The sequence below is a fragment of the Microtus pennsylvanicus genome, chromosome 5, assembly GCF_037038515.1.
Source record: "Microtus pennsylvanicus isolate mMicPen1 chromosome 5, mMicPen1.hap1, whole genome shotgun sequence".
In the NCBI taxonomy this organism is placed as follows: Eukaryota; Metazoa; Chordata; class Mammalia; order Rodentia; family Cricetidae; genus Microtus; species Microtus pennsylvanicus.
The window spans coordinates 99550383-99660180 of NC_134583.1; the positions used below are offsets into that span (position 1 = coordinate 99550383).

The 109798-nt window shown below is 43.7% G+C and overlaps 2 protein-coding genes across 2 annotated transcripts; one reads left to right on the forward strand and one right to left on the reverse strand.

Annotated features, from left to right (window-relative positions):
- Nucleotides 1-23897: 23897 nt before the first annotated feature.
- Ostf1 (osteoclast stimulating factor 1) lies at nt 23898-75943 on the reverse strand. The gene is made up of 10 exons (XM_075973656.1): nt 75630-75943; nt 47853-47899; nt 39842-39892; nt 36952-37015; nt 35288-35341; nt 32884-32991; nt 32159-32208; nt 29336-29414; nt 27206-27304; nt 23898-24462 (listed from the first exon to the last, which is right to left on the reverse strand). Exons 1-10 carry the CDS (start codon nt 75661-75663, stop codon nt 24404-24406), a joined length of 645 nt encoding a protein of 214 aa, XP_075829771.1. The 5' UTR covers nt 75664-75943; the 3' UTR covers nt 23898-24403.
- Nucleotides 75944-75957: 14 nt separating this feature from the next.
- Nucleotides 75958-97192, forward strand: Nmrk1 (nicotinamide riboside kinase 1). Its single transcript, XM_075973655.1, has 9 exons — nt 75958-76093; nt 80210-80273; nt 84118-84208; nt 84452-84500; nt 88773-88920; nt 89003-89074; nt 89612-89718; nt 92284-92367; nt 96277-97192. The coding sequence occupies exons 2-9, from the start codon at nt 80245-80247 to the stop codon at nt 96282-96284; spliced, it is 588 nt and encodes a 195-aa protein (XP_075829770.1). The 5' UTR covers nt 75958-76093; nt 80210-80244; the 3' UTR covers nt 96285-97192.
- The last annotated feature ends 12606 nt before the right edge of the window (nt 97193-109798 follow it).

Consider the following 109798-nt stretch of genomic DNA (forward strand, 5'->3'; position numbering starts at 1 on the left):
AAGCTTATAGTCATTTTAGTTAAGTTTTCTAGATATATAGAAATATATTTCACTTAGATAATCTTCAGACCTTTCAAAGACCTACAGAATATGACATTTAAAATGTTTTAAGAAGGGGTTGGAGAGATGGCTCAGAGGTTAAGAGCATTGCCTGCTCTTCCAAAGGTCCTGAGTTCAATTCCCAGCAACCACATGGTGGCTCACAACCATCTGTAATGGGATCTGGTGCCCTCTTCTGGCCTGCAGCATACACACAGACAGAATATTGTATACATAATAAATAAATAAATAAATATTTAAAAAAAATGTTTTAAGAAGTTAGAACTTTCCATGACAATGAGATACATCTGCTCCTGGCAGCACTAATTTACTTCAATAGGATGATGGACATTGAAGACACTCCTCATGGAGTTTTCTAGCCATTTGTGCAAGAAACTGTTCTTGCCCAGACTGCTTGATGTTTTGTTGTTTGAGCTAGACATGCATGACCCACAGAAAAATGACTGCTTAATTTGCCTAAAAGTAAAACAGTCCTTCAGGGTTCCTGCTTCATGAAAGAATCTGCCGGACAATCTGCAGGACACAGAAAAAAGTAACTGACAAACTGCCAATACAGGTGGAACTGTCTTTGAAATTTCTTGCTTCATGGGAAAGTGTGCTATTGGCCTGTAAGCTGATGGGTGCCCCAATCTTACAAAAGAGCTTTGGGTGACTCTCCAGGCAGCAAGCTATCACTGTCAATTCTAGGGTTTTCAAAGTTGCTTACCATGTACTTCCTGTTAACTTAGGTAATCTTATATCCTCTGGAGTCTTTGACGGAGTTGAAGAATAGATAGTTATAGTTTTCCTTAGTTATGATAAAATATAAAGCAGATATAAATATTGTAACTATAATCCTTACTTGATACCTGTTTTGTTATATGTAATTTTACTATGTTAAAGTTAAAACCTTTTTTATTTAGAAAAGGAGAGGTGACATGGGAAGTCCTTCTGTATATGTGTTGCTTTTATTGGTTAATGAATAAAGAAGCTGCTTGGGCCTATTACAGGACAGAATAGAGAAGGGCAGGAATTCCAAGCAGAGATAGAGGGAGAAAGTAGGCAGAGTCAGCGAGAAGTCATGTAGCCACAGCAGGACACAGATGCCTTTGGAACCTTGCCAGTAGGCCACAACTTCATGATGACGCAAAAATAGAGATGGGTTAATTTAAGATATAAGAGCTAGCTAGAAATATGCACAGGCTAATAGCCAAAGTAGTGATTTAATATATACAGTTTCTGTGTGACGATTTCGGGTCTGGGTGGCCTGGAATGAACAACCAGCCTCTAACTATACTCCCCTTTCCAATTTCCTATCTTTCCACATTTAAAACATCTTGAATTAGGCCATGTTGCTACTGCAAAGGCTTAGACAAGAGAAGAGGCCTGATGTGAGGCAGTCCTAATGTCATGTGTAGCTACAATCCATTTATGATAATGTTCATATTTTAGACCATGAAAAGCCTGTCTGGGGTCATTCCTTCCCAGACAAGATTGTTTAGGAGCATTGTTTTGGCTGTGGGGTCTGTTATTTTTCTGTCTAGATTGGCTTGCACTCTGAGTATGAAATCTGGGAGAGTTTTGCTTGGTTTTTGTTTTTAAAGTCAGAGAAGGGGCCTATTCAGGTCCTGTGGATAGGGGAGTCAAACAGTCTCAGGCTTAGAGCACACAAAGGCAGACCTGTTCAAAGCAGCCAGGAGATGGAACCTGTTGTAGTGCTGTAGAAAAGTTACCCTGGCCCAACAATTTTTCATAATTCCAATTTACTAATTGAATGGGGGGGTCTGTTGTAGTCCTATTTATTGATTATGGAATTCATTTTTCTATCCTGAATTTGACATTCATCTCTAAAGTAGGCTTCCCATTGTAAAAATAGAAGACTTGGAAGAGTGGATCGACTTAGGTCTTTCTAGTCTTGGGAGTTAAAAAGGTGCTACTGAAATTCTATATAATAAACTTAGTCCAAGGGCAACTTGGCATAACTCTTTTAAATCTGTTACTGAGAGGAGGTACCAGGCTAATGGTTCAATTAGCAAATAGAGCCCACAGCCAAAGATAGTCATGAGTATCACCCACTTACAAACCTTGTGACCTACAGCAGCAACCCGCCTGCAATATATACTGGTGAAGGAATAACACAGACATTATATAGGAGTAACCAATCATTTTTTAAATGGACTTAAGAACCATTCTGCGAGATGGAACCTATATAGGATACCACTGATATGGCCAAAAACTTCAGGCTAAATAGATCATGGACCTTAGCATTAGGAAAACCTACTACTATTATTTTGTTAAAGGAACATAGCAATAAAATGGCTCCTAATGACACACTGCTATACCCATTATTCAGTGCCTCAGTTGACCTTATAGAGGCTTCCTCTTGTAGTAGATAGGAATTAACACAGAGACCCACAACTGGACGACATGTAGAGAGTGAGGAACTTTGAAGCATGTAGTCTGAATTGGAGTGTTTTCATCAAAACTTCCCCTCAAGGCTCAGGGATCTATGAAGAAGTGGACATACAGGTTCAAGCCAGACCCGATCCCAGCACTTAATCAAAGAATTATTTGTGATTGATATCCACCTGATATCAATTCAAAGGGAAAAATCAGTTTTGTACAATGGAGTATCGCACTAGGTATATCAACCACACCCTAGAGCAGGCCCAATCCCCAGGAGTAGCTGACCAACATAAAACAAACTCTATGGGGTTTTTTTTTTGTTTGGTTGGTTTTGGTTTTGGTTTTTGTGGAGGCTTTTCATTTGCTCTTATTTTGTTTTGGCATTTCATGTCTTACCATTTTCTTTTAGTTTGTTTGCTTGATTTTATTTTCATTTTTATGTTTTTGGTGCTTTAAGAAAAAGAGCATAGCCGGGCGGTGGTGGCCCACGCCTTTAATCCCAGCACTTGGGAGGCAGAGGCAGGTGGATCTCTGTGAGTTCGAGACCAGCCTGGTCTACAAGAGCTAGTTCCAGGACAGGCTCCAAAACCACAGAAAAATCCTGTTTTGAAAAAAACCAAAAAAAAAAAAAGAGCATAAAGTTGAATGGGTAAGGGAATGAGGATGATTTGGGAGGAATTGGGGGAGGGGAGAAACATAATTAAAATATATTTTATAAAAAAATTGTTACTTAAAAAAAGTTAGTCTTAAGCCAGGCTGTGGTGGCGCACGCCTTTAATCCCAGCACTCGGGAGGCAGAGGCAGGAGGATCTTTGTGAGTTCGAGGCCAGCCTGGTCTACAAAAGCTAGTTCCAGGACAGGCACCAAAAACTACAGAGAAACCCTGTCTCGAAAATCAAAAAAAAAAAAAAAGAAAGAAAAAAAGAAAAAAGTTATTATTTCCCTTTTCTACACTGTAATTTTCTCTTTCCTCTCTTGAGTAGAAGTGTAAAGATTACCCGAGTAAAAGAAAAACCTATAAAGAAGGAGAAGGGGAAGGCAATGAAGAGGGAGGAAAAGACAGGACAATAGAGTAAAAATTACCAAAACGAATGTGTGAATAAGTATATGCCAGAGAAGTTTATTAATTTGCATAGCTTGTTAAATTACACAATAATTTAACATTTGTATAATAAAATATTTAATATATAATATGCAACATTATATTATAACATAATATATTTGTAGAATACGAAATATAACAAATACCTTTTTTAAATAATCTCAGTCCTTCAATAGATAAACTCTATTATTATAGGCTGAACTGTGTTCTCTTCCCCACATTAAAATGCATGTGTTGAAACAGAAACTCTGTGGACCTCAGAATACAAGATGTCTTTGAAGACAGGGTCTCAAAAGAAGTAATTCAAATGAAGTGAGATTACATCAGTGAACCCTAATACAATATGACTGCTGTTTTTATTAAATAGCAACAAAAAAGGAGATAGGACTCAGACGAAAATCAGACAGATGGAACAAATACATGTTCTCCTTCAGAGCCTGGTAGTATGATCAAATTGAACAGTGCACCTCGTAAAAGGAAATTCCAACACTCTCCCACTAACTGGAACTGCTGTAGTGGGAAACTTACTATTTCAATACTAGAGACCATAGCCACACAGGTAAACAAAGAGGTGCGGAGGTGTTCCTGAGTAGACAACTGGAGAGAAATAGGATTGAACTATTCTCACTACATCAGAACAACTTTGTGCTCATTTGCTTCAGCCATTACATAGCAATCTCAATGTTAAACCCATCCTTAACATCAAATACATAACTTGAGAAATAATTTTATTATAAAATGACGGAAAGTCAAAAGGAGGATGTCAGAGTGTTCACAAGGGGAGCAGAAGAAGTTTATGCAAAGAAATACGAAACAATCAGACATTCACAGTCTGCCATGCAGAAAACAAATGAGTATCGAGACAGTGTTCTAACGGAAATGATTTGGAACTGAAAATCCTATACAAAGACAAATCATCTCTCCTACAGAAAAAGAAAGTTAGGATTTGAAGATGCTGCACATAATGCCTAGAAATAATTGCTAAATGATGCACTCTTATGTTGTGAGATATTTTTACACTGTGTAAAAATGTATTGCTGTGATTGGCATAATAAAAAGCTGAATGGCCAATATCTAGGAAGAAGTTAGGCGACACTTCCGGGGACAGACAGGCCTCTGGAAAGAAGAAAGACACTTTGCATTTGATGTTCAATGAGGGGCTTGAACCCATGACCAGTCAGTAGAGCATGAGACTCTTAATCTCATGGTCACGGGTTCAAGTCCCACAGAAAGAGTTTTTCCTCTGTCCCTCCAGCTCCCAAATAGTGACATGGGGACTTCTTATCAATTATGAAAGTTTGGCCTTCAGTTTAGGCCTGTCTCAATTATCTTTTATAACTTAAATTAACCCATTTATATTCATCTATGTTCTTTCATGTAGCGTTACCTCTCATCCTGCACCTCATCTTGAACAAGTTTCCTCTCCATCTGGCTGGCAACTCTCCCTTCATCCCAGAGTCCTCTCTGTCCCTGAAACTCCCACCTAACCCCTTCCTAGCTATTGACCATTCCAGTTTTTTTTTTTTACACCAATCACAGTAGTACATTTTCACACAGGGTACAAATATCCAACAACATTCCTAAAGGACAAATGACATTGGGAAGCTCACTAATAGTGTGCTAAATTGGAATGGATACTGAGTGGCTGCTGAGTAAGTAGAGAACTAAGTCAACTCTCTTGCCGTTGTTGGAAAGATGTGCTTGGGCTGTGAACCAATTCCCTACAAGAGGCATCTGGGCTCCAGGAGGAAGAAGGTACTACATATTATGTGCTTTCTCTTTTTAGGATGTTGAAGTCGTATAAACAGTTTGGGCTTAGCCACAGACAGTATAAAAATGAGAAACCGTTCTTTAGGTGATAAACACTGCCTGTTTTCCAACACAAGGTCCTTAATGAGCTCTGGCTCCATATTAAGATGATGATTTCAAACATCATCCTCCCTTTCCCCACCAGCCCCAGGAAGATAAAAGATTTCAGCTAGTCTGCTGTCCAGCAATCTAGAAGAAAACCTCAGGGCATAGCCTCAGTGCCTCCAACGTTTCTTAGTAAAGATGACTGGTATCAAAGTACAGACACAAAGGAACTAAAGTAAGACAGTAATAACATGTAAGAGGAAATGCCAGTTGGAGTTAAAGAATTTAAAGACCATTGAAAAGGGAATTAAGAATATAAATGTTAGGGTTCATTAAACCGTCTGAGCATATACAAAATTAAGAATGAACATTAAGACAGTGAAAATAAAAATTTAACTATCAAACTATTAAAAGTGAAACAGTAATAAAGATAATTTGATGAATACAGTAAAATACAAGAAGCATGTAGTACATAAAATGCATAAAATGACACGGAAGAAGTAAGTGAGTCTATCAGTCACAAAAATTACAAGAGAATGAACCAACCTCTTAAAAGACAGAGTCCTCCAGGAAAGAATTATGAATTACATTCATAAAAGACTTTGTGATGGTTCATCTTACTATCAAGCCTGACAGGATCTGGAATCAACTAAGGATGTGTCTCTGGAGGATCTGCGCAGGGGTTTCCAGACAGGATGATCTGAGGAAGCAGACCTCTCTCAGAGTAGAGGGCCCCTTGCCACAGGGGGCCCAGATAGAAAAGGATCCCATGTCAAAGCAGCACTGCTTTGTTGTTGTTGCGGCTGCTGCTATTGCTGCTGTTGCTGCTGCTTCTGCCTTTAACAAAATCAGACTTCAGCCTCTTCAGCCATCAGTATGGACTGAAGGCCTGCTACTCTCCAGGGTAGTCTTCAGGTCTTCAGTACTAAATTAGAACTGCTGGGGCATCCAGACTCATGAGCTGAGCAGCTACTGTGTTCTCAATCTCTCCAGCATGCAGATACTCACTGTTGGACTACCCAGCCCATATTATGTAAGCCAATCTAGTAAATCCCCTTTTAAAACACATACACACACACACACACACACACACACACACACACACTATTGTGTCTGTTCCTCTCGAGAACCCTTCCTACCCAATACAGGGATATATAATATTTAGTATTAAAGCATAAAAATATAACAGCACAAGAAATGTACAGGAAAATATGAGAAAAGTTAATTCAAGTGTGCTGGTATGTTCTATGTTGCTATAAGAGAAACTCTTGAGATTAGATAATTTAAAACAATTTACTAATTTGTGGCTCTGGATCACTTTAATTCATTCTCTTTTCTCAGAAAAATATTTATTGAGATTCCATTATATGGAAAATACTATGCCAGGTATAGATAGATAGATAGATAGATAGATAGATAGATAGATAGATAGGTAGATAGATAGATAGATAGATGATAGATAGATGATAGATAGATGATAGATAGATAGATAGATAGATAATAGATAGATAGATAGATAGATAGATAGATAGATAGATAGATAGATAGATAGATAGATGATAGATGGATGAACAGATAAGCAGACAGACACCAAAATATGGTCTCACTAATGAGGAAATAGAGATCTGGAAGAAGATGGCATTAATCAAAGGATTATGTAAAACTATATTAAATATTAATAACCTTATTGTTTGGTTGGAAGCATCACCGCAGCCCCCTGGCATCCATATATACAAGGAATCTGGAATGTTTGATGGAAAGTTCCAAGCTACCTCCCCTGGGAGTTATCTCAGTCCAAACTCCACCTCCAAGAAAGCCTGCCAAATGGTGACCCCTCCCCAGAGAGGGTCAAGACCACTCCCATAGACTATTTAAACTGCCCCCCAGAGAACGAACATGTGGTCTTTCCTTTTCCCTCTTCCTGTTTTCCGGGGTGGGTGGGGAGACGCCTGGAAGCACTGGCATCCCTTAAACCTGGGCTTCTTCTAATTCTGTCTGATTTGATTTGATTTGGATTATTGTGTCGGCGGAGATGTTTGTCAGGCCAGAAAAACTTAACATTTGGAGCTTCCAGTGAGATGGGCTGTTTTTCCCACTGGTCCAGGGCTACGCGTTGGAAAACACCCGTGCTCTTTGCCAGGCTAAGATGGGCTACGTCTGGGTGAGTTCGCCTTTTTCAAGTACATGCCCCTAGGGTCCAGGGCCCATTTGTTGGGTAGTCTGCTGAAGTCACAGTCTCTGCCAGATTCCTGACCTAAGTGGCGAGGCAGTCCTCGCTGAGGTGGGATTTCATGGATTACAGACGTCTGTCCACGACATTCTCACACTCTATTTTTGACTCAAGAGTCTTATCATAGTGGATGCACTGTGGTAGGCTTTGAGTCCCGAGACTTGGCATAGACTTGTAAAACTGGGCTCGTGCAATTCGAAGCCAGATCCTCTATCACCCTTGGGCTGATTTTACAAAATTTCTTTTAAATTGGGGCTATCTAACGCCTAATGTAAAACAAAAAAAGGCTCCATATGCCCATTTGTCGTTTGTCTCCTGCTGGGACTCTCTACAATGGATCCAGATCCATTTCCCCCTGTCCTTCCACTGTAAAACTGTATAGGTGTTCTGTCCTTTGTTTCTTTTCCCTCTGGCAGCATCTGCTAATGCTCAATGGGACCACCTGTGTACTTCCCTGGCTTCTGCCGCCTACATAGAGATTTTTTAAGTTGGTCAGCTGACACAGGTTCCAAAACAAAAAATAAAAAAAAAGTTTATTTGTCTGTGTTAAATTAATGTGGCCACACTATGCTTTTATGTTTATGTGTGTTATGTGTGTTTGTTTCCGTACTATGCTTGTCTTATTTCTCTGTTAAGTGTACATGTTTTAAGATCTGTAAAACTTATAACTCCAGATTACAACAGCTCTGAAAAGGCAAACACATGGGTAACCTCCATTTTGACCCCAACAGCATCTTAGGTAAGAGTACCCACGTGTGCTGGGCCTACCAAGGAGACATTCCACCTCCAAAATTCTTTAACTTACTAAAGTAGTCCTTTTAATCTTCTGACATTTACTAGTCTTGGTAAACTGTAACTAACTGGGTAAAATTCATGTCTAAATTTAACTTATATGTCTAAATTAAATATAACTAACAGGTAATGGTACCCAATTCTCAGGTGTCTTTACAGATCTCACAGTTTGACATTTAACAAGAGAGCTTCTAACACAGAGACCTGCCAGCTCCTGCAGCATCCTATAGCTCCTCCAAGAAGATGCATGGTCACAGAAGACCTTCCACCTGGAGGCTTGCCTTTGGGTATGCCAAAGCCACCCACATAGCAAAAAGCGGCCTTCCACCTCATCAGCTTCCTGGATGCTACACCAGCAATGATCATCTCATCCTGCCAAGACAGGTAGACTAAATCTTCCCCCCACAGGAAAATCTTCGGGCTTCTTGGACTCAGCAGCTAACAGCAAACACTGCTTCTAAGGCTGGTGTTCTCCAAAGACTATGGAGAGACTTGTGATTGCCTGTGTAGCTAAAAAAGCTGTCTCGTTTCTGCTCATTTATCTCTCTTGAGATCTGTCTAATGGCATTTGATGACTTAAGGTACTAGTAGCTCATTACTTCATTTGTTGTTGCCTGCTAAAAATACAGACAAGTGTGCCTCTTTCACAGTGCTTCATAATCCAGGATTAATAGGTTTCAGGTGTCTCTTCAGCGATCCAAAGTTCCCAATTCCCTTTAACTGTCTTCTAAAATGTTCCTGTTCCAGTTGTCTCACAGATACCTGCAGGTTCTTGAAAAAAGTTTTGCTGCTGTATCAAAAATTAGGTCTGTTAAAAAAAAAATCTAACAATTTCCAGAACCTATTTTAACCCCATTCATTTTCAAGCATATTTTATAGGTCACTCCTTCTGTCTGGGCCAAGATCAGCTTACAAAGGGCGCTCCAGACAATGCCAACATCTGAACCAGCTCCTGGGACTTCACCATTGGCACCAACTCTCCTGGCTCAAAAGGACACCTATCAACTAAAATCTGGTTTTAAGAGCCAGGTGGTGGTGGTGCACACCTTTAATCCCAGCACTTGGGAGGCAGAGGTAGGCAGATCTCTGTGAGTTTGAGGTCAGCCTGATCTACAAGAGGTAGTTCCAGGATAGGTTCCAAGGCTACAGAGAAACCCTGTCTCAAAAAAATACAATCAGGTTTTAAAAAAACATATCTACTCTTATGTCTCACTTATTCACCTGTGCCTCTCCTGTCCAGGACACTTCTCTGTCCCATTCTTTCTGCCAGTTAGTGACCCTTCCCATGACTAGCCCCGTTTATAGGGCCAATAATAACAATATATTTTTTTCTCCTAGCCAGCTGCCTTCTCATCTCCCTCAAGGAACAGCTGCCTGAGATCTCCAGGATGGCTACTGTAAGCCAGATGCCTCTCCAGCCACACCTCTCACTGAACATGAGCCCACCAACTCCCAGTTCTCCCCTCTTCCGCATCACCCCATGCCCATAGGAAGTAGCCACACTTGAGCCGGTGCCCCCTTTATCCAAAGAGTTTGGAATGTTTGGTTGGAAGCACCACTCCAGCCCCCTGACATCCATATATACAAAGAGTCTGGAATGTTTGGTGGAAAGTTCCAAGCCACCTCCCCTGGGAGTTATCTCAGGCCAAACTCCACCTATGAGAAAGCCCAGCAAATGATGACCCCTCCCCAGAGAGTGTCAAGACCACTCCCATAGGATAATTAAACTGCCCCCCAAAGAACGAACATGTGCTCTCCCCTTTCCTTGTCTGTTTTCTGGGGGTGGGATGCTGGCATCCCTTAAACCTGGGCTTCTTCTAATTTAGTCTGATTTGGTTTGATTTGAATTATTGCTTCGGTGGAGAGGTTTGTCGGGCCAGAAAAACTTAACATTTATGAAACTGTCAGCATTATCTTTATCAATATTCCTATTTTAGCACTGAGAACTGTGATGTTATCTTGTTTGTACAAATAAAGCTTGCCTGGCAATCAGAGGACAGAGCTAGCCACTAGCTAACCATAGAGGTCTGGAGGTCTGTACAGACAGACAGGAAGTGATATGGCTGGGCGGAGAGAGGAAGTGATAAGACAGGAGACAGGAGGTCAGTACCTTTTCAGCTGGAAAGGTGAATAGATAAGGTGGCTATAGTTTGCTTCTTCATCTTTCTGATCTCTCAGCATTTTCACCTATCTGTGATTCTGGGATTTGATTGTTAAGACCTGTTAGAACTTGTGTTACAAAGAAATTTGAAGCAGAAAGCATGTTTAAAAAAAAATTACACACAGTCAATAGAAATAGCAAGTGGTGGGACGGGGACTTGAACTCAGATGGATCTAGTAATGACTTTAATCATAGTGATTTCCATAAGTAGAGACAGATAAATATATAATACTATGGGTGAGCACTGAGAACCTCCACACCAGGGATCAGTGGACATGAGGATTAATAGGCATACATGTAGCAAAGACAAGAACGGTTCCAAGCAGGATGAATGGGTGATGGGTAATACCTTTACAATTAGTAGCATGGATACAAGGAGTAAAATAATGTCATTGGTTGCTAGAGCAGAGGAAGAGTAGTGTGTCACTGGCTAGAAGGGAGGGTAGAGACCAGAAAGAACAGAGTCCTTTAAAGGAATTTTCTTGTTAGACTGAAAAAGAAATGAGCATCTGTCGGTGGTGGTGAGAGTCCAAAGGGCCCGGGACAATCCAGTGGAGGGTCTGCAGAAACACAGTGTTATCCATCAAAGGACAGCTAGGTTGTGATGTGGCATGGACAGGCTGATGCTAAGGAGGAGGCAGCTTCCAGAGAAAGACTCCGGGAACAAACTGGTGATGGACTGGACACAGGAACCTGAGATGGTGACCAAAGAGGCACTCGTGGTTGTTGTTCTTTTGCAAGACTACAGCTCCCAGCGTTCCGCTGGACTCCAGCGCACCAAGCGCGGGACACATTTCCCAGAAGCCTTTGTATTCCTCGTTAAAAAGCGAGGGTCCTACGACCCCTCTCTCTCTTCTCTCTTCTCTTTCCCTGCCTTTCCTACTGTGTTGGCACGCCTTTACCTGCCTGTTACCCCTCCCCCCATTAAAGTGCACCCACGTGGGACTGCCGCGTGTCTGTGTCTTTTCCTCGCGTAACATCTTTACCCTCTAACCTGCAGCCAGCCAGTAATTAAGAACAACAGTGGTCAAGAGGAGCCTCAGTAAGGATTTGAACACACACTGTGTGCGTTTAGAAATGTGCAGGGTGTTTCTAGCAGTTAGAGGATGGGGAAATTTCCCAGGAGAGACACCTCAGGGAGAGCAGCTGGAGATGACGCATAAGGAGAGCGTGGACAGGGAGTGCCCCGAAACACTGCCAGAAGCCACAAAGGAAATGCACCTTTGGTGAAATCGGCCATAAACAACTGCTGTTGGTGGTTTTTGGAGTCAATGAGACCTTGTGCTGTAATGGTGTGGAGGAAAGATCAGGATCCTCCTAGTCCAGGTGCTGACTCAGAAGGAGCAGGAGATTAAAGCCTGTTTAACCTCTGAAAGCAGACTCTGCCACCAGGCGCTCAAAATCACCAACACCTGTTACAGCGTCATCTTGGCTGACACATGGGCGGGTGCCCTACCATAAGCCTCTCCAGCCCTCTAGCCTCAGTTCCTTTCCCCCAGGTTCTCTGACTCCTGTGTAACTCAGTCATTTTAGCTGTGTCCTCTCTTGGTTCCCAGGTGATCTCTTTGCTTCCTCTCTTTTCTCTTCCCCTCTCACGCCCTGCCTCCACAGACTGGACCTTCCAGATGCCTCTGACTGTAGTCTCTCTCATATCTACAATAAACGGTTTTCCCCACCATCCCTAGGAGCTGTCATGTCCTTTCACCTGCTGCGCTGCTCATGCCTCCCTCTGGCAAAGGCTTAACCAATGTTTACTACACACTCAACAGATTAACCAGAATTAGAGAGAACATCAAGGAATGAAATAGAATTGTTTGATACTCGTAAACCCAAGTCAGCATACTCATGTGAAACAGCCTCAATGGTCTGAAGAACTTGCTAAGGACAGAGCTGTGCCCTCCTTGTGTCCCTGTGGCATTTGAAATGCCAACCCCAATGTTTGGAAATGGACTTGGAAAAGACGATTTAGTAGAGGCCTTTGTGGTGAGTTCTAATGAAGTTTACTGCTTTTCTCAAAAGAAAGGGATATACAGAGGGATGGAGAGGTGTGCATTCTCAGAGAAGAGACAGATGAGAATATAGTGAGGAGGCAGCCACTGGCATCTAGAGAGACGCCTAGGGAGAAAACCATTGTGGCCCATAGCCTCAGAACTATGAAAAAGTATGCCCGGAAAAAAAAGGCATGCCTATAGTGGAATGTCTCATTTAACTTTCTGTGCCCTGAGCTATGCCTTTCTTTCTCCTGCCATTAAATTCCACCCACCAAATATGACTAAAGGCAGCTGTGATCAAAACAGGATCAGGTGTATTTGCTCCCTAAGGCATGGGAACACATTCACGAGAACAAGGGTGCATCCCAAACTAAGGTCTCTAGGGTTTGAAGTCATTGTGTGGACTTAGAACAGGTGGAATGGGTTAGGTCTGGGTGGAGACATCATAATTTGTGAAAAGGAGGGAGGATGGAATAGCCAAAAGTCACACCTCTAAATGGCAGGGTTTGTCTTAAACAAAAGGTGAAGGAGCTTGCCTTGCAAATGCGATCTTTTGAGGGTAGGCAGCCTTGCAGGCCAAGGCTTGGTGTGGCTTGTTTTTAACATTCTGGGAAACAGTTTTGCAACTTGTGGCTTCTGTTTTATTTCTTATTAAAACGTCTCTGTGTGTTCCTCAGTGATCTGACTGGTTGACAGGGAGCAGTGAGCCCTCCATTAGTACCAGGGGAACAGGCTACTTTCTAGGTGTCTCCAGAATTTCTCAACTGCTTATAAAACATCATGAGCCCAAGACTAAAAGGAGCCAATGTAAATTCTGAAAAACTAATGACCTAATACATTCAGCTGACAAATTTGTGTGTTCATGTAAACTGAAACCCAAATAATAAAATTAATTAGCAGTTTATCTCAAAAGTTTGATGTGAGCTACAGTGGGCAGACCTTGACTCAAGTCCCATCACCCTGACTAGTTAGCCATTTGGGCAAATTAACACCTTTGGGTCAAGTTCATTGCCATAGAAATGACATAACAGGACATCACTCATAGTGTTATTTTGAGAGTTAAATAGCATATGACTTATGTGACACCACACAACAGATAACAATTAACCCTAAAAGTTGGTAGCTTTTACAATAGCAATTTTACTGTGCTTGTGACTGTTCGCTTCAGGATTCCAATAAGAAATTGCCTGAATGTTCACAATCTGATACCTCAGGGACTGAAGGACCCACATAGCCCTAGTTTCCCAGAATCCTTCCTCACTGCTGTCTGCCAGTAAAGTATGTCATAAAAGTCACCAGGGATTCCAGGAGAGACGAATTAGTCTCTTCTTCCTCCCCACACCCTGAGAAGAATGGTCTGTCTAAAATCTAACTCCACTTCGGAAGTGGTTGCCACGGTGACCACCACATTCTGTGAACTATTACAACAACTGGTTCTTACCGGAAAGAACACAGAGCCCAAGGTAGTCTTGTTTCTTAAATTGGCAGCAGAAAACCACCTCAGAGCCAGCTGGAGAGGACCACAGTGAACGTGTCCTCTGGAAAACAGAACCAACCACTGCCCACTTGAACTCAGGACATCTGTAGTTATCTGTACTAGGTCAAACCCCTCAGTATTCTAGCACAGACAGGAAAAGCTCACAAGCCTCTCCCCACAACAGAGGGTTTTACCCACGGTTACTGGCTTCTAAGAAACAGTCAGCTTTCTCTGAGGGTGTGACCCTTGTTAGGTTGCCCACACCCAGGAGTATGTATGTGCAACACCGATTGGATTATAGTTTTTTTTTTTTCCCAAGAGTGCACAAAGTTAGGGAGAGGCAGAAGAGGGTTGTTATGGGGGGAATTAGGAGGAAGATCAATACAAAAAAAATGGTAGCATGAAATATTGCTCTGAGAAAACTGACCTGGTGGGTCTTATATCTTTGGAAATGGTTTGTGGAACAGTTTGGGTCTGCAAGCTAGACACTCCCTAGTGATATTAAGAATAGCTTCATAGGCAGATTTAGTGGGCCTTTGAAAGACCAGAATGCTGGCAGGGAGGATGCAGCTATTAAGGTCCGTGTTCATGTAGTTTCACAGGGTAACAAGGGCTCTATCAAGAATTGAAATGGGGGCCATTCGTGTTCATAAACAAACATACAAACGTAAACAAACAAATCTGACTGCCTTCTGCCCGTGTCTAGAAGAATTGAGTGAGGCTGAATTTCAAACCAACGGACTAATCTATTTAGCAGCATAGCTTAGCCATGGGATGGTTTCTGTTCATTCCTCCTGACCAGATTATAGTAAGAGCAGGTAACGGAACACAGGGGTGCTGTGCTGGCCAGTTTTATGTCAACGATGCAAGCTAGAATCCTCTGGGAGGAGGGACCCTCCGTTGAGAAAATGCCTCCAGAAGATCTGGCTGCAGGCAAGCCTGTAGAGCATTTTCTTAATTAGAGATTGATGGGGAAAGGACCAGCTCACTGGGTGGTGTCACCCCTGGGCTGGCGGTCCTGGTTCTATGAGATCAGAATGAGCAAGTCATGCAGAGTAAGTCAATAAACATCACTCTTCCTTCAGTTGCGCCTCCTGGTCCTGCCTTGTTGGAGTTCCTGCCTTGACTTCCTTTGATGATGAACAGTGATGTGGACGTGTAAGCTAGGTAAACCCTTTCCTTCCCAAGTTGCTCAGTCATGGTGTTTCATCACAGCAGCAAAACCCTCACGTGGACAGCTATTAGAACATGCAGTTTGGTGAAGGAATGTGGGAGCTTAGGAGACTGAAGACAAGACAGCCTGAGCGGCTGTAACCCTTAAAAAGATTGGTGCTAATAAGGAGAAATAACTGTTTGTGCTGGGACAGCAGTAATCCATGAATACAAGAATTACAAGTCATGGTATCCTTGAAGTTTATATCAAGGTTCCATAAAGAAGCTGATGAAGTCAGGCGACATGTCAGGGAATGAATGTCCTGTCAATCTGCCTTGTAAGCATTTTTGATTAAACCCATACATCTGTGTTGCTCTCACGTTGGGTCAGTTTCTTTGTGCAGTGGGCAATGTTGAATGCAGATGTTCCTAACTGCTCCAAGTGTTGAGAGGAAGTAGCTGTGGCTGTGCAGCTGTGGATAAATCTGTACGAACTTCCCACTTGCACAGTTCAAGGACCATCTCCAGAGAGCAGGTAGGAATCCTGTAAGAGCTGGAGGAGCGGGAATAAAGCTCCACAATATCGCCTCCTTATACTGCAGGACATGTCGGCACCAACCGCAACTAGGGAGACCTGCACAAAACCTTCCCAAGGTCAGAAACCACTCCAGCAGGCAGCACTTGGTGGATTAAGACAATAATAGTAATTAATAATAATAATAATGAGCAGCTGAGAGATGGCTGAGGTTAAGAGCACTGGCTGTTCTTCCAGAGGTCCGGAGTTCAATTCCCAACGACCACAAGGTGGCTCACAACCATCAGTAATGAGCTCTGGTGCCCTCTTCTGGCCGGCAGGGACACATGCAGGCAGGGCACTGTATATATAATAAAAAGGAAAGGACAGAAAAGTGAAAGGGCAATATTGGGGATTTTAGTGGGCCTAGCAGGAAGGGAGGGGGTAAATATGATCAAGTGAGTACAAAATTGTCACGGATAAATAAAAATATTTAAGTAAATTATATTCAAGGAGAAATGACCATGACTTTCACAGAGAATAAAGTTTATTACAAAACCTATAATGAAGGTAAACAGCATTGGGTGTACATAGTTGTAATTTAAACCAAAATCATATGAAACAGAAAAGATCCACAAACTAATTTGAACACAATGAGATTTTATGTGTAGGTGCAAAATCATTATTAATGCTATAATAAAAATATAAATATAATAAAAATGTGTAAATCATTAAAATAAAATCATTATTAATGCTATAATCAAAATATGTGTAAATCATTAAAATAAAGAGGCACACTAGTAATGATTGAGGAAAAGAAACTGGCCTTCCATTCATATTTATTTAAGGACACTACAAGGTTTACTGGACTATTAGTTTAAAAAAAAGTAACAGTTACAATATTCACTCAGAACACTTCCGCTAAGCCATGGTTTCATTCTGAGGGTTCTACTGTGGCCTAAATGGCAGCGATGCTACAAAATACTAAACTCATCCAGTTAGTTCTTATTCATCAACCTAGAAAAGGAAATACCTTAAACATAAATAATTCAGTCTCCAATAGATGAGTGGCTGACCCTCTGTTACCAGACACACTGCAGGGGATCGAGTGACCCTGTTATTGCAGTAACTAAGAAACAATGGAAGTAAGGACACAAGACAGACAATTCCTGTCACCTGAGAGGTCCACCATAGCAACGACAGCTAGGATACTTGCCATCATCTCAAATGGCACCGTGGTTGACACCTCAGTTTCTCCCCATGTTAATCAGACCAGCATTTATTATGGGGTAAAAGACAAAGGATGCTGAGTTGATCGTGTCCTTTATACTCCCCTTGTGGCCACATTGCTCCCGAACAAGAGGTAAAGAGGAGAAGGGGGGGGGCTGGATATAAAACACCTGGAACATGCCCTCAAGGAAAAATCCCTGTAACAGGAAAACAATCTCCCTCGGCCCTTGTACCTGACTCCCGCCTAACGCACCAGCTGTCATGTTCCTTCCAGAAAATCACTTTGGGGCTCATGCTCCAGCTATTCATAAATCGAATAGGAAGAGACACTGGCACCTAAGGCCTGTCAAGGACAAAATTTTAAAACAATTTTCAAATACAATTTTCTAAAATGCTACTTAGATTGAAATGGGAATAGAAACCCACAAATTCTCACTACAGAAAAAGCAAGCACACCTTGGTAACCAAGAATGAAAAGTGGAGAAGCACAGTAAGCACGATTTCTCACTGTAAGTGGAAGGAGGGCATTCCCTAAGTGGTGGCCAGGACTTAAGAGGGCATTCCCTAAGGGGTGGCCAGGACTTAAGAGGGCATTCCCTAAGTGGTGGCCAGGACTTAAGAGGGCATTCCCTAAGGGGTGGCCAGGACTTAAGAGGGCATTCCCTAAGGGGTGGCCAGGACTTAAGAGGGCATTCCCTAAGGGGTGGCCAGGACTTAAGAGGGCATTCCCTAAGGGGTGGCCAGGACTTAAGAGGGCATTCCCTAAGGGGTGGCCAGGACTTAAGAGGGCATTCCCTAAGGGGTGGCCAGGACTTAAGAGGGCATTCCCTAAGGGGTGGCCAGGACTTAAGAGGGCATTCCCTAAGGGGTGGCCAGGACTTAAGAGGGCATGCCCTAAGGGGTGGCCAGGACTTAAGAGGGCATTCCCTAAGGGGTGGCCAGGACTTCAACCGTATGTGGGAAGCACATGGGTCACAGAACAGCAGTGCCCCCAGCCATCAGCATATCTTCAGATTCAGCCACTCACACCCAACCACACTCACTCAGCGTGGGTCTGTGGGCCTCTGACCACCTGCTCACCCGAGACCTGCCATTTGGACCCCAGTTGCAAGACTAAGTACAGCAGGAACTGATGCACGTGCAGCTGAGTTGGTGTAGCACCCGCAATATTATGCTGCAATCTGGAGTTCTCAAACAGAAGGACTTGAAGGGAAGTCTTAGGAAAAAAAATGGACCTATCAATGACATCTTGAATTCACACTAGGTGACATGGCCTGATCCTCACGTTATTATTGAGGACACCAAGGAGCCTTTGGCCAGTGTCCCAGACTGGGAAACGATGGGGTGAGGGCTGCAGCCCCTAAGCCCTGGGGTCACGGTGACATGTGAGACTGTGATGGCTGACTTCTCCAAATTACACCCAGATTCAATGAGTGAAAGGCACTGGTGGGTCCTTCAAGTCCACCTGTGTCCATGAAGCTCCCATTTCCACCCCTCAGATGGATTCGTGTTGTCAGACCCGTTCCTGGTATCACAGGAGTCCCTGGGACAGGGAATGATAAAGTTCTCCTTTTTACATTCTTGTTTCAAATTAGTGACTGCCCGAAACTTAATTTCTAAGTGTCTGAAATTGAATCCTTATCTCACTGACATTATGGGATTCAGTTCGTAGAGCTGAGAGGGAAAAAAACACAGCATTATAAAGCTGATTCGTTTGAACTGCTTTAATTTTAAATGATATAAAAGATGGCAAAACAAAATAACTTTATGACTTGGAACCAGTATATGATGAGCACTGGACCCATGGTCTTTGAAATCCATCAAACTGTTCCTCAGTAGCAATATAAAACCCAAAAGTGGCACAGATAATCTCCCTAGTTGTCCTCTGAGTTACTACTTTATCAAGACATAACATCTCGTGTAGCCCACCTTGGTCTTGAAGTATGTCGGCAAAGATGACCCTGAATTTATAAACTTCCTGCTTCTTCCTTCCAAGTGCTGGGATTACAGACGTACATAACTATTACTGGTATTTGAGTTATTTTATTCAGGCCTTTTTGAGTAATGTAACTCTCCCCTGTGGTTCACAGTTTCTTTATATTCCAAACACTCCCACATATGAGTACATCTAAATGACTGGAAGGGAACACCAGGGTCCAGGTATTCTAAAGTTATCCGAGGAAATTCAGTAATGACTGGAGAACACCGATGCCTCTTGTATACACGCTTGTTTCTAATGAAAACATCTTTATTTTCCTGCTTAGAAGCAACACGTATTTATTAAGCAATCACATGCCACGCTGCATCATTCAATATCATTTGTATTTTTTCATTTACGCCGTAATACTCTAGGCCAGTGGTTCTCAACCTGTGTGTTGCCATGCCTTAGGGCCGCACAACCCTTTCACGGGGATCGCACATCAGAAATGTACATTATGATTAACAACAGTAGCAAAATTGTTATGAAGTAGCAATGAAAATAATTTCGCGGTTGGGGGGTCAGCACAACTGTGCTAACGGGTTGCAGCACTGGGAAGGTTGAGAACCACTGCTCTGGGCAGTCAGCACTGCTATTTTGTCTATTTTTGGCATGGGAATCAAGTGTTGAAGAAACGCAGCCAATGTCACCGAGCCATAAGCAGCAGAGGACACACATATCCAGTTCTTGACTCCAAAGCCTAAACTCTGACCACATGATGAATCACTCTGATTTCAACCAGGAGAACAATTTACAAAAGGTGGCCACTTCGTCGCTGCTCAGCTTGTGTCTCTCCCACTTTCCTTTGGGCTGTCTCAGGCTCCCCTGTGCATCCCTTTAGATGACTCCAGCTTTTCTTTCTAGCAACAGGCAGGAACCCAGCCTCCTCCCAGCCCCATCTGCAGACAGTGCAAGCAAAGGTCTGAGGCTGTGCACCCTGGAAAACCCCTGCAGACTGAGAACCCCTCACAAAAACACCAGTGAAAATGCTTGGGAAACATGAGGCTTCCCGCACATCCCCAAGCAGCAACTGGACCTGCTAACCCATTCATTGTCCCTCTGGGACTGTCATTATTTCCATTTACACAGAAATCGATGGGCTAGGGTTGTTCAAAGAACTGCAGGACGTTCAGACATGTATACACAATAGATTTTGGAAATCTGTTACTGAATTATATTTCATTTGGGAGTTTGGAGCCCAAAAGTTTTGCTGGCATATTTCTAGGAAGAAAAAAAAAACATCTTTTATGAAACTCCGTGGGGTTGTTTGAAGTGGCACGGGGCTGTTGAAGTCACATGGCTGATGAGAGGCCTGCTGAGTTCTTCAGTGCCTCTACCAGGGCTTCGGTTGGAAAGGAGCTGAGGTTTCTGCAGACTTCTCTGACCTCTGCCAGATGCTTAGGCTCAGCTGTCTGCCAGACCTGTGTGCCCACCTCCAAGCAGAGTAACCCTGAGCCAGCCGCTCAACTTTACAGGCTGGCTTTCTGTGGTCACTGAAAAGATCAATGAAGTTGATCAAGGAAAGGCACAGGAGGAGTTGGAGAAGAGTGTGGGGTAGAAATTACATAAATACAGTGCGCATGTGTGGACTGCTCAATCATAATAAATGTTTAAAAGTAAAATAAAAGCCATAAAACAAGATTAATGATGCAATGTCTGTGAAAGTGCCTACCACAGGACTCAGTGGAAGGCCCTTAATCAACGGCAGTTTTATTTAATTTTATGTCATTGTAAAGGAGGGGCAGATAAAAAAGCATATTATTAAGAACTAAGGAGATGAAACCCATAAATTTGTGGCCTGAACTTTTCCAAGCTTTTAGGAAAACTGTTTGCCTAAGCTACTCTTGTTGTGAAATTAGGGGTCACCAAATTTTGACTATGTCCACCAAAACTTCACATTTTAGTAACCACATACTTATACATTTGGCTAAATAACATATTTCTGCTCTGTGTATTAACATTATATACATACTTGCAGTATAAAAATCTTGAAATTCCCACAAACCAGTCAGTAGGGAAATATAATCAAGATGTACATGATTCTGCAGTCTGACTTGAAAAGCACAGTGCTCCCAATAGCAAAGTCAGAAGCCAAGGCTCTATACCAGTGGCCCTCAACCTTCCTAATGTTGTGGAATAGGTCACAACCCAAAGGTTGAAAACCACTGGGTTAGTTAGACCTTTTGCGGTTTACAATAATGGTGTCAGTGCACAGCTTTAATATCGGCCCTTGAGAAGGTCTGCCAGATTCAAGACAAATACATTATCACTTTCTCCTATTTAAAATATAAAATTTCATTTTCAATATTATTTCTATCTTTTATCTCGGAGCAATAACAATATGGTTAATCTTTTGAAAGAAGGAGCCAGTGAAGACTCACTGCAGAAATCCAAAAGCTAGGAATCAGAATGCATGGCCACTCAACAACAAATCTACAAAAGCCAGCCCCAGATAGGAAGCCCAAACAGGAAGCCCTGATGAGGCTTCCTTTGCATGAAGCTTCTGGGCTAGAGCTGGGCCAGCAGCGCTACCCACCAGAAGGCTGGAAGGCTTCTTCTTCCTCTTAAGGATGCAATAGCCAGCACAGGCCCTGGAGACTATCAGGAAACTCAGGTTACAGCAAACTGCCGGTCATTTCCAGAACACAGCCAAAGCCTCCTTGCACACTGTGGTGGCGTTCCTGGAACTGATTTTTGTTGTTGACATCAGCATTAACAACTAAATCAGCTAGGCTGGCATTTCAACCACAGCTAAATAAGCTGTCCAGCTACACCAAACTTGATGCCACACCCGAGTTCTGTGCCCCTTTCCTCCTGCCCTAAAAGCAACAATTGGCCAACATCTGGGATTCTCCAGGTTCAATGCATTAAGAAAGAAAAAAAAAAGCACTAAAGTTCTATCAGGTCTTTACCTTAAACACAAGTATTATTTAAAAGTACATGTTATAATTTTATAAAATATTACTGCACTCAGGTTGGGGTTGGAGAGTCTAGGGTCTTGTTCCACTCTCAGTCTAGGGCGGAGAGAGAGGAGCTGCCTGGGCTGGGAAAGGCTCTAGTGCAATGACAGGTGCTGTCACTACGCAGGCCAAGTTCAAATGGGTGTGCTGTCTGCCTTCCAGAGCTTGACACCCAGTACCCGCCCCCTGCCTGGTAGCTTTCACCATAGCCATGGCTAAATCATTCCAAATGAGGCTTCAGGAAGTAGAGAAGAAATAGCATCAATGATGTAAGGACTACAGGCAATTCATGTCAGGGGGGCAGAATATAGCATGACGGGGGAATTGGCTGTGCTAGGCGGCTGCATCATGGCCTTAAAACACCTGGTCTGCTGCTGTCACAGGAGCTAGACAGAGGCAAGGGGACACAGTGGAGAAGATGGATGTATGAGCTAGAATTAAGCAACTCAAAGTTGGGATCCCAAAGAGCAGCGTGGGGAAGAGCTCCTGTCTCCCCAGGCAGCAAAGGCTGGGAGGGAGGTGGGGGTGGGGCCCATGATGATGAGGACACTGATGAAGATACAGGGGATGAGGGATGGGGGACTGGACAAACTCCTGGAAAAGGGTGATCTAAGGGTGGCAGGGGAGGGACGAGGCAGCTGATATGCCTGTGCAGTAGTAGCAGGTTAAAGTGACACTTACCCCTAAATTACCTATTTATACTGCCTCTGCCCTGCCAATAATTGTATAACTGCCCTCCCTGCAAAGGACAGAAGGAGGAAATGTTTCAGGATCTCTACAAGCTTTCTGCTGAGGCACATGCCCTGCTTCAGTGAAAAATCCTTCCAGGTTCTACGGGAAGAGAAAATTTCTGGAATTGGTATCTTTCTATTTCTACTTATAAAGAAATACAAACAGCTAGATTAAATTTATTAACAAGTCAGGCATGGTGGCTCATGCCTACAATTCCAGCACTTGGGAGGCAGAGGCAAGGTTTGAGGACAGCTTGGGCTACAGAGTGAGCCTCAGGACAGCCTGGTGAGATGCCGTCTCAAACTACCAGAAGGAAGCACGGTGTAACAGCACATCTATTTGGAGTCTACGACGCCCTCCTTAGTAACTCTCAGACGGCATGATTTGCTGGTAATGCTTCCACGGGTTCTTTTCTGCTAAATTCGTTTAAGCCGAACTGCTTCCTCCAGGTACCAACCCACAGAGAGAAAACCAGCTCGGGCCAGAAGATGCACCTGCATAGGTTATTCATTTCCTGAGTTGGCCCACTTCCTCCTTCACACATTTCCGTCTCTTGACCAATAGGCCTTTTGAAATGAGCATTGAATTCTTGAAAATGTATTTCTGGGCCCAGCGCTGGTAATCTAGACACATTATGAGACCATGCCACCTTTAACGTTTCTGCAGTGACACAAAATTAAAACTTATTTTTATTTTGACCTCTTGAGACAAGGCTTCTCTGTGCAGCTCTGGCTGTCCTGGAGCTCACTCTGTAGACCAGGCTGGTGAGCAAGACGTGCTTTGAGAAAACAAATGTTATCTGAGAGAGAAAAGTTCATGCTTCCTAACTATACCACACTGAAAATTATGGCAGTCTTCAGAAGGAAATCAAGGGTTTTTGTTTGATTGAGATGGGGCTTCTCTATGTAGCTCCAGCTGTCCTGGAACCCGTTCTATAGACCAGGCTGGCCTCAAACTCAGAGAGATCTGCTTGCCTCTGACTCCCTTGTACTGGGATTAAAGGCATGTGCCACCACCTGACAGAAATCAAGATTTTTTTTTTTAACCTTCCACACTTTAATCAGACTGAATTGAGGTTACTGAGTTTCTCCATTCTACGTATTAACTTGAACACAATTCTGAGTATTTCATAAGTATTAAAATTTGATCTTTTCTAAGACAGGCAATTGATTACTGTGTTAAATAAAGCAGACATGGGAGGCTGCGAGACAAACACAAGTACTCTGATTCTTCGGTGCCGACCATTATAAAATCCAATCTAAAAGTAAAATAAAATCAGTTCTTACCTGAGTACAAAAGTTTTATTCAACAGCGATGAGTGACAGCACAAAAACAAATAATAAAGTCTCTTTAAACATTTATTTTTGTCAGAAGAGCTGACAATATTCTATTGAGAGTTTGGTCTATTGTTTTACTAAGCATTTCCCCTTTGAAAAACCCACTCAAAACATCTTGTTCCTTGAGGTAAAGAACTTTAAAAAAAAAAAATCCTGATTTTTTTAAAGAAAAAAATTATTAAATTCCTTTAGCTTGATAAATAGAAATAATCTTTTCTTGTTCTATACTGATGAACATATATGCATTTTATACAGCATTGCTTATTGGCCAGCCGCAGGTGAGAATCGCCCACACCACGCTGTCCCATCACCGACGGGGAGGGCCAACAGTGCCACGTTCAGACAGGCTTTAAAAGAATGGTTAGCAATACTCTTCCGGCAAAACAACCAAGGTTTTGGAATGGCAAAAGCAAAAGAAGTTTAGGCATCAAAGCAGCTCCAGAAGGAATCAGTCGGAGTCTTCGTCGTCGAGGTAGTCCTCGGCGTTGCTTGACGTTCGCACCCCATCTAGAGAGAAGGCAGGAAGGTTCAGAATGTTCTTCACTTTCAGTGCTTTGGACAATTCAAAACTTGATCTTTGCTCATGACAGGGATTATGGGGTGCCTGAGACCTTTCCCACCATTGTTTTTCAGCCTATGAAGCTACTGCAGAGGCTGCCAAGTCCTTTGATGGAATGAGGCACCTGGTGGGGGGACCAACTGTCTGATTCCAGCACAAAGCAACCAGCCTTGTGCACTATGGCCAACATGGATCACACTGGCAGCCACGCCACATGGGGCCTCGGTAGTCCACAGTCTGTGCCTTACCTGAACGCAGAAGCCAGAAAGAGGGAAAAATGAAAGCAAAACCACAGAGGCCTGAGTCTGATTTCAGAAAAATTAAGTATACAAAGAAGCAAGAGACTGAAATTTAAAAAAAGAAAGAAAGAAAGAAGAAAAGAAAAAGAAAAAATCAACAAAAGGGACCCCATCGAACGCTAAAGCAATCTCAAACAGGGGTCAAAAGAAAGACAAGTAATCTAATGCTGTCTTGTCAAATTCTTACACTAACAGAGTTCCTGAGAGGGAAAAGAAAACTCAAAACCACACATTCAGTTAGAGTTTAATTGCTGCAGGACAGCAAGGCGTCCAGATCATACACTCTCACTAGCCAGGTTACACTGGCAATATGACTTGCTCCGAGTCTGGAGAGGGTAAGGAAGGACGGGCATCGAACCTTACCAAGTTAGAACGATAGCTGGTTGGTCAGGACCAAGCTCAAGGGACAGAATGAGAACCTTCAGTGCCTAAGAAACCTTACACCTCAGTGAAATCTCTCTGAAGATACTAGTTTAGCAACAGGAAGTCAGTGTCAGAGAAGGAGAAAGGCCACAGCCCTCCCTTCTGACCCACCTAGACACCAAGGACCAGGAGGCTGACCTCAAGCAAAAGCTGCCCACCCAACAGCAAATATGCTTTCTAGTTTCTGTTCCACACAGATACTAATATGGCTTCCCCAAATCTGTACTTAGGCACCACCAGCTAAGGTGACAAACACTTTGTCATTCCCTCTAGAGCCCACATAAATACACAAATGTCTTTAAAGAAACACCCAGTTTAACTCATGATTAAAACACCAAACTCCAGGCTGGTTTTCACTGTGTGTGAACTGAAGGGGAAGACAATACAAAGGGGGAGACAGGTTTGTGGGCGGGCTTATGATGGGACGTGGCAATGGGCAAGGAGGATAGTTTCTCTTAAGCCCTGAAGTCAGAGAAGAAGGATGCTGACAATTTCTGATGGGCAAGGCGGGGGCTAAGGAGTGCCTCTGTTGATGCTTCTGTTAGGAGCCGGGTATGGTACAGAGTAACGTACAATGCCGCTTCTCAGGGTGATGGACACCCGAAGGAGGGATTAGTTTCCACTAATGGGAATAAGTGGAGGTGGCGCAAGCCTTTAATCCCAGCATTTGGGAGGCAGAGGCAGGTGGAACTCTGTCAATCTGGGGCCAGCCCAGTCTACTGAGAGAGGTTCAGGACAGCCAAGACTAAGAGAAACCCTGTCTCGAAAAATACAAACAAAAAGAATTTACACCTCATCTTTAAACTTTAAAAACTATCTACAAACTGTGAACAGATTTCAAAATCTTCGGCAATGACTGGAGTGATTTCAATCACAGTTTATTGCTTCCTTCGTTAAATCTAAAGCATAGTGCAAACGTGGGTGGTGAAATGGAATTTCAGCTACATCTGCCTTCAGCCACTCACAGCAGCCATGTACAATGTGCGGGTGGAAAGCACATCCATTAGCAAAGAAAAAAAGAAACACACCATGAAAGACCCTGTCTTCAAAATTGTTTACTTGACACTATTATTCTACTTTAGATCTGATTGAGATCAATAGTATACATTCAAAATTCAATTATTTATCAAGGGGGAATAATAAAATCATCTGGAGGGCTGGAGAGGTGGCTCAGCAGTTAAGAGCACTGTCTGCTCTTCCAGAGGCCCTGAGTTCAATTCCCAGCACTCACATGGCGACTCACAGCCATCTGTAATAGAATCCCATGCCATCTTCGGGTGTGCAGTCATACGTACAGATGAAACTCCCATATACATTGTAGTCATTGGAATGTAATTGGCCCCATAATCTCATAGGGAGGGGCAGTATTAGGAGGTGTGGCTTTGTTGGAATTGTCACTGTGGGGGTTAGGCTTTGAGGTAGGTTTCCTATGCTCAGGATATTGCCCAGTGTCTCAGTCGTCTTCCTGTTGCCTGCAAGATGGAGGAGTCTCAGCTACTCCTCCAGTACCATGTCTGCCTGCATGCCACCATGCTCCTCACCACGATAATAATGCACTGAGCTTCTGAAACTGTAAGTGAGGCCCCTCAATGAAAGGTCTTCCTTGTAACAGCTGTCTTGGTCGTGGTGTGTCTTCACAGCAATAGAAATCCTAACTAAGACATACATAAAATAAATAAATCTTTTTAATTTATTTTTAATTTTTAAGATTTATTCATTTTATGTATGTGGTGCTCTATCTGAATGTTTACCTACATGCCAGAAGATGGCATCAGATCCCATTATAAGAAGACTGTGACCCACATGTGATTGCTGAGAATTGAACTCGGCATTTTTGGAAGAATTGCCAATGCTCTTAACTGTTGATCCATCTCTCCAGCCCCATAAACAAACAAACAAACCCTTTTGCAATAGAATAATGCTAAGTCTTAGTCATAAGCACAACAAGAAAGTGACTTAAAACAAATACCTGTTCCCTGCTTCTTTTTCAGGAGTGAGGCACAGGCAGCATTGGTGGCCATGTCCAAGGCCAGCTTCTTCTCATTGTTTCTCAAGTCTGTCCTTGCACCTTCCCAACACAAGACAAGGTAATCAAAATCATGTGTCTCTGAAGACTGGAACGAGGCAGCCAATCCTCTGTGACAAAGCTACCCAGAGAAAATTCTGGCCCAGAATTAATGTGATCGGCATGTTTCATCAGCGAGCCTGCTGTTCCATGAAAGCTTCCCTTCCCTTCCCTTCCAGGCTCCAAGGGATTGCACAAAGACTTTCCAATGAGGCCATACCAGGTCCTGGGTAAATCCTAAAACACAGCCATAACCATTGCCCCACGGGTCATGTGGATCCCAGAAGGAGGCTTTGGGGCTTCCATCCAGCACACCCTTTGCCTCTACTTCAGTTCACGAGGACCTTTAGAAAACTCCACTGGGTTGAATGTCAGGGGGTTAATATTTTATATCTGCAGGGGCATTCATATGCAAATCAGCAGAATGGCAAAACAATAAAGCTCATAGGCAATTCATTGTTCCCCAATTCATTGTCCCTGTAAGCCCTCTTCCATTCATTTCTTTCCCTGTCTTTGTGCTGAAAATTACATCAGAATCCATGGAGACATTTGCATTGTTGAAGAACGAAAAATACAGAAGTGTACTCAACAGTGCTGACTTACTCCCGCTGAACTAAGCTCTTCATAGGTGACTACTCTCACAGAGGGCCCGAGCTATCCCTTTGTTTGCCAGTGATCTGCACGAACAGGCTCATGAGCACAAAGCTAATTCCATATATTTACTTTGTATGTACGTGTGTGCGCACCTGCACATGGAAGCCCAGAGCTGGTGTTCTCCTTCCCCCATATGGGTCCCAGGGATTGAACTCAAGTCCTCAGCTGGTGGCAGGCACTTTCCAGCTCAGCCACCTCGTCAGCCTTAGAACTCCATTTTGAACTTCACAGTATTCTAATAATGGTATGTTTTTCTTGGAGCGTGCACAAGCTTGATGCATCTGAACATTTATAGGTATTGCATTTTCTAGGTGTTCCAAAACTTATGTCATCCCAGCTTTATGGACAGAAATCAGTTCTTTCTGATTTCCATCATTTCTAATGGTGTAATGAGCAGCATCCCCGAACCACTTGTTCACGGGTTTAAAGTGGTAATGAGGGCTGCTGTCCAACTGTCGTCCATGAAGGCTCCACAAGCATGAACCTTCTATCACAGCATCCCTGCAGTGCATGCAGTACCATGAGTGCTTGCGACCACTCTGACAACACAACATTAAGGGTGGCTCAGCAGCACACAGCTCACGGCTACCACATTAGACAACACAATCTTCAGCATGACCTCTAAGAAACCCAACAGCAGTTCTCATGCTGAGTAATCTTTCAGACCAGGGGTTTCCATCTTCACCTCACTTAAACCCAAAACACCCTTGCCCATAAATTCGACAACACTGCCCCCAAACATTCCTTGAGATAGAATCTACTGTAACTTGTGGCTTGGAGAAAGGTTCCACAGTGTTGCCATCTGGACCAAGCCCCTGAGCAACACACCTGGCCAACCCTCTGGAAGAGCGGTTAATATTCATGGGACAAGCGAATAGATGGGCGTGTAGTCCCTGAGTTAGCTGTTTGCTCTGAGTTGCACAGAAGCAGGAGCTGGGATCACAGCATCCCTCCTTCTCAGGACTGCTCGGCGTGGCCAGAGGCAGCTAGGCACAGCACCATTTCTACTGTATTCAGGCTCTCAAAGCAAGCAGGAGCCTCACCAGCTTTATCCCAACTTTCCCAGGATATGACGTCCTAAAAGCCCTCCCTCCTAAAATCCTTCAGTCCTACAGATATGCACACCAAGTTCCTTCTAAAAGTAATACATTTGTACTTGTAAATTTATCAAGGTCTAAATTCACAGTAAAATAGACCATAAATGTACCCCCAATAATTTCCTCTCCATCACAGTGTTGATGTACGACAGACAGAGTAGAGGTTAAAACTCCAGCTTCAGTGGATAGAGACTTTGTCTTCCTACTATTTCAAATGGCCTCTTTCATTAGGAGCTATTTTTCAAGGCAGAGAAAGATCAGGTAAATTCAACAAAAACTTTACCTTTTGCCAGTAGCAACTGGACAATGTCTGCATAACCCTTCCAGGCAGCCGCGTGCAGAGCTGTGTCTCCCAGCTTGTTCTATGGTGAAAGAGAGAGAAAACAGTGTTATAAGAACACAAAGTGGACTGGATGAAGACAGTGATGTGTTTGATCCATGTGGATCTAAACTAAGAGAAAAGCTCCAGAATCACATGGAATTCCAAGGGAAAGGGGAACGAGCAATGAGAAGAGCTGCTCCGGCAGGGACGGAGGAGCAATCTAATACAGCAGAGTAGGCTGAGGCATAGGCTCTCCTCAGAGGGAGGCCTCCTTGGCAGGAAATGAACAGAGACCCAGAAACAGTCAGGAACTGAAGACTCCTAGAGGCACTAGGGAAGAATAAGTCATAGAGAGAAAACAGGAGTGGCCAAATAGATTTATACAACATCGTTAGAACCCCTGGACCAGTTACTGGCAGATGTCCCACTAGCAGCAGTAGAATCACCAGAGTTCCCCAGCTCATGCACAATGCTACAAGTGACATTCGGATGCAAATCTGTCAACTGAATAGTAAGGTCCTCCACTCAGCTCCTTTTACCCACCTCACTGCCCAGGGAGTAGAATGAAGGGTGGTGACTTCAGCCAGGAGAGTGCCATCACCTCTGCCAAAGAGTACGACCCCACAGCAGGGGGAAGGTGTGGGATTTGTGTTCGCATACTCAACGATACAGGAGAGGTCTCATCATGTCTCCCTATGGAAAAGTCCATCCAGGACCAACCACACCAAGTACACACAGCTTCCAATCACACAAATAACCAAGACACTGGGTATTTAAAGACAGCTTTCGAGTCTGAGTAGAGGCCAACTTAAACAAAATAAAAGCCTTGTGGGGAAAAAGCACAGTAAATAGCAGAGGACATTTTTAAAAACAACAATTACTATATCAGCCATAGAAGATGGTATTACAATCAAACAAGAAAAAGATGCCATTAAAAGTAAGAGTGATATAGGCTTGTGGTCAACAAACTCCTTCGATGATCCCTATAATACCTGCTTTCCCTTGTCCACCAAAAGATCCCACATACAACCCTCTTGTCCTCGAGTGTGGGTGAAGCCGGAGGATAGAAAGGCCATCACTCCTCTGGGCTGGGGCATGGCAGTGCATGCCTTTAATCCTAGCACCCAGAAGACAGAGATAGGTGGATCTCTGTGAGTTCAAGTCTATCCTGGTCTACACAGCAAGTTTAAGACAAGTCTTGGGAAAAGTAATATTTTGTATTAAAAAATAAAAAGCCCATCACTTTGTAGATATTAGGTTCACTGAAAAGGAGATTATTCTGGGTAGGCCACATCTAGTCAGGCAGGCTTTTTAAAACAAAGGTTAAATGGCAGAGCAAACACCACCTACTAGTCATGAGGAGGACATCAAACAGCCATTTTGTGACCTCTTGATAGAAGGGAGGGACTTCTAAAAGCTGAGGGCATCAGTACTAAAGGGGCAAAAAGCTTAAATCTCAGCATTGCAGTGATCTTAGAAGAGATCCTGAATCATTGCAGTGAGCTTAGAAGGGAACCTCCAGCTTCCCAAGAACCCAGTTCCAATGGAACCTGGGCTTTACAGTGTGAGATTCTGAATCTTGTGATATCATGCTCAGAATTCCAACCCACCCAATACACGTTGTTAATCCTCAGATAATTTGTTATACAGCAATAGAAAATCAAAAAAAAATCAAAATCAAGGTGGGGCTGCAGAGATGGCAGAGATGGCTCTGTAGTTAAGAGCACTCGCTGGCTGCTTTTCCAGAGGACTCAGGTTCAATTCCCAGCAACCAATGGAGGCTCTCAGTTGTCTACAACTCCAATTCCTGGGGAATCTGTCGCCCTCTTCTGATCTCTGTTGGTACTACATGCATGTGGTACATAGGCAAACAAGAAAACATACATATAAAAATAAACATTTTCTAAAAAAAACTTAAAAAGGGAAATCATTTTTTAAAAAACAAAGGTGAAGAAATCTCTGATAAAAAATAAAATTTGAGGTTCAATCTGAAAAATCAAAAGAGTAAAGAAAATGGATGTAGGAAAGGAAACAAGGTAATTTCTTAGGCTAAAAGCCCTCAGTGCAGCCACTAGGGGAAGGCAACGCTAAGGCACATCCTTATAAGTTTTCAGAACACCAAAGACAAAGACTCAGAGAGAAAAAGAGGTCCCAGAAGAAGACTGCAGCCTGCCAGGGTTAGAAGTGATGGGAGTTTGTCTCCTCAGGCTCATGTTTGGGAGTCTGGAGAAGAGCGGAGCCTTTAGAAGAGGGGTCCTGGCTCTAGTTTGGATCTTAAGTGTCCCCAGAGGTCCCCGCCAGAGGGAGGCAGTGGAGTCTTGGGGAGAGGGGCAAGTGGGAAACCTTCATGCCCTGGGGTATGTCTTAATGGGCGGTGAGACTGTTCACTGAGGATCCTCACCAGCCATTCAGCCTGTGCCACCATGTCCTTGATTACCTTGGGGCCAGCCCAAGAGCATTAGGGCCAACCGATCATGGAATGGCACTTCCCAAACTCAGACCGAAGGAAACCTTCTCCCTCTGTAAGTCGACTATCTCTAGCATGTGTTGTAGTGCCAGAAAACTGGACACAAGGACGGAGGCTGTAGCTCTCTGATGCACACCTGAAGGGTGCGAGGACTTGGCTTCAGATCCCAGTACCAACAACACAAAACACAGTCATATAACAACACTCCGTGTGTTTCTAGTGTTCAACTAAACTACTATATACAAGCACAAGCTGTACTGTGTCAGAGAGAAAGAGGTGGGTGTGCTAAATGTGTTCCCCGTGGTAAGCAACCTCACCTGCTGGTTCAGCTCCACATTCGGCTGAGTAAACAGAACCTCCACTATGTCTGCAATTCAAACGGAAAAGGGAGTTTAGTAAGACAGAAACAGCAAACTTCATAAAAGCACATATCACAATAGCAAAAGGCAAGCCTTATTAGGAGAATGTTCTAGAAAAGTCTTACAAGTTTCTGAAATTTTATATTACAGAAAAAAACCTAAACGGTACCTCACAAAAGAAAATTTTTAGATCTGAAGACGCAGCTCAGTTGGCAAAAAAAGAGTGGGCAGTGGGGTTCGGGCTGCACTGAAGTACACAGAACTCCACCTGCCATTATTACTGATGGCAAAAGAACTGCAGACTTAAGTCATCGTGGAACTTTTAAATTTTGCATTAAACTTAAAATGTAGGGCCCAAAGCATAGCTAGGGAAAGCTACAGGAGTCAGCTCTGCCTTTCCTAGGTGGCATGTGACCGTGGGTTTGTTATCTTGTCACTGGTGTTTTCTGGTGCATTCTGAAGCCTGAGAGAGGAAAGTAAATCCCCCAGCCTTCCAAGAGGTCTGCACAGTGGGGCTCACCAGACACATCCCACCCACTGCTCCACAATTTCCAGAAACACAGCTTTTGGCGGATGCTCGGAAGGATTTGAAGCATTGTCTTTATCATTTTAAGAAAGCATGCTCCCTTAGGTGAAGGCCATTTTGAACAGCACAGAAATGTGTAACTAGCGAGATACAGTACCTTTGTGGCCCCCGTGGCAGGCCCAGTACAGGGCTGTGCTTCCAGCTTTGTCCAGGCCGTTCACACCCACTCGGTTGTCCAAGCACTCCCTCAACCAGCTCACGTTGCCTGAAAGAATGTTATACTTATAAAAAAGCACAAGAAAAGGCTTTTATTCTTTGTCTTGCTTTTAAATCAATTTTGTCCGTTGTAAGCGCCCATTTGTGATGGATTAATCAGCAAATTCTAAAACAAGACTGCCCGCTAATGCACTTATTATGGTGCATTTGCACCCTTGGTGGACAGCAGGAACATCCATTTTTAATAGGACAAGTTGCAAAAATCGGTCTAAAGATATTTCAGCTTCAGAGGAAAAACAAGGACGTGTTGTTTTAATCTCTGTTTAATTCTGAAAGGCAGGGTGTAACACAAACTCTAACTACAAACAGAAACTCTTCCTATTCATATTTAAAGACATTTTAACTTTAGGGAGAAAGAATATATTATCTTAAGTAAGCTGCTCTAAACAACTGTTCTGTGCTAACGCACAGCTATTAATTTAAAATCTTCAGTATCTCATTTACAAAAAAAGCTGGGTTTTTTTTAATGTCATTTTAGTTAGTCTAAGCCCTTCCTTGGCTCCTGCAGATATCGGACAGGATCAAATAGCTTGCTGAGGCTGCAATCGCACTACCTGTCATTCAAAGGAGGACTAAGAGATCCACCATGGTGTTTGGGGCCAGAGAAATTCTCTGTTGTGGGGCTTGCCTCAGGCACTGTAGGATGTTTAGCAACAGACTGGGCCTCTACCTGAAGAAAGTCTTGTGAGAGAAGAATGCCTTGTCACAATGCCATGTGACAATCAAAATGTCCCCTCATAGTGCCAGTGAGTGTCCCAAGACAACAACCATCTCCCACATCAACACTCTGCTAAGTGCTATGTCCCAGGACATCACTGCCCTCCTGCCCTCCACGACTCAGAACACTGCACTTGAATGACCTGTTACACCCACCTGCCCCATGGGCCTCTGACCTTCCTTCCACCTGCCTAGTCCTACTTTGAGCACAGTGTAGGGAAGTGCGCAAGAAAGTGTATTACCTAGCATTTTAAAACAAAAACCACTCTTACCCTTCTAGAGTGACAGAAGTCAGCACAGAGGCTGCTTCTAGGGAAAGCAGGGTTTTAAGTAGGATGCTGCATTGATAGAACATTCTTAGATGACAGAAATGTTCTAGATCTTGATCTGGGCGTTGGTGCTCTGGGTATATATATATTCTTGACAAAACTTATCAACCATATAATTAAAACCTAGGCATTCTGCTATAATATCAACTTGCCAGGCAAGATGTGCCTAAATCTGCAATAGTGGCATGACTTCTATGGGGGATAATCTATGTCTTTGATTCTATCTGAGACCTGTTAAATAGGAGGGCATTCATGCCTGGTACTGTAACCCCTTTTGGAGACCTGTTAAGTAGGAGGGAATTCATGCCTGGTACTGTAACTCCTTTTGATGCCCATGGCTGGGAAAGTCACAGGCCATAGTGGGTAACCGACAACTGCCTTCTAAATACGCATGTTTATACTCAAAGATCAGTGCTGCTCTCGACCTTGGCCAAGAAGCTTTGTTTCTGCAATGGCAGCAGTTAATGTAGAGACTCATAACCAGTCAAAGGTCTGGGAAAAGAGAGTGTTGAGTGTTCAGCCCTAAATAAGATGTCTGCACCACCTCCTCTCCATCCATGGCTCAGGAAACATTGCAGAATACAGAAACAGAAAGAATGTAAGAGCCAGGGGATGGAGAAGAGCACCAGGAAACACTGTCTCCTGGACCTGACCTGGCGTTTACTCCCAAGGACTCACTACACACACGAGGTCAACCTCTGGACCTGCATGACTGTGGCACCCGAGGACTCACTACACACACAAGGTCAAACCTCTGGACCTGACATGGCTGCTGCTCCCATGGACTCACTACACACACAAGGTCAGACCTCTGGACCTGTCATAGCTGCTGCTCCCATGGACTCACTACAGGCACAAGGTCACACTGATCAAAATGCCCATTTGAATGAGAGAGGGGTTCATGAGGCACCTCTCCCAGGTGAGAAACTAATCGAAACTGATAGCTGATGGAGGAATAAGAGCCATTTCTCTTAGGGCTGAGACCACTGGTGGCTGTCTGTACCCACAGTCATGTGCACAAGGACAATAACTGGAGTAGGGGTTGTTTATTTTAAAAAGAGAACATGTAGTTGGGAGGGGGCATGTTATAGGGAAGAGGGAGTTGGAGGTGGGAGAATTATCGAAATACTTGTATACATATATGAGATTCTCAAATAAGAAGAAACTCTGTTAATGAAACCTATGCATTTTAATATATCATATCTTCTATCAAAAAAAGAAAAAGAGAAACAAACCTACCTCTTTTTGCAGCCTCGTGCAATGGATTGTCAATGGATTCTGCCTGCTCAGCCACTAGATAGAAAACAAAAATGCAAGCCCACCATTGAAGTCACTCAGTGATTGACAGGAGTTGGTCATGCCCCCTGGGCACCCAGCTTCATGGCCAGAGCCTCAAATACAACAGCTTAATGAATTACTTACTTAGTGTAGATTAGAAGGAACAGAAAATAACTGGTAGTACCTCCTTTAAAGGGGGCTGGAGTTTGTGTTAAATGAAACAAAGCCAAGCAAGAAGGCAGTGGCGCAGCAATTAGCTGCAAGCATCAACGACAGTCAGCATAGCCATTAACGGAAATAGAAACAAACCCAAACAAATACCTGAGCCAAGCATCAAGTTTACTCAACTATTTAATAAAGAAACAGCCATAAAGGTATCAGCACTCTGTGGACCACTTTTGTCTTGAGGATACCTGGTAAGAGCTCTGAGTCCCCTCTAGAGGCAGCAGCAGTGACTGCGAGCCAAGCGACACTGCATGGTCTATGAATAGCAGCTGTCTATTCCCTGTCGGCCACCGTGGCCCTGGAGTGAGCAGGAGCGCCCAGAGGAAGACTGCCGCTCCAGTGCAACCTCAGGCCCACGTCTGCCGTCCTAAGAGAGCTGGGGTAGGACGTTCTTTATAGGACTTTATGTCAGTACTGTCCGTAGTGTACATGGCCAAGGCTGGAGATGCAGCACGGTGGAAAATTATGTCGGGGACTTCCGAAGAACCTGAACAAGGAGCCTGGGGTGTGCAGGCTCCTGATCTTGACCTAGCCATAGCCTCCATGCCTCTGAAGGGCAGGCTCTGACATTTTCAGTCCATTGGCAGTGCCGAGAAGCAGTGCCATGATCGCTCTACCTCTAGTCTAAGGAGTCATGGACCACTAAAGCCTAAAAACCTCTACAAGTGATCTAAACCCAGCAGTCCCGCTACACAGATATGGAATCGAATCCAGAGGGATCACTCAGGGGGGTCATTAGTACTGCACCCTGTTATTAACCAGAAGAAAAAGACTAAAATCAGGGACCCTGGTTTACCAATTCTGTGCCTTTTTAATTTTACTCTGCTAGTTTCTACTTACATGTTTTGTTTTTTTTTTTTTTTGCCTATTTTGCCCAACTACAAATACTAATAGTTTTACATAGGAGCCACATCTTAATAAGCTCCTCAAGCAGCTCTGACTAGCACTTAAGAGTACAACTGGTCTACCTCTTAGTTAACAAAGTGGGACTTCTTCACCATGAGCCGGAGCAGTGGTTTTTAACCTTCCTAATGCTACCAACCATAAAATTATTTTTGTTGCTACTTCATAACTGTATATTTCTATTGTTGTGAATAATAACGTAAATATCTGATATGCAAGATATTTGATATGTAACCCCTGAAAAAGGGCCATTTGATTCCCAAAGGTTGCAACCCATGAGTTAAGAACTGTGGAATTAGAGGAACAATCTCTGATCTAGAGTTTAAAAGCATTTAAAAAAAAAAAAGTATTAGGAACAAAATCCACAGTGTTTCCCTGGAAATTTTGTGGGTTTTCATGTTACAGTAAATTCCCATAAGCAATGAATTGGGCCCGTGCATACCTGGTAGGCATGGCCATCCTATAAACAGGAGGCTCACAGTGCAGCTGGTACTCACCATAGTTGCTTGGGATCAGTCCTGTTCTGCCTTTGCACGTCCCTTTCCACCAGCTGGTATCACTCTGCCAAGAAAGAGGGGGGTCACCATGTAATTGTGGCTGAAACTATTTGGGTCCCCAAGTCCTCATTTGGGTCCTCATTGAATGGCATCCTCAAACCCTTTCCATCTGGGTCCATGTCCCTTATTACAAACCTAAGTACAGCAGCATCCCCCATTCACATCAGGTATACATCATATGTCTTCAATCAGACAAACCAGAGTATGTGAGGAAAGGGTAAAAAGGTGTTAGTTTAGACTACAGCCAAAGGGTTTAGATGGTCAGACTTTAACATATCTCCTATGATATACTTTTATGGTTCGTCACATTTTCTAAATTGTCTTCTTGTTTTAGCTTCACTTTTGCATAACTTTTATCCTAGAGAAGTTCATACCTACATAGCAGCAGAGAGAACAATGTGGCAACATTTCCTAAGTGCGAGGCTCACTGCTGTGGCCAATACTACCCACCAACCGTCATGCTTTCCACTGGGATTACCAGGGTTAGTGATAAATAGTATATTTTTCACTCTGCAGAATCAGAACATGTATCTGAAAGATAATTTTTCAAAGGCAACTGTGACACCATTACCACAGTTTCAAACTTTTCCCCAACGATTCCTTAACGACATCAAATAACTAAGTCAAAACTCAAAATTCCCAATGGTTCACAGCTTGAGATTTCAAATACAGACCACAGAGTACAACCAATTTCCCTTTTACATCACCCTTAATTTACAGGTACCTCTGCCATTCTCCTCTGTTTTTTTTTTTTTGTTGCTGCTGTTGTTGTCTATTAGCTCTCAAGATATATGAAAATATATATATATATATATATATATATATATATATATATATATATGAAGAAACAATTAATTTCTTCTGTAGACGTTGGAACAGTCTGGATTTGGGCTGTTGTAAACGTATGCTATTATCAAACACATACCTCTTTTCCATGCATTGTCCCTGAGCTGCTATTGAGTTCTAAAGGCTCAGGCAGACTCTGGCGCACATTTTTGGGAAGGCTATTGCATGGGTGGTACTGATCCCCCCCCCCCCAGGAAACATGCAAGACAAGGCAGCCTCTGGAGGAATGCAGCTGCTGTCAATCACAGGGGTGGCAGAATGGGGTGTTTTCTCATTAAAATAAGTAGCATATCTCTTTAAAGAGTAACTTTCCCTTACCAACTCTCAGATCATTCAAGACAAAGTTCAGGAAGAAAGGAGAGTTAGTGCCGACTCCTTCCCTTAGCAGCTGAATAAACACCCTCACTCCTGAACAGTGCCTCACTGTAACATTGAGAGCTGTTTTCAGGGAACTATAAACTTAAAATAGTATTTCGATCCTTGAGGGTTGTTACCCTGATTGATGGTCAATTGCCCCCATCTCACGGCTGGGCATCCTGCTCTCCTTGTCATTCCAGTGTGGTGGCCCTTGCAGTCTTCTGAAGCTGCCTTCTCTTCCAGTCACAAGATATTCAGTTCATCCTGGACATTTAATGAACAAGAGCTGGCACTAGCCATTTCTCAAAGGGGCCTTGTTCCTTTCAATGAGAGTAATATAAGGCCCTCTTCACAGATAAAAGATGATCTTTTTCCCAATTCAAATGAAGGACTTCATTTCACTGGCTGACACCTGCACATCCTCCTCCTCCATGCTGAGAACCCACAATGGACACCAGCGTCCTGCTGACTCAGCTGCCCTCAAACGCAAGCCTCAAACACACAGAAGCCTTGGAGCATTTGCCGGGCAAGATGGGCATTGTTTATTTATTTGTTTACTTACTTATGTATTTATTTGTTGGCATTCTGTTTCATTTGATATAGTCACTAGAGATGTTTAGTCGGATTGCAAGGTTTTTTTTTTTTTTTTTTTTTGGTTTTTCGAGACAGGGTTTCTCTGTGGTTTTGGTTCCTGTCCTGGAACTAGCTCTTATAGACCAGGCTGGTCTCGAACTCACAGAGATCCGCCTGTCTCTGCCTCCTGAGTGCTGGGATTAAAGGCGTGCGCCACCACCGCCCGGCTTCGGATTGCAAGTTTTATGGAGAGAAAAAATACTTCCTCTCTGCATGGCTGAGCTAACTGCCAGCATATGATTACAGTCATCTGATTCATTTTGTTCTTAATTTTTAGGGACTGCTTTTAATTATTTAATTTTACAGCCATATAAATGTTTGTATGCTTCCAAAGTCAAATCTTCAAAACAAATTATATATTTTTTTAAATCTATTTATTATGTATATAGTGTTCTGGGCACCAGATCTCATTATAGATGGCTGTGAACCATCATGTGGTTGCTGGGAATTGAACTCAGGACCTCCAGAATAGCAGTCAGTTTTCTTAACCTCTGAGCCATCTCTCCAGCCCCAACAAATTATAATTTTAAAAAATCTATTTTTCCTTCCTTCAAATAGAAAAAACTAATTTTTAAGTAATATTTTCCAACTTTTTCCTTTATTTTCAATGTCAGAAAATAGAAGCATATCTGTTTCTCACCCTTTCTTAGTTAAGTGAGGCATAATATATGCAATTTTATCTAGCTGTATTCCACTTGAATTACATCAGAACAGTATGTGAAAGATATTTCTTTGTATGGCTGCAGAATTCCATCTGTGGCCACAATGAAACTTATTCAACTATTTCCTAGTGATGAAAAAACAATTACTGTCGATGATATGTGACTATAAATGTGTCAAAAAGCGAGACTGCGTGCATACCTCTCTGTAAATACATACTTAAAATAATAATATTATTTTACAATCCACAATATTATGGCTACATGGAACAGCGGAGCTCTATGTTGATATCTCTGGTATGCATGTAGTGGTAGAGAACATTAGCTGGGCTTACCATGTCAGTGATGTAGATAATATCTCCTTCTTCAAAGTACAATTCATCTGGCTAAAAGGAAAGAACAAACATTAGCTCCATGTGATTTTTCCTATCTTAAAATACAGTGATTTCATTCATTTTTAAAATTTAAATCCCAAAGTATTCTTTTTCTTTCTTTCTTCCTTCCTTCCTTCCTTCCTTCCTTCCTTCCTTCCTTCCTTCCTTCCTTCCTTCTTTCTTTTTTGGTTTTTTAAAGACAGAATTTCTCCGTGTAGCTTTGGAACTTGTCCTACAACTCTTTCTCTGTAGACCAGGCTGGCCTCGAATTCATAGAGATCCGCCTGCCTCTGCCTCCCAAGTGTTGAGACTAAAGGGGTGCAACACCACCGCTCAGCTACAATATTACTTCTGTATTAACAGCAACAATAAATTATACAACAAAATATTATAGTAAATTAATACTTGAATTCTAAAGCTGGATTTGTCCCATGATAAATGTTTTCAAAGAATTGTTTCATGAGAGTTTCTAACATCTTTTATATCCTTTTATCACAAAGCAAAGGATGATCCCTCTTAAAAGTTATGGTAGATATACACAGATACATAATACATATACATGCATATATAACATATGTGTGATATACACACACGCACATATGCATGCATGCATGTATCTATGTAGACATGTGGGTAAATGTCCAAAATCAAGACTATGAAAAATATTAATACTTATATTTGCTTATTTTCAGAAAACTATTACCTGGTCTTTATGCTGAGAGAGAATGAGTGTTTATCATACACGAGTAATATATTATATTAATTGTATATTAACATATAATTCAGCTTTGACAGCCTAAAGAGCTAAAATACAAGAAGTCATACAGAAACTAGCAACTCTAGGTGCTAACTTCATAGCTAGTACCTTCACACTGGCCTGACCATAAGTGCCCTGCGAACTCTCTGAAGAAAGCTTGCACTTGGTTTACACATCTCATTTCTGCCAGCAGATAACACCACAACTTTCTGAGTAAACAGGAAGTCCAATGCCCACTGAAAGAGAATCTCAGATACTGACAGAGGCTAAAAAACACCAAGTACAGACACAGGAAGAAATGATGATTATGCGCAAATTATGCACAGGGATTTTCCAAATTTGTTGCTATTACCAAGTATACTTTACAATACTTGTAGGAAAATATCTAGAAAAAATGGACTTTTTATTTCTGCCTATTCCACATATAGAAAAATTATACTAGTGAAACAAATTATTTCGCCCATTCATCCCCCAAGTGCTTGCCTCCCCTCAGGGGCAGACTGGGATGAGGACATACGACTCTGCCCTATGATGAACTGCAATTCAAAGCTGATCCACATACACCATTCTAATTGCCGATTTCCCCTGAATATAAACAAAGACTGTTAGCAACTGCATCGTGCTTGAAGCAACCACAATATGAAGTCAGATGAAAGATTCGCCGTATATAAAACGTCGTGACTGGTGACTGATGATGTCCCCCACACGACTGGCTTCCTTGAAAGGCAACTTCCTGGCGCATTTATTGCCCTTACACTTTGATTTACAGCACAAGTTACCCAAAACTAGTTAAACCCACTGGACCTGAGGAAGTGCACTGTAACTTCATTTGAAATAATATTCAGGAGCAGAGAAACAAAAGACCTCTGAGATTTTTCTCTAGGCATTTGTTTTGAAGATGGATGACCAATAATACTTTCGATAGGCCGCAAACACAGAAAGTGATTAGACAGACCGTTTCCCTTAACACGGGCGGCAAACGGGATCCTCTGAGGACACTTAAGCGAGTCCCACATTCATCACCACAGCATAGCACTGAACACAGGGGCCATCTCAGAGCATTAAGGCAGCATTTTATCGTCTCTCCTTAGAAAGTGCCAAGGCATGGGAATGGTGTGTTTGGTGCGCGTGCGCAGGGTGGGGGTGGGGTGGGGTGGCCTGCAGCTCTGTCTACGCTGGCTGCACTTCCTGGAGTTCTCTAAGGGTCAGATGTGCCCATTCCACATTAGAGCTGTCCGAGGCCATCACAGTTCCCAACAGCCCTTTCAGACGGCACCCTGCAGGAGTCAAGGAGCTGCCTTTCCCTCTCGCTTTAGTCGCCTTCAAAAGCCAGTTCTGCCTAAATTTCCATCTTTAGTAAGATCACTCACCCATGAAACAAAAATATGAAAAAAATCTCTGCCAAAAAAAAAAAAGCCTGAAATACACAACAGGCCTGAGTGTACCTATATGCACACATCAAATCTCTAACTATTACTTCTCTGTACGAACTGAGTAGTGAGCTGGGAAATGAGAACTGGCCACCTCTCGGGCACAGGGTTTTACTCTGGGGTGAAGGCAATGTGTTGGAACCTGGTAAAGGAAGTGGTTGCTCACCGCGGCAACTGTATTAATCCCAGAACTCAACTGGTGGCTTTAAAATGGTTAATTTTATGTTGTGTGAGTTTTACCTCTATTTTTAAAACAAAGTTAAAACTCTCAGCATCTTTTAGGTAATTCTCCTATTTTGTGGTTTGGCGAAGGGCATCTTAGGAAAATGTCACCAAGCTGAGTCGTCTGACGACATCACAGTGCTGACCCAGCTTTAAGTGGACCACAGCTGCTCGAAAGGGGGACTGCACCTCTCTACCCCAACCCCCCACACCCAGTCAGGTTTGCTGATCAAAAGAGGCAACAACCAGCAGCCAATCAGTCAGGGAGAAAAAGGTCTGGCTGTTTTATAGGTTTGCTGGAGTTGGGGGGGGGGGGGGGTTTGAGACAGGTTTTTACCATACAGGCCTAGCTGTCCTGGAACTGGCTCTGTAGACCAGGCTGGCCTTGACCTCAGAAATCTGCCCGCCTCTGCCTCCTGGGATTAAAGGCGTGCTCCACCACTGCCCAGCCATTTTATTAGATTTCACAGTTTATTCTCCTGTAAAAGCTCTCAAGTACAATACTACTTATAAGTATCTTCTTCCGAAAGGACAAAATAAAGGGCTGGGTTTTCCGAGCCTGGCTAAAAGGGGCGGTTTATGTAATTCTTGACACTGCTGGGGACCGTACAGTCAATAAGGTAACATTACGGCTTGAAATTAGACATTACCTAAAAGAATCACATTTTCCATTAAGAACCCACAACAGACCACTTAATGTAAACTGTTTAAGGAATATTCTACTTTTACATTCCTGGCTTCGTATTCATGGAGGAGAAATGGAAAGCGGAGACCCAATTATACCATGAACACGTCATTACATCAGCTTGTTCTCTGGTTTTTAGCCACATTCTCTCACCTCTCCTTGAAGAATGACAAGGTATTTGAACAAGAAGCGAGCTACGGTAGTTACTCATGCCTTTAGTCCCAGCACTCAGGAAGCTAAGGCAGGAGGATTGCTCTAAGCGTAAGGCTGGCCTGGGCTACAGAGAGAAACATTGTCTCACATAAAGCAAAAGCCAAAAAATAAAAAAAATAATAATAATAATAAGCAATGACTGGTGCCACAGTACCAAGTGTAAATTTTATTAGCACTGAGTGCAAATATACATCCTCATTCCTATATGGGCAACAGAGTCCCAAGGCGGTAATTTTACTGGTTTATGCAAATATGTCTTTTTTAAAGCTTAGGAAAACTGTGATATACTTCTAAACATTTTTTTTTAGACTTGGAAACCTAAAAATACAAAAATTATTCAAAAGTAAAATAAATTTTCCATGAATGTTCTCATTTATTATTTTATAACATTACTCCTGTGTCATACACTGGTCACGGCCTTTGGAAATAGTAATTCAACCCTCTCCAACAATCCTAAGGAGTGGGGCCATTTTGTATTGCTGGATTAAAGATGAGATTGTCACACAGCACGTGATATTCAGACTGTGAAGCCCCAACTTCCAAGCCCAGCTTTTGTTTCCTCTCACAGAAACATCACACATCGCCACTGTTGGTCATCACAGTCTCACGGCCTAGTTCAGTGATGGTTGCTTTAGAAAACATTCCTCATCCTGACTCCTCATAAATGCAGGACAGCAATGTCAAAAACAGTTCTTTTCCCATGCAAAGTACGCTGGACCTCGCCGGAGCCTTGCAAAGACCTACTAAGCAGAACTGGGTCCTACGCATCTCTATATAGAAAAAGGCTGAAGATCCCAGAGGGGAGCATGGCTGGGATCCTACCTCAGCTTTTGGATCCCCATTCTGGACCTCCTTCTTTCATTATAACCTAGAGCAGCCTGGCACGCCTTGTATGACCAAGCAGTCCATCTGGTTTCCTTCAGAAACCCACACTCCTCCTCCAGCCACTGTTGCTCCTCCCTGTCAATATGGTTTCCCACTGGCCCAGCCAGTCCGGGCAGGTGTGTCTGTGTGACACTTCATCCAAATGGGGGCTGGGGAGAGTTAGAATCACAGAAGGCTGAGTGATGCCAGAAATACCTGTCCTTGAAACAGATAGATAGTTAGGAACCACAACTGCTTGCTCTACCCAGGCGACACATTACCAGAACTAGAGCTGGTTGCCATTCTCACTGTCTCCTGGGTTGTAAGTTGCTAAAAGCAGAACCATCATCTTCTAGCCTGTAGTGTATGCGAGCAAAGGGCTCCTAGCTTCCAGCTCATCTTTCAGTATTTCCAGGCCACAATGCTCTAAGTAGGTAGTTGGTGTGCTACAAACAATTATACGGTACAAGCTCAGCCTACTATGCCTTTAGTACACTGTATATCTGGTGTGCCAAGCATACAGGGTGAAAGGACTTGGAGTACTGTGGCCTCAGTATACTGAGCGATGTGTTCAGAATGTGGAGCATGTGGTGCTATGCACTCAGCTGGATTTTCAGTGTATTCTGTAGTGTGCTGTGAATTCGGTGGGCTGGGTATGAGGTGTGCTACACCCTCAGTGTGCTGTGTCCAGGATATGCTTAGTGACTGCACGCTGAGTACATGGTGTGCTGTGCACGGGGTACACTCAATGTGTGCTATGCTGAGCACGCTGTGCTGTGTGCCACGGTGTGCTAAGGATCCTGGGTGCTGTGCTGTGGTGTCCTTGTGTCATGGTGTGAGCTGTGTGTGCCTTGCGCATGATGACATGCTGTGTGGCCAGTGTGTTGTGTGCCCATACAAAGACGAGGACTGTCTGTTACAGGGGAACAAACTATGCTTTCAGCACTGTCCAAGAGACAGGGTCACATATTCACAAAAGTACATTAATGTCTAGGAGGATGTTCAATGTTTAATAGGGAAAACAAAGCCTGTCTGAGCTGGTGGTCTCCTGCTCACTAGATAAGATGCTTCAGTATCTAGACTGACAGAAGGGAGAACATGAAGGACTGGGGATGACAGGATGTGAAATGGCCATTACTGATCCTAGGACCAGCATATCAAAATTTATAGCCACATTTTAAAGAGAGAATACTTTTAAAATTACCCAATGAGTTAAATATGTATTTCTCCTGTATATTTATTAATAACTAAGAATTTAAGAAACAGCATTGAGAGACATTCTCCAGAGAAGAAATGGAGATAAATTAGCAATCAGTATATCAAACAAAGAAAAGATATTTGTAAATGTCTATCAATATAGCAATCAGTACTCAGTAGCAATAGCGACCCCTACAGCTGCTGCCGCCTTTGCATTATCATGGTTCTCGCTAAAAACAACAGACACAAAGGTGAAGTCCTCTCCAGGTCCCAAGCAGCGAAAGAGGCAGGACAAATCAGAAAGCCTAGCACAGGCTCTGAACCTGGGTTCTGCTCCCCAGATGGGACCCGCCTGCACAGTCCTGTGCCTGAGCAGGTCACAGTAAGAGGCACCCACTCCTTGTGGGAGTGCTCAGCGCAGTATTCATGGAGGGGTTAACAGTTCATATGGGCATAGAGGGGGTAACACCAGGGGTCCAGAGAAGGTGCAGAGATGGGTTCTCCTGGGTGATACGAGGAGGAGGAGGGGCAGTGGCCAGGGGCACTGGGAACAAGAGCTACACCTCAGAGGGCCACACAGTGAAACACAGATGTGTGGCAGACAGGGAACCGAAGCCACACGCTGGAAACACTAACCTAGCAGGGAAGCTTGAGTCATCCTGGAAGTGAGGAAAAGCAGAAGGTGGGGAGGAGCCACACATCTGGAGGAGGCCAGTGAGGAAGGACAACAGGGACCCGGCCAAGAACACCTGGGGAGAGCAGCTCAAGTGTCAAGAGTCCCTGCAGTCTCTACCCTCAGGGAACACAGGCCTCATTCTTCAGGAAGCTTGTGTGGCCTCCTGCTTGTTTGGTCTGGAGGAGCAACTGATGATGCTGTGAGCTCTCCTCCACAATTATCCTCCTTGAGTCATCCTGATCCCATCAGAGACATCCCTGGGAGCGAAGTTAAAGATGACTCTGGGCTCAGGCCACTACCTGTCATGGCCTTTTGAGCTTCCTCCCCAATCCTGGGCTGCTGTTCCAACTCCCAGCACCTCAAAGTGTGACTGTCCTTAGAGACAGGGTCTTTTTTTTTTTTTTTTTTGAGACAAAATTTCTCTATGTAGCCCTGGCTGTCCAGAAACTCACTCTGTAGACAGTCTGGTCTCGAAATCTGCCTGCCTCTACCTCTGCTTCCCAAGTACTGGGATTAATGGCGTGTGGCACCATCTCCTAGCCAAAGACGGTCTTTATTGAGATGATGAAGATACAATGAGGGCTTCGAGGTAGACCCTAACCCAACCCAACTGGCATCCATGAAGAGCCTGGAACACCGACACACTCAGGGAGAGGCCACGTGAGGACATGGTGAGAAGGTGTCTGTGACAGGCCTCAGAAGAAACCAGCCCTGATGTCAACTCAATCTGGGGCCTCTGGCTTCCAGGATTATGAGGAATTGTATGTCTGTGGCTAAAATTTTAGGTTTGTGATTCTGCTGCAGCAGCCCCCTTCATACAAGTTCTGCCCACCTCCTGGGGTGAGAGAAACAGCCCTTTCTGTCTCAAAGCCTGGTATCTCTGAAGTCTGGGAAAGTCTATCTGAGTATGCAGACTTGGGCTATTAGTCTCCTGGCATCTCTGAAGTCTGGGAAAGTCTGAGTATGCAGACTCGGGCTATTAGTCTCCGTCTGCTGGTCACCAAATGATGGACCTCAAATAGGAACCTTCTGTCAGGACCACAGGGCAGCTGTAGAATGAGCAGTGAGCAGCATTCCCATGTTCAAATAAGGAGCTGGGTAGAGGTTTAGAAAATGGCAGATTGTGGTCTTCCGCAGGCCCTGGTCTTCAGCACTCCAAGTGGGAGACACAGGCAAATGATGCTGGATGCTACGGAGAAACTATGGAGAAACGATGGTGCTACGGAGGGTACTCCAGTGTCCTTCCTGTTGCTAAAACACTCTGACCAAATGCAGCTGAGTGAAGGAAAGGGCTGATGTGGCTTAAACTTCTATCACTGCGGAAAACCATCAGGACAGGAACCCAAGCAGGAGAAATCATGGAGGAATGGTGCTTGCCGGCTCCCTCAAGCTTAGCTAGCTTTCTTATATGTCACTGAGCTGTGGCTGCACTGTCCGCAGGGCTCATCCAGTGTGTGACACAAAACAGGGGCTCACTAAACCATGAGTGGGTGGGTGGACCCCTGGATTCACAGAGAAAAGTGCACACAGAAGAGATGGAAGAATAATAAATAATAAAAGGAGGTTGTGAAGAGGTGAGAGGTAGAGGGTCAAGGAGAGGATGAGGAAGGTTGGTGTGTGAGCAAAGCTAAGATTGGAGTCTCTGTAGTTTAGATATTTTTCTGTGCAGGCCACTTGGTGACCTGAAAACAGATGTCCCCACACACAAGGAGAGAAGCAACGTGAGGGAGTCTCTGACCTCCAAACCCGGGCCATGCGGATCAACCTGAGGTTTACGAGCTCCAGTCACTGGGGGAGAGCAGCGCGGAGGGACTGTGGATTACGTACTGCACGGCAGAAAGTACAGGCTACTCAGGCCAGAATAGGTGTCTAAATAAAGTCACCTGAGGTTGCTGCGTCAATTTCACAGCTTACATCAGAATACTTACAGTCCTGGGTTCAAACGTATACAGTGCTCTGAAGACTTTAACTTGCCCTAAAAGAAGAAAGAAAGAAAAAAAAAACTGATCAATTCTCTCATTTCTAACTTTATTCTAAGCTGTTATCGATTTTCCCCCATTAGAATTCCCCAATTAAAAGTCTGTTTTGGACGGTTACTTTAGAGCAGTGGTCTTCAAACTTCCTAATGCTGTGATCCTTTAACCGTTCCTCATATTGCCGTGACCCCCAGCCATAAAATTATTTTTGTTGTTACTTCATCCCTGATTTTCCTACTGTTACGGATCATGATGCAAATATGATCTGTGTTTTCCAATGGTCTTAGGTGACCCTGTGATAGGTTGTCTGATCCCCCAAAGGGGTCAGGACCCACATCTGAGACCACTGCTTTAGAGGCAGTACCGTTTCCCTATAGGATGCATCTTTAAAATGCTTAGTGCATGAGAGCAACAGTAACCACGAGTCTTTGGGGGACAGCCTTGTGTGACAGGAATTACAGATTTGCACTGCATCTCTGCCTATGAGGACACAGTCCTAACAGTAATGTCAAACCTAAAAGTAAAAAGCTGAGGGGTTGACGGGACTGGAGAGATGGCTCAGCAGTTAAGACCACTTGTCTCCCTTCCAGAAGACCCAGTACAGATGCCAGCACGCAGCTCACAACTGCCTACAACTCCATTCCAGGGGACCCAACACCCTCTTCTGGTCTATACAGGAACCTGCATACACGCAGCATATATCCGCACATGGACAAATAAATGAATAGTAAAAATGATCTTGAAGATAATTAAATAAGTTAGGTACGGTGGTGCACACTCGCAATCTCAGTATTCCAGGGGACAGAGGCTGGCAGATCTCTTTGTGAGGTCAGCTTGGTCTACATAACAAGTTCTAGGTCACCCAGAAGTACACAGAGAGATTCTGCCTCAAAATGTAATAAATAAATAAGGTTGAGCATCTTAACAAAAAAAAAAATAAGAACAATATAAATGTGTTTAAAATTTTGAAATCTATCCATTAGGACCTTATATTCTCCAAAAGAACAGAAAGTGGAGGAAAAGGAAAGAACATGTAAGAGCAATATCACCCCTGCACCCCACACGCTCCCCAGCAGTCCTTATCATTTACACTGGCCCTGTCCGTCTGAGGGAATGGGTCCAAATTCTTCAGTTTCCCAGCATCTACTAGATAGTACATATAGTATAAAGTTAAGTTCAAGTTCACAAAATTAATACAAATTAATACACTGTATATATATAATATAGGGTCTACAGCAAACATGGGGGTGCATTTTATAAAATAAGTAAGTTAAGAACGAGATCAAAATAGGAGAACTATCTATTTAAAGCAGTGGTTCTCAACCTTTTTAACATGACAATCCTTTAATACAGTTCTTTCTTCATGTTGTGACACCCAACCACAAAATCATTTTTATGCTACTTTATAAGTTTTGCTCAATTTTAATATGAATATCTCTGTTTTCTGATGGTCTTAGGTGACCCCTGGAAAAGGGTGGTTGAACCACTAAAGGGGTTGTGACAGACCCTCGGATTGACAAGTTGATAATACTTCAGTTCACGTCTGGAAGATCCTTTAGAGACAGTATCCAAACCAAGCCTGTCATTCAAAACTGGCCTCCAAAGTAGATAAGGTAGCTTATTTCAGAGAAGATATTTTTATCTTACACTTTTTTGTTGGTATTTGAACATATTTTATAATAAAAAATAAGGCAATATAGATATTATTTGTAACTACATGCATGCTTACTGGGAGAATTAAAAGTATTTTTGCTGAATACAATGTGGTAGGATGAAGATCTTACTTTGATGTTTCCTCAACAGACTCCCAAGTGAACAGCACAGAGACCTGTACATAAGAGGCTCTGAGAAGCTGGGAGATGGTGGCACACATTTAATCCCAGCACTCCAGAGGCAGAGACAGGCAGATCTCTGTGAGTTCAAGGTCAACCTGGTCTACACAGGCTCCAAAGCTACAGAGAAACTCTGTCTCAAACCCCCGCATCCCCCTTCCCCCCAAAAAAGAGGCTCTGAGAAATCCCTGCCTCAGAATGAACAGTGCGGGGGGGGGGGGGGGGGGCAAGTGCTGAAGCCGGAGCTCTAACAGTCGGCAAATCAGTAGTCGCAGCATGAGAACACTGTCCAGTGTAACCCACACAGCCACAGAAAAGTCGTTTGTGCTAGGCACATGGAGACAATGAGCATGTAATATGTGCTCATGTGAGCAAGAGACTGAATTTTAATATCATTTCCTTTTAATGAAGTTAAACAGCCACATACTGAAGGACGAATGAGACTAGAGAAAACAAGAATGAGTCTATATCCAATAAGAGGGAACTACGTTAAGTCACTCCTATTTGTCAGCATGATAGAATCATTAAAAGAGAAAGCCACCAATTAGGAAGTCAATCTGCATGACCATCAATTGGTGGGTTTACTGATGAAGAAAATAGAAGGGTTGGAGATGTGGCTCAGTCAGTCGAGTGCCTGCCTTGAAAACACGAGCATGGATCTATCCCTAGAACACATATAAAAAGCTGGGGGTGGAGGCTTCTTTCTGTAATCTCAGCACAGTAGTACACAAAAGGAAGAGCCGGGCAGATTTCTGGAGCTAACTGACCAGCCAGCCTAGCCTAAACTGCAAGCTCCAAGTTCAGTGAGAGAGCCTGTCTCAAAATACAGCACGGAGAGCAACTGAGGAAAAGACCCCGTGTTGACCGCTGACACACATGTCACACAGACCTGAATGCACAGGTCACACACAGACCTTGGACATCCGCACCATTTAGGGGGCCCTTCACATTCTGAACTACATTGCTGTTTACATTTATTTCACCAATGTATGTAACATTTATACAGTGTGAAAACAGCAACCGTACTCATTTCAAGCAGGGGAGGAAATCATTCTTTAAGCATCCAGCCACGGAAGAGCAGCTCAGATTCTCCAGTGACTTAACGTGTCTACCTGAAAACTTCTGTCAAGTGGAGAGGCTCACACCTGTAACTACGGCACTCAGAGGCAGGACTGGCTTGCGTATGAGACCATCCTGGGTACATGTGCAGTTAAGATCCAGGTCGGCCTGTGCCAGAGAGTGAAGCCCTGTCTCAAAAACCACAGGGCTCGGGGGAGGAGCTGCCAGAGAAAGTTTTCCGCAGAGCTGATTGTTCTCAGACGGTGGAAATTAGTTATCTCAGTTACTTCAAACTTTCCAAACAGCAAGGAAGCAGTCCATTGTGATCAGCACCAACAACAGAACTTTCTAGTTCCTTACAGATAATGGCAAGGATGAACAATGTGGATAATCTTGGAAACAAGATACGATGACAACTTTAACGGGCTCAGATAAAACTCAATAAAAATTAAAGAACCTGTAAGTAAACACACAGTAAGCGAATGAACCACTAATTTGCATAACTGAAACTCTTTCGGTTTTGATGCATCCTAAACAGCAATTACCCTAATACACAGCCCAGCATCGCGTCTGCGAGATCCAAAAGACACTTTAACACCGGCCACCATTTACTGCTTCTTACTGGAGCATTAGCCTTTTGTAGATCCCGTTTGCTCCATGTTCTAAAATATCAGGGAAAATTGAGTCAAGTAGAAATGAATGAAAGAATGTAAGAGAAACATCCAGCGGCTGAGGAATCATGAAATCAGTAGATTGTTCAGGGCAATGGGGACTGAATATTGTTAGAACAGTTAATACTAATACGTACTCCTCTGGTCCTTCTGACATTGAGTTAATCTGGGCATTATTTCACAGATGGACTCCAGGCTTACAGCAGAGTCTAGGGGGAAAAATCTAAGCACTGCTTTTTGCTGCCACCCTGACAGACATTCAACAACAGGCATAGCAACAGACCAAGGGCACACACTGGTCAATTCCAAATTTGCTCAAGGAAGGCCACTGTACATGCAACGCATGCTCTCTTGGGCTCGCTCTGCACCATTTTCTCACGCAAGCATGGTTACATAGAACAGGGAGGCCTGGGAGTCGAGAGACTGTGGGAATGGCCTCAGGTTGGGACTCATTAGAACGAAGGCCCCGAAAAAGACCCAACACAACCTCTGTCTTAAACATGGCTGCGTCTGGGATGGCCCAGCAGCATCTGAATGGCACAGCAGGGCATCTGCCAGACTCTGAGTTAAGCAGTACTAACCACCACCACCACTGGCCAAGGCCACCATTTCTGAGATCTCATTTTCCAGCCTTGCCCTTCACTTTTCTCACTAACTCCCTGCTGCCACTAGAGAGCAGGAGACCACCAGCAGCCAACAGCAGCCTTTTCCTCTGGAGAAAGGCTGGCTCAAGCTTCAAACTGTGAAGGTGAAGGTCATAGGTGGGTGAAAGCAGAGGGAGGGGATCTGGTCCTTCCACAAGCAGGAGAAAGGAAGTGTGGGCTGCTCCAGTGTTTATCTTTGCACCTCTGGAACAACACTTAGATGACTTCGGATTTGTTAAAAACATTAAATCTATCTTGTTAGTGAAGGGCTGGCGGAGCTTCACATAACTATTCACAGAAGTGTATTCAACTGGCATATACATATGCACAAAAGAGTGAAAACGGAGTTACTCTATAAAACTCGTCTTATAAAACAATAAAAAAAATGATAAAAAAAAGCCAAGTGTCAGGTATGAGCTATTTCTTTTGGAGTTGTTGGCTAGTGTCTTAGCTAGGGTTTCTATAAATGGAAGAAAACACTATAAGCATAAGCAACTTGGAGACGAGGGTTTATTTCTGTGTGCTTCCACATTACAGTCCTTCACTGAAGGCAGTTTGGGCAGGAACTTGGAGGCAGGACCCGATGCAGAGCCTGTGGAGGAATGCTGCTTCCTGGTTTGCTCTCCACCACTGGCTCAGCCTTTCTTACGGCTCCCAGAACCACCAGTCCAGGGATGGCACCATCCATAGTGAGCTAACTGGACCCTCTCACATCAATCAAGAAAACATATCACAGTCTTGCCCACAGGTCACTCTCTGGTGGGTGAATTTCCTCAATTAATGTTCCCTCTTCCCACGTGACTATGGTTTGCCAGCATAGCCAGTGAGGTCCCTTAGGCCCACAAATATTACAAGCTTTCGTCAATACTCTAGGTTATCATCCAGAATATGGTGTAAGACCTTATTACTAAACACACCACATGCTTAAGTCATAAAACATTGTGAAAGCAAGCTGGCGTTGTGTTGTGCTCTTTTTTAAATTGTTGCTGACTTTTAATCCACAGCTGTCCGAAACAGTAACTGCAATTCTGCTTCTAGCTGCTATCAGCAGTATCAGCAGTGTTAGGCCAGGAGGGCCACAGCCTGGGGAAATTCTGTTCCCTCAGGTGCTACGAAGGGAACTTAACTAAAACTCTGTCCCTCTATAGAACTCAAGATTCAAGGTTTGAGGTAGAATTCTGCTCATCAGAAAGACTGGAGAACAAGTAGCTCACCTCCTCTCCTAGTGTGCCTCCAAAAGCCCTCCTGAATCTCTTGACCCCTCCATAAAAAAATGCTTCTCCACCTGGCTCCTCCCTACCACTTCCTGTCAGTTAGTTGCTGATGCAGTCTCCTCATTGCAGCTGAATTTTATTTAATCAAACACATCTTTGCGTCATTAAACAAATGTTCCAGAGCATAAACAAAGTAACACACCTTAAAATAACATTCAACAATGGTGTTGACCTTGACAGTTCATCCTACATAGTACTGGAAGGTGCTAGTCAAGTACTAGGTAAAAAAACTAGTATCAATCATGACCAGCTATGAATTCAGCAAGCTATAACAATTGACTGGCCTAGAAGACATGCTCAGAAAATGGAATACTATTAGCAATAAAAAGAAATGAACTAACAAGTCATGAAAAGATGGGGTAGATTTCAATGCATATTACTAAGTGAAAGAGATCAATCTAAGAAAGCCACGTATCTCAGTGATTCTAACTATGTGACTTTCCAGAACAGGGAAAGTTAAAGAGACAGCACAAAGATCAAAGGGAAGAAAAGAGGGTGCAAAGATAATCTTTAGAGCAGTGAAATGATTGTGTTGTACTGTAATAGTGGATACATATGACTATAAATTTATCTATGGGTGATAGTGATGTTATCAGTGCTGGCGGGTGTATTAGTTGGGGTTCTCTAAATGAAGAGGACCAAGATATATTAAAAGGAAATTTATTAGACTGGCTTATAGGATATGATCTGGATAGTCTAATATAACAGTGTTGTGGAATATTAGTTTAAGATGTATTACATTCATTTATGCTGTGGGATATTTGTTTAATGATACAAAAGATGTGTTACATTTAACTCTGTAAAGCTGTGTTACTCTGCCTGCCTAAAAACAACCTGATTGTTCTAATATAGAGCTGAATGGCCAATAGCTAGGCAGGAGAGAGAAGCAGGCAGGGTTGCCAAGCAGAGAGAATGAATAGGAGGAGCAGTGAGAAAAGGAAGAGGAGAGGAGGACACCAGGGGCCAGCCACCCAGACACATAGCCACAGAGTAAGAATGAAAGATGTATAGAATAAAGAAAGGTAAAAAGCCCAGAGGCAAAACGTAGTTAAAGAGAACCAGGATAATTTAGGTTAAAAAAGCTGGCTAGGAATAAGCCAAGTTAAAGCCAGGCATACATAAGTAAGAATAAGTCTCCATGTATTTATTTGGGAGCTGGGTGTGGGCCCCCAAAGAGTAAAAAAACCAACTACATACCAGAAAAAACAGTGATCCAATATCACATTCTAGAACAGACTACAGAAACTAATGCACCACCAAGGACTTGAACGATGCAGGGTTGGTGGTTCCCGCCACATCTCCCTTTAACCCTATTTGGCCTGCGTAAAAGACGGGTAGATGGATCATGGAGCATGACAGATGACTATCACTATATTATGACATTAAGCTGACTGGACCAAGTGAGCAGGAGGCAACAAACACCTTGGACTTGTTGGTAATGCGTGTGTACATCAAAGCACAGGAAATAAATCCATTCTAGAGTGTTCTACCTCAGTAAAATTTCTAGTCCTATAGTGTGGAGTGTGTATAGATATTCTAAGGTTAAGGATAAGTTGTACCCAGCCCCTCCTACTTCCAAGAAAGAGGTACAGTGCTCAGTGGGCCTATTTGGATTTTGGAGGCAACACATGCTTCACTTGGGTTTGTTTCCCTTGCCTATACACCAAGTGGCTCAGAAAGAAGCCAGCTTTGAATGGGACCTGGAACAAGAGAGTGATCTTAAACAGGCCCTGGATGCTCTACCACTTGGATTATATGACTGAACAGACCTGACGGTACCTGAGGTGTCACTGGCAGACAAGGATACTGTCTGGGGTCTTCAGCGGGCTGCTATGCATAAATCACAGCAGAGGCTAGGGATTTAGAAGCAAGGCTCTATCATTGTGTGCTGACTGGTCTCTCTTGTAAAGACAGTTCTTAATCCACTATCAAGCCTTAGCAGAAATTTGGGGGTTGGGCACCAAATTACCATGTGATATAAACTGAGTATTATCTGTTCCCAGAGAGACGTGTACGGATGGCTTCATGGAGTGTGCCGTGTGATCGGTTGCCTGAGGAAGAGAAGACTTGGGCTTGGTTTACTGATGGTTTATTCAGGCACCACCCAGAAGTTGCCAGCTTCAGTGTTACCACCCCTTTCGAGGACAACCATGAAAGACACTGGGGTAAAGGAAAATATTCACAGTGGGCAGAATTTTAGGCAGTACGCGTGATCTTACACTTTGCTTGTAAGGAGAAATGACCAGATTGTGACTATTTACCGAAGCATGAACTGTGGCCAGTGGTTTGGCTGGATGGCCAGGGACTTGGAAGAAGCACCATAGAAAACTTGGTGAGAAAGGCATTCTCGTTAGAAATATGTGGGCAAAGCCCTCCAAATGGACAAAGTGTCTGAAGACACTGCAGCTCCGTGTAAATGCTCAGCAAAAGATGACCTCAGCATAGGGGCTAACAATCATAGATTGGATAACCCATTCTGAGGATGGTTAGCCTCTTTCCCCAGTCATCCCTGCCCTGGTCAAAGTTGGATGGGTCCTTGAACAAAATAGCTATGGTGGCCGAGATGGAGGTTGTTTAAGGGTTTTTACAGCCCAATAAGCCTCTCCACCAATACAATAATCCAAATCAGACCAAATCAAACCAAATTAGAAAAAGCCCAGGTTTAATGGATACCAATGCTCCCGGGTACCTCGCAGCCCCAAGGGATGGAGCCCGTAAGGGATGGAGATGGAAAGGAAGACCAGAAAACCATGTGTTTGTTCTCGGGGGGCAGTTTAAATACCCTGTGGGAGTGGTCTTGGGCCTATTTGGGGAGGGGTCACCATTTGGCAGGCTTTCTCAGAGGTGCGACTCCCAGAGGAAGGGGCTTGGGATGGAACTTTCCACTCAAATAGCTATATAGGGGCTTGATAATATAGACTTCCACTCACCACGGCTGACTTGGCTGCAGCTCCTGCTGAGTGAGTGGTGGATCTACCAGCAACCGAGACCAACAACGAGCCTAGACATGACATGGCTCCATTCCCCTGAATGACCTGGCAGCTACGATGCCAGGCTGATTGTGCTATCTTTGTGGAAAGGGCATTGCTTTGGCCTTACTGGGATAAATTCTTATTCTGGTTATAGACTTGCCTTTGCTGCATGTAATGCATCTGCAAAAACTAGCAACAGTGATCCTACAGAATGCCTTATCCATCATCATGACATTCGATCATCATTTTATTTCACACACTATTGCTTCTGACCAAGGAACTCATGGTCAAAGGATTGCAACAGGGGGTGCATGCTCATGGAATCCACTAGCCTTACCATGTTCCCCACCACTCTAAAACATATGGCTTGATAAAATGGTGGAGGTGGAATAGCCTTTTAAAGACTCAGTTACAGCGTCAATGGTAGTAACAGGCTGGACAGCAGAGGCAGGGTTCTCCAGAAGATGATATATTCTTTGAATCAGCATCCAACACATAGTACTTTCTCTCCTACAGCTAGGATTCAAGGACCCAGGAATAGGGAGTGGACTAGGAAATGGTCCCACTCAACACACACACACACACACACACACACACACAAACTGCTTCCTGGTCTTATGCTCTACTGGCCTAGAAATTGGCACCAGAAAGTGGGCTGTTGCTATGAAGAATCTGTCCATGTGGTTTTTAGGAGGAATTTGGAACCCTGGACTAGAAAGCGGTTGAATGCTATAAATAGAGCTTAAAAAGCCATTCACATGGGAACCTAGAAGTCAGCTGTATGGACAACAGAGTGGACCATGGAAGCCCAAGTCACAGGTTTTCAGAGGGAAGCAAGGGCTTTCTCAGTGCTGGGCTACAGGCCATTCCTATGATATCTTGGCAAAAAAAAAAAAAATCTGCTTGCAGTCTGCCCCTGTCCTAAGAACTTGCCTAAGGTTAAAAAAGTGATGGATTAATCTTTGGGTATGGTTATTATTACATAGTCTACAATGAGAAAAGAGCAAGTAGGGCAAAACATACAGTTTAGAGAGAAAAAGAACTTCAGGAAGTTAGAGGCCTGAAGCTGTAATTGTTAGAAATTAGAAGGGCCTACTCTGCACTAGAACAAAAGGAGGGTGCCCTCAGGGCAAGATCCCACTGGCTAAACTTCCAACCTGCAGTGGAGAGCTGCAGGCATCTTCTCCTCATAGCAACTAAATAAACACTCCACTACTAATGTGATTCAAGGGGGTAGCATCCATCTCACACAGGCAGCTGAACTTGGCCCTGTAGTTCATGTCTACTTGACACTGGCTTCACAGGCATGAAGGCTGCAAGAATGAAGGGGTTGTGCATGGTTTCAAAGAGTTGCTGAGGTCAGTCAGTGTATAACAAGGGAGTCTTTGCATGAGGCCATGAGAGGGCAAGAGGCTGTGAAAAGCCATTGTGTAAAGCTGTCAAGGAAAGTCTGGATTGCAGAGGACAACCCCGATGCTAGAGATTCCAGAGCCATGAAATAGGGCCAAGCAGAGCTATAGAGGGAATAGAATCAGGAAGAGAGAGGGGAGGAGAAGGAGGAAGAGAGGGAGGGAAGGAGGGAGGGAGGGAGGGAGGGAGGGAGGGAGGGAGGGAGGGAGAGAGAGAGAGAGAGAGAGAGAGAGAGAGAGAGAGAGAGAGAGAGAGAGATTGAGATTGAGATTGAGATTGTAGGCAGCAAAGCTGGAGGAGCAGAGGCTCTTATCTAAGCCCTTTAAGCAGACGTTGGATATGGAGCTGCAGAATCTGATGTTTACCCTGCTGGGCTCTCATCTTGCTTTGGTTCAGTATTTCTTCACTTGGCCGCATTCCTCCCTTCTGGAATGGTAATAAAAATTCTATACTATTATACATTGGAAGTATATAATTTGCTTTTTAATTTTACAGGGGAGGTTACAACTAAGAGATTGCTGAGAGACTCAGTGTTACGGAATATGAAGAACTACAGAAACTTTTCAAGTTGGGCTAAGTGCATTTTGCATTATGGTATGACCCTAAGCCTTCGGACGACGGGAACTGAATATGGGGGGTTATGGTGAGAATGGCCCCCACAGTCTCAGGCATTCAACTACTTGGTTGCTGGTTGGTGTAACTGTTTATGGAAATTTAGGTTATGTAGTCTTGTCAGTAGTACATCGCTGAGGAACAGGACTGTGATTTAAAACAACTGGCCAGCTTGCTACCTGCCCCATGCTGTGATCAAGGCTGTGAGCTCGCAGCTTCCTGCTCCAGCTGCCATGCTTCCCTCATGATGGACCTTACCAGCCAGGGAACCATAAGGCCGCAGAAGCTCTTCCTCCTGGGGGTTGCCTGTATCACACTATTTTGTCACAGGAACAGAAAACACAGTGGGGGATGTTGTGGGATATTTGATCATACTATGACACTCCTAAACTGTGCTAACAAGGTTAACTTTGAATCAGAAGGCAGAGTCAGTAACTAGCTGGCCAGAATTAGCCACAGTGATGCTGATACAGATACTGAAGTCAGACAGGAAGGAGAAGGGAGGGACTTGGAATTCCTGCACTCTCTTTGATCCGTGACCTGTGGAGAGTGGAGGTACTGGCTGGTTGTAAAGGAAGGTCAGCTAGTCGCTCCTCCTCTGCTTATTTGATCTATGAGGTTTTCACCCCAATATCTGACTCTCAAATTTTTATTGGTAATAGAACAATTTGGCAAAACACAACTGGGGGAAACTGCTAACAAGGGTTCAGAGGCTATGCATGGGGACTGGCAAGAGACAGACAGGAAGCCTTTGTTCCTTCCACTCAATCAGGCTGGGAATTTAAGACTTCTCTAAAAGCAAGTTTGGAATTCCAGAATACTTAAAATTGTGAATGTTCAGATTAGGAATATTCAACCACTACAACTCTTAGGTAGGTGTAAAACAAACAAAGCAAAACAACCAAGCATTCTGATGAAGGGATGCCCACGCAGTGATTTTTACCATGTTAATAAAAACACAGATTGCCTAGTAAGTTAACACTTAAATTCTCAAAGAGCTGGAAGGAATTGGTCAAAGAAACTGTTCAGCAATAGCATTAATCCATTTTCCACAATTCTTAACCGACATTTTATACAGCAGTTCTGAAACCCTGACTAATCCACATAGGAAAAGAACAAAATTAGAAAACTCTTTCTCCTGCACAAGAAAATTATCACATGCCAAAATGACCTGTCCTTGTTATCTCACCATTCCCAGAGCAAGTGAGTCTCAGGATTTTAAAACCACAGGTCGGAAACCATTAGTAGATTGAGAAACAAAATGAGCAGCTTTAAAAAGTAAATAAGGCCACATAGGGTGGCATGGGACTGATAGCCTTCAGGAAACTGAGGTAGAATAATTCAGTGCAGCCTAGGCCACCCAGTGAGACTGTTTGAAAAAAAATAACAAAAGATTAACTAGATCAGAAAAGATGAGAGCTGAAATGATGATTTTGTGAAATGTTTGCTTCGCTGGGGATGGATGAAGGCCTAAATAGATATTTTAGAATTTATCAAATACATATTTTAGTGTACTGGTAGCAAGCAAACAAGTGTTTAAATTAATATTTGGCAAAAGTAAATGTCATTCATCTACACAGAATGAAATACTTTAACATAATATAAAAATAGGAAACTATTTAAAAGCTAAATTATGATTGTTAGCTTAGACAATCTAGAATACCCTTTCAATGTTTTCACTCATCTATAATATGCATATGTGTGTGCAATGTGTATGTGTGTCCGTACAGTGTAAGCATGTGCTTCTGTCTGTGAAAGCAGGCTTATTCAGAGAACGAGGCCAGGCATTCCAGGAAGGGTCTCCTGTTTCTCTAGTATGTACTCTAGGCTGGCTAGCCTGAGGGCTTCAGGGAATTCTGTCTGACCTTCCACCTCCTGCAGGAGTGTTAGTTACAGATGCTCACACCACGTGTGTAGCCTTTGCCTGGATTCTTGGAACTGAAGCTCAAGTTCTCGGTCTTGACAAATACTTTATCCACTGAGCCATCTACCAGCCATATTTTCAGAATTTCATATAAAAGGTCAGCAACCATAAATTCTCCACAGCTGGAGTTTGGCCCAGGGGGACTTTGATAAGGCTAAGCCCACCACCACACACACCAGCCCATCACACCAGCTCAGCTCACACAGCTACTGCCCCCACGACAAGGGTGCCGGTGTGATAGTAAGCCTTGATTCTTATAAAACAGAAGCTGAGAGCAGCGTGTACCCCCTCACCACCTGGACTTAACTAGATGATGAAGACGATCCCACAAAGATTATTAGCAATCAGGCTAGCTCAATAATAATTCTCAACCTGGACATATCATTTTCATTCTTAAATGATCTGGGGGCTTAAAATTCATGAATTCACAACCATTGTTAATTATTATAACATTAAGATAATAGTAAACCCAAATACCATGCCTTGTTTGATTACTGGTGAGTGTACCGAAGTGAGGTATGAGGGTTTCTTCTGCCATCTACAATGCATATTCAAGCAGATGTCTTTGTATGTGGGTCATGTCAGCTGGCCAGTTGGTCAAAGCTGAGAGGCAGGTTCTAAAAGAAGTACAAGGCTAAGATGAACTTAGTGTGGGCTGTGTACGTGTGTAGATGTGCATGTATGGATGCATATTTCTATGTATTTTATGGACTAGACCATCAAGCAAAATATGTCTTACTAGAAGACAAGGTCACAGATAAACCCTAGAAGTCACACTCCAGGCTATCTGCTGGAAGACTCTATAAGGAATGTGAAATATTTCCTCAAAGTTGTTTTAGTTTAAAGATTCGGCTGTGCATTAGAAACACAATATTCTCTTTCTCCCTCAAAAGCAAATAGTACAACCAATTTTAGAGTTCTTAAAAGAAGTCATTTGGCCAAAAATAAATTAGAGAAAACATAAATTTAGTACATAGATTTATTTTTCACATTTTCCTAAGAAAATGAAAGCAAAAAAAAAAAAAAAAACTCTTATACTTTGTGGACACAAAAGAAAGTACCACACCTTAGAATATTGATATTCTTGGATAAGTGAAAGCTTTAATATGTTTTCTACCAATTACTGGTATTATATTATCCATGCATGATCAAGCAGAAGGGTTGTTTTCGTTGGTTTTCAATTTGCTTTCTTTTTGATTAGGCATACTTTACATCTGTGTGTGGGTGTGTGGGTATGTGCATGTGAGCACAGGGGCCCTAGGGAGGGAGAAAAGGGCATCAGATCCCCTGAGGCTAGAGTTACAGTCACAGCTGTCCCCACATAGTGCTGAGAATACTTGAGTCCTATGCAAGAGCAGCAAGCACTCTTAGCTGCTGCGCCATCTCTCCAGCCCCTGAAACAGGATGTTTTCTGCTCAGAAACGAAACAGAGGAGTCTAAGGGATGGGATCCAAGAGCTACAGCCATCATTCCGCTCCTGAGGTGAAAGGAAACAGCTGTGCTCTGTGGGCCAACACGGGCCTCCCTGGGGCTTTGTGGACTCTCACGCCCATAAATGGAAGAGCATCTCAGAACACGTTTCTTGGCTTGGATTTCCATGTGTATCAGTCCACAAAAACCCACTGCTTCAAAACTAAAAAGAGGCAGAAAAGCAGAGTGATTTGAGGCACAGGACTGTTCCAGACCTGTGGCGGTGTAGAAAAAATCTAACTGGACACATTTCTTCCCACATCCTCACCTTCTTGGATTAAAGCAAACCAGCAGAAAAGTTGACGCACACTGTTTGTGTTCCTCTTAGCCCATCACTACCCCATCTCTGACTGCTACCCCTTATGCAACCCAAAAAGGGGCGGGGAAGACAGAAGAATTTGCAACGTGTCTTGATTTCAGGGGCAGGAATGGCGGGTTCCTTACAAACAGTGGCCAGTGTGTTTCCTGACAAGAGGGTTCTGTTTATTAACAGTGTGCCTTTCTAGTCCATTTTTTTCTATCTGCTTCTACTCTGCAGTACCTTCCAGCAACCTCAGTTACTTTTAGTTCTTGAAAGAACATACATGCTGGCTAGTTTTATGTCTTCTCCATATGACATAAACGTCCAAAAAAAAAAAAACCCAAAAAAACAGGACCTAAAATTCGAAATGACAAGTTCTTTGATGACTATGCCCTGGGTAACTAAATATCAAAGAAAGGGGACAATGACTGTTGAACACTCCTCAGTAGTTTAGGAAACCAGGAAAAAAGAGGAAGAAATGATGTCAGCCTTGAGACGATATGGACCACCTTCTGCAAATGGTAGAAGCCAGTGACTGACAGCGGACAGCATGACCGACGACCTAAGAATAGCTTCACAGTTTTAAACAGTAGGTCTCAATGCATAAAAATGACCTGAGTTCAGCGTTCAGAAGTGAAGATGTATCACTGATCAGAACACCGCTGTTCGCTCGCATTCTGGCTGGTCCACGCTCTCGCGACATGCGGAATCACTACAGATGTCATGCAGCCCACCAAGCCTGAAATACTCAAAATCTGCCCCTATCCCACGGCCCCTTCTGAAAGTAACAAGTTAGACAGAGGCGTATTATGACAGAGCAAGAAGAGCTGCAGCCCACGTGCTCCACAAAGACCCCAAGTGAGGCTGGGCCCAGCTTCCTCCAGTATGAGACCATTAGCTGGGCAAATGACTCCACATATCCAAGACCAGAGAGAAGAAATTCCCCAACACGAAAACCATTCACTGAAAACTAAATGACCCTGTTATCCCAGGTACTTGGAAGGTTTAAGCAGGATGTATGATATTCAAAGTCACCAGACAGCAGAGTGAGGCCAGGACAGCTTGTTTCAAAAGCAAAGGGAAGGCTGGAGACGTGACTCAGTGGCAGAGCACCTGTCCCATATGCAAAGCCCCAGGATCCGGAATGTTTGAAATATATAGCTTTGGGGGAATAAACTTACAGTTTGCTATTATGTAAGAGACTGGCTGTATTGTACATGCAATTAGCTATGTAAAGCAAGATATACATAAAGAAAGACTACAAGAAAACACAAAATGTTATTTCCTTCGAGAACAGAACTACAAGTCATGTTTATTTCCTTTATGTTATGAACTGCTAGAGTGACTAGGAATTACAAGAAAATATGTTCCTTATTAATGTCCAGTTTAAGGGCAACTTGGAAATCATGTGTAATTATCAGGATCAACTAATAGGGGTCCCCTTTGTTCCCTATTCTCCCTGAAATAGTCATGCAAAGAAATGTCAGGCAGACAAACCCCTACAATGGCAAAACACTCACATACACTGAAATCAGCACAGTTTACAGGAGGCAATGTCTTGAGTTAGAATGACAACATAAGGTACCCATGCAAAGGGAGGGAAGGGAAAGGAAGTCCCAGAACAAAGACCATTGGGAGTATTCATGGGCTGCAGGGCAGGAAGTGCATTCCGGGACATCCACCAGGTCAGTGTGCTCGAGGCAAAGCGTGGAAAAAAGGATGAGAGATCAAGCTTGGGGCGTGAACATGTGCTAGGGCTCTCTCAAGCTCAGAGGCAGGCGGAGGGGTGTTTGGACTTACTTTATCTTTTAGTTGTTTTCCCATACTGTTTCTAATGGCTGGGAACTGCATATAAATCCCACATAATCAAAGAAGGCAGGCATAACCAACTCTTCTAGTGGAGCAATAGCTAAAACACCTACATGTCTAAGCCTATGTGTACACTCTCTCACATGCTTGAAAATAGAGTTCACAGGAAATGCATACACACACACACACATATACATGCATACATATGTGCACACATTTTCATAAAACTTAGGATTTTATTAAACAACAACTTTCCTTTCAGGGATTCACTCCAGTGTCTTTGTTCCTATCCCCCACTTCCAGGATCCACACCTCTTTCTGTAGACTAGTCATAACTGATTACAGACATTCTGTCCTACTACTGGGAGGTCTATAATTGGAAACAACAGGTCAGACCATTTCATGTATTAATGTGTGTAACCAGTGGTTAGAAAGTTTGTGAAAAGAACAAAGCAAGCAGCAGAAACAAAACACTTCAGATTTAAAGATCTCGAACACTAGCGTGGATGAAACCCTCTTAGACTTAGCTCCCACGGGCACACCCTAGCAAGACAATGTGCTCTGAGAAATGTATTCAGTGTATACAAACCCGAGAAATGTGTTGAGAATGTATGGACTCTTGAAACCTGGCAGGGAAACAAGGGTTTGTAGTGTGGGAGAGACAGGAAGAATCATTAGGGGTCAAAATATAGCCTCAACTGCATGGCCAAATCTGTAGCAGAAAATTAATACTCAAACTCTGGTGTAACAAAACAAGACCTGGGTGTGTTTGAAACAGAAAAAAAAAATAATGAGAAAAAGAGAAGAAAAAAAATCAACAAATAACACCTTTGAAAACTGAGCCCTTCCTCTTCCTTTTTTTTTTTATTGAGCTCTACATTTTTCTCGGCTTCCCTCCCTGCCTCTCCCCTCCCCCAAGGTCCCCATTCTCCCAATTTACTCAGGAGATCTTGTCTTTTTCTACTTTCTAGTTCTCATGTAGATTAGATCTATGTAAGTCTCTCTTAGTGTCCTCATTGTCTAAGTTCTCTGGGATTGTGGTTTGTAGACTGGTTTTCTTTGCTTTATGTTTAAAAACCACCTATGAGTGAGTACATGTGATAATTGTCTTTCTGTGTCTGGGATACCTCACTCAAAATAATGTTTTCTAGCTCCATCCATTTTCCTGCAAAATTCAAGATGTCATTATTTTTTTCTGCTGTGTAGAACTCCATTGTGTAAATGTACCCCTTCCTCTTCTAAGAACAAAAAGATTTTTTTTTCTCTGCAGCACATCAAAGTGATCACAAAGACCCTGTCTCAAGAAGTCGAGCTTGACAGCAAAGTCTGTCCCAAAATAAAAAGATGGCTGAAGATATGGCTCAAGAGCAGTGTTGTGAGGCCCTTGGTCTAGTCCCCAGTTGTTGTTGGCTTTTTTTCGGGGGGTGTGAAAAGGCACAGCCAATGGTAAGGGGCTCAAAAATGGGGAAACAGGTTTAGAGAAATTGGCAAGATTTCTATCTGCAAGAAACCAGCAAGGTGTCCAGAGCAGTGCTGCCACTGATGCCCAGCTTCCAGCTGGAGACTGCAACCCTGGGTACATCTCGAGCCCAGCAACGTTACTTCAGAGGTCTGTACCACACCTGTCACAGGAGGGACAAGCACAGACGGTGGCCCTGGAAATATGGCACTAAAATATGCTTCTCCTGCCGCTCCATTCCAGGGCCTGATCGGGAGTCTCCATCTCTTCAACCCTGGCCACTAAGCAGACAGACCAGGGTGGAGAGCCCTGGTCCTCACAGCTGAGACGAACTGTGACGTGAACTGTGAACTTTACAGAGACAAAGGGTCTGACAGAAATAAGGGGGGCTGGAAAGCACCAATAAGTCCAAGAGGCTCTCACCGGGCCAGAGGTGCCCTTTGCAGGGTGAAAGGGTGTTTCCCCAAACCACTGCAGTTTAGGAAGAAGGAAGAGGGAGCAGAGGCCTCTAGAACATCCTTGAAGAACAGGACCAGTTAAACTTAAAATGTGGTTTTCTGGAGTCACAATTAGAACAGGGTAAATTACAGGACTATTAAGAGTAGAAACCCCCTTTTCTCTCAGAGCCTGACAAGGAGGAGGAGGCAACCCCTGAAGGTCACAAAGTTTAGTACCTCACTCACCTCCAGGACTTGCTAAGACCCAAGGTCCCTCCTGCACCCCTCTGAGGCCATACTAGGTTCCTGGATTGCTTTTAAAACACATTTGAATTGATGGGTACCCAGAGCATCATTCCACACATTTTAGAGTATGGAGACATGTGGGAGGAGACTATGGAATTTGCTCTTGCACTCTAAGGATGCCCTCCCTCCCTCTCAAGCCTAGATCCTATGGCATTACTTGCTGAACATGTGAATGAGTGGCTGGGAAGAAGACAGAAGACCCTGAACTCTCAGGGCTGTGACCCCACCCAGGAGCCATGGTCACCTTAACCGCAGGCTCTGAGATGGACACAGGACCCGCTCTTCTCTATACTCATTGGTACATTCATATGTAGCCCACCACCTCTTACCATCTTTCCCAACAAATTAATATTCAAAGTATCACAATCTCCAACAAACTGAATTTATTGAATCCTAAAGTCACGACAATGAAACTTGTTCCTATCACTATAATAATAAATTCTTGAGTTAATCCCTTAACCTCAGGTCTAAGCATTATTTATTTAGTAGTCGGGGAGTGAGGATGGAAGGAAAAAGGTTTTCGATTTCTTAGTGAGATGCACATCAATGCAAAGTGACACATGGACAGTCATCCTTGCAAGGGAAGGCTCCTCATCCCTCTGGCTAAAGACTAGCAACGAGCCAGGCAGTGGTAGCACACACCTTTAATCCCAGCACTCAGGAGACGGAGAACAGGTCAATCTCTAAGTTGGAGGTCACCCTGGTCTACAAAGAAACCTGTTTTGTTTGTTTAAAAAAAAAAAAAAAAGACCAGCAACAAAAATCCTCTTACCTAGAATCAGAAGCAAGAATTCCTATAAAGCAAGGTCTGACCTTGAGCCCATAGTTTCAGACGGTCACATTTAAAAGAGACAGAAAAGATGGGAGTGCCCCAAAAAGGTAAATTCTAAAGGACACTACACACAGAACTTCTAAGACCTACAAGTCATATTCCTAGAGCTCCCGTCCACAGAGCTGACATTTTCTAAACGTAAAATCCTTCCTGGGTTGACGGCTTCTGGGAAAGGGAGAGTCAGTTTTCTTTAAGGGTGTGACCCCTGCTAGGTTGACCACGCTCTAGAGGATGCAAAGTCATGACTACAGAGGCAGCATAAATCAGACTTAGTAGGATATTAAAAGGGGGGGGGCACGAAGTTGGGAGAGTTTAGGGTTGGTAAACCCTACCTACCCTGGAATGAGCTCGGAGAGGAGCATATGAATATGATCAAAATATATTGTAAGAAATTTCTCAGATAATAAAAATATTCATTAAGTAAGTGACCAAGAAAAAAAACAGCCTGTCTTGGCAGTCATGCATGGTCACATTTTACAATGGTCTCCTTAGAATCGGTGCATGTGGTACCCCTCAAGCATCCTGCCAGGTCCCCAATGTTCTTTCTCCAGTTAGCTGTACACAAAACACTACCCTACACAGGCAGAACAAGTGAAATGGATCACTTGTCCATGCACTGGGCCCCACCCTAGTCCTCAGCCATCCTCTCCTCCCACTCGGTATCAGTCCTGGAACTCTGACCCAGAGTAGTCCATCTTTCCCCAAGTGTGGATCCACACAGACTAAGCAGCAGGCACAACTAGGGGTAGACAGGGAGTAACTAAAGCAGTGTGCAGGAAATTATTCAGAAATATGAGAGATTATATAAAAGGCGAGTCCAAAGCAATGAAGTAAACTTGGAATCGGACTTAACATGGGACAAAAACTGAAGTCCAGAGTTGTCTAGTGACTTACCATGGTCACCTAGCAAGTTATCTGAAAACTCCAGACCAGAACTTCATCTCGAAGCTGGGTTTTATTTTTCATTTCTATAACTGGCCTCCTCCTCTATGGTGCACAGAGAGGGCCTCTAATACTCTGAGATGGTTTTCATACCTGATCCTGCCACTAGAGAGTCTCTCACTATTCAGGGAGCTCTTCCCAGAAGCATGTTTCTTACTTACTGTATATACACCTTTTGTCTGCTTTCAGACAGGGTCTCATGTAGCACAGGTTAGCCCCAAACTTGCTACATCAGTGAATCTGGCCTGGAGCTTCTGATCCTCCTTCCTCTACCTCCCGGGCTGTGATTACAGGGTGCGCCATCATGTCTGGTTTATATGATCCTGGGGTTCGAACTCAGGTCTCTGTGCACACTTGGCAAGCACGCTACTAGCTAACCCTTACCCTATATTTTAATGTAAGCATTTTGGAGACGGGGACTATAATAGATTAGTGAACTGGTTAATACAGACAGTGCACTTACTCATCAATGAGAAGCAGAGAGTTCATGTTCAGGGCCCATGGACAGAGAAAAAAGGAAGCTGAGTTCTAACTGTTGTGAGTGAGGAAGACTGGGATAACCCTAAGGAAGATGCTGTGGTAAGGCTCCCCAGGTCTGTGACCCTGGTGCTTTAAGGTGCCACCATGGTGCCCAGACAAGTTGGCCATGTCATTAAGGTCTTTCTAAGATAAGGCCTGAGGAAGGACAGAAGCCCACATTAAATGCTACACAAAAGTAGACAGACTTCCAGACTATGAAAGAGTACATCAGAAATAGCCAAGGGCCCATCTGGACGGGTACTAGACAATACAACAGTGGCAAATAACAAGGGGTAAGGACAGTTTGAGCATTGGGGATCTGGATACCAGTCAAAAGAGAGTCCGGGGCGGTGGTGGTGCAAACATTTAATCCCAGCACTCAGGAGGCAGAGGCAGGTGGATATCTGTGAGTTCGAGGCCAGCCTGGTCTACAAGAGCTAGTTCCAGGAGAGGCTCCAAAGCTATAGAGAAACCCTGTCTTGGGGGGGTAGGGGATGGCCACTTCTAAAAGGGAGTCCAAAACAGACGTCAAGACATCAGAGACCCCAGTCCAGCCAGGAAACGGGCAAGAGCTTGTTCCAGAAAACACAGCTCCTAACAACCAGAATCAAGTCCTAAGGAACCAAAGGTCCCCAAAGAACCCGAGTCTCAACACTTGAGTACAGACCAGGCCCTCCAGAAGGGGAAGGAAGGTATTCGGCAAGAACCAGAGGGAGGGTTCTCAGAAAGAGGATGGCAGTGGTTGCCACAGCAGCAAATCCTACTTAAAACTGCAGCTACGTTATGACCAGATCCTAGTAGGCAGCTCAGTGGGTAACTTGTATTTAGACCCTAAATACAGATGTGGTTGAAAAGGCAGCTTTCTTCTCCAACAGAAAACTAAGGCTGGGAACAACTTCAAGTTTGGTACATATTTGGTATATGAACTTGGGAGGGAATGGTTTTCTGCTGCAATGTTTCAAAACCAGTCTTAGCCTAGAACATCCGTGAGAATGTCTCCAATTGAAGTCCTCCAGGAGTACCATCAAGATGAAGCTACTGTAATTCATCAAGATAACAGACCCGCAAACAGAGTATGTGCTCTAGAAAAGCCCGGAAACCTCAGCAAGCAATACATCACAGAGTGGTCTGGACTTTAAGCAAAGACAAGACACAGTAATCTTCTAGACTTCCGGAGTCTCATCTAAGGCCCCGCATCTATGCTTACAGGGCTAGAATGGGGCAGCATCTCCCAGAAAGCGCAGTATTTGTTTGGGAGAGTCTCATGAGGACACTTGGTAGGCAGCCTGCCCAGATTAAGCCCAGGACTGAAGGGTAGCTCTTGTCTCACAGGAGTGAGGTAGACCCTGGATGGCTAGCAGGGAGCCTCTAAGAAGGAGGCAGGTCAGGAAGACCCTGCTCGGTGCTCCCTCTGACTCTTGTAAGGGGCCTGGGTGAGTCCCTCGGGCTCAGGTACAATGCCACTGGTAGTAGCATCTTCCTTAGTGTGAGTTCAAATTGCTCCCCAAGTTCCCAAGAAATCAGGAAAGCCAGGAGAAAAGATGGACTCGAGGTGCTTGGTGAATCCAAAAATATAAAACTGGAGTAGTGTTGCAGGTGCTGAGGGCCACGTTCCTGCCACCCGGCTCCTGGCCGCCAGCTAGCTTATGCCCCGAAATAATTACACGGAAACTGTATTCTTTTGAACACTGCCTGGCCCATTAGTTCCAGCCTCTTATTGGCTAGCTCTTACATATTGATCTAACCCATTTCTAATATTCTGTGTAGCACCACAAGCTGGCTTACCAGGAAAGATCTTAACTTGCGTCTGTCTGGAGTGGGAGAACCATGGTGAGTGACTGACTCAGCTTCTTTCTCCCAGCAGAGTAGCTCATCAAATTCATAGGGAAGACACCATGCCAATCGAAATTTAAAACTTTAGGTAGGCGAAGGAGGCACACACTTTTAGCCCCAGCACTGGGTAGGCAGAGGCAGGCATATTTCCAAGTTTGAGATCCACCTGGTGTACAGAGTAAGTTCCAGGACAGCCAGAGCAACAGAGAAAAACCCTTTCTTAAAAAACGAAACAAAACAAACAAGCAGAAAATAAAAAAACCACAAAACAAAACATGGACAAATGCAAAATTGCCCTTCAATTCCTGCCTCCAAAGTTAAGTCGAGAAGTTTGCCTGTGGTGTTCAAAAAGTTCTTCGGGTGTTAAAAATAATGTAGGAAATGATTGGCAAGAATAGGAAGGTGGCCGCATCAGGCACCCGGGAACTTGTTTCAATATTTTGAAGTACCTAATCCTCTTTAACTACAGCTACAAGCTCAACAGCCACAGCCTACCAATACACAAAACCACATCCTCAGACGCACCTGTTGGTGAATACTTCGGTTCTTGCTTTTTCTGTATGGAACAGAACCATTTTCCAAAAACTAGGCACACACACATACATACACACACACACACACACACACACACACACACACACACACACACACACGTCTGCAGTTCCCTATGTGCACCACGCTTCCCTGGAATCTTGGAAAACCCTGGTACCTGTAGTCAGTCAAATGCCTATAGTAGCTGTGTTTCCTCTGTACTTCTGTCAAATGTCTTTCCCCTTCACACTCCAGCAAACTCATCCTCAGCATGCCCCTTCTTATATTACCGCTCCTCGGGGACACCTTCTCAGTTTCCCCCCAAGCTCTGTGCCCTGTGCTATAAACCCTCCGATCATCTACAACAATATCCAAGTCAAATGTATTACATTTTTTTCCTACTTTGGCTGGGTCGCAATTTTTTAGGGTTAGGTGAACTGATATGATCGATTTGAAATGTCTCCAAAAATGGCAGTACACCCACCTTCTGATATACAAACCCCACTACAGGACTACAGCCTGTGGATTTGCAAAACTAACTACCTGCTATAATACTGCTTTACCAAAGACTGGAAACCATCAAAATGTGCATCAGTAAGGTTCCCTTAAATAAACATCAGCAAATACCATGCAGGAGTTTAAAAGAAACCCAAGCCCTCTTCATACCAATATGTACATTTTTCTCCAAATTCCTCTAATGTGGAACAGGAAGAGATCTCAGTGGGTTGAGGTGCCAGCAGCCAAACCTAAGCATTTGAGTTTGATTCCTGGGAGAGAGAGCTGCCCTCTGACCCCTACAGATGCACTATGGCTCACACTCACAAACACGAACCCCCTTCCCATAACACGGCCAAGTTAAAGCCCGAGCTTTAGTCCCACACCACACCATGCACAGCTATCTTTGAGGCATCGAGTAGCTTACTTACCTTGAGTAAAACAAGGATATAGGGACCCATTCATAGTGAAGTCAGAATAAACACAGTAGATAGAGGATACGGAGTGCTTGCTCCCGGCCCTGATGTGTTGGGCCAACTAAATGTTCATTTTCCCCATCGCTATCATCCAGGGAGTCCTCAGAAAGCTTCCCCTGGGACTTCACTCAGTCATTGGGTATAAACGTCGCATTTATAGAAGGAAAATCCCGGTGTACATCTGGAAGTCGAGTGATCCCTCTCACTACTGCTCCATTATTTATGCAGGGGTGGATTACACAATAGTTGAGACCAGTTTAGACGAGACTCTTTTCCTCTCAAGTTTTATTTAAGGGGCATACATACAACGCCTTTTATGCTTTTATCATGACTAAAAGGCCAGAACACTGGCTGGCTTCTTCTAAGTTCCACAGATTTATTTCCACAGGACACATGAAATATTTATGGTGCCTTCCTCTCACCACCAAAATCAATAAGTCATTTGGAGAAGATGGCTAAGGTCAGACATAGGTTCCAACTACAGTGGACTGCCCCCAAATCTGTCTGAAATGAGATGGTCTGGAGGTACATATGGTATTCAGTGCTCTCCTTACCCCACGGCCCATCATATTTCTCCATCTCTGTGAAAACTGAATTCTGTCCTGCACACCTTCAAGCTAGGTAGAGCCACTTTCCTTGCAGTGCAAGGCTCCCAGGGTGGCTGAAAAACACACAAAAGCTCTCTGCACTGAGAGGCCTCGGGGCTCCGAAGGGCAGGTCAGTCCTATGCACTGAAGACTGAGTCAGAGTGCCAAATCTAATGAGTAGGGGGAGGGTTTCAATGACAAACCTTCAGGGGCCAAAAGTGACACCATAGAAGGTAAAAGGCTATCCAAGGCACAGACAAACTGTGATTGAAACGGCGTTTCAAGCATTGTACAGACAACATAGAACAGAAACATTCCAGCCCACAACAAGACATCTCAAACTGACACTTGGACACCATTCTAAAGATAATTGCTTCTGTTTTCCTTTTGTAATAAAAACTGACTTATGGGGGGGGGGGGAACCTGAGAGGTTATTCATACAGTGTACTATCGCTAGGTGATAAGAATGGGTTTTAAATTTTAATATATTTACTTATTGTTTATCTGCATGTGTCAAACATTCTAAAATAGAAAATACATCTTATTACTTTGTTTTTTGAGATAGGTGCTGCATAGTTGGGTGTCTCTTACTTCACTGAGTGCTAGGGTTCCAGACATGCACCACTTATACATTAAGCTTTTGATTTTATATATATATATATATATATATATATATATATATATATATATAGGATTAAATAATGAAATGGATGCAATCAGCCAACTAACTGTAGATAAAGAAACTAAGTAAGAAACAAACAAGTAAGAGCTGTTCCTGGGAACCCCCAGTGCCCAGCACAGGCCAAAAATAGAAGTTACAGTAAGGAATATTTAAACTAAAGACCAGGCAAGGTGGTGAGGCAGAGGCAGTCTCAACCCAGAACAGCAGCCCACTGCTTGGTACAGGCTGCCTGGCCTGAAAAATGCATTAACCTATTTTGTTGTTTAATGTCCCTTGCTATCTATTTGTGATGGTTTATACTGACTTAAATTGGGCTATGGAATCTAGTAGAAGACAAGTTTCTAGATTTACCTATGGGTATTACCTAGAGTAGATCAGTCTTTAAAGAAGGCCTGGGTTAACTGAGTTGTGAAGCCTCATTCTTGGCCAAGGCAGCACCATTCCCTGGGTTTCAGTGCTCCATCTGGATAAAAAGGAGGATGCTAGCTGAACAGGAGCATACATCCTTCTCTGCTTGTGACCGCAGAGGCAATGTGACCCGCTGCCTCCCACTCCTGTGATGTGGGATTACCCTCTGTATACTGTGAATATGTTTTATTAACATTGGTTAATAAAGAAGCTACTTTGGCCTTTGGTAGGACAGAATATAGGTAGGTTGGAAAACTAAACTGAATGCAAGGAGAAAGAAGGCAGAGTCAGGGAGGTGCCACGTTGCTGCTGAAGGAGAAAGATGTCAGAACCTTACCAGTAAACCACGAGCCTTGCGGTAAAATATAAAATAATAGAAATGGGGTTAATTTAAGATGTAAGAGCTAGCTAGGAATATGTCTGAACCATTGGTCTGTGTTGTAATTAATATAGTTTTTGTGTGATTATTTGGGCAGAAGCAGGCGATTCTCTGTGAGTTTGAGGCCAGCCTGGTCTACAAAGCAAGTTCCAGGACAGCTAGGGCTGTTATACAGAGACACTTTGTCTCAAAATAATAATAATGATATCAGTAATAATAATAATGGCAGTGACCTGATACAGTTGCTGGGAGAAGTAAATGAATTCAAATATGTATGGATTAGGTATAGACCAGGACCTATCACATAGTATCTGTGGGCCAGTATGATAATAAAAGTTTCTGTCACAAGTAACACAGCACATAGTTTTAAGTCCTACTGACACTAATATTTCTCATTGTAAATTACTAAGTCAACAAATTGACTTTCATGACAACTGTATTTATGTCTGGGCCTCCCTTGTAAAATCCCTGTGAAGTCAGGGTTCTCTCTATATAGTAAAAATGTTTAGCCATGTGTTTTCTGATTTGCTTGAGGAAAAAAGCAGAGATGTAGACAATAAAAGTAGTTCCCAGCGCATATCTGCACTCAGTAACAGGATGAGTCCGAAACCACACCCAAGGGTGCGTGAACACACGAGTTCACAATCCCAGCATACAGGAAGGCAGGTTCCTGCCAGCCCTCACAGAGGCAACCCAGACTTCACTTTTAATGAGTCTGGAGAGAGGAAAAAACCTCAGGACCCGATTCTCCGGGACATTCTTCCAAATCAAGCGCTTTGTTTAGCTATCAAAGAACTCAGTACATTTGAGGTCCTGACTTACAGCTGAGTTTACAAAACTGCCACCTCACACATCCGCATCTAAATTGCAAATTGCAAACCTCTCAGATTTCACATCGAAGGCAGGAGCCTCTAACCAGCACCGCCCTAACTCTGCTCAGGCCAAAGCCAGTCTAAGCCACTTCCTTCACCCTCGGCCCTGAAAATTTTAAGTCATCAGAGAATGCCTATTTCACAAATATGTGTGCATTATTTTCAAAATCGAGAGCTTGATACCGTCACAAAAGTTATTATTAAATTTGGAGTGACTGACATTTAGAAATAAAAAAAGCTCAAGGGGGAAAAAAAATCACTGGAGCTGCGTAAGTTACCATAAAGGATGATGTAAATGGCTCGTTTCAAATTTCAGCCTTTGCAATATCAAAGTCGCAGACTGGAAGAAAAGGACTGGGAATTCGTCAAGTCATTAATCTCCCATTTTCTACGATTCCTGTTAATTACCTAGCCAACATGTTTATTTAGCCGAACTGAAATGCAGCAGTCCTTTTAAATGCTCTCGTTTCTCCACATCATAGAAAACACTCTAAGAACAACGTTTAAGAAGTGAACCAGGAAGAGTGGTCAAGCACACTGCTTTGAGGAACTTCGTGCTCTCTCTAGCTTAGTTAGCCAGAGTCACTCTAACCAAAGCACTAGGACGCACGACAGAGCGACACTGCCTAACGCGAAGAGCCGAGAGGGTCGCGGGCCAGAGTGTCCCGCTGGCAGCACGGGTGCAGCTCTCCAAAGCTCCCCGGAGACCCCGAGTCCCCAGCCTGCTCTCCTCCGGGCCCCGCAGGCAACGGGTGCAAACCCCACCCAGCCGCAGCGCACTTCCCGTTCGCCGGCCGGTCAAGAACTCCAACTTGACAGTGACACGCCGAGCTATGAGGAAGTGGCCGCGACCTAGGTGCTGCCACCACTCCGGAGGCTGGACCGTCCTGACGAGCAATGCGGAGGGAGCCCGAGGGGGTTCGTCGGGAACTCCGACTCTGCGCCCCGCAGCCTGGACACCCGCACGAGCGGCGCGCCGAGCCGAGCTCTTACCTGGTTTGACCGGTTTGGGAGGTGGCTTGGACATGGTGCTACGCGGAGCTGCCAGGCTCTGCCGCGGGAGCCCCACACGCAGACGGGAACTGGGCGCCAAGCCTGCGCTGGCCGCGGCCGCTCGGGACCCGCGCGCAGCCGGTGCGGGACACTCGTACCAGCGAGCTCTGCTGACTGCCCTGCCTTCCCACCAGGAAGTGGCCGCGCCTCGCCGGCCGCTGGTTGGCTGCAGCGGTGAGTTGGGCGGAGCTTCGGAGGGCCAACCTGCTCCGGAGCGCTGGAGCCCCGCCCGCCTCCTTGGGGGAGGAGCCTTGTGCTGACCACGCCCCCAGGCCCAGCTTGGTGGGGACTATGAAAGCGGCTAGAGGGCTGCACAGTCCGGGTGAGCATCGGGCAGTGGTTCCCTTGAGACGTTCGTGCGGCCTGTTCTGCGGCCCTGCTGGGGAGGACTCGAACCAGCTTCAGTTAGTACTCACTGCCCGCTGCGTAGCCGCGCCGAGGCTTGGGCACCTTCCAGAGTCACTTGCGCCGGACCGGAACCTGACTGTGTCTAGGGAAACCGCGTTAGGACTCGCCCTTCACCGTACTGGCGCTAGCTCCAGGTGACCACACATTTGCCGGTAGGGGAATCGGGTCTTGATTCTCAGGAGACCGGACGCTCCTTTCTGCAGCATTTGGTAAACAAACTCCAACCCACCTGCTATTTGGATTTGTAAAGGCTTCCAAGAATGCTTTTGGTGTCTTTAATAGGTGAGACAGAAGCAAAAGCATAGTGTTTTGTGGCACGTGGCACGCGAAAGTTAGGGGAAACTTATTTTCCGTGCCCATAAGATTTTGTTAGAACACACCATGCTCGTTTTCTTATGCATTGAACTGTGGCCTCTTTCTCATTACAAACTTCAGAGTAGAATGGTTTGCCCACAAAACCAAAGCTGTACAAATACATGTATGTGTATATATATACACATGTATACTATCCGGTACTTTACAAAAGTTGTCTGTCTAACCAAACACCTCATCTCAAGATTTTGTATTCACTCACACATAAACTCACAGTGCTATGATCGGTATTATATGCTCCATAATATAATAGGAGAAATAAAAATGAAAATACTGATTATGTAAGAAACTACAGGGTCAGCAAGATGGTTCAGCTGCCCTTGCTGCCAGATCTGATGACCAGAGTCCAGTCTTCAGTACCCACATGTTGGAAAGAGAACTGACTCCCACAAGTAGACCTATGACCTTTACATGTGGACTGTGGTGAGCCATGGCATGCACCTACCCACACACATGTAAATTAAAAAACCTTCATAAAATGGAGTGTCAAAGTGTCGACTGAAAGTTAGGTTTAAAAAAAAAATTAAGTGAAACTTCAAGAGGCATAGGTTACCAGGAGCTTGGTGGTGGCCACATTCCTAGGCTGTGCTTACCAGGGACTCGGACTGTGGGAGATTCTGTTTACCAGAAGGGATCAAAGTTTAAATTAGTAGCAAGAGAGGGTCCTGTCCATTGGGAGAGGATCCAGGTAACTGCTGAATAAAACACAGGAGACAGAAGTCCTGCAAACATTTGTCTTGAACTCATCTGAAGATCACACGTGTTTGCCCTCGTCATCTTTCTGATTTTGTGGGGAGTTCCTGTCTCCGTCCAGCCTGCTTAATTCTTCGCATGACCCGGGAAGAATTCTGTATTTTAGAATTCAAAGTAACCCATGTTTAGAAGTGGGATAGATCTAACATAAACATAAGCCAACTCTGAGGAGAATTCAACATTTCACTGAGAGTAAATCAAAAGCATTTAAAAAAAAAATGAGCCAGTCTTGGTGATGCATGTCTATGATCCCAGTACTTAAAGTAAGGCAACCTTGCCACAGAAACAATCTTGACAATGTAACACGTTCCTGACCAAATGGGCTACATAGTGTGAGATTCTGTCTCAAAATGATAATAATAAATACATTTAAAAAAATATATAGGCAACTCATGTAAGGTTTACTCCTGTCTCGGTCTGTTCTCCCTGCTCCCTGTGCAAATGCTGTCTGCTGCTGAGGAAAAGATACGGCATTAGTAATACACACGATTCACGGTGATGGGACACCCTGATTTCATGACTCTGGAAAGTTCAGAAGGTTGTTTCTCCGGAGCCATCATAAGATTCAGTTTATCTTTGCTCCAAGTTCTGTACACTTCATAACATACTCTGCTATAAGGCCAGATGCAGAGGCCTGCACTTGGGTGGCAGAGGATCAAAGTAAGATCATCTTCCACTACATAGCCACTTTAAAGCCAGGCCGAGCCACGTGAAAAGCCTCAAAAACAAACAAACAAACAAACAAAATCCCTTCAGCGTGTATATGTATATAGAGAACATAGCAACTCTTTTTTTTTCTTTTTTTTAATTTATTTATTTATTAAAGGTTTCTGTCTCTTCCCAGCCACCGCCTCCCATTTCCCTCCCCCTCCCCCAATTAAGTCCCCCCCCCCCCTCAGCCCGAAAAGCAATCAGGGTTCCCTGTCCTGTGGGAAGTCCAAGGAACCCCCACCTCCATCCAGGTCTAGTAAGTTGAGCATCCAAACTGCCTAGGCTCCCAGCTGGCCTGGGTCTGGAAAAGCCTGGGATAAAACCGGACTCTTTGAACATAGCGGACAATGAGGACTACAGAGAACTCAAGAACAATGGCAATGGGTTTCTGATCCTACTACACGCACTGGCTTTGTGGGAGCCTCTTGACTGCAACTTGTTCAAAATTTAGGTTTTAAACCATTTTTGAAGAGACCCTAAGTTATAGTGAAATAGAATGATATATGAGAGTTGCTGGTGCCGTGTATGAACCTGGATTGTATCTGAACCTTGTGTATCCAACACAGTTTTTGAAGCGGACAGATTCAAAGGTTGGTAAGCTGCTCACTGCTCCACTGACCACTCAGTCCTGCCCCAGCCTTGTTTCAGCATGGCTCCGTTCTCCTCCTCTTCTGCATTATCACCTCCTCATGGCTGGTGAGATAGGCCCAGCCCTTATCCAAACACTGCTTTGGATAGTCCCAGGTTGCTAACTCAATGTAGACCTGTGGTTCCTGGGTTTTAGACTTTTCAATTATTATTTATTTAGTGTAGATGTGGACACATGAATACCGTGCAGGTGTGCAGAGGTCAGAGGACAACTCAGAGTCAGTTCTCTCCTTCCATGAGAGTGCTGGGGCTCCAGCTCCAGTCATCAACCTAGTAGTGAGTAACTCAGGTCATCAGGCTATGGGGTGAGGGATACTGTTTCGATTTGAGAGAAAAAAACACAGCCTTGCAATCCCTTGTACTTGGCTGCAGGAGTTTCCATCCTTCTTGCCTGAAGGAGTTTACATTTAGATTCTTCCACCTCATTCCTCATCTCTGAACTGCTAGAGTTCACACATAGGTAACCCCCTCAAGTCTTTCCAGTACCACAACTACAGTCATTACTTCCATCCTCTGTAATCGAGGCAGGATCCTGATGTATCTGCACAAATATGTCAGGTAGGAAAGGGACCAGTATTTTCCAATAACTGTGCACAGCAAATGCATGGCTTTTCAACAATACAGCCTTAAGAATGACATGGATTATCATCCTTCAGAGTCTGAGAAGTCAGCACACATGCAACAGCCTTTTGTGCTTTTGGTAATGAAGCATTTCAGAGCCTCCATGGAGACAGAAAGATGTTCACTTAATTGATCTAGTTTCCGATCTGGCTTTTCTAGAAATGGATATCTGTCATTCCAGTCTGGACCAATTTGTACTTCTGCAAAGCTTAAGAATGTATCCTGTGCCAGTAAAAGCTTTTCAGAGAGATGGGGGAGAGACTTAAGAGACAGACTGACTTCTGTATTTCCTCTGCCGCTGGTGGCAGCGCCTTCTTTTAGTAGGAAAGCAGGAAGGACATAGAGAGAGAGGTATATTAGTCAGAGTGATCTAGAGGAACAGAACATACTGGAAAAGGAAATATATAGGGGATTTATTAAAATGACTTCCAGGCTGTAGCCCAGCTAGTCACAATGGCTGTCTACCAAGAGAAGGTTCAAGAATCCAGGAGTCTGTCAGCGCACAAGGCTGGATGTCTTAGCTTGTCTTCAGTAAATGCTCAAATTCCAAGGAAATAGGCTCTAATGTTAGTGAAGGGATGGACTTGCCAGCAAGAGCAAGCAGGCAAAAAGAGAAACCTTCTTTGTTCCATGCCCTTTAGCCAGCAGAAGCTGTGTCTTCCCACCTCAGAAGATCTGATTAAAAGGGGGTCTTCCCATTCCAGATGTCCTAAGTAAGAAAAAAATCCCTCACAAATGTACCCAGCTGCTCCAGTTTTCCTTCATTCTAGATGTAGTCAAGTTGACAACTAAGAATAATTATCAAAAGGTAACCCAAAGAAATAGGTCACACGAGCATGACATCGGTTAACAGGCACTAAGGAAACACCAGCTATTGGCCTCCGGAAGCCAGACTGTGGGTAATGTGGGGTTGAGGCCACTGATCCCCTCCCAGCTGTTACTGCTCTTCAGGACTAACTCAAGTCAACTAAATGATGCTGAATTTATTTTTATTTACATATTTTTAGGAACTAATAGGAAGACGTGATTTCCAAAGCCAATTATGAAAACATTTGTCATTGGAATTGGTGGGTGAGTAGTTCCTTCATAAACAGCTGGGCAAGACACTCCAGTGTAGGGGGAGGCTGCCCAGGCCACGAAATAATCAATCAGAAACTATATTAATTAAATCACCACTTGGCCAATCACTTAAGCGTCTTTCTGGCTAACGTTTATATCCTAATCTATCCCATTTCTATTCATCTGTGTATCGCCACATGGCTGTGGCTTAGTTCCGTCCAGCATCCACGTGGCTTCTCCCTGACTCCGCCTACTCTCTCTATATATCTTTTCAGTCTGGTTGTATTCTGTTAAGCCATTGGCTTAGAGCAGCTTCTTTATTAACCAGTGGTATACAGAGGGGAATCCCACATCACTCCAGATGTCCAGATGGTGTTTTGTGTGGACATGGTAGAGAAAGGTGTGGGGAGTCCCAAGACCCAGGGGAAGTGCTGCTACTTATACACCAGTGGGAGGGGCAAGGGTTTACCAGGGGAAGGAAGTGGTGGGGCCAGCAGTATTACCAATGGTTCCATTTATTTACTGGAGCCGACCCTGAAGATGAGAGCTGATTGGTCCCTCTTTTGATTGAGGGTGATCATCATTTCCCATGTGGATGCTGGCATGGTGTAAGAAAAAATAACACCCCCTTCTTTTTTTATGGCCAACTTTGACCTGGGAATACAAGCTTCCTTACCTGTAGTCCTCTTCCCCCACCTTTAGGGTAACCAGCTATACTATTTGGCTAGGCTAGTTGGTGTTGCCCTGGTATGATATTAGCCACGTATTCCACTGTCACAAGTATTCTAAACTGTGTAGTCGTTTGACCTGTGGCGCCAGAGGCTGATGGGCAAATGTGACATCAACAGCAATGGGAAAGATTATTTGTCTTGCTGCTGGATTGTGTCTATCATTCTTCATGCGTGTCTTATTGACAAAACATTTGCGATATTACAAATGTAATTTGAGAGAGATAATCTGTTGTGTTACATCACACAGGAATCAATTAGGGATAGGAAGGGACTGGGTGCAGCTGCGTAGCAGAGCGTTTGCCTGCATGTGTGACCCCAGCATCAGACGGAGAAAAATAAAAACAAATTAAGAATGAATTGAGCATCAGAATGTGCCTTGTTGTGGCTGCAGTCTGCCTGGAGCCGAATCTGTGTTGTCCTGAAGGACTCCTCCTGTCCTCACCTTCAGTCAGACTCTCTGCCACTCCCGTGGTAGACCATTATTCATCATTCCCTAATTACAATCACCAGTTTAATCTTGGGGAACAGTGGCCGGGGGAGGGGGGAACAGGGCACAGGGACAGTTCGGAGTCAGGGATACCCATGCTGTATTTCAACTTGGCTTCCCACTCCAGCAGTAAACAGTTTCCTAAGCCCCAAGTTCCTCAGCTAAAATATGGGGCTTAATATTAATAACCTTGTTATGGAAGTAGTCTCATCTTGCTTGACTAACTGTAAACACTGTCTTTAGCTTCTGCCTGTACTGCTGTGCCCTCCTATTACAAAAGGAACTATACATTTAGTTGTAAACAAAGAAAGGAAATACATCAGGTAGTCTCTCACTTTCCTGCCTCAGATCCTAAAGTCCTGCTCTGGAGCTTTTCCTTAGGGCGAGGAAAGCTTGCATGAAGGAGTTTCTGAGCTTGCTGAAGGGGAAGGAGTGGGTCCCGAGGTGTCACCTGACCCACTGGGATGGTTACATTCCAAGTGTGGATTGCAGGCTCTATGCTTGATGATGAAACCCTTTCCCAGCTGGTCCGTTCCCTGCAGAACTCCTTCGAAAAGTGCTTCCTTCTCAGTGGCTTCACCTGAATCAGTGGGGAGGGGCCTATTTATTGCTAATTTAATTATACAATCTTAAAGAGAAACTATAAGAAATGACACATTTTCTGGCTAGATTGCTCGGACCATACTAAAGTTTCTTCCTTTTAAGCAAAAGCTCAATATCTTGACTAGGGACTTGCAAAATGGTTTATAGACTTTTTTTTATTTTTTGGTTTTTCAAGACAGGCTTTCTCTGTAGCTTTGGGGCCTGTCCCAGAATTAGCTCTTGTAGACTAGACTGGCCTCAAACTCACAGAGATCTGCCTGCCTCTGCCTCCTGAGTGCTGGGATTAAAGACCACCATCGCCCAGCTTGATTTATAGACATTTTTTGTTAAAAAAAAGAAAAGGTAGTATCAGTGTTCTCAGTATATAGAGTAACAGCCCCACACCCTACCTACTTATTGTAAGGTAAAATGGACAATCTTATTAATATCTTCTTCCACTTTGCAGGTATAAGATATTTACATGATGACATATAGCCAATAATCATTTTGTCTGTGTTTTGTTGTTGTTCTTGTTTGATGGTTTTTTTTTTCTTTTAAACATAGACGGGGTCTCACTAAGTAGCCCTTGCTGGCCTGGAACTCACTTTGTAGACCAGGGTGGCCTTGAACTCACAGGAGATCCACTTGCCTCTGGATCCTGAGTACTAGAATTAAAGGCACGCACCACCATACCCAGCCTCACAAGTCCTTCTGATGAATGTATTTCTCTCTCTAGATTATAAACATTGCTGTGTTGATTTCTCCCAGAACTAGTCATGGGTTCTTGCCAGTAGATGTACAGTCCGGAGCTTTGTACTATGAACAATTGATGTCTGGTGAAATCTTGCCCTCTTTTCGGGGTGACTTGAAATGCACAAAATAAAATACAGGAATACAAAGAAAATCAACTGTATTAAGATACAGCTGTAAAATACTTATACATAAATCTGTGGCCTCGTGATAGTTCACTGCTAGTGTAATAAACAGCATATGTAAGTTTGGAATAATGAGCGCCTGTGATCCTTCAGGATACCTGCCCTCCTACAGCTCAGCATGCAAAGGGGTGCAGTTCCTGTAGACGCCCAAGTCACAGCCATCATCACTACTGCAATCCTACTTATGATAAAAGGAGCTGCTGATTTCCTGTTAGAATCTCTTTTCTTTTAAATTCACAATGACCCTGAATTCTTTCACGGACCCTTTGGTTATGACTGAGTTCTGAGCTAATCACCTCTTATAATAGAATAAGCCAGGCCTGGTGGCTGATACCTGTAATCCCAGTACTCAGGAGGTCGGGGCGAAAGGTTCACTCTCAATTCAAGGACAGCCTGGGCCACCCGGCTAGGGGATCACCATGGACTGCAGAGCGACACCCTGTTCAAAAGGAAAGGAAGATTGGCTAGAGAAATGCCCCTCACATGCCGGAGAGTAAAAAACAGGACACACCAAGTTAGTTAGGTACCTGCACCTCCTGATGCCACAGTCCAGCCAGAGGGAACAAGCAACTGACCTGATAGAGAAGTAAACCTGGGCCTCTACACGGGCTCCAGCTATCAAGACAGAGAGAGAGAGAGAGAGAGAGAGAGAGAGAGAGAGAGAGAGAGAGAGAGAGAGAGAACGGGGAGGAAAGAAGCATGCCACAGGAAATGTGGGCTCATGGGTGGGCGGACTTCTGATAAGCCATTCCTCTTTTTTCTTGTGGGGTTGAAGCAATCACAGTGGCCATGGGCAGGTCTATAAACTTGCAGAAAGGTGTGCACAAGACTTCTCTGGGGTGTGTCTCGAACCCAGAGCTGTTTAGACAATCAGAACATTGTTTTACTTCCTGCACGGTGTCTCCAGTTCACTGACCTGACTGTTACTTGTCTCTTACTATTAGGACAGCTTATCTTTCAAACCTGTGATTTTGCCTGAAAAACAAAACACAATATGTGAAAATGAGCATTTTTATCTCAAGTAGTAAATATTTTTTTTATAATATTCCTTTTAAAAAATATTGTTGTATGTTCCTTGGTCCCTAATGTCTCCTTGGACCTCCTGCTTTTTCTTGTCTCAGTGTGACAAATGGCGGGAAGACAACGCTGGCTAAGAAGTTGCAGAAACACCTTCCCAATTGCAGCCTAATATCTCAGGACGACTTTTTCAAGGTACATATGAAGCTTCTTAGACATCTATCTGACTCTAAAGGGCTTACTAACAAAGTTAATGATATCCACAAGCTTTGGCTAAGGATAGACTTGGTGCAGTAGTGTTACCTGCCCACCAGGTGGCACCATCTGTCAGTGACCGGCTTTGCTCTGCCCATCATTATCCAAAGCAGTTATTAAAGGCTTATCTTTTTAATTGTATAATTGCATCGTTTCTGCCCACCACTATGTTTGTTTTTCCAGCCAGAGTCTGAGATAGACACAGATGAGAATGGATTTTTGCAGTATGATGGTAAGTGGAGTCCTGTGTGAAATAGTATGAGTTTATATTCATTTGCTTTTCAAATGCAAACATCGTTCTCTCTATTAACAAAAAGTTAAATGTTTATATAGGGAGGGCAAGAAGGCTCCCAGGGTTAATGCACTTGTCACACAAGCCTGAAGACCTGAATTTGATTCTTTTGAGCCTTTAAAGGTGGAAGGAGAAAACTGCCTCCACAAAGCAGGCTCTGGTCTCCCCAAGCATGCTGTGGCATGGAAGCCCCCCGACACATCACACACACAGAGACACACACACATGCATTCATGCATGCACATGATCACACACACACACACACACATGCTCACACACACGAATAATTTGTTTTGAATATTTAAATATTGCTGTATTTTAAGCCTGCCATTGTAGGTTTTTTATCTCTGGTCAACTATTTAAGTAAACAGAAAATCTGTCCCAGAGATTTAAATTTCAGACTCAAAACTGGGATGGTAGATTTTTTTTTTCCCCAGAAGCTAGGACAGGGTAGGTTTGTCATCTTTCTGTCCATCCCTGACTCTGACATATGACTAGCCATGCTTATGACTTTGAGGCTCACCCACTAGAATATTTCATCTACATCAGACTAGCTTTAGTGCATTCAGCTTCCCTTCCCAGTATCAAAGCACCAGAAAGTGTGTTTGTTTGTTTGTTTTACTACTTGGAAAACCTTGGAATGTTTTTTAGATTCACTTCGTTCCCTTGACCCAGGCTGATTCTGTTGGGAAGCCAAAGAATTAAAGTCATCCAGAAAGCATTTCTTTTCCTGTAGAGACTAGCATAATAAGAGTTTGTGGTCTTGCTGTCTTTTATAATTAACAGACTATCCTTAGTATGTCTGTAGACCAACCGAGGGGGCTCCACCAAAAAGACACGTTCTCTATCTCCAGTTTTGAGGGTCTGAGGATTCATGTTACGTAACAGTTCTTACAGACACACAGTGGCTTTCAGACCAAGTCCCTTCTTGGCAGTTCTATGTCAAGTTTCAGTCTTGATACATTGTTTCTTCTCTTCCTTTCTTCCTAAAGTAAGAAACTACTTTGGGGGAAAAAAAAGAATGAAAAGACAATTGAAGCAGTGACAGAGCATTATTATTCCCATTAACTGAGGAGTTCTCGTAAACTAACTAATAAAAAGGTAATATTTCAATAGAATTAACTCCAGAAGAATGTGAATGCCTTCCAAAAAAACAGGAGGTTATCAAAGAGTTGCAATCACCTTTCCTCCAGTTCCAAAGTAGACAGAGAATTTTAATCAAGGGTAATGACCCAATGGCAGGATCACTACAAAGCAATCACCCTCGTGCACATTACGTGGGATTACAAACTAACACAACTATGTCTCACAAATGCCTCGAAATGTTCCTACCATGAATTCATGTACCCTACACCCAAGAATCTATCTTTGAGAAAAGAATTGAACTTTTCAGGTAAACGTCTCAATGTAAAGCAAGTCCAGGTAGACTCAACACCTTTGTAACCACTAAAAGGGCAGTTTATAAAAGTGAGTTAACAGGTATACAACATGCTGGACAGCTTTAGTCACAAAGGGATACTGCCCCCATGCTTCTGGAAGCTGGGATCTGAGATGAAGGGTTGGCTGCTTTGAGGACTACGACAGACAGATTCAGTGCCACACTCTGGCCTTTGGTGCATTACCACCATCTCTCCTTTCACTTTCCATGGCATCTTCCCCGTGTGCATATGTATCTACCTTTCTTAGTGACATCAGTCAATACACAGTACCCCAGATCATCAGGGCATACCTGAAAGGCATTTGTCGGTCAAAGAGGCAGGAAAATCTCAACCTGGATTAGAAAAATAACAGCTGACAAGCATCAATTCTGTGATGGCACTGTTGAAATTGTCTGACAGAGATCTGAAAGTGGGTTTGTAAAAAGAGGTCATCAGGTACCTACAGATGGACTTGAAACAGGAGAAGAATTTAAACACCCCAAGAAAGAAATGGAAATGTGACAAAGGAATCAAGAAGAAATTTGGTAACTGAAAAAAAGTGTGATAACCCAAGTCTAGAACTCTCCAGGTAGGCTCAGTGAAAGAATAAACATGAGAGGAAAAGATCCATAACTTGAAAACGTGGTGGAAATGACTTTGAACGGGAGGACATAGAGAAAGATGGAGTGATAGCAGAAGACCTCACATCTCTACCTGGGAGCTTCAGGAAGAGGAGCATGGACTCCAGATGCAACAGGGAAGACTTCACATTCGAGAGGAGTCGTGAACCTGTTGTTGGAAGGATCTGAGTGACCGCCATAGAAGTTAGACAAAATAGATCAAGACATAATTAGGGGAGGCACAATTTACAAACAGCAAACATGGGAAGCATCCTACAGATGTTGGAAAGAAGCCCTCATGCTTTGCCTGTCTGTATGTCTGTACACACACGCTTCCCTCCGTTATGGAAATTCTTAGGAGACTGATTTATAAACCTTGATGAAATGGGAAGTTTCCTGGAAAAAGTGGCTCTTAGCCAAACCAGCAGCATAACTATAAGAAAATCTCAATAATCTTATCTCTATTAACTTATTTAGCCAACACTTTTCTGAGAATTTACAGCAGAAACGCTCATGAGGGCATGCGGTGTGATCAGTGGTCAGGAATGAGGCTGGGAATTTACGGTAGAAACACTCGTGAGGGCATGTGGTGTGATGAGTGGTCAGGAATGAGGCTGAGAATTTTCGTGTCTGACCATGCATCAGAAATACCTGTTCCGCTTCTCTAGAGTCCTTCTTGTTAGCTCTAGAGGGTGCACATTTCGGGGTTTAAAATGACATTTGTACCCTACAATTTTTAAAAGGTTTTCATGTAGGACTGGAGAGATGTAGGCTCGGTGGTTAGCCCTTCTAGCAGATGGGCTCAATTCCCAGCACCCACATGGCAGCTTACAACTATATGTAACTTTAGTTTCGAGGGGATCTGATGCTCTCTTTGGCCATCTGTGGGCAATGAACACACATGCACAGACATACAAGCAGGCAGAACACCCATAAGCATTAAAAAAGAAAGGTTTGTCATTTATAAGAGATCCTTTACTATTAAAAAGAGTAGCTACTTTCCAGTTGGGTGGTGGTAGTGCATACATTTAAACCCAGCACTTGGGAAGCAAAGGCAGGTGTATCTCTGTGAGTTCAAGGCCGGCCCACTCTACAGAGCGAGTTCCAGGACTGGCTCCATAGCCACTGAGAAACCCTGTCTCGAAAAACCAAAACAAAACAAAACAGACAAACAAAAACCACACATATGGGAAAAAATAGCTACTGTCCAAATAGATTATATGATATTTATCTTTCAAATGCATCTTTAGCTTATTTTCTCTTCCAAGAATTGGAATTACAGGCAGCTGCGGGCTACCATGTGAGTGCTGGGAACTGACCATAAGTGTTCTCAAAGAGCATTAGGTACTCTTAACCACCAAGCCCTCACTCCAACCCTCACTTAGTTTTTGTTTTTAAAGGTCTTGCTGGGGACATACAGTTCAGTGGTTGAGGGCTTACCTAACACACACAAAATCCTGGATTTAGTCTCCAGTACCATAAATTATTGATTTTTCAGTATCAGGAAGGGTTGATGGGATAGTCAGCTGGGAACTTATGGTAGTCGGGACTGAGGGACGGGATGTGGAGGGAACACAGAAAGTAAAGGCACCTGCCACCAAGCCTGACAACCTGAGTTCCATCCCTAGGATTCCCTGGAGGAAGAACAGAACTGAACCTTTCAAGTTGTCCTCTGACCCCCACACATACCCAATAAATGCATCAATCTAAAAAAATTACAGCTAGAAATAGTGGCATAGCGTTCATTGTATTTTACATTTGTACCTTTTTTTTTTTTTTTTTTTTTGGTTTTTCAAGACAGGATTTCATTCTCTGTGTAGCCTTGACTGTCCTGGAACTTGCTGAGTAGTATGCAGACCAGACTGGCCTTGAACTCACAGAGATCCACCTGTCTCTGCCTCCCAAGTGCTGGGGTTAAAGGCATGTGCCGTCACTGCTCAGCACATTTGTACATCTTTGTTTTTCCTAATAAAAATGTCTCAGACACATACCTCTCAAGTATATCTCTTAGTGTTTTAATGGGGTCTTTAAAGTATTTATTATTAGATCCTTTGAAGGGTAAGCGAAATGCTGTTATGTCCTACATTTACAGAACCCTAAAGATACTTATCACAAAAAGCCAACCACCTAAAGAGTTTGCTATATTAATTTCATGTGTTTTATGTTTGTTTCAGTGCTTGAAGCGCTTAACATGGAAGAAATGATGTCAGCTGTTTCGCAGTGGATGGAAAACCCAGGGCGCTCTGAGGGACCCACAGCTTTGGAAAGCACTCAGGGGGTTTCCATTTTAATCATTGAGGGGTTCCTTCTCTTTAATTACAAGTAAGTCCCCTCCCAGCCCCAACCTGAAGGAATGCGGGGGTGGGAGAGAGAGCCTTGTGAGCTGAGTGTGCTGTGTTCTTAGGCCACTGGACACCATATGGAACAGAAGTTACTTCCTGACCGTCCCGTATGAAGAGTGTAAGAGGAGGCGGAGGTACGTTTAGAGACCGTACATTGTTATCCGAAAGGTGAACTGTAGGGAAAACAGGAAAAGTGGCATTATTGAACAAGCCTTAACTCAGAAGTCAAGCATTTCATCACCTGGGGTACAGTAACTTCTCTAAGAGGAAGGGCCAGTGCCGTCCTATTGGGCTCCTGCCTCTTCTCCTGCCACAGCCATGCAATGCTAGCCCTGCAGAGACCGCCTGCTATATAAGAGATGAAGCCAGCCTGTCCGTATCTCGCTCCTTATTTCTTCTTATACTTTTCCCATAATCCTTTCATAAAACACCAGAGACAGAAAAAAGATAACTATGAATGTTAATGAGTTACAGGCATACAGCTCGAATCATAAAACTAAATCTATTTTGCTACATTCCTCACTAAAATTGAATTTAAAAACAAAAAAAAAATTACTCTGAATCCCTCTTTAGATTTAACCTGAGAGATTTTTACATTATCTTGACTGTGATTCATTTACTTTGTCAATCATATTTTATATCAACATCAAGTTTCTTGCCTATTTTTCCAGTACAAGGGTGTATGAGCCTCCTGACCCTCCAGGGTACTTTGATGGCCACGTGTGGCCCATGTACCTAAAGCACAGACAAGAAATGAACACCATCACGTGGGAGATCGGTAAGTACCTTCCCTCTTTCTCGCAAGGCCTTTTACTTCTCATTTATGTCTTACTTGGAAAACATTTTTCTCAAGGAGGTTTTAAAGAGATGCTCAGGCAGTCTCGGGGTTCCCCTCTTCTGCAACTGATTCTGCTGGCTTCTTCTTCCCCTGGTGGTTCCTGCCAAGCTTGTCAGATTCCACGTTGTCATCCGTTGAGCCACCGTTGCCTGAATGTGGCCTGTGGCAGTGGAAGGTCAGGGATGCAGACCCAGTCTCTGCACTAAGCCAGCTGAGATCTCACCAGGAGACGGCATTAAAAGTCTGACCTTATCCACAAGTCTTTCCTCCATGTAAGCGCTGATGTGGAGCACCAGGGAGACTGCCCACCTCCAGGTCACTTGATAAACCTATCTGTCACTAAACTCATCTGCATTTAGCTGGCCTGGGGGTGGGGGACCTTAAGTTAAGGGGAATGACTGTCATCCAGACCATAGGAAGAACAGAGAAAAGACCTAGGGGCAGGAAGGCATGAGCAATACCTAAAAGAGGCTGTTGTGTTTGTAGTAGAGAAAAACAAGGGGAGGATGGGCCACTGCCACCGCTGCTGCTGCTGCGGCTGCTGCAGCTGCTACTGCTGCTACAGGCAAGGGCCAGGCCCTCTAATGCTAATGGGATGTCCTGGGAGAGCTGGGAAGCACTCTACAGATAGGCTCTAAACATGGTCATGATCGATACATATTTTGAGTAAGATCTCTCCTGATCTGAAGAGTAGATTTAGAGGTTGTATTGTGGAACACAAGTACTCAGTAGAACTGGGGCATGAAGGTGCCCAGGATGCCAGACACCCCAGGAACCAGCAGGCGATGTTTTGGGGTAGAAAACATGAATGAGTTGTACATATGTGAAGAAGGGCTAGACATGTGTTTTGCAGGAAATAAGTTGGAGGTACCTGAGAGACAGTGTTCCAATTTGGAGGCCATATGAATATGTGGACCTGAGATAAGGGGCTGTCCCTGGAGTGTTTAGGGAGACAGTGGTCTAAGTCCATTGGCCAGGACAGAGGGATCAGACTGGCATACTTTTCAGAGCAAAGGAGACTCACCCATACTGAAAGGCGCCTGTTGTCCTCCATCTGTGCAGAAAGGGCAGAGTCTACCTCAGCGCTGTGCGGGTTTGTGCTGCGCCAACAGCTACTGGGTCGTCTGTCTAGGGGAAGCATCCTCTCATGCCCTTCGCTCCCTCCATCTAAACTGCAAGTCCAACTTTGTCCTTGGTCTTTGGCCTAGTTAATGTCAGCTGTCAAATTCACACAGTCATCTGAGGGAGTCTCAGTTGAGGAACCACCTAGATTCTATCAGCCTGTGGCCATCTCTGTGACAGACTATCTTGACGGACGATTGATATCAGAAGGAACTCCTTGCATTGTGAGCAGTGCCACCTTAGGCAGTTGAATCCGGGTTGTACAGGAAAGCTAGCTGAGCGAGGAAGAGAGCAATCCAGCAAGCAGTGTTCCTCCATTCCTGTGGCAGGCTCACCTTGAGTTCCTGCCCTGACTTCCCTCGGTCAACTGTCATCTGGAAATGTAAGCCAAATAAACCCTTTCTTCCCCACGTTGCTTTTGGTTATCACAACACCAGGAGAAAAAACAAAAACAAAACGAGGACACCCTGTTTAAATGCAACCGATCCCCATGGTTTCCAGTTCTTTGGGATAAAATCTGTAAAGGCAGCAAGGCACAGCCTTTCTCTGAAATTCCATCCCCAGTGCTGTCCTTCCTCTGCTCTCGCCACTCACGCTTCCCCACAGGCAACTTCTCTTCAGACCTTCTCAGCCTTGCTGTTTGCAACTAGCAGGTCCTTTCCTTTCTGCAAAAGTGTTCATGCCAACTTTATTGCAAATATGTAACTTCTGGTCTGGGTAGTGTGTGGTAAAGTCCAGACTGGCCCATAGTGCAAAAGCTTCATTGTTGGGGCATGCATTGGGGAATTGCTCCTCTTTGGGACAGGAAACACTGCAATCTCTGAACTTGTTTTGTATGTCAATCAGGCACCAATAACAAACCAAAGAAACCACCCACGTCCAGCTTAGTGAGCCAGTGAGTTTATTGGGGTTACTTATAGGAGCCTGGTGACTCAAAGGCAATTACATCACCAAAAAGCCCATGTCGCCATGGCATTGCCTCCTCAAAGCAGAATCCCTAGATTCTGCACTGGCTGCACTGGGCATGGGAGAGCCTTCTGTCTCCAGCAGTTGTTACTGCTGACATAACCTTTGGAAGGGGCCCTGTGAGTCTAACTCTCAAGAACTCAATGAGCCAGTAGGTTCATTTACTTTGGAGTCTTAATGTCCTCCTTCCTCCCTCTAGGAGGGAATGTCCCAATGTAGAGGAAATAGGTACACAGTGCATGCCATATACACAGTGCTTAGCCTCTCTCTCTCTTTTCATTCCTTCCCTCCCTCCTTTCTTCTGTAGATCATAGTTCTGGGTTCTTTGGTGAAAGTTATGGGTGTTTTTAAGAAACGCCAAAGCATCCATTACTAATAAGCCTGTTCACATTTGAACTGCTATTTCTCACTTCTCAGTTTACCTAGATGGAACAAGATCTGAAGAGGACCTCTTTTCTCAAGTGTATGAAGATGTCAAGCAAGAATTAAAGAAGCAAAATGGTAAATATTGTTCTATCAAATCGGATGGTGGAGGAAAAAGAATCTTGAAAACAGTTCATTGCATTCCAAGATTGGTGTGCACAAATGCCAACAAGGAGAGATATTTGCATTGATCTTTCTTAGATCACATGACTTGCAAAGAGATATCACTTTAACCAGAAAAAATGGCATACTGTGATTGGCCATAACTAAATCATATACCCCATCGTGGTTGAAGGCCACCGCCTGAGACCTAATATTGAAATTTTTTCCATAGAAAAAGCAGGGCAGAAATTAGAAAGAAATACGAAGAAGAAAGTTGGAATACCATGCTTGGAGGACAAAACTCCAGAGCTAGCAGATAGATTTGAATTACAAGAATTAAAATGTGAGCTGAAGAAATGGCTCAGAAGTTAAGAACTCTTGCTACTCTTGTAGAGGACTGGAGTTCAGTACCCAGCACCCACAGCGGGCAGCTCACAGCTGCCTGTGACTCTAGCACCGAGAGATCTGACACTTTCTTGTGGCCTCTACTGGCACCTACATGTTTATGTACCTCTTTCCCGTCTTCCATCCACTCTCTCTCTCTCTCTCTCACACACACACACAAACAATAATTCTTAAAATTTTTTTGAATAAAGATCCCACTATATAGCCCTGACTGGCCTGGAACTTGCTGTAGAGAACAGTCCGGCCTAGAACTCACAGAGATTCCCCTGCTTCTTCTTTCCATAGCGCTGGGATTAAAGGCATTTGTCACCACACCTAACCTAATAAAAACAAGTATTAAAAAAATAAAATGATTACTATGTTGAACTGAGGGTGCATGCCTATATCGAAGCACTCAGGTAGATGGGGCGGGAGAGTCATGAGTCCAAAGATAAGTTAGAGTGACACCCTGTCTCAAAAGAAAGCAGGGGAGAGGAGATTCTTGTGGCTAACAGATAAAATGTCAGGGTCAGCTGGCTCAAGAGAAAGCAGCATTAGCTTCAGGAGCAGGGGAGAATGTAGCAGGGTTTGGGGTGAGAAAATCTGCTGTAGCCCACAAAATCAGTCACTCGGTAAGAATTAAGTTTAACTTCTCTTTACCTCTTTCACTAACCAGCTAGGCCCCCTTTGATCCTGACTGTTCCTGGTTGTAAGGCCAGCCCTTGGCATAGGCAGGAAGCCCTCTGAGGAAATTTTAGGACCACTTTAAATTTCCCTCAAATAAATAAAACTAATAATCCTTACCAAGCCTACCATCCTACCCTAACTCCCCATCCTAACCCTGCCATTTCACCCTGCCAGCTCACCCCTGCCATCCGAACCCTGCTATCCCAACCCCTGCCACCATACCCTGACACCCCAGCCTAACTCCCCATCCTAACCCTGCCATATTCACCCTGCCAGCCCACCCCTGCCATCCGAACCCTGCTATCCCAACCCCTGCCACCATACCCTGACACCCCAGCCTGACTCCCCACTCTGCCATCCTAACCCTGCCACCTCATCCCCGTCACCCCACCCCTGCCATCCCACCCTGCCACCCTGTTACTCTGATGGAAGGTAGGCCTCCCATAATACAGTCACGGGCTGAAGAGTGATGGGGTGATGTGAGTTGCTCAGCTTTTAGAGCTGATAACCCTGGGCCAGAACTACTTATCTGAGAGAGACCAGATCCTCTTTCTGCCCCAATGAGGGGCTTCAGGACCCAGATGCTAGCATCTGTCTACCCAGAATGGGCAGGGCTTAGGCCCAGTTCCCTTTTAGTAATTAAGTCATATACTGGAGTTTGGCCTTAGAATCTGTTTTACAATAAAGACGGAGAAAGCTTTAGTCATGTTCCTCAGATGCATTATACCCCATACCACCCCAAATCTGTCTTTTGCCATCTGCCCACAAGGGCCAAGAACAGCTGGTATGCTGCAGCAGATGCTGTGAACCCGCAAGGTAGTATATGTCTGCGTGTGGGACTCAAATGTGTGAGCACATGCACACACACACACCTTCCTTGCCTGCATCTAGAGGTAGATGAGAAGTATTTTCCTCCTCAAGGCTGTATAGTTTCTGTTCTAGATACAAGATACAGGTAAACTGCCGGGCAGTGGTGGCGCACGCCTTTAATCCCAGCACTCGGGAGGCAGAGGCAGGCGGATCTCTGTGAGTTCGAGACCAGCCTGGTCTACAAGAGCTAGTTCCAGGACAGGCTCCAAAAACACAGAGAAACCCTGTCTCGAAAAACCAAAAAAAAAAAAAAAAAAAATTCCAAGATACAGGTAAACTAATATTAACAGAAACACTAGAAGAGATAAAACTTGGAAACAGATCTACTTTTCCTGCCCCCAAGATTTATGGTAGTCTTCCATTGTAAAGATCATTTACTGTGCTAATTATAGTAACCCATCACCTTTCCAAGTTCTTGCAGCCAGAAGAATTGTCAGAGTAGCCTGCTTCACCCCTGAGCCTCAGAGCACCAGGATGACCTTCCTAACGTGTCAGATGTTGACTCCAGGCTTTTTCATTTTGTAAAACCCTGTTCAGCAAATTCTTCATTATAAGAATATGCAGTCTTAATTGTGATAAGGTGATAAAATTGATAAGTAAATTAAAAAAGATAAATAACCCCAAAAAGTTAGGGTTTGTATTGCTAGAAAGATACACCATGACCATGGCAACAAAGGAAAACATTTAATTAGGGTCACTTAGAGTTTCAGTCCAGTCCATTATCGTCATGGTGGGCATGGCAGCGTGCGGGCAGACATGTGCTCAAGAAGAGCTGAGAGTCCAGCATCTTGATCCATAGGCAACAGGAAGTGAACTGTGTCACTGGGCATAGCTTGAGCATAAGAGACCTCAAAGCCCACCCCCACAGTGACACACTTCTTCCAGTAAGGCCATATCTACTCCAACAAATCCACATCTCCTACTAATGCCACTCCCTTTGGGGGCCATTTTCTTTCAAACCACCACCATAAAGCTATATAAAGTTATACATGTAGTGTAGTCCTAACTCAAATCTGAAGCTTGAAGTAAAATGTAATCATGACCTAATCTTAATGCAACAAAGCAATTCATCCACGAGGACCATCAAGCTCGCTTAAAAGCTTTTGTTTTCATATTACTCCAAAAACATATTTGATTCTAAACATTTTTATGTGAAGAAATTATAATTGTGTTCTTATCAGTCCCTCTCTTACAGGAAGCTGTGAGCACACTGGGTAATCAGCCATGCTGATTTCTGGTTTCTTAGTGGCTGTGTTTATGTAGCTGTGTGGATGTTATTATATAATGAAGCTAAATAACATGGTAATTAGAATATCAAAGGCCAAGTTCCTTTTTTCTTTCTTTTTTAATTTATTCGTTTTAATTTTATGTTCATTGGTGTTTTGCCATGGGTATTGGGTCCCCTGAAGTTGGAATTACAGACAGTTGTGAGCTGCCATATGGGTGCTGTTAATTGAACCTAGGTCCTCAAGAGCAGTCAGTACTTTTAACCACTGAGCCATCTCTTCAGCCCAGTGAGATCTTTTTTTATACACCAGTGTGAAATCTAAAACTTAACATTGATACTTTAGTGTTGGGGGCTGTGGACTCTCCTCTCCATATTCCAGCCCTTCAATCACTTCTGTCCCCTCTCACAAAATGTTCTTTTAGCCCTTGGAGGCAGAGTAATGATATATATGCCCCGTTTATGGCTTAGCACTCAATAGTCCCTTATTCTCAGCAATAAGTCTTTATTAACAGTTGAGGGTGTCTACTTTCTAAAGATAGGCTTAAAAACTGATGCAAAAATTAAAACAACGGGATTTGTATTCAGTATGTTTCTTTATGGAGAAAGCAGAATTTTTGCCACAAAAATCTCTATAATCTTAACATTCTTAGGTATTGGGTGTAAAGATCTAATCAAATAGGATTTGGGGTATTCACACTTTCCTCTTTATTCCTAAGGTTTGTGAGGGACAGCACAAAGATGGAATGCAGCAAGTCCCCCTGGGATGGATTAAGAAACTTGAAGGACAGCAAACCCTACCTTGGGCAAAAAAGAAACATGAAGGGATGTGTTGAAGAACGTTAGCTGGGATGCAGTGTGTCCTGCAGGACAGTGGCGGCTCTCCTGTGTCTTTGTTCCTTTTTATCACACTTTTCCCAATCTGTAGAGCAATGTGTGCCCATGCCAGGGTTCCTCTATAAGAATGGAGGTCAGGTTTTCCTGACTAGGACCTAGCCTGAGAGAAAGATTTCTGGCTAGTCCACCAGTATTATGTTGTGTGTTTCTGCATTTGTGTGTATAGTTGTTGTGTCCATGTTTTTATGTATATTTCTGTTGTATACACACACTCAAACACTGTGAAAGGAGCCTTGTATACTACACAGCATTTTTTGTGTTTGTATTGCTTATAATATATAATTTGAAAAAATGCTGCTGTCTGCAATCTCATAGCAATGCCCCCCACCTGCAGTCAGCAGCATTACCCAAAATATTGTTTTGACATTGACCGAGTCAGCAGTTTACTGCAGCATCTGGAGACTGTGCTTTGTAGTAGCAGGTTTTCTTCTGCTTGACCAATACCTGTGTGTCTCTGTGAAGAGACTTTTATATCCATAGAAGGATTCAGTATGTTTTACTTGGTTTTCTGAAAATAGCACTCTGAATTACAAAATCATAGTTTTCTTCAATCATATGTAAAACCAGGGCCTTTCTCTGAAAGGCATGGGCAGGGGATAGAAATCTTTCAATGCTGAGAATAAAATTATGTATATGTGTAGACCAGTCCTAATTCAGATATGAAATTTGTTTATTAATAATAAAATAGATTGCCCACAATCTTCTCAGTTCATATAATATATACTCTTATATTGCCTCACTTGGTCAGTTGTCATTACTTCTTTATTTCTAACATCCATTGATAACAGGTGAGTGGTTTGGTTGTACAAAATATAAAAAATACAAAACATAAACAGAACCTGGACTCAAATCAGCAGCTACATACATGTATTTGGCCAAGCTGTTTAAAGTCCTGATTTTAATTACCTTGATTAAAGGGTAAGTTTCAAATTCCCCCCTGTGACAGCAATGACCCAGGGAGGATCCTTTCAGCTACTGTTGTAGTCAGTAGATAGCAGCTGCACACACGGAAGAGCTCACCCTGATAGACTGTGACCACCAAAAGCTGTCAATCAACTCTAGCTGCTGCTGGAGAAACAGCAGGAGGGAATGGTTTTGTCCCTAGGGTTTGCTGACCAGGAGCCTGCAGCAAACATGGCCTTCCCCAAGGTCCAGATTGTTGTGGGAGGCCACTTCTTCATCCCGGCCATCCAGAACCTAAATAACCACACAGAAACTGTATTGATTAAATCACTTCTTGGCCTATTAGCTCTAATTTCTTATTGGCTAACTCTTACATCTTAATTTAACCCATTTCCATTATTCTGTGTATTGCCACAAGGTTGTGGCTTATCGAGTAAAGTTCTAGCTTCTGTCTCCGGCGGGGCTACATGGCTTCCCTCTGACTCTACCACCTTTCTCCCAGCATTCAGTTTAGCGGGAGGAGACAGGAACTCAGAAGCAGTCAGAAGATTCAGTCTGAGCATGCAGTCTATGGTTTCATAGAAAGAGATTCAGTCAGGATTCGTAGAGAGAGGATCACCCCTTCAGTCTGAGCATTGGTAGAGGTAAGAACTCTCTAGTGGCTGGCTGCTCTGCTTCTCTGATCCTTCAGCATTAGCCCCTATATCTGACTCTGAGTTTTTATTATTAAGAACTATTAGAATTTGTGCCACACCAATCAGAAGTGCTCCAGACAGAGCCTCGATATAGCTCAGCGTTAGAGAACTTGCCTAGCATACACTGTCTTCAGCCCTAGCGATCAATAAGCCAGTCAATTTATGTGCTACAAACTGCAACTCTGTGATTCTGCACTTCCAAATGTTTTCCCATCAGATATCTAGTGGGTTTTCTTTCTACCTCTTGGATGCTCTCCATATTACAGGACAGTCTCTTGGGGGAAATAAGAGAGTCCAGGGTTTTTGAGTCTAGCATTTTAAAATATGGCTTGCCTTTTTTAACACAACCTAGCCTGCATTAGTTTGACGATTACATAGGTTTTCTTAACACTTGAAAGTGACCATGAAGAAATCGTCTGACAGGAAAGTGACAGTGATGGCGTTTCAGTGTTCTTTCCAGAGTCAAACCTGCTGACGGTTCTGTTTGTCGCACAAGCATACAGACGCCTACGCAGAACCTGAAAATTGGCAATGAGAGCCTCTACTGAGCGTTTTCTTACCAGCATTTAACTGTGTCTACACCCAGTGTTGAATGCTGGTAAGAAAAGGTGCTGCCTGAAGGGGCTGCTAGGAAACCACACTGAAGGTCAGGGTAAGGTCAGGTGTTCAAGGCCAGCCTGAGTTTGAGGTCGGCCTGGGGTAAAACTCTCAGAAATGAAATTCAACAACAAAAAATAAAAATAAACAAGCAAAAAATTTCCGTTTTGGTTGTTGGCAGTGCCTGTAATCCCAGCATTTAGAAGGCCGATGCAGAATTGTCAGTTCCGGGCAAGCCTGGACTGTGGAGCAATATCCTTCCTACCCCAGAAACACTGAAAAAAAAAAGGGGCAGGAGGGAGGAACTGTCCTGTAAAGCCTTTCCTGAGAAGACTAGTTTAGATCTAGTCTCCTAGTCTAGATGTTAACCTGTATAGACTTCACCACGTTTTCTCTCTCCAGCCCCACTGGCACTTGGGTCTAGAGAGGTCTTATATGGGTGGTGTTGTACCCACTGAAGAGACTTAGAGCCTGTCTTCTTGTGTACTCCCAACCCCACCCTGCGTCCCCTGGGGACAAAACCATTCACCAGTTGAGAACAGCTGATAGTGAAACAAAATAAATCTGGCTGGCAGAGATGCAAATCATTTTTGTGACAGAGACAATAACTCTACAAGCTTCAGTTTATTGTTCTATACAGGGACCAGATTTATATCAAAGCAATGTTATTCCAGTACTTTTCTTACAGACTCCACAAATACTGTCTATAACTCTCTTTGAGCCAGCCTTACTATCCTGCCAGCTTATTAATTTCTTAAATGAATCTTCGAGACATGTTTGCTTTATATTCGACAAGTCATAGTTTAATGATATGAGAGGTAACATACATTATTTAATATTTAAACAACCATATAATTATGAGACTGTAGATGGTACAGTAACTACCCAAAGTCATGCTTCCGGCACTCATGGGAGACAGACTGGGAACCCAGCTTTTATGGTTCAAGTAGTGACACTCTCAACCACTGTGCTATCCTGTCTTGTCTTAGGAGGCCAAGCCAGTCCCCAGACTCTGTGACCCAGGGTGGTGGTTTAACTAAGAATGGCCTTGATATGTTCATACATTGAATGCTTAGTCACCAGGGAGTGTATGGAAGGATTAGTAGGATTAACTGGTGTGGCCTTGTTGGAGGAAATGTGTCACTGGGGGTGGGCTTTGAGGTTTCCGAGGCCCCAGAAAGGCCCAGTCTCTCTCCCCCACCTACTCTCTCTTTCTCCCCACCCCCACCTGCAGACCAGGATACAGTAGCTCTCAGCAACCAGTCCAGTGCCGAGCATGCCTGCTCCCATGCTCTCTGCCATGATATTAATGAACTAAGTCTCTGAAATGGTAGTCAAGCCCCCAATTAAATGATTTCTCTCATAAGAGTTCCCTTGGCCATGGTCTCTTCACAGCAACAGAACAGTGACTAATAAGACACCCAGCTCCTGAGCCCACCTTTCAATTACACCAGCACCGTCCTTCGCCACCCATTCTGTACACTATTAAAAATTTCATAGTTAAAATCTAAGACGATCTCAGAGACACCTTCACACTTTTTTAATATTCTGTGCTCATGTCATAACACCACAGAAGCCACCTGAAAGTAAAGTTAACATTATATAGGATTAGCTCAGATTATTGCTAGTGTTTACAGTAAATCACAGATCACACGGAGAAGCAATGTTTACTTGCTGCAATTGAAAACTGTGATTTGCTTCCAGATGAACCCGGAAGTTAGAAGATTAGCTAGCCAGCTGGGGCCATTAGTAGGGATGATGTACACTGCCTGGAAATTATGTTTTCAATGAAATGCGTATAGGAAATGAGTAGAAATTGCATTGAACTTTGGAACTTGAGCACGCTTGTGTTGTTTACCTCCCTAAGCCTAAAGAAACTGAGCTTCGCTCAAGATTGAAAATATCCTACTGTGCCTGACGAAATTGATTACGGGTTGATATAAAGTGTCATCAAATGCCTGGCCCCTGGTGTGTGCTTGCTATTATTAGACCCATCTTTCAATCCCAACCCTCTTGACTCCATCCTACAGACCGAAAACTGTTCTCACGATCAAATAGCATGTTATGAAATCATCTGGGAACGTCTAAGAGGCCCAGCAAATGCTAAAGCTGTTAAAAGTTTATTAGACAGATCTAAGCCTGTCACTATGGTTAGAGGTGAGTCACTCATAACTCTTGGGGTTTTTAAATTATGATTCCTCCCCCTTCAAAGCTTCTCTTTATACTGGTTTTAATCGGTTTCATTCTGTAAAATCTGAATGGTGGGGTGAACCGTGTATTTCTCTGGGACGTGAGACGACATGAGAGTGGTCCTCAGCCTTTTAAGGGATTATTTGACCTGTGAGTTCTATTGCATTCTCTCCCTCCCACCCCTCAAGGGAATCTTAACCCAGTCACAGTGTTCTGTCAGGCTGCTTCCGCCTTGTTCTCTTGGACTACCCATTCGGTAAAAAAAAAAAAAAAAAAAAAATCATTTGCTCTATCCTGCACAAAAGGCTGCGTGGCAAAGTAGCCGGACCACCGGCATGTCAAAGAGCCAGTGCCAGTTCATCACCTAGAAGGCTGAGCCATCTTGCCAGTGGCTCTCCAGCCCTAATCAAAACTTTAAACCAGAAGCCCATATGATGTCAGAGACCCTGAAGTAGAATCAACAACACGGCCACTCCTAAAAATCCCCGCCCACTCCACCTCTACAAGCTGACTAGGTTTGGGTGGCTAAGCTTTGGGCAATTGCCACGCAGCTAACTAACAACACGACCTACTCCAGATTGCTGGCTGAGGCTGCTTTGAGTTCCTGCCTCCCCCCAGGCAAAGAAATTCTGGAGAACTTAGGAACAGTATTCAAATTACTGGGAATGGGTCTTGGTCATCAATGTAGTTCAAAAGCCCCACAGTTGATAATAGTATAGGGTCAGCTGCAAACCTCTGCTTCAGTTGGGATTGTAGAGATTTACCATGTAATTATACGCCACAGTTCATTATGAGGGTCAAGACCGGCTTTCAGGGATAGAAACTAAGTCAGTCACACTGCTTCCTCGTTAGGAAACCAGTCTGCGTCCCTTCTACCTCTCCAAGAATGAGACAGCCAAGAATGATGACCTTGCTTTCAGTTTCCATATTGGCTTTATTGTCCCACATTATGGCAGATGGAGGTGTCCGGTGTGAACATCTCATTGGCCACGGAACAATTTACTGCTCCCACCATGCTCTACTGCCAATCTCCCTAGCTGATGACTCGGCCATAATTCTTTCAAGAACCATTCAACAGCATTTTTCAAATGTCTGTGAAGGTTCCTTTTTGTGCAGATGGAACAAGAGTGATGGTGCCATGCTTGGCTTCTGTCTGATCCTCCTCAGCCCACACCCGGGGTGCAAAGACCCTGAGTGTCCCAAACCAAAGCTAGGATATGAGTTGGCAGAAAACAGTGCAACTTTTTCTGCCTCTCTTTCTTATCTGTTTCATGAACAGGCAAGCAGCTTCATGGAAATGAAAATAGCAGAGGCACTGTAGCAAAATAATACTGGTTTTAATCTTTTTTGCAGAGTTCCTGACTGACAGTTGGTCAAGGAATCAATCTGTCTAATATCCCAATACCCTAGTAATTCTTTCCAGTTCCTCTGTCTCCTAACATACGGAATTTTTTGTGTCCACGTGGGCCATGCAAAGATGGAGGGGGCAGAACACCAAAGTCTATTAAACCAGTAGGAAACTTTATTCCAGAAAAAAAGAAAGAAAAATCTCCATGGGGCACACACACAAAAAAAGCTTATCAGCTAACTGAGACCACAGCCAGAGATGGACTTGTATAGGTGTGGCAATCGGGCTGTTTCTGAACTCCCCTTTCTATAGCAAGAAGCAAGCATCAGGCATGAACAAAAGAATTTTTACAATCTCAAGGTAAAACTCAGATACAAATTGCCTTTTTCACAATTTCCACTGACAGCGTTTTTCAGTTAAACTAGTGTTTGTATTCAGCCCATTGTCTCTCTCTGACACTTCCTAATGGTGTTTACCAAAGCTCTGCACTCCCCTGATACTGTCAGTTTTACGTAGCAAGGAAAGGTATGAGATAATGCACAACCAAAAAGTCAGGTGCAAGTTAACTCAGCTCACATTAGTTGCTGGTCATGAGTGGCTGGGGTTATCTAAAAGCTGACCCTCAGCTTGCAGAGGGACTCTCAGTGTGCAGAGGGCCACTTCAGCCTTGCAGGCCGAGCTATGCGTTGTAAAGCAAAGTAACACACCCGGAAGAGTTAAACCTTAAGCTGCTGAGAAAGCTGCTGACAATCTGCTCTCGTTCTCCTGGGCTTACAACTTTATATTTATTTCTGGAACCTACATTTTTTTATATTCTTATTCTTGGACTCTTCAAATCTCCCCCAACTCCTTTAATTTTTACCCAGAAGTCTCATCATACTCCCAACTTTCACCCCTGTCCTCCAGCCTTTGTCCAGGTAACCATGGTTCATGTCATCCCTTGCCTGATTAATATCAACAGGATCTTAACAAATAGTTCTGATGATAATCTTCTGTCAGGTCAGTCTTACCTGCAAGATTTTTGTTACTAAATTGTAGGAACTTGGTGCTTCTTGCTTGATGGGAAGCCGGCCACTGCTGGCGCCACACCGTCTCCTGTACTCACCTGGAAGGTTGTCCCTTCTGTGACATTTTCAGCAGCTGCTGAAAATGGATCCCTTCAGTCTAATCATGAGAAGACCTCAGATAAACTCAAACCACAAGTCATCCCATGAAACAGCTAGTCCTCTTCCAGAGTGTCATAGCCAAGAAAGAAAAAGAAATGCTGAGGACCTGTCTCTAAGTGGAGGACGCCAGAGAGACAATTATATCCAATGCTGAACCGGAGCTGGATTCTGGAACACCGGAACAGTAATAAGAAAATAACTTGACCAGAAGTAAGTTTTGTAGCTTAGTTCTGTTGTACTAGTTTCTTGTTTTGATCATGGTGCTCTGATCATGTGCTAGTGTTAGGGGGTACTGAGTGAAAACTGTCTTGAAAACCGTCATTGTATGTTGGATGTAATGTGCTTCTTGATTTCTACAAGGGATCACATTTAAGAAATTGTTGACTCTCAGAAGAGACTAGACTTTTGAGTAGTGTTGGGGCTGTTAAAGATTGTGGGGACATTGGAAATTGGAACAGTTCATTTTGCATTATGAGATAGCCATGAGGCCATAGGGCCCGGGGGCAAAATGTGATTTGAATGCAAAATGTCTTCTATGAAGTTCCTGTGTTTGAAAACTGGGTCCCCAGATGGCGATGCTGTTTCGGAAGGTTGAGGAACCCATATGTGGAGCCTTGCTAGAGGAAGTAGAAATTGCATGTGGGTCTTTAAGGTTTATATCCGGACTCCCCTTCCTGCTCACTTTCTGCTTCCTGACTTCCATTCAGTTTTACCAACTGCCTCCTGCTTCTGTTGCCATGATGAACTGTACCTTCCTGGAACTGTAAGGCAAACACACAAAGAAGGCGCTATGTGAAACGTCGGAAAAACTCTGCTATGTACTCTTTCAACTTTTCTCAACCTGGAATTATTTGAAAGTGTGGATGAAAAAAAAGCAGAAGAAAACAGATACAAATTATCAACAAATGCTAATCTTGTGTATTGGTTTAGTGCCAAGAGAAGGGAGGAGAGAGAAAAAGAAAGATGCTTGGCAGTTGCCACTAGAGGAGAAATAGATTTGCAATACTCCCATCAGCACCTAAATCACATTTCATATCAATATCTTGAGGCACTGAGGTAAGGTTTGGCTCAGAAACTTCTTTGTAGATCTCTGTCGCTCAGCTGGGAAAGCAGTGATGGGTTCCAACCCTACAGGGAAATGGCTGATTTATTTCTGGGACACAAAAGGCCTCATGACTTCAATCTGTGCCTCCTTTGGCCACAGGAATCCCGGTTTTCAGATGAGAATGTTGGATCTCCAGTGTCTTAAAATGAGGAAGAATTTGCCTGTCATTGTTTAGCAACCTTGGTGGTTGGAGCCAAGGGGCAGCACAAAGTCACACCATACAACAGAGCTCTCACGGGAGGTTTATGGGGGGAGGTGCTGGGCAGCCTCTGAGCTAGAGCGGAAGGAAAGAGAGAGAAGGGCAGGAAGGGTTTGCCTTTTAGAAAGAGGTGTAGTGCATGTGTAATGGGGAGAATGCTCTACTTGGTGGCTGCAGTAGCTATGGAGTCATGTCACTTTTTGGCTGCTGCTGCTGTGTCCTGCTAGGCCCCTGAGAGCTGCCTAGTGTAAATGTCTGAATGCTAATGCTGCCTGTCTGATCTAGAGACCAGGGAAAGGAAAGAGAGCAGGAAGATGACGTTACCTGGTGCTGCCCACCCCCCACACTGTGTGCCTTCCTGTCTTCCTGCTTTTCTACCCTGCGCACACATAATTGGCACCCGTATCCTACAGTTCTAATTCCCAAGATTAGACACACTTGCCTTTCTTTGTTTCAGTTTGTTTTGAGACCACGTTTCATTTGTACAGTTGGAGTCTGAATACTAACAGGTACTGGCTTCTCAGAAGACCTACTTAAGGTCCATATGATCATTTCCTGGAGACCTATCCCCAGTCACACAGTGTATTTTCATTATTTTAAAGCCAAATTATGATATCTTCAACCCGGAGCCCACGACTAAAATAAAGAACTATTTGCGAACCCGGTAAGCTACAAGTCAAAAACCAGACATGGAGTCCGCCATAAGGGATACCTGAGCTGCCTGTTGTAGTTGTAGCCCCTGCTCTTTGTCCTTCACACTCACAACCATGGACGACTCTAAATATGTTCCCCAACTGTGCCGCTTTATCACTCAAAAACCATAAATACAACACGCAGTATGTAACAATTTAAGAAATGAAAAAAAAAGAAAAGAAACAAAACAATGGGCTAGGCTGTCTCTCAAAGGAAAATTTCAACACATAACATCCATGTAGTATGCATGGAGTATGTTTACTGCAAATTGTCTTGAAAGAAAAACAAGTCAAAATAGTTTCTTTGAGCTTTACCTGTTATGTTTCCTTTTATCTCCTGAATAATATTTGTGAGGTTTTGTTTTTTTTTTTTTTTTTTTTTTGGTTCCTGGCTTTAGATTTGTTACATACAGGTTTAAACAAATATGGCGTACTATACTGCCCTTACTCATTCCTTTGTGTACACATGTGCTTTCATTCTCTGGGACGAGCATCTACACACATGAATTCTGGGCTGCATGGTAAGCGTGTGTTTGGTTTTGTAAGAAACTACTAGAAGCCGGGTGGTGGTGGCTCACGCCTTTAATCCCAGCACTCGGGAGGCAGAGGCAGGCGGATCTCTGTGAGTTCGAGGCCAGCCCGGTCTACAAGAGCTAGTTCCAGGACAGGAACCAAAAAAGCTATGGAGAAGCCCTGTCTCGAAAATCCGGAAAAAAAAAAGAAAAAGAAAGAAAGAAAAGAAACTACTAGAGCCTTGACTGAACAGCTCTCCACATGTCCTTGGACCTAGATCCCACCCCTTTCTCATTTGTATTTCATTTCTAAAAAAATATATTTCATGTGTACATGCCTGAGCATATATATGTCGGAAGATCAGAAGATGGCATTGGATTTGCTGTGGCTGGGGTTTTAGACAGTTGTAAGCCACCATGAGTGCTCTAGGAACTAAACTCGGGTCCTCAGCAAGAGCAGAAAATGCTCTTAACCACTGAGCCATCTCTCCAACCCTTACCTGTGGTTCTGTGGATAATGAGACTGCTGGGAACTCAACATCCTGAAATAAATCTCATCTCTGCTCCTGTTCCCTAGAAACAAGATAGTCTTCAATAGTTTAGCCCCGTTTGTCAATATGGCCTGGGATATAAAGGCCAGGGTGGTCTGCTTTCCGTGGCTCTCAGCTGTGATGAAGATGACTCATGCACAGATGAGACTCCAGCCTCCCTGGGCAGCCCTCCTGAGCCTTGTCAGGACCAGCTCATAATGAATGAATTCCAGGCTCCCACTGACCCTTGCTGCCCATCTGCACATAATGAATCGTGGAACGAATACACGCGAGTTTTCTCTCTCGGTAGATGCGGGATTTGGAAAGCGTCACGCACCACACACCACATGTCTCTGCAAGTTCCCAGAGCAGGCAGGCCTGTCACTCCACATTCTCATCAACAACAGACAAATGAAGGCTCTTTAAATGCTTCCTTAAGAGCTCTGTAGAATAACTAAAAAGAGTATGAGAGTATAACTGTGCTTTTGTTTTTGTTATTCCTGGACTTGACCTTCTGATGAAAACATTCCATAGCCCTCAGTCCCCATGGTTGGTTTCATGTTTTGGGACTATGTCCATAGGGGAAAATCATGGCAAACAAGTTAGGTCGAGGAAGACTTAAGAAAAAAAATATTTTCAGCTTGTTGTAGGTCACCTTGTAGGTTCTAGGAACTAAACTCTGGTCTTCAATAAGAGCAGAGAATGCTCTTAACCACTAAGTCATCTCTCCAGCCCTTACCCATGGTTCTTATGAATAATGAGACTGCTGGGAGCTCAGCATCCTGAAATAAGTCTGGTTGATTTAACTGGAAAGGAAAGTATCTTTAAAGAAAGTTGGAAATGTATTCTAAAGGCTCTGAGAAGAGGTGAGAAGACACAATTGACGACAGGTCAAGCATGTCTCAATCTATCTCATTCATCTATCCCAGGGACAAAAGATATTGTGTGCAGTTTACAAATAATCCAAGCGGCCGGGCGGTGGTGGTGCACGCCTTTAATCCCAGCACTTGGGAGGCAGAGGCAGGAGGATCTCTGTGAGTTTGAGTCCAGCCTGGTCTACAAAGGGAGTTCCAGGACAGGCTCCAAAGCTACAGAGAAACCCTGTCTCGAAAAACCAAAACAACAACAACAACAACAAAAAAAAACCAAATAATTCAAGCGAAGTAACTTTCCAAACAAGCTCTAGAATTAAGTGACTACATGAAAGGAGAAACAATGCTTCCAGCAGCTCCTAGTGACCTTTTGTTCAAAAGTGTAAAAAACAGGAAACAGTCAACACATTCATGAGAAAGACAGAAAGCAAGAAGAATCTCTGATTTAAGGTTTATGTGTCCCAGGCAGAAAAATGGATTCATCTGAATCTGTTTCTTCACCTGTTAAGGGAAGGTAGTGACACCTCCTTCACAAAACTGAAGTAATAAAATAGGAGGAAACTGTTTGAAAAGATGTAAATCATACATTATTATAACAGCTTACATCATATTCTAGTATAAGCACTGTCAGAGTCATAAGAAGGACTGAAAATATAGGCATGCTTCTTGGGTGGGTAGGACAGGGCCAGGAACTTGCTGGTATGGCCCCACGCTGATCGCTAGGTTTCCTTATGTGCAAATCATTGCCGTGTTTACCCTCGAGCACCTTTGTAACAGATCCTCAAACACTGTGTTTTAACAGAGGGTAGTCATCCTTTACATAACGAATTTCAAACTGTTTACAAACTAGGTATGTGATTGTCTTTACCCAGGACATTCTGGACTGTGTCAATTAGGCCGTTTTGGCCTATGTCAACATTATGACATTTGTTATTTATGTGTGGTGTGTGTGTGTGTGTGTTGTGTGAGCAGAGTTAGAATGGCTAATAATATAAGGACTTGCACATAATTTCCAAACACCAGTGTTGACGAAGAATGGGAATTAGATAGAAATCTGGAAGAACAAGCAAGGACTGGGTGGGTTGCGTCTGGAGAAAGAATACAGGTGACTAGGAGGAAGACCTATTTGTACTCCTTTGCATTCTTCGTTAGAAACTTGAGCCGCATGTTAGTGTGTTACTCTGAAGAAATACACTGAAGAAGGCACAGTGTGTGGTTCGGGTCTTTAATTATGGCACTTAGGAGGCAAAAGCAGGTGGATCTTTGAGGGTTTTTGTTTGGTTTTTATTTTCTTTGTGCATCACTGGCTGTCCTGGAACTAGCTCTGCAGACCAGGCTGGCTATGAACTCACAGAGATCTGCCTGCCTCTGCCTCCCGAGGACTAGGATTAAAGGCGTGCGCCACCACCACTCATGGGATCTCTGGGTTTTAGGGCAGCCAGGACTACATACCAACTTCCTGGCCAGCCACAACTACATAGTGAAACACCACTCCCCCCCCTACACACACTACACTAAAACACTATTCCCCAATTTCCTCTGTTGCCATGGAATGCTATAAGGCTCAGATTTTTTTTTTGATTTTTTTTTTTATTTTCGAGACTTTTTTTTTTTTTTTGATTTTCGAGACAGGGTTTCTCCATAGCTTTTTGGTTCCTGTCCTGGAACTAGCTCTTGTAGACCAGGCTGGCCCAAAACTCACAGAGATCCGCCTGCCTCTGCCTCCCGAGAGCTGGGATTAAAGGCGTGCGCCACCACAGCCCGATCTAAGGCTCAGATTTTGAGTGCATCTGTATCTCAGTTGACCAGACCATTATGTGTCCAGATGGGCAATGCCTGCTGGGAGCCCTACTGCATAGGACACAGTATCCAGCCTCATGGCAAGACCACAAGTGACAGAACCATTACTGATGAGTCCTTTTTCACCTAATTTGGGGAGACAGGCATTGGCAAGCATGTGTTCAGGGCAGTGTTTGTAGACCTGAAACTCACAATCACCGATGAAGTTCATGCTAACACCTGTTGCCAGTTTTTCCACCCTGAGTAGCTCATTACAGTCAAGGAAGATGGTGCCCATGACTGTACACATAGACATAACACCATGGAGATCATTGACTTCATTGTGGACTGAATTTAGAAGATGACTGACCAGCTCATGAGTCTTGCGGGCTTGTTCCTTTTTTCTGAAGACTTGGTTAGAAACACTGCTTCTGGTTTATGTCCCTGATGATGGAATGACTTCCCTGATTTGGGCAATGCAGTTTTCCATTGGTCACCACCTCTCTTTCCTAGAGCACTCTGCTTTTGCCTTCATGGCAGATATGAGACCATCTATGACATGTGTCTGTTGTGGGATGATGTTCTTGTACTCTGTAAAGATTTGTCACTTGTATTGGTTTAATAAAATGCTGATTGGCCAGAAGCCAGGCAGAAAGTACAGGTGGGGAAACCAGACTAGGAGAATTCTGGGAAGAGGAAAGGCTCAGTCTGCAGTCTCCACCCAGACTCACAGGAAGCAAGATGAAAATGCTGCAC

What these genes read in the sequence shown, in the direction of transcription:
- Ostf1 (XM_075973656.1), bottom strand. Translation starts at nt 75,663, where the DNA reads ATGTCCAAGCCACCTCCCAAACCGGTCAAACCAG. An exon ending in ATGTGGAGCTGAACCAGCAG is followed by an intron (nt 29,415 to 32,158) that starts GTGAGGTTGCTT and finishes CTTTCACCATAG; the next exon opens with AACAAGCTGGGAGACACAGC. An exon ending in CCAGTTGCTACTGGCAAAAG is followed by an intron (nt 27,305 to 29,335) that starts GTAAAGTTTTTG and finishes TGTGTTGGGAAG; the next exon opens with GTGCAAGGACAGACTTGAGA.
- Nmrk1 (XM_075973655.1), top strand. Translation starts at nt 80,245, where the DNA reads ATGAAAACATTTGTCATTGGAATTGGTGG. An exon ending in TGGATTTTTGCAGTATGATG is followed by an intron (nt 84,501 to 88,772) that starts GTAAGTGGAGTC and finishes TGTTTGTTTCAG; the next exon opens with TGCTTGAAGCGCTTAACATG. An exon ending in TTCCTTCTCTTTAATTACAA is followed by an intron (nt 88,921 to 89,002) that starts GTAAGTCCCCTC and finishes CTGTGTTCTTAG; the next exon opens with GCCACTGGACACCATATGGA.